The following is a 144179-nucleotide window of genomic DNA, read 5'->3' as shown; positions in this document are numbered from 1 at the left end:
GGAGATTACATAAAAACAAGATCTTTAAAAAATAAAATAAAATAAAATAAAATAAAATAAAATAAAATAAAATAAAATAAAATTGAAATCCTACCCTAGTTGGCATTCCCAATCTACTTTACCCAGCACTATGTTTTTTCTTCCATATAACATTTATCTCTATCTCACTTTCCATTTATCTATTAGCTATGGTTAATTATCTTTCTCTTTCTGTTAGAATGAAAGCTCCATAAGGAAAGAGATTTTATCTGTTTTATTTACTAATTTTTCCAAATGCTTAAAAGAGTGCGGGACACAGAGTATTTATTAAATATTTGTTGCATGATTAAACATGAAGCTGTCAAAAATTAAATTTTGACAATATATGGATGCCTTGATATACTAAAAAGAATGAATATTATACTGTATGTGTTCTCTGATCACAAAACAATAAAATTAGAAATTAATACTTAAAAGGAACTTAAAAATATCCCTAATGTCTGGAAAAAACTAAACAATGTCCTATCAAAAATTCCCTTGAGTTAAAGAACAAATCTTTAGGGAAATTACAAAATTGTAAGAACCGAACAAAAATGAAAACACTGCAGTTGAAATTTATTGCACCCAGCTAAAGCAGAATTTGGAAAGACTGTACTATATAAAGTCTATATTTCTTGCGAGTCATAAAGCAAGAAATATTGAAATCATGCTAATTTCATTTTGAAAAAAAGCAACAGAAGAAGGCCAATGAAACCAGAAGAATACAATGAAAATTAAAGGCAAAAATCATTAAAATAAAGAAATAGAGAAGAAAAAGAATATCAAAGAGGAAGATGGATTTTAAAAAGTCAAAACTTTGGCATTTTATTAAGATAAAAAAGGAAGATATAAAGCAAAAATTTACCAGGAAAGGGGTAGATACAAGAGAGATTTAAAAAACAATATAAAAGTTCTTTGAACAATATGTTAATACCCATCTCATCTCTGCAATGGCTCCAAATGGGCCAAGAAAATATTTACTGAAATGAGTAACATATAGAAAGCCTCAGGACAAATTTTTCAGTCTTTCAATAAGCAGCTCTGTGAGCTTGGGCAAGTCACTTTCTCTCTCTCTCTCTTCTTTAAAAATGAAGAACATTAAACTCTACCATATATGCCTCAACACTGGTTGTGAGAATCAAATGAACTGGCCCTGAAAACCACAATTACAGAGGCTTCTGTCCATTTACCGGGCTCTGATCCCAGGGATTTAAACTACTACCACAATCTAGAAGTGATTTTTTTCCCAGAAATATACCGGAGGACTGTCACAGACAGACCCAGTAGCCGTGGCCTGAATCCCTTCATCTACAAACTGACAACAACATTACCAATGGTGTGTATAAGGTGTGTGTGTGTGTGTGTGTGTGTGTGTGTGTGTGTTTTAAATGTTAGAAATGATAAAGCCATGCCCAGGATAGAAAACTTGAAGTAATGAAAGAAATGGAAATGATAAGTGAAAGATCAACCATTTTCCTCTTTTCCTAGGCCTGCTGTCCCACAAAAGCCCAGCACTGTATTGCTTTATAGCTAAATTTTGTTAAATTTCCAATAAACATAAATATATACTTTACGCATTTTATTTCAAGAGAAAAGTTCACTGATAGGTTTCATGAGGCTAGCACAACACTCTAAAACCAGCTAAGAATAATATAAGAAAAATATATGGTAGGCCATTTTTATTTTAATCTAGAAATAAATACCTTAGATAAGCTTTATCTAATTAAGTCCAAACTATGCTGGAAACTAAGGATGACTCAACATCACAAACTATTATTATTTTTTTAAAACCACCTTCATTTTTATGACATAATTATTTCAGTATTACAACGATGCATATAAAGCATTTCATAAATTAATTACCTATATAAGTTTTAAAAAATCTCAGAAGGCAAGGACTAGACTGAACTTTCTTAACAATAAAAGTCTGTATACCTTAAACCTACAGAAAGCATCCTTTCTGGGGCGCCTGCGTGGCTCAGTCAGTTGAGGGACCAACTTCAGCTCAGGTCATGATCTCACGGTTTGTGAGTTCAAGCCCCATGTCGGCCTCTGTGCTGACAGCTCAGCGACTGGAACCTATTTCTGATTCTGTGTCTCCCTCTCTCTCTGCCCCTCCCCCACTCATGTTCTGTCTCCCTCTCTCTCTCTCTCTCAAAAATAAATAAACATTAAAAATTTTTTTTTAAAATAAAAAATAAAGAAAGCATCCTTCCTAATGGAGGAAATGTAAATGAATTTAGATGCATAAGATCAGGAGTATGAGATTGATGTCCACTATCACAATTACTTTTTAGCATAATATTAAAGATTCTCACCAACTGCTATGGTCTGAATGTTTACATTTCCCCTCCCCCAAATTGCACATTTTGAAGAATGTCCAATGTGATGGTACTAGTAGGTGGGACCTTTGGGAGGTGATTAGGCCACAAGGGCAGAACCTTCCATGAATGACATTTAATACCCTTATGAAAAAGATCTCAGACAGCTTCCTTGCCTCCTTATGTCATGTGAAGACACAACAATTCTGTGACCCAGAAGAGAACCATTTGACCATGCCAGCACCCTAATCTTGGACTACCCCCACCCCTGCCCTTCAGAACCATAAGCAATAAATTTCTGCTGTTGATAAGCAACGCTGTTAGTGGTATTGTGTTAAAGCAGCCCAAATGGACCAAAATATCAAGCATTTAAGAAACAGGAAGAAAAGTTGGGGTACAAGGAACATACTTACACATCATAAAAGCCACCCACAGCTAATATCATCCTCATTGGGGAAAAACTGAGAACTTTACCCTTGAGATCAGGAACATTACAGGGATGTCCACTCTCATCATTTTTGTTTAACATAGTGTTGGAAGTCCTAGCACCAGCAATCAGACAACAAAATGAAATAAAGGACATAAAAATTGGCAAAGATAAATTCACACTTTCACTTTTCACAGATGACATGATACTCTACATGGGAAACCTGACAGACTCCACCAAAAGTCTGCTAGAACTGATACATGAATTCAGCAAAGTCACAGGGTACAAAATCAATCTACAGAAATTGGTTGCATTTTTATACACCAACAATGAAGCAACAGAAAGAGAAATAAAGAAACTGATCCCATTCACAATGGCACCAAGAACCATAAAATACTTAGGAATAAACCTAACCAAAGATGTAAAAGATCTGTATGCTGAAAACTATAGAAAGCTTATAAAGGAAAGTGAAGAAGATATAAAGAAATGGAAAAACATTCCTTGCTCATGGATTGGAAGAATAAATATTGGTAAAATGTCAATACTACCCAAAGCAATCTACACATTCAAAGCAATCCCAATCAAAATTGCACCAGCATTCTTCTCAAAGCTAGAACAAGCAATCCTAAAATTTGTATGGAACCACAAAAGGCCCCGAATAGCCAAAGTAACATTGAAGAAGAAAACCAAAGCAGGAGGCATCACAATCCCAGAATTGAGCCTCTACTACAAAGTTGTAATCATCAAGACAGTATGGTATTGGCACAAAAACAGACACATAGACCAATGGAATAGAATAGAGAACCCAGAATTAGACCCACAAATGTATGGCCAACTAATCTTTGACAAAGCAGGAAAGAGTATTCAATGGAAAAAAGTCTCTTTAACAAATGGTGCTGGGAGAACTGGACAGCTACATGTAGAAGAATGAAACTAGACCACTTTCTTATACCATACATAAAAATAAACTAAAAATGTATGAAAGACCTGAGTGTGAGACAGGAAACCATCAAAACCCTAGAGGAGAAAGCAGGAAAAAACCACTTTGACCTCAGCCACTGCAATTTCTTACTAGGCACATCCCCAAAGGCAAGGAAATTGAAAGCAAAAATGAACTATTGGGACCTGATCAAGATAACAAGCTTCTGCACTGCAAAGGAAACAATCAGCAAAACTAAAAGGCAACCGATGGAATGGGAAAAGATATTTGCAAATGGCATATTGGATAAAAGGCTAGTATACAAAATCTATAAAGAACTCACCAAACTCCACACCTGAAAAAGAAATAATCCAGTGAAGAAATGAGCAGAAGACATGAATAGACATTTTTCCAAAGAAGACATCCAGATGGCCAACAGACACATGAAAAGATGCTCAGTGTCACTCATCATCAGAGAAATACAAATCAAAACTACACTGAGATACCACCTCATGCCGGTCAGAGTGGCTAAAATGAACAAATCAGGAGACTATAGATGCTGGCGAGGATGTGGAAAAATGGGAACCCTCTTGCCCTATTGGTGGGAATGCAAAGTGGTGCAGCCACTCTGGAAAACAGTGTGGAGGTTCCTCAAAAAATTAAAAATAGAACTACCCTGTGACCCATAAATAGCACTGCTAGGAACTGACCCAAGGGATACAGGAGTGCTGATGCATAGGGGCACTTGTACCCCAATGTTTATAGCAGCACTTTCAACAATAGCCAAATTATGGAAAGAGCCTAAATGTCCATCAACTCATGAATATATAAAGAAGATGTGGTTTATATACACAATGGAGTACTACATAGCAATGAGAAAGAATGAAATCTGGCCATTTGTAGCAACGTGGATGGAACTGGAAAGTGTAATGCTAAGTGAAATAAGTTAGTCAGAGAAAGACAGATACCATGTTTTCACCCATATGTGGATCTTGAGAAACTTAACAGAAGACCATGGGGGAGGAAAAGGGGGAAAAAAGTTACAGAGAGGGAGGGAGGCAACCCATAAGAGACACTTAAATATTGAGAACAAACTGAGTGTTGATGGGGGGTGCAGGGAGAGGGAAGATTGGGTGATGGGCATCGAGGAGGGCACTTGTTGAGATGAGCACTGGGTGTTGTATGGAAACCAATTTGACAATAACTTGTATTTAAAAAGCTAAGAAACAGGAAGAAGGGGTATAAGGATCATAAAGGAAGAGAAAAAATCTATATAGACAACTCAATAAATAATTTGTTAATAATAATAAGAAAGTTTATCTGGATGAAAGTTAAACAGGAAATCAGTGACATCAGCAACAAATGCTAGAAAATAAGTTAAATATGGGATTTCACTTATAAAAGAAATCAAAAATATGTAACTTTTATTATAAAATAATGAAGTTATAAAATAAACAATATACAAAAATTCTCTGAAAAAAACATTAAAAGTCTTGAAGGAAATGAAAAGATGCTCAACATAATTAGTCATTAAGGAAATGGAAATAAAGCCACAAAGAGCTACCAGTTCACACCCACTAGGATGGTTATAAGAAAGAAAATGAAAAATAACAACTGTTGGAGAGGATATGGAAAACTTGGAATCATCATATCTTGCTGCTGGGGATGTACAATGGTACAGCTGTTGTGGAAAACAATTTGAAAATCCTTAAAAGTTAAATATGTAATTACCATATGACCCAGGGATTCTACTTCTCCAAGGTAGAAAGTTAAAGACTTGAAAACAGGTACTCAAATACTTGCACATGAATATTCACAGCAGCACTATGCATAAGAGCCAAAAGGTGAGGGGGAAATGTCCATCAACAGATGAGTAAACAAAATGTAGTATATTAGCACAATGTAGCTGATTTGCCCAATCAGCCATAAAAAGGAATGAAGTACTGCTATATTCTATGACATAAATGAACTGTGAAACCATTAAGCTAAGTGAAAGAAGACAGACACATACAGTCACATACTGTAACGTTCTATTTATATGAAATATCCACAATAACGAAATCCATAGAGACAGAAAGCAGATTAGTGGTTGCCCCGAGTTGAGGACAGGCAAGAACAGGAAATGACTACTTAATCAGTAAAGAATTTTATTTTGGGCTAATGAAAATATTCTGAAAATTGATAGAAGTGCTGCTTGCACTACACTGTGAATGTGTAAACAAAATTGAATGGTGTGTTTTAGCATGGAATTTATGTAATGTGACTTACACCTCACTAAAAAAAAATTAAAAATAATAAATAAGTAGGGGCGCCTGGGTAGCTCAGTCAGTTAAGTGTCTGACTCTTGATCTCAGCTTGGGTCTTGATCTTGGGGTCCTGAGTTCAAGTTCTGCATTGGGCTCCATGCTAGGTGCGGAGCCTAAATAAATAAATAAATAAATAAATAAATAATTAAAGGACTTAAAAATGTCTGAATACATGGAGATATGAACCACATTTATCAATGCAAAAGTGTACCTAGAAAGGGTCAATTATTTACAAATTTTCCATGAGTTCTACCCCACAGTATAACCAGTTAATATCCCAGCAAACTTTTATATGGAAGATACAAACAACAAAGAGACTTATTAACAGACATTAGAATATATTATAAAGCTACAGTAATAATTTCTGGCTTCCATCCAGAATGTAGAAAGATGAAGAAAACTTCACTCCCACTCTGACAAAAAAAAAAAAAAAAAACCAACTCCAGAATATGTATAAAATCATTATTGTCTTTCAACTCCTCAGTGAACTGAGATTGCAGGGTGACCTGTTTGCCCCTACTCTAAAGAATGACAGATGCTCTAACTCCTGTCTAAGCACGTGAGAAAGACAGTACTGCCATACAAATAGTAGGAAGAATTTGCAATTTACACATTGCTCAAAAGCCATATGTGGGCGAGTGTGCAGGTATACCATCCTTGGTCTAGTATGAAGGGCAAGTTGGAAGCTGCAGGTACAGGGGACTTTGCCTGAATTTGTAGGCTCTTCTGCACAGATTTCAAGTGGACACTCCCAAGAAAAATTAAAAGCTAGTCAGGAAAGCAAGAAAGTTCCTGTCAGTAGTGTAGGTTTGAGGAGGAGTCATGCATCTGCTGTGGGAAAGGCAGAACCTCTACCCAGACCCTTCCCATGGAAAAAGCAAAAGACGCAATGTTGCAAAACATTAATTCTCCCAGTTTGATCTGTACATTCATTGTAATCACAATAAAAATTCCAGAAATTTTAGAAATTGAAGCTTTAAATATAAGTAGAAAGGCAAAGCAATTAGAAAATCCAGAAACATTTTGAAAAAGAAGACCATAAAGGACACACAGTATTTGATTTCAAGATTTTCTCTAAAGATTCACTAATCAAAGCAGTGTGGTATCAACAGAAGTACAGTCATATAGAACAGTGGAACACAATAGAGGATCCAGAAACAAACCCACACATATGGTCCGTTGTTCTCAACAAAGGTGCAGAGGAAATTTAATGAACAAGGGGAGTACTTTTGAACAAAGAGCACTGGAACATTTGGATATTCATATGCGGAAAAATAAGTCTTGACCCATACTTTACAACAGATACAAAAATTAATTTAAAATACACTGTGGTTCTCATTGTAAAACTCAAAATTATAAAACTTTAGAATAAAACATAAAAAAATCTTTGTGACTTTGAGATAGGAAATAATTCTTGCATACTTCTCCAATGGTACTACCTATAAAAGGCAAAGTTGATATATTAGACTTATTCAAAATTAAAAATTTCTGCGCTTCTGAGAACATTATTAAGAAAATAAATGTCAAATCATTAACTAACCAAAAATACTTGTAAAACACATATCTGAAAACCCACCTGTGTCCAGAGTATATAATTAATTCTCAAACACAAAAGTAAGTAAACAAGCAACCCAATAAAAAATAGAGGTAAATAGTTCTAACAAACTTTACAAAAGAAGATATAAGGATGGCAAGGAAACACATGAGAAAATGCTCCATAATATTACTCATAATAGAAAAGTAAAATAAAATCACAATCAGTACCAGTATTTCCCTAGTGAAAGCAAGAACAAAGAAAGGAACCAAAGACAGAAAGAAAGAAAGAAAGAAAGAAAGAAAGAAAGAAAGAAAGAAAGAAAGAAAGGAAGGAAGAAAAGACAACTGACAATAATCAACTGCTAGAGTGCTAGAGTTTGTGCAGAACACCTAGAAGTTTCATACACAACTTGCTGATGAGAAGATACGATATCGACGCTTTGGAAAACAGTTCCACAGTTTATTATACACTTAAAAATATAATCCAGCAGTCCTGTTCATGCAAAAACTTGTATGCAAGTATTTATTGTAGCTTTATCCATAATCATTAAAAATGGAAAATGGCCCAAATATTCTTTAACCGGTGAATGCATAAACAAAGTGTGGTATATTCAAAGGATGGCTTGCTACTCAGCAGGGAAAATGAACAAGCCACTGATACGCACAACTTGGATTGTCTCAGATGAATTAGGCTGCATGAAAGAAGCTATTCTCAAAAGGCTACATGCTGTTTGATTCCATTTATATGACATTATGGAAAAGGCATTCTAGAGGGACAAAAAACAGATCAGTGGTTGCCAGATCTGCTTTGGGAGTATATGTTGATGACAAAGGGGTAAGAGGGTGTTTTGTGTGTTGGGGTAGGAGAGGAGGTGATGGAATTATTTTCTATATCTTGGTTATGGCGGTATATTGACTCATATATTGGTCAAAAACCATAGAACTCTACCTAAGCAGTTAAATTTCACTGTTGGTAAATTATACCCTAATGCACCTGACAAATTACAATATAATAAAGTGATAGTAATGAAAATGTTACGAAACTAGCATAGAAAGAGAAAACTGACCTAGCCACTGGCAACAGAATACTAGTCAGTGTTTAGAATGAGAGGTATATGTGTGTGAGAACTTGGATGATGAGTTGTCACTACAGAATGACTGGAAATAGATGGTGTTGGGAAAACCATTCACCATATGCAAAAGAATATGGTTCAATTCCTGTTGTAAACCATATATAAAAGTGGATTTCCTCTGGTTTGTAATCTAAATGGGAAAGGTGAAACCACAGGCTAAAAGGAGAAAATATTACATTATGTCTTTGTGACCCAAGGTGAGGGAAGTCTTCTTGAATAAGATCTCAAAAAAGAAACCTTAAGGTGAAAATTGGAATTTACCACATAGAATCCATTATTTTGGAATGGTACATGGAAAAGCCAAACAGCTAATAATTTTCTTTAGAGAAAGGACACAACTCATTAAAAGTGACCAAATGCAAATTGATGAACACTTAAAAGGTACATATTAAAATATTAATTAGTGAGAATACAGGAAGCCAAGAATTCCCTCTGTGACCAGGTGTAGCCATTTTAGCAAACAAGTGGCCATTCTGATGAGATCCCAGTAGTTCATTTTTGCTTTTGTTTCCCTTGCCTCCAGAGATGTTTTGAATAAGAAGTTGCTGTGGTCAAGATCAAAGAGGGTTTTGCCTGCTTTCTCCTCCAGGATTTTGATGGCTTCCTGTCTTACCTTTAGGTCATTCATCCATTTTGAGTTTATTTTTGTGTATGGTGTAAGAAAGTGGTCCAGGTTCATTCTTCTGCATGTGGCTGTCCAGTTCTCCCAGCACCACTTACTGAAGAGACTGTCTTTATTCCATTGGATATTCTTTCCTGCTCTGTCAAAGATTAGTTGGCCATACGTTTGTGGGTCCATTTCTGGGTTCTTTATTCTGTTCCATTGATCTGAGTGTCTGTTCTTGTGCCAGTATGATACTGTCTTGATGCTTACAGCTTTGTAGTATAGCTTGAAGTCTAGGATTGTGATGCCTCCTGCTTTGGTTTTCTTTTTCAAGATTGCTTTGGCTATTTTCGGTCTTATTCCATACAAAGATTAGGATTATTTGTTCTAGCTCTGTGAAGAATGCTGGTGTTTTTCTGATAGGAATTGCATTGAATATGTAGATTGCTTTGGGTAGTACTGACATTTTAAAAATATTTGTTCTTTCTATCCAGGAGCATGGAATATTTTTCCATTTTTTTGTGTCTTTTTCAATTTCTTTCATAGGCTTTCTTTTTTTTTAATATATGAAATTTATTGTCAAATTGGTTTCCATACAACACCCAGTGCTCATCCCAAAAGATGCCCTCTTCAATGCCCATCACCTACTCTCCCCTCCCCCCCACCCTCTTTCATAAGCTTTCTATAGTTTTCAGTGTATAGATTTTTCACCTCTTTGGTTAGATTTATTCCTAGGTATTTTATGGTTTTTGGTGCAACTGTAAATGGGATTGATTCCTTGATTTCTTTTCTGTCACTTCATTATTGGTGTATAGGAATGCAACCGATTTCTGTGTGTTGATTTTATATCCTGCAACTTTGCTGAAATCATGAATCAATTCTAGCAGATTTTGGTGAAATCTTTTGGGTTTTCCATATAGAGTATCATTTCATGTGTGAAGAGTGAAAATTTGACCTCCTTCTGGACAATTTGAGTGCCTTTTATTTGTGTTGTCTGATTGCAGAGGCTAAGACTTCCAATACTACGTTGAATAACAGTGGCAAGAGTGGACATCCCTGTCTTGTTCCTGACCTTAGGGAGAAAGCTCTCAGTTTTTCCCCATTGAGGATTATATTAGCATTGGGTCATTCATATATGACTTTTATGATCTCAAGGTATGCTCCTTCTATCCCTACTTTCTTGAGGGTTTTTATCAAGAAAGGATGCTATATTTTGTCAAATGCTTTCTCTGCATCTATTGAGAGAATCATATGGTTCTTGTCCTTTCTTTTATTGATGTGATGACTCACATTAATTGTTTTGCAGATATTGAACCAGTCCTGCATCCCAGTTATAAATCCCACTTGGTCGTGGTGAATAATTTTTTAATGTATTGTTGGGGCCGGTTGGCTAATATCTGGTTGAGGATTTTTGCATCCATGTTAATCAGGGAAATTGGTCTATAGTTCTCCTTTTTAGTGGGGTCTCTGTCTGGTTTTGGAATCAAGGTAATGCTGGCTTCATAGAAAGAGTTTGGAAGTTTCCTTCCATTTCTATTTTTTGGAACATCTTCAAGAGAACAAGTGTTAACTCTTCCTTAAATGTTTGGTAGAATTCCCCTGGAAAGCCATCTGGCCCTGGACTCATTTTTTGGCAGATTTTGATTACTAATTCGATTTCCTTACTGGTTATGGGTCTGTTCAAATTTTCTATTTTTCCTGTTTCAGTTTTGATAGTGTATATGTTTCTAGGAATTTGTCCATTTCTTCCAGACTACCCATTTTATTGGCATATAATTGATCATAATATTCTCGTATTATTGTTTTTATTTTTGCTGTGTTGGTTGTGATCTCTCCTCTTTCATTCTTGATTTTATTTATTCGGGTCCTTTCCTTTTACTTTTTGATCAAACTGGCTAGTGGTTTGTCAATTTTGTTGATTCTTTCAAAGAACAGCTTCTGGTTTCATTGATCTATTCTACTGGTTTTTTGGTTTCAATAGCATTAATTTCTGCTCTATATTTCCTGTCTTCTACTAGTTTTGGGTTTTATTTGCTGTTCTTTTTCCAGCTCCTTAAGGTGTAAGGTTAGGTTGTGTATCTGAGATCTTTCTTCCTTCTTTAGGAAGGCTTGGATTGCTATATAATTTCCTCTTATGACCGCCTTTGCTGTGTCCCAGAGGTTTTGGGTTGTGGTGTTATCATTTTCATTGACTTCCATATACTTTTTAATTTCCTCTTTAACTTCTTGGTTAGCCCGTTCATTCTTTAGTAAGATGGTCTTTAGTCTCCAAGTATTTGTTACCTTTCCAAATTTTTTCTTGTGTTTGATTTCGAGTTTCATCGTGTTGTGGTCTGAAAATATGCATGGTATGATCTCGATCTTTTTGTACTTACTTAGGGCTGATTTGTGTCCCACTATATGGTCTATTCTGGAGAACATTCCATGTGCACTGGAGAAGAATGTATATTCTGCTGCTTTAGGATGAAATGTTCTGAATATATCTGTTAAGTCCATCTGGTCCAGTGTGTCATTCAAAGCCATTGTTTCCTTGTTGATTTTTTGATTAGGTGATCTGTCCATTGTTGTGAGTGAGGTGTTGAAGTCTCCTACTATTATGGTACTACTATCAATAAGTTTCTTTATGTTTGTGATTAATTGATTTATATATTTGGGTGCTCTCACATTTGGCACATAAATGTTTACAATTGTTAGGTCTTCTTGGTGGATAGACTCCTTGATTATGATATAATGCCCTTCTGCATCTCTTGATACAGTCTTTATTTTAAAGTCTAGATCATCTGATATAAGTATGGCTACTCTGGCTTTCTTTTGTTGACCGTTAGGAAGATAGATGGTTCTCCATTCCCTTACTTTCAATCTGAAGGTGTCTTTAGGTCTAAAGTGGGTCTCTTATAAACAGCATATAGATGGATCTTGTTTTCTTATCCATTCTGTTACCCTATGTCTTTTCATTAGAGTATTGAGTCCATTGATGTTTGGAGTGATTACTGAAATATATGAATTTATTGCCATTATGATGCTTGTCAAGTTGGAGTTTCTGGTGGTGTTCTCTGGTCCTTTCTAATCTTTGTTGCTTTTGGTATTTATTTATTTATTTATTTATCTATCTATCTATCTATCTTTTCTCCCCTCAGAGAGTCCCCATTAATATTTCTTGCAGAGCTGGTTTAGTGGTCACAAACTCCTTTAATTTTTGTTTGTTTGGGAAACTTTTTATCTCTCCTTCTATTTTGAATGACAGCCTTGCTGGATAAAGAATTCTTGCCTGCCCATTTTTCTAATTCAGCACATTGAATATATCCTGCCACTCCTTTCTGGCCTGCCAAGTTTCTGTGGATAGGTCCGCTGCAAACCTGATCTGTCTTCCTTTGTAGGTTAGGGACTTCTTTTCCCTTGCTGTTTTCATGATTCTCTCCTTGCCTGAGTATTTCGTGAATTTGACTATGATATGCCTTGTTCATGGTCGGTTTTTGTCGAATCTAATGGGGGTCCTCTGTGCTTCTAGATTTTGATGTCTGTGTCTTTCCGCTGTTAGGTAAGTTTTCTGCTATGATTTGCTCACATAACCCTTCTACCCCTATTTCTCTCTCTTCCTCTTCTGGGACCCTATAATTCTAATGTTGTTTCTTTTTTTTTTTATTTAAAAAAAATTTTTTTTAACGTTTATTTATTTTTGAGACAGAGAGAGACAGAGCATGAACGGGGAGGGGCAGAGAGAGAGGGAGACACAGAATCGGAAGTAGGCTCCAGGCTCTGAGCCATCAGCCCAGAGCCCGATGCGGGGCTCGAACTCACAGACCGCGAGATCGTGACCTTAGCTGAAGTTGGACGCTTAACCGACTGGGCCACCCAGGCGCCCCTGATGTTGTTTCTTTTTAATGAGTCACAGATTTATTGTTAAATCGTGCTCTTATGCCTTAATCTCCCTCTTTTTTTCTGCTTCATTATTCTCTATAAGTTTGTCCTCTATATTGCTGATTCTCTGTTCTGCCTCATGCATCCTTGCTGCAGCTGCATCCATCTGTGATTGCAGCTCAATTATAGCATTTTTTATTTCATTACGACTAGTTTTTACTTCTTTTATTTCTGCAGAAAGGGATTCTAATCTATTTTCAACTCCAGCTAGTATTCTTATTATTGTGGTTCTAAATTCTGGTTCAGACATCTTGCTTGTATCTGTGTTGGTTAAATCCCTGGCTGTCGTTTCTTCGTGCTTTTTCTTTTGGGGTGAATTCCTTCGTTTTGTCATATTGAAGGGAGAAAAGGAATTAATGAGGTAGAAAAATTAAAATTAAAAAAAGTAAAATTAAAAAAATATTAAAATTAAAAAATTAAAAACACACATACACACACAAAAAAAATCTAGTAAATTATGCTAGATCCTAGGTGTGTTTTGGTCTGGGTGTTGAAAGTGGTTTGACAGATTAGAGAAAAAAAGGGGGAAGGAAATCGTTTGAGAATTTGAAAAAATGAATACACTGAAGTAGACTAAAATGAGATGATGGGAGTAAAATAGATTTTGAAAAAATTTACACAAAATAAAGAATATAGTAGAAAAAAATTAAATAAAAATATTTTTAATAAAAATTGAAAATAAAAATTATTTTTTTCTCTTTCTGTATTCAAGAAAAAGAAAGAAACAAAAAAGAGAAAAAGGAAATGTTTGAAAATTAGAAAAAGTGAATACACTGTAGTAGACTAAAATAAAATGATGGAAGTAAAATAGAATTTGAAAAAATTTACATAAAGTTGAAAAATATAGTAAAAAATGAAAGAAAAATATTTTTAATAGAAATTGAAAGGAAAAATGAAGTTTTTCTCTTTCTGCATTCAAGAAAACAAAAAGAAATGAGAAGAGAAAAAAGAAAAAGAAAAAAAAGGAAATCATTTGAAAATTTGAAAAAGTGAATATACTGAAGTAGACTAAAATAAAATGATGGAAGTAAAATAGAATTTGAAAAAACTTACACAGAAGTAAAAAATATATTTTAAAAATTAAAGAAAAATATTTTTAATAAAAATTGAAAATAAAAATGAATTTTTTTCTCTTTCTGTATTCAAGAAAAAGAAGAGAAGTGAAAAAGAGAAAAAAAAGTCAGAAAATTGAATAGATGGACCTGCTAACAGATTGAAATAGGACTGAAATTACTTCACTTTCCCCTAGAAGCCAGACCATGAAGTGCTTTATAGTCCATAAACTAAGCAGGCAGGGAGACTTGTATTTGAAGAGTGAGGTTGGCCCACTTGGGCTGGGCTCCATGCAATGGCTCCGTTTTCCACTAGATGGCGCCGCTAGCCTACTGGGATGGAATGTTGTGGTGCTCATATGTGTGATGCGCATACGCGGGAGTGCTGAAAATGGCGTCACCCAGCCACCCAGTCTCTAGTATCAGAACTCTGTTCTCGCCAATCAGCAATTGCGTACCCATTCTCTGTCTTCAGCTTCCATCCACTCCCTGCTTTTTCACTGTCCATGACCAAGCCCCAGGCAGTACCTCTCTCCTGAGTTTTGTCTCAGATGCGGCTGTTTTCCTCGGCCCCTTACTTCTGAAGGACTGCAGCTTCGACCCGTTCTGCCCCTCTGTGGGAGGGTCTCACCGAGCATTGGCCGAATGAGCAATGGCCAAATGTTGGCTGCACCCAGGAATGCTTGCTGGACCCTGCTGCTGCCAGTGCCCTGAGACTGCAGCCAGGAGCCAGCCCGCCCCAGAACAAGTTCGCGAGATTGTGTAGCAGCAGTTTTTCAGGGATTATGGAAAATCACAACACACATCTGGCACCAGGCTTCACCGTTAACAACCTTGTTCCAGCACCAGCAAATGTGGCCGTTCTCTGGGGTCTGCTGGGACCAGGTGGCTTCAACAGTCTCTACCAAATGTCCTTCCAGCAGTGGAACTGCTTTTCCCGTGTGGCCCAAGAACCTCTCAGACCCCACTCTGTTCTGGGGGATTCGCCCATCCCACCAGAGCACCGCCAGGTATCAACTGCAGAGTTGCAGACTTTGCGCTTCCCTTGTTTACAGTCTTAATGGAATTTAAACCCTCTCCTTTCTCCTTTCTTCCTTTTTTGTTTAGTCCCTGTGGCTGTTTCCAATTTTCCACTTTCTCTCCAGCTGCTTTTGGGAAGGGGTGCTTTTCCCGTATTCTCCCCCCACCGCCCACATCTCCGTCCTCTCTCTACCAGCAAAAGCACCTCCCTGCCCGCCGCGGCTTCTCACTCCTCAAGTTCAACTCTCCACGCCACGTACCTGCTGAATTCTGTGGTTCAGGTTATGCAGATTGTTGTGTTAATCCCCCAATCAGTTTTTTAGGTGTACAGGATGGTTTAGTGTTGGTATGGCTGTATTTCATGGACGCGAGACACACAAAAACTTCCATGCTGTTCTGCCATCTTGGCTCTTCCCAAAAGTTGCAATTCTTTTGTGAAGTTAAGTATTGATATATTGTAGACCAAGAAATCACACATGAGAATATATATTTCATAGTTCTGGACAGGAGGAAAATTTTAGTGGGTTCCCTGCAGTAGAGCTTGCCACAGTGGGGAGTTGGAGGCAATGTATAGCTCTGCAATACAAAAATATATAAATAGAATGTGGTGGAGGAAACACTCTAAAATACAATCCACCAGTGGGGAGCAATAAACTAGATGTACAAAAACTACTTAACCTCAGTTCCTTCCCCTTTAAAAAGGAAATAAGAATACATATAAAATAGAGTTACTGAGAAGATGAGTTAATCTATTATTTTTTTCCATTTGGGCTGCTATAACATAGTACCATAGATTGGGTGGTTTGTCAACAGCAGGAATGTATTTCTCAGTTTGGAGGCTGGGAGTCCGAGATCAGATTGCCAGCGAGGTCAGGGTCTGGTGAAGACCTACTTTGGGGTTTCAGGCTGCTAGTTCTCTGCTAGCAGAGAGCAGAGAGAGGAAACAAACTCTCTCATGACTCTTATAAGGGTTCATTGAGGGGGCTCCACCCTCATGACTTCATTTAATCCTGATCACCTCCTAAAAGCCTTACCTCCTAATTCCGTCACACCTCAACATATGAGTTTTACAGGAACACAAGCATTCAGTCCATAGCATATAGTATATGTAAAGACTTTAAGATAGTACCTAACAAAATTACAAATACCCAATAAATATTAGTGACCCCTATTTTTAATGTTGCAGACAGCAATATGCCAAGATGATTTTTTAAAGTGTTAAGTGCAAAAAGCAAAAACAGAGTTAGAAAGGTCAAAAAAGAGAGAGCTGCATAATTCCCACTGCTGTTAAGTCAAGCTGATTCTGTAATTTCAGAAGCTGATATGCCCCCTTCTTGGCTCTTTCTAACAACATCTCAATAAACCTTGAAGATTTGAAATGCCTTATCTCCCATTAGTAACAAACCTTGAAGAATTTATAATGCAGTCTGACAGTACTGTGCTTTGCATGTTTACTGAGCCACTTTCCCTGTTATGCATTCTCCCCCTTTCCCTGTTGGGAGCTGAACTGTAAGCATGCACCATTGCCCTCTGCTGGATGAATGTTTAGTGTCCTATTAAAAGTAGGGTCTGAACTACTCTATGAACTCTATGAAGTTAAACTTCATGTGTAATGGTTAACTCATAAAATAGTATCAGCGTTACTTAGTATAGCCCCTAAATACAATTGGGCGGTGGATTAAAAATGACAATTTTCCCCCTAATTTTAGTTCAGAAAGTGTTAAATTGTTTCAAAGGAATATGTTCAAGGAGTTAGTCTAGTTTCTGTTTCAGTTGCCCATGCGTGTGTGTGTGTGTGTGTGTGTGTGCAGTCAGTTTCACATTTTTGTTTGATGATTGCTTGTGATGTTGATTTTTTTCTTTGAGTAGAAAGGTTTGAGATTGTTCTTTCCCAAAATAACAAAGTCTGCATTAATTCTAACGTTGAAATCTGAATTTATGCCTCCCATCTCCTATACACTAATATGTTAAAGCATTATGCTCTTTATCCTCTTCTTAAATCAGTTTCTGATAGTAAGGCTCATCCAAAGGTGGCAATTGGTTTTCTGGGAAAAGATGAATTCTAGGGAATGATGTCTTCATTATTCTGCAGCTACTTCAATCTTAAATTTTCTTTTGGTTAGTGTCAATGACTCAGCTAAAGTAGCTAAATTGTCTCTTAAAATAATCACATTGATATTAAAAAAACAACAAATAAACCATTTTAAAGATAAAGAATTATGATTCTTAAAAAGATGAAGTTATGAGTCTCATAAAGTTTAAATTTTCTTAGGTTTTTGACAATGGACATTCTTAATTTTTTCCTGACTAACATTCAAGAATTTGAAGGCCTGCAAATAGCTTTCAGAATTTAACTTTCTAATGGTTTCCAAAATGCTTAATTTGAGTTAAGTATACAATTTTCCTTAAAAGTTGCTTGTTCCCTTGCTAATTTATTTCGGAGTATCTTTAAGCCGAATTTTAGGAACTGTGTATCATGAGCTTTCTCAGTGTCTACGTTGTATTAAGGTCAAACACCCCTCCTCCACACACTTGACTGAAATGTCATGTGCCAATGACATTTCTCAACACAGTTGTTTTAGTTCTATTAAAAACTAATTGTAATTAAAATAGACAGTTCTAAGCCTCCAGCCTTGTGGATGAGTCAGAAGATGAGTAATGATCTGCAGTAGGGAAGGTTCTTTCTCCACGGAATCTTCTGCTCTGACTCCTATGCTCTTATATGCCCACAAAGAAAATCTTAACTCAGACAAAGCTAGAAATGGCCAGGCAAGTCCTGAAAGGGAATTAAATGACAGTATTAAAGCACATTTATTTGAAAGAATAGAATATGGACAAAGAAGGAGACTCTCCTGGGTTGAGATACCAGGAAACTGTTGTGGGAATGAACTGGATGAAACATTAAAAATATCCTGCACTGACTTTGAAAACAAGTACAAAAGTGGATTTTGAATCTACTTGGTAGTTTATATGAAGTTCTATCTAGCAAATGGGAAATGATTTTGGAAGATCTATATTTAATCCCATTATGGAATAACATTTAAAGTTTGCCATTTGCCTGTTAGAAGGTTCTGAGACTGTACCTCAATATATGTAAAGCTTTATTTACTGGCTGCCAGGGCATGATGGCTGTGCTAAAATTGCCAGAAATTGACATTGTGCAGCTTTAAAGAGGGGGAAGTAGAAGTTATATTTGATGTGATCTTTTTGTTGTTGGTTTGGTGAGCCTCCTTGCCATCTTGTTTAATACTGCTTGTGTTTGGAAAGGCCAGGAAACTGGAGACAGCATCTGGATACAAATGTTTAAGGCTGGCATGTTAGATATTGTGTTTAATAATTTGAAAGCCTGCATCACTGATGTAGGCATCATCTTTGCAGAGAGAACATTTTGAGGGCAAATATTTTCCCAGTATCCTCTGGCAAGAAACTCTGAGACTAAGGGAGGGAGTTTATGGGAGAAGAAATGGAGATCTTTTTAAGATTTTTTTTTTAACGTTTATTTATTTTTGAGACAGAGAGAGACAGAGCATGAACAGGGGAGGGGCAGAGAGAGAGGGAGACACAGAATCTGAAACAGGCTCCAGGCTCTGAGCCATCAGCCCAGAGCCTGACACAGGGCTCGAACTCACGGACCGCGAGATCGTGACCTGAGCTGAAGTCGGACGCTTAACCGACTGAGCCACCCAGGCGCCCCAAGAAATGGAGATCTTATTAGAAGTCAGATGTAGAGCTCAAAGATGAAGATGGCTACATAGAGTTCAGTGTTACAGCACACATCCTCCCTCAACATTAGCAGCAGATATTCCATATTAAGATTTACTAACTCCCGTGACAGTCTCTATTGGATGTTTAATTTGCATCTCAATTCCATAAGACAAATACAAGGTTTCTAACTCATTACATTTTCTAACTATAATTGAAACCCAGTCTAAACATTTTTGTACTTTATTTCTTGGCAGCAAGTTTTCTATTTTTAAAACCATTATAATTAAGACTAGATCTCATTCTTTTTCCATATGCCATGAATTTATTTGATCTTCAAGATTATTTGCCATTCTTGGTTAGGCTTTTTGGCATTTTTACCCATTCTTTTTCACTACAGCTGTTCAATGTGAAGTCTGAGTCAGGGTCACCCTGCTCTACAGGGCAGCTCAATGTCTAAATCTCTGCTCTTGGCCAGATTCAGATTGGGTGGGAAAGGAAATCCGCAAGTGTTGTTGGCATCTACACAAGGCCATTAGCATTCAGTAGTTGATGCTGGTCACATTTGTCAAGCTGGGGAATATAATTCCCAGAATGTCCTTCCCTGTATGGATCCAGATTAGAAATTTGAATAAAATCTAGAAATAAATCAGAGGTAAAGCAGATCTCTTTACACTCAGATGCCTTTAGGGGCAGATTTCGAGATGCTGCTCTACGTTCAGATCTTCCCCACTTCAGGTCCTGCTGAGCAACAGTGGCCTTGAGACCACCACCTGACACTTGGATGTGGTTCCACGAAGTGGTAGCTACACAGAAAGAATAGGTTCCATAGGCCTCACCATAAATCCGCACACACACTCCCGCCCATTTGACCCAGCTTTAGCAGCTGGGAATACTTGGCTTCTACAGTAACTGGTCTATGTTCCAGACCTTCATTCTCCAACTCCTCTCACAACTGACTAAAGCATAATTACTGTAATGAATTTTCTATAACACCCATGGCTTCTCTGCTACCCCACTAACAGATAAAATGGGAACTTGCCCTTCTTAATTTTTTTTGAAAAATTGGCTCACACTGTCATAAGCCTTTTCTCATTCTCTCTTCTGTTTCTTCAGTGTTTCTGATTAGTCTTTGTGATGATTCCTATACAAAATTTTCTGACAGTGAATTCCAGAACACTAAAACAGCCAGCACAACCATAACCACTGATGCCACCACAACAAAGCTTTCACGAGGTTTATGTCTATCATGTGATGATTAGATTTTTCTTTACACAAAGGTTTAATCAGAGTTCTTCTATTCATAGATGCATATGAAACCTTGTCCAATTAGTATGAGCCAGTTATTGAGGGAGAAAATAGTAACCAAGACAGATGTCTCATTACTTATGAAATTTAAAATCTAATGATTGATTACTAACAAATAAATCATCAGTAAAATGCAGTGTACAAAGTGTTATGATAAGGAAGGTATAGAGGTAAAGTAGATAAGTGGAAGGAAGGTTTGAAAATATTTCCTAGACAAAATGAGATCTGTCTTGAAATATATATATTCCAGGGAAAAGAAACAGAATGTTCAATAGCTCAAGATAAGAGGGAAATGGTGAATTCCTTAAGGAACTGAATGTGTTCAGTATGCTGAGAACATGGTCTGAGTGGCAAAAAGTAACAGAACAGGAAACAAGAGGTAAGCAGGAAACTTTCAAGTTGTATTATTCTAAGAGTAATAGGGACTGATTATAGGATGTTAGTCAAGGAAGTCACATAACTATTTTTTGTTGTAGAAATATTGCTGTCTGCGCATGAAAAAATGAATTAGAATAAAGGGTGGATTAACTAGGAATGAGAGGGGCACCTGGGCGGCTCAGTCACTTAAGTGTCCCACACTTGGTTTCAGCTCAGGTAATGACCTCATGGGTTCATGGGTTCAAGCCCCGCATCAGGTGCTGCACTGACAGGATTCTCTCTCTTCTTGGGATTCTCTCTCTCTGCCCTTCCCCTGTTCATGCTGTCTCTCTCTCTCTCTCAAAATAAAAGAAATAAGCTAAAAAATTACTAGGAATGAGAATAAAGACAACATAGGGAGCAGCAGGAATAATCCTATGGATCATGGCCCCAATCTAACAGATTTTCTAACAGATAACTAACAGGGAATTTATGGGATTTCATGACTAGTTTAATATACAGGGAAGTAGAAATGAATGATGACTCCCAAGTTTCTTGCTTGGGCAAATAGAGGGATGATTGTGCCATTCACTGTGGTAAGAAACATAGGGATCATCTGGTGTTTGCAAGGAAGGTAGAAAGATGAGTACAGTTTTCTATAAATCAGGCTGGAGGTGCCTATGGAATATCCAAGTGATACTATCTTCAAGATACAAGGCATAAGAAGAGATCTTGGTAGCAGATACAGGCTTTTGGTTTGTGATGGACACGTTTGGCATCCATTTTCCCCAGTAATGGAATCCTCATTTCTTTGAGAAAGCACCACTATTCCACTCTCAATCCTTGTTATTCAAATAGACTGATAGCAGGCTCTGAGGGTGAACATGTGACTTGTGCCTGAGTAATTATAGTCCTAATGACTGGCTCTGGAATGGCCAAAGGACTTAACTAAGGCAATAAAAGTCAGTTCAGAACTTCTAATAAAACAATGGACAAAGTCTTTCATTTTCTATTTAATTGCTAATCCAGAAAGAGATACATACCTGAAGCTGCTGATGATGACTTTTTTCTCAGATATGGGGAAAGCCTACCTTACAGAGGAAATCAGAGCTTTAAAAAAGGATCTTGATGGAGGCACCTGGGTGGTTCAGTCAGTTGAGCTTCCATCTTTGGTTCAGATCATGATCTCATACTTCGTGGGTTCGAGCCCCGCATCAGGCTCTGTGCTGACAGCTTAGAACCTGGAGCCTGCTTTGGATTCTGTGTCTCCCTCTCTCTCTGCCCCTCCACCCACTTGCACTCTGTCTCTCCCTCTGAAAAATAAACATTAAAAAAATTTTTAATTAGGATCTTGATAGAAAGGACAAGTTACTTCTCCTCCTGCTACCTTCTCCTTCCAGGTTAGCATCAACTCCATCATTCTAATTGTTTGAGACAAAAAAGTTGTATCAATCTCAGCTCTTTCACTCATATGCTACCTTTAGTTCTCCAGAAAATTCTCCTGGATCTACCTTCAAAATATGGAGAATTCAATTACCTATTTTTAACAATACCTTCTTGTGTATCATTAGCCTCCCAGAATACCTTCTGTAACATGATTTTACTGCTTTTTCCATAAATTGATAGAATTACTTTCCCACCCCTTGCATCTTAACTGGACTTTGACTTGCTTTTGCCAACAGAACGTATCAGAGGTGACTGACAGTTCTGTGCACAGCTTACAGTGGCTTTGCATACTCCTCCTCTGTCTCTTGAAACCCTGCCAGCACCACATGAACAAGCCCAGGTCAGCCTGGTGGAAGATGAAACAACATGAAGAGAAGAGGTCAGACATCCCAGCTGAGACTGTCAGAGGCCAGCCTACAGTCAATCTTCCAAAATGTGGGATGACCAAGATCAACTAAGCTACCCAGGAGCCAACCACATATGTGTAGGTAGGCACTGCTGAGACCCCACAAAGAAAACGTCCAGACTACCTGAAGATGCACGAGTGATAGTTAATACATATGGTTTTGAGCCCTGAGTTTTGGAATGACACATTCATCAATTGGTCTTCCTGATTTCAACTTTGCTTCTTTTATTCTGTCCACTAGAATAATTTTGTCAAAACATAAGTTAGATCACAATGCTCTTCTCCTCAAAACATAGCAACAAGTCAGATTTCATTCAGAGTAAAGAGTTAAGGTCCTTACAAAGGCCCCAAAGGCCTTATGTATTCTGCCCACTGGGTACCTCTCTATTTCCTTCTATGACTGTCTTTTTCGTTCCATTTTTTTGCAGTTGTCCTGGACTCCCTGCAGGTCCCACACCCTCTAGACTTTCTCTGCCCTAAGGTGTTTGCACTTGTCATTCCCTCTGCCTAGAATGTTGTTTCTCCAGCTATCCCCATGGCTTACTCCTTCAGCGCCTTCATATCTTGACTCAGATATTACTTCCTCAGTGAGATTTTGCCCTGAATAACTATTTATCCCAGACCTCCCAATCTCCCTCCATGCCTTATTTTTCTATCACTTACCAGCATCTAACATACAATACGTTTTGGGAGTGTTTCAAATTATTTTATTGTTAACTTCATGATGTTGGAGATTGTTTTCTATTTAGTTCACTTTTCTATCCCTAATCCTTAAATAGTGCTTGGCTTATAGTAGATCTTCAGTAAAAGTTTGTTAAATGAGTAGATACATTGAACACCTTTATCATAACTATGTCTAGGTTTTTTTGTTGTTGTTGTTTGGGTCAATAAGTACCCATGTTTGAAAAGTTTTTATTTATTTAATTTGAGAGAGACAGAGAGAGGGAGCAGGAGAGGGGCAGAGAGAGAGGGAGAGAATCCCAAGCAGGCTCCTCACTGTCAGTGCAGAGCCCATTGCGGGGCTCAAACCCACAAACTGTGAGATCATGACCTGAACTGAAACGGATTCTTAACCAACTGAGCCACCCAGGCGCCCCAATACCCATTTTTTTATAATTAATTTGGTTTCATTTGAATTCTGTCACTAGCTTCTAAATGAGCCCTGACCAGTCAGGAGTTACTGTCAAGTGGATGGAATCTAAAGCCAAAGGATAGGACAGGATTCCCTGAGTCTGTAGACCACCAGGATGGACATAGTGCCAAGACCACCAGACAGAAGGAAAGAAGATCTAGGTTCCCAAAAGACATCAGATTTTCCAGGCAGAAAGATAACAGAGTAGCAGCCTGTTTAGGAGATCAGTATAGAAAACAAAAAAGAGAAAATTTCAAGACAAAGGGCATAAAAAAAAAACAGTGTCAGATTTACCAGCAGGTCAAATAAAATGCAAGTTGGAGAAGATGACTGGATTTTCATCTCGCACTTTCTTGCTTAGTGTGGGGTGTTTTCATGTGTGAATATTGTCTAGGGGCTCTTTTTCCTTTCTGTTACAGAATTGCTTTTGCAATTTTTTTTCTGATTGCCCGCATTCTTCTCACACTGGGATTGAACCCCTCTGAGGAACTTCTGAGCTTTGCATCATTTTCTTGTAGATAATCCATTTGGATTGGAACACCAATGGAATGGTACAATTATAGAGACTAGAATCACTTCACCATAACTGACTTTGCATTTTTTCCATATATTTTTGGAGCTTGATCCAGGGACAAGAATCATTCACCCTAGCCACTTACAAGGACTTTGGGAAGAGTTTTTTCCTTTAGTAATTTTAGAAACTATAGGGACCACATAAGGACTCTATAAATGAATACCACAAATTAAAAGAAAGAGGAAAACCAGTGCAAAAGATTAAAAAAAAACACTTTATAATGGAAAGTGTTCGCTTTTAAAGATGAGCAGCTGGGATTTCCATATCAGGCAATCAGAGCTAAACCCCTGTGTATTAACGCACTAATGCATCCTAAAGATTTTTAAAAAGTGTTTTACAGTGGGATTGTGCATGTTCTCTCACTCTGTCTGGGAGCCTTCAGGTGCACAATTTCTAATAAAGATGACCGTGGCTCACTCTTTCCCATACCCAAGGGAATAGTTCTGCTGAATAAAATTTCTCAGCTTATTCATCACTTCTCCTTAAGGACTCTGATATGAAGGCTGCACATGAAATCATTCTATCTTTCCAAGTGATAAATTTTATGTTTCTTTGTGTTCCCCAAAGACAGCAATAGGTTTTGGGAAGTACTCCTTCGAAACCAGAGTCCACTACAATTACAGGTCAGACTGAGAATCAGGTCCTGGCCACTACTTCTCCAGGAGTGACCACCAGAGTTCCTTCTACTCAGTCAGAGATGAAGCCTGTCAGTAGGAAGGAAAAAATGTGTCCCAATGGCCCATTTCTACCCGGAGTCTTTTTTGACCTAACAAAGACTGCCAGTTAGACTGAAGTTGTCCTTCAGTTACGTACTGGGAACTCCAGTTCTCTGGGAATAGTTCCAAGACCTCCAGACTCATTGAACTCATAACTTTTTACCATCACATCATCAGAATGAATTCCTGTCCCTCTGGTCAATATTGGATTCTGACCAGTGTGAGTCAGGTGAAAGGTTACTCACTTAAAAATTACTTCAATTCTTTTTCTCTCCCTCTGACCCCTTCCCATCATTCTAGTAATTAACTTGTGTTTATCACTTATTAATACAAGTTTATATATCACTGTAGACTACAGGATTCCAGCAGGCTACTGGTTGACAAATGTCTGCTTATCTCTATATGGTTATAATTATTTAAGTTCAAAATTTTTAAAACTTACTTAATAGGGGTTAGTTTATAGGAAAATATAGTTTATAATTTTTTACAATTTTTTTACAAATTTTTACACAGTTTTTACAAATTTACAAATAATAATAAAAAGTAACTTTAAAATCTGACTCATGATGCATATACATAAGTAAAACTTTCTGACTCCTCCTTTGGGTCTTAAATGGAGACTGTGGCCTCATTGCATTGGTTAATTAAAGTAATGCCAAGTGAGGAATAATTTTGCAGGATAAGAAAGTAAAATCAAGTTCAAGGACACATTAAATTCAATACATGTCACTTATGCCTGCGTGAGAATGATATACCTCAAAATATTTTGCGGCGCACATTATCAAATTATTCCTCAGTATCCCATAAACTACCCCCTTCTCCCTAAAAACATATCCCTCCTCCCCCATAAATCCAGCATGGGAAATGGGCATATTCACAGGCAAGGGTTTTGATAGCAATTTTCATTATTATAGTCAATAAATGCTTATGGAGAACCTATTTTTTGTTGGAAATACAGATAGAAAACAAATTATGTTTTCCTTTTAACTGAATATTTCCCCCCTAGTAATGCTGAGCTAAACCCTGCTGGTGGAAAAGTATAGAAAAGACAAAATGGGGGAGAGGGTGTGCTGATGTTTTCAGATTTTAAGGTCTGAATAAATTCAGAATATTCCATTTTTATCAGTGCCACCTAAAGTAGCTGCCCCAAATGCCTAATTCAACCCACAGGAACAAAAAAATTATGAATTCAAGGAAAGAAAACTGAATATATGTTTTTTGCCTGATGTTTATAGAGGTTCACAATGGGTTTTTTGTTTGCTTGTTTGCTTGTTTAGATTTGTCTTATAGGTCAAGGAGTGTGTTTAAGATTTTCCAGACAGAGTGACACTCCTCCTCCAGTTTTTTACTCTCTTTTTTCAAATAAGGAAATTGCCTCCATATTACTATCAAACATGGAGTGCAATTGTCTCTGTGCTAATAGAAATTGTTGCTCAGCAAAGGTGACACCTGCCTAAGAAAAACTGATGGAATTTGGAAGGGTGTTCACTCGGGGCTGGGGAAGTCCTGACCCATCCTCCCCTTAACCAAATCTATGGCCTGTTCTCAGAGTGTGTTTTCTTTCCTGAAGAAACAGGCCTAGTGTTTTCTAAGTGGGATGCTTCCCAGGGAACTGTGGCTTCTGGCTTCTATTCCTACCTACGCCATCAGATCGTGGAGTAACCTCCTGTAAGTGAGCTTCTCTGTGATGATGTGTACGTGGTTACCCATGTTTGGGAAAGAGGTAGGATGCATGTTTAATGTTTGCTCCAAGCATCTGGCCTGAAAGGTGTTGCGTGCTCTTTGAGAGGAAGGTTAGCACATGATGTCATTGCTCCCAACATATGCTCAGATGTTAAAAAATGAAGGGAGGATAACTAAAGCAATACTATTTTCTTGGAGGATGTTGTCAAGTACTGAAGGAGGGGTGCACAGATAAGTAGATGGCAGGTTGTTTTCCTACCATAAAACACAACTTTTGCATCATATCACTCTGACAAGTGGAATTTAAAGGATATTTCCAGCAAGGTATGATGCACACTGGAAATGTTTGATGAAAGAACATGGGGAAGTGATCGGGGCCCTAGAAATATGGACTTGATTTGAACCCTTGGATGAAAATCCTCTTTTCTGGGTTGTTTCCATGACTTGTAATATTACAGTGATGACATTTGCATTCTCCAGCCCAGGATTAGCTAGAGAGGAAGTAAGGGCTCAGTTCAATTGCTTTAGTGAGCACATAAACCATGACATCTCCTGAAGATAAATCTAATTAAGGGATAGTAAACCCTAAGTCCATTTGCCTCTCAACATGGCTAACAGAGTTATACACAATTGTGACATTTGCCTGAATATAGAGGAAATTTTTCTTCATCGTCATCTGCATCCCGGTTTTGAATTGAAAGAAGTCATAATTTTCAAATGGTGATGTCAGATCCATTCCCACAACAGAGATTAGACAATACCACAAACACAGATTTATGGTTTCATGGGAGAAATCTCCTGTTTTCAAACATTTATCTTTAACAATGGGCTACTGGCAGGAAGAGAGAGCCAACAGTCGCACGTGAAAGATACAGTATTTAGTTGTCAAAGATGAATGATACACAGACACAGATTCTAGTTGCTTCTGTTGTATCCAATCCCACCAGGACCCCCATTTCTCTGCCATATTTAACATTAGCCACTATATGTTGAACACACATGAGATATAGGGTATCACAGTTTGTGTAGGAGAATTACCAAATATTCATCACACTTAATAATAAAAATATGCTACTTTGTAATTCTATCAAGGTAATTTCTATATTCAAGGATTAAAAAACTTTTTTTAAAATCAATATTTAAGTTACGGAAACTGAAGGGACAATATTACTTCATTTCCCTCCCCTGTGAAAAGATGAGATTGGATTAAAACACCAAAACCCTTTCTAGCTTTAAAACTACTCCATTGCACACTTTTTTTAAATTGCTAAAAGTTACGAGTTTTCTAACAGTGTCATCACATGGAACTTAGTCATTTCAGAATAAATTCCTTAAAAAAACTGTTGTCCCTACCTCAGTCTTTTATGGTGGTCTAGTGCTTTGTGTGTGTGTGTGTGTGTGTGTGTGTGTGTCTTTGTTTCTTTAAATACTATCTTTTTCCAAAAGAACTTGAGGGCGTTTGTGACTATGTACACGGTGTAGTAAGATTAAATAAATATAGGCCAAAAGTAAGACTAAGAGAAAATAGGGAGGATAGAGAGAGGATAGCATCAACACTCTCATAAAGCTCCCTTGTTTCCTGGAGATGAATCTCATACTTGGACCTCATCATTCCAGAATCCCAAAATGAAATGGGAAAGCAGTACCAATGGCAAGATTTTAGCTTTTCTAAAGCAGTAGTTCTCCACATGTCATCTGAGTATATATACTTCAGGATCCGTTAGTCCCTTCAGGGAGCTGCGAAGTGAAACTACTTTCATAATAAGACAAACATCTTTTGTTTTTTCAACGTCCTCCTCTCCAGATCACGGGGTAGAGTTTTCCAGAGGCTGCACAACTGTGGCTCCAATAGTGCGATCACCCTGAGGGTTAATGGAATGTGTGCTTGCGTATGCTTAAAAAAATTTTTATTTTACTTCCTAACCTGGCAAGTATTAATAGATACAGTCTACATAAACAAAAGTGCTTTGAGGGTCCTTAATCATTTTTAAGAGTATGAAAGAACCCTAAGCACGCTGTCCTAAAATATGAAGTTTTCTTTGTTTTCACTTTCCTTATATTAAATCCTGAAAATTGTCTTTCATAGATTTTTAATATTATTTATTCTTCCTGATTGTGGACGAATGAGCAACTTTCAGGTTATGTGTGATGTATTATAGTCATCAGGAGAGCAGTAGATCTTACCATTCAAAGCTCCTTTGAGGAACTGATAAACATCACAAACCTTTTCAACCAGACATAACAACAGACACACAGCATTTTGCAAGACTTTCATAACATTTTTGAGGGCCCCAAAGTCTGTCTGTTGATACCATGGGGTTCTAAGGACTCCTGCAAAAGGACAGAGATAGAAACCCAATTAAAGGTCAATTTAATAAAACCCAATTTTAAGATCAATTTGGGTAATATGTATGATAAAGAGAAGTTTAACAAATAGTGGTTCCTTTTTCTCCTCTCTCTCTTGTCATCTCTGTTTCCCCCCACAGCATAAACTAAGGTGAAGTGTTTCCAGTTATGCTCAAACTCAGTCTATAGCAGAAAGGAATATTGTTTCTGGTCACGTTGGTGTATGGCAGATTTTGCAGGCTCACCTTTTCTTCCTTGGATCCTAAAAATGATAACCTCAATTACATAGCATAAATCCATTTCCTTCAAATATACTGATGATCTCAAAAATAGAAATGCTCAAATCTCATAGATGTTAAACACTTGGCTATGTGCAGATAAGTGATCTGATGTAGGAGTGTAGAAACTCTCACGAGGACTGCTTAGTTAACAAGTATATTTATTGCATACCTCCCATAATACAGACCTGGGTGCTGCACAGGCTGTTTGAGTGCAGTATGGCATTTGGCTGAGGCTCAACTAATTTATAGGACAGAATTCATAAATGAATAGACATTACATTCATGAGAGATAGTTAACATGATCAAGCAGAATGGTTAAAAAGACTGTTCTAAATTCAGAAAACTTGGTGGGTATAGCATTTCCTGGCTGTAAGGCTTGTTCAAATATCTTAATCTGGTCTATTGAATTGGCATAAAGATAGTACCTAATGATGCATAAGTTTATTATGAGAATTAAATTTAGCAATGCAAATAAAATACGGAGAAAGTGTGTGTCATATAACAAGTGCTCAGTAAATGTTATTACAGAAAGTGCTGTGGGATGTGATGCAATGAGAAATGCAATATGATTTTGGAGAAGGATAGGCTCACCAGGGGTCGGAAGGGTCTAAGGGAGAGTTCATGAAAGAGGTAAGACTTCAGCTGTGGGGCTACTAAGTGAAGTGGGGAGTTATAAAGTTCTTGGTGCACAATAAATTTAAAATCTAATGGAGGAGAGAGGATCAGCCCCAATACGTATAAGCACAAGTGTCAGAAACATGGAAAGAATGCTGGGGTCTCTGGAGATACACGTAGAAGTGCTAAAACACAGGCGAGTGAAAGGGATAAAGAGTGGGCGTGCGTTACTAAAATGATTGGAATGGAGCTAAGTATATTGCACTACGTATGGGACCAGGTTGTTCCATTCATCCCTCCCAAATTAAATTTCACTTTTCTCGTAGGAATCTTTTGTGGTTAATGGTTCCAGAGGGAGGATTTGTCTTTTATTTTATTTATTTTTCAGGAGAACACACCTTATGCACACAGAAACACACACACATACACACCCACACCCCCAAATGAAGCATGTTTATACGTCCTTTAAGATATCTGTGGTTTTGTCTCTTCACTGACGGAGTAAAAAAATAAATAAAAGCTTGTGAAAGGAATTTTGGAAAAGGCTCACAAATACATGTTAATGGAAACAGAGACATTTGTACAGAAAAATTTCAGGGACATTCTAAAATAATGACTTTGCAATGCTTTGCCGATTTTTTTAAATGGACATGATGATATATCCTGGCTTTGTTTGTGCACTTTTCCTTATTAAGAACCCCCATTACTCTAATTAAAATAACACCATCTGGTTTTAATACTGTACAATAAGTCTTCTACCCCTTAATCCCAGGGCCAAAGCAACATTCAGAGTCTGGACCATGGAGAGGTCATGTGGTATTAGTTCACTTGCAGCTACAATTTATGGATTTGCTGGTGGAGGAGCCTGAGAAGCAGTGGTGCTGGAGATAAAAAAAAAATAGAGGATCTGGAAGAAAGAATAAGATACTAGAGTTGTGGGCATACATGGCAGATCCTCTCAAAATAGAGACCTTCACATTCTAGAGAGAAGACCTTTTTGAAGAGACAACATTTGATGGACCTCAATGAATTAAGGTCAGATAGAAACCATACTAGGCAAAAGGACTGAAGGAAAAGTGATTTTGATGGGGACAACCCTGGTGAGGATAGAAAGAAAATAAACTCATCTGAAGTGGAGAGGGAGAGAGGAGACGAGGTCAGGAAGGTAGGCAGAGGCCACGTTGGATTTAGAGGCTATTCTGAGGTAATGGCAGACTGGATATTTGTAGCAGAGGAACATGTGACATTTTGCTTTTTTCTAAACATACAAGAAAAAAAGCTCAACCGCAATTAAAAAAATATATAAAAATAATAAAAGCAATGGATGCTCAAAATACCAGAAAGAGGTGGGAACCAAAAAGAATTAGAGAACTCCAGCCCCTCTTAGCTTTAGTCAATTACTGATGCCAGAAATGCAGGCCCAGCATTTTCCTATAGTTCATGGTGTTTTGTTTTGTTTTGTTTTGTTTTTCAGGAGACTAGAAATCCAGATTTTTAGGTAAGAACTTTCCATTTTCTAAATGTTAGCAAATAATACAAATTTTTCTAAAATTGGGATACAAGCCATCACATTAAACACCAGTCTTTAGTAGACAACACTAAACATGTATGGAAGCCAGATGAAGCCCTGGACTTGATAATTTACCATCTTATAATGTTGCATCTTGACTTTCATAGACTGTGAAGGAGAACAGTGAAAAGAAAACACATATTAACATTTACACCTAGGTAAGGTGTCAGTCAGGGTCCTGGCAAGAAACAGGTGTCAGACAGAGACAGGTCATTAAAGAGAGATTGATGAAGGTGAATTTATAATGATGTAGGCAGTGTTCACGAAAAGCAACAAGGGATGTTGATGCACTCAGGGCTAGGATCAATAGGTGTTAATGTTGCTATGTCTGAAGTTGTCATTTCTGAAACCTGGAGAGGAGTCACAGAAAGGGCATTCATCCCCATATGCGGCCTTTGGTGGAAGAATACTGTCACTACCAGACTAGGCCATGTCAGAAGAAAAGCTAAGAACCCTCTGTTTTCACTGTCAGATCTTCTTCAAGTGCCTTCCTTCGTCAAATCCAGCAAAGAGCTAGAGATTTAGGGAATCTACTAATGCAATCGATATCAGTCAGTCTCCTGGGACATAAGAGGGCAAAGAAAAGCCATCAATCGGGTACCTTTAAAAAAAATTGATTTCAAATATATTACAACTTAATATTTATACCAATCCAATAAGCAATAACGATCTTTCCAACTTGGGACATTTTTATGGGAACCAATTACAAACTAAAAGTTGTGGCTTTTTTTGTAAACAGCAAATTACAGTCATTATACAAATGGTCTTTTCTTACCTCACTCTGTTATATAATTTATTTGTAAACTTTATAAACTGGGATATACATATACGATGTTCTTATTAGCATTGTCCAAAATACTAAATGGGCCAGTTTGTCCCCTGGAAAAAAAATCAATGGGGAGGAATATCTGCTGGGGAGAGAGCGATAAACTGTTAGCCCTAATTCCAGCATTAACTACTATGTTTTCAGGAAAAATAAGGTAACTGCTTTTGGAATTACTCTTAGAGTGAGAATCTTAGAGTGAATAAATGGTTACGAAAGATAGACTTTAACCTCAGCTCTGACACTAATGAGCTCCGTGTCAGTAGGCAAGCCATAGAATCCCCCATAATCATAAAAGGGGTGGTTGTTTCCAATGGAGGCAGCATAAACTAATGGCTAAGAGTGCAGACTCTTCTCAGAGAGTCAGGGTCTCAAATCCTGGCTCCAGCTCTCTTGGCTGTAGTGTGGTTGCTTTGAAGAATGACAGGAGATGGTGTAGAAGCACTACTAAGCCAGCACCTTGTCCATAGTAAATATTCAAGCATATTGTAAGGAATAAAGTATCACACTTGATGGCATTCTGAGGCAAAGTAAACAGAGCTGATTATAATCATTACTATTGTCTATATCCTATGAGAGTGTCCCTAGGAACATTCTTTTTTGCCAGCTGATGAGGAGATAAGAGTTGGGTTGTTGGTAGATTACCTGAAGAATCTGAGAAGGATGTTGAACTAGCATAATATTCTGTTTGGATAGTCCCTAAGGCATTGTTTTTTCTGTGAAACTCCCACCCCTAATAGCCCATTTTCCCCCAGTTAATCCTTCTCTTTAAATGCTTCCTTTGATTTATTTCAAGGCTACCAAAACATAAGTTCCTTCAAAGAAAGTTCACATTCCCCTGCTCCCTGAACATTTTCTTGAATTGTCTCTGCCTGTTCTTCTTCCAGATGGTCAATCTCTTCAACCTATCCTACTCTTAACACTGTTAGGTTTTTCTTGAGATTGTTTTTCCCTGTTAAGTAATATCTATTACTTCTCTTCCGAAGCCCTAAACCTGTTTTTGAGCAACCTTACACTCATTAAAGAAATAAATCCTAACTACTTTTGAGTTGTATTTACTGTTTTTAATTAAGAAAAGTCTTGCATAGCATCCCTACATATCTCCACACTAAGAATGATTTTTAACGCTCCCAAACTGAAGCTAATGGTGTAGTGGAGAGCATACTCTTCATAGAGAATTAAAAGTCCCTTGAAACATGTAAAAACGAGTTTTGCTGTGTATTTCTCTCAGACATTATACAAGGTAGCATCACTATATTTGGATCTTGGAAAGTTATAAAACATGGGTATGTGTTAAATAGTTTGCATGTTACTGTGAAATTTCCATAGACATTGCTTGGCTTTCCTGTTCTCTAAACAAGCTTTAAGTGTGGCGTACAACTGGACAAAGAATGGGACATCTGAGTGGCTCAGTCGGTTAAGTGTCGGACTCTTGATTTCAGCTTAGGTTATGATCTCACAAGTTCGTGAGCTTGGGCCCTGGGTGAGGTTCTGTGCTGACAGTGCAGAGCCTGCTTGGGATTCTCCCTCTCTCCCTCTCTCTTTGCCCCTTCCTCCCTCCCCCACAAAATAAATAAACATTAAAAAAATTAGACAAAGAATAAATGGGTATTGCAAAAGACAAGAGCACAGTGGTAAGAAGTGATAGGCAAAGTAGGAAAAGAATGGAGGATAGAATGATCTCAAGCTCATAGTCTGCCTGAAAAGCTTAAGTGAGACTTAGAATATTTTATATGCATTAGCTGATCTGATGTTCTCCATCTGTTACTAGCCCCTGGAGACTGACTGGCCATTAAATACAGAATGATGACTGGTGTAGCAGGTGTAGTGAAGTGGGAAGGTGTGGAGCAAATAAAACAAATCCATGGCATCTATAAGAAATGTTGACCCCCAGGAAATTTTAAAAGGTTGTGCATTGTGGTATTCATGACGTATGTGTGAGCGGTATGATGGCAAGTGTATTTCTCCTGAAAGCACTTCAATTACTTGCATATTGTTATGTCTTTAGAATTCCCAGGTCCTACACTATATAATTACTTAAAACTCAAAGAGAACTATGACTTGCTTTGACAAATTGCCCTTTACTGCAACTCATTGGCCCGATGTCAATGGGAATGGTGCCTGGGCTACACCCTTTGCTTAAATGATTCTCTAAACCTACTGCTGTGAGTCAGCTATTCTCTTCCTGTAAGTTTTCCTTGACACCATTTGACATCTGCATCAAATTGAAGTTTCTTATTAGCACTTTTTAGGATTTCTAGCATTCCACCTGATGCATCTCTTTCCTACATTAAAACTGTCTCTGCTCAGTCCCTGTTTATTCCCTCTTCTATACCCTCCATTTTTCTGCAACTGCTTTTCTTAGTGCATCCAACAAGCTCTCTCTTTTTGTTGACTCCATCCCTCCTTTGCATAATTTTTTCTCAAGCTCTCAAGATGGCTGGCAAGAAATTTGCAAAGGGTAATTTTCTAAAGAATTGTCAGCATTCTATGAGGGCAATTCTTCCCTTAGATATTAAATACAAGGGCACTGTACAGGAAAGAGTTTTTTAACCCTTTTTTTTTCTTATCAACAATGTCTCTATGACCTTGATCCTTGGGTTAGGCTAGAGAGATTCTTTCGCTCATGAAACCTGCATCCAGTCCAACAGCAAATCCAGTTGGCTCCACCCCCAACATACCCTAAATCCAGCTGTCTCTCATGACCTCCACCTTACCTCGAAAATCTAAGCCACCTGTGGTTCTTGCCTGGATGCCCTTGTCTCTTCTCTACACAACAGCCTGGGTGAAATTTTTAAAACATGTTAGCTCATGCTACTCCTCCACTCAAAAGCTCTCAGCAACTCCATCTCTCTTTGAAAATAAAAGTACTTATCAAGTCAGTAAGGTTCTACACAATATGACCCACCTTCTTCTCTGACCTCATGTTCCAGCTCTCTCCCCTTACCCATCCCATCTGAGTCTCCCCCTCAGCTTCTTCCCAATGTCAGAAGTTTGCCCATGCTCTTCTTCCTGGGCTGCCATTTCTCCAGAAATTTCCATTCCCAGACCCTCACTTCACTCAGGTTTCTATTCATAGTTGCCTCCTCTAAGAGATCTCCCTGACCACAGAATCTAAAATAGCACTGTCTTCCTCCGTTTCTTTACCCTGCTTCAATTTTCCTCATGGGGCTCATCCTCTGTCTCCTATAGTATTTACATAATTTTTATTTAATTATTTTACTGCCCTAAAAAATAACTGGAGTGTAAAAACAATGAAAGGAGGAACTTTACTGGTTTGGATTTCTGCTTCTACCGTTGTGCCTACTAAGCTGCCTGCCATATAGAAGGCACTGTCAGTGAGTGTGTGTTGAGTGAAGGGGTATAATTTGGGAATATCTTCTGTGTCCCGGGGCATCCTTTGCTCAGGTAATTTTCAGAAGTATCAATAGCAATTTTATTTCAGGAATTTGTTGATGTGCTTCTACAGCTTGGATAAATGAAGGGATGAGGAAACAAGTAATGCATAAAGCAGTGGAGGCAGCACTATAGCACACCCCCAAAAGGGTCAAACTGCAAGATATATGGAGGCCACATCACCAAACCAAACATATTCTCAAGCACTGGCAATGCTTTGAATATGCTAGGTGTGTAAAAAAGAAACCCCAGTTGAGGCTAAGACCAAATGGTGAATTTCTAAACTTTACCAGTTTTACATTAAGGCAGTAATGCTTCAAATACCACTCACTCTCTAAAAGTAGATGGAATACACAGGTGGATTCTTCTGATGGGGAATGATGTGGGGGAGGGGTTTCTTCTTTCCTAGTTTAATGTGGAGTGTATAATAATCTTTGTCCCACTCTATCCCTCACTCACTCCTTTCATGTGCTGTGAATTATCCAGTTTTGTAGAATTTCAAATGAGATTCTTGAGTTCTGTTCCTTCTCCACCCTTCTTCTTTGGCACAAATTGCCAGAAGAAAGTGTGTCATTTCATTCTGCCCATCCATACTATAAGTTTTACAGGGGCAGCTCCCATAGATAGAAATGACGTTGTCTGGTGTTGTCTGAGAATGGGCAACTTTCTAGTATCTTGCTCTGGGATCTGTCTCTAGTATCCTCTTGCCCACAGTACACATCACACTCTCCGATAACTTTACCAGCTTTAGGGTAATCTGTCATCTGCCTTTCTCTCTCAACTTTTTTTCTCAAATGGCCTGAATTTGGGGGTGGAGAAAAGTGCAATTGATTGTTTCCTTCCTCAAATCCTAGTGCTATGATAGGGCATTGTGTTTCTTGGCTAAAAAGGAAGTCTAGACAATTTGTCAGTTCTCAGAGCATCTCCCTGAGCTCAGTGGAAAAGAAAAATATTACCCATATGACTGTTATAGTCTAAAAATACACTGTAACTAGGAAATACAAATGTTCTCAATTTGAGGAAATGGATAACTATTTAAGAATAACTATTTGAGTGACTAATTAGAATAATGTGGGAGTTATTTCAGCAATGCTTGAGGTATCTTCAACTCTGAACTCTAGCTATGGGACTGTTTTAGTTTCATTATGCTGCCATAGCTACACTTAATCCATTCCACTGTCACAGAATGTTTATTTTCCACATTTCCAGCCCATTAACATCTCTAATACAACATGGGTTTTTACAACCACTCCCAGTCTCAAAATTGGTGAGTACTGTTTATCAAACACTTCTGACATCTCTGTGTTTAGGAAGCAGAGGAAAGACCTTCCCAGGAAGTGGATTTGGGCCAGGTAACTCAGTCTGTATCCATAGAGGGACAAAGATATTTTGTAGCTTCTTTGCGCCATGAGGGGGATGAACCAATATCCTAAGCATGTTGGCATCTCTATTTTGGGAAATTGTAATCTGGAGAGATGATTATAGGAAATTCGCTAGGTGGCTTCAAGCATTTTGAAGAAGTCTGCAGAGAGCCCTTGTTCCAAAATATTCTGGAACGCTAAATAAGAATAAATGGGTACAAAGCCCAAGCTGGCATATTTTAGTTTGATGAAAAAATAACTTTCTAACAATTGCATCTGTCTTGCCATGAATAAGCTGCCTTTAGTAATAGTAAACTGCCTTGGATCATCTCATGGTGATGTCATCCAAAGGATTCCTAACCCAACTGTAAAATCAGATCAAGTAAGTCCATTTGAACTCTGAGAATCTATGATTCTATGAAAGTTTTTATCATAAGCAAAGCACAAAGAAATTTGAATTCCATTTTTGAAGGAAAAAATTTAATATATTTTATCTTATTATACATTTTCCCTAAATTACAAAGTCAATAGCTGCAAATATATTCTGCTACAAAGCTTTCTGTAAGAAATATCTCTATAAGAAAATACATCTCATTAACATTTCCTGTAAATAAATTACTTCAAATAATAATTTTGGGATGTACATAAGGGAAATAATGCAAAAACCAGATTGTAGATGTAATTGCTATATAGGAAATGTTTGACTGAAATGTTCCATTTTTCACGTTGCCAAGCTTATAGAAACCTGTTTGTACAGACTTTGGTTCTTGGATAGATCAGCTTATAATTTTTGTTTTAGCAGACATGTGGGGAAAATGTAAATCTTAATCACCCTAGTAAGTGTGTATGGGAAGCTGAAATTTTTAATAGATATGCAGACTCAGATTCAATTTCTACTGAGAAAACTTGAATTTGAGACTGCAGAAGGGGTTGAAGTAAAAGAAAATTAAGGAGTGACTTTCAGTCTATAAAAGAAAAGGTCAAAAGTAACAACTATAAGATAACATTTTTGCTTTATGCTCTAGACATAATATTTAGAACTGAGTAAAGTAAAAAAGTGATAAAATGGTTTCAAAGAATTTCGAGACTGTGGTTCCTATAGGTTAGCAATATGTAGATTTTACAAGTTATTCCATTTATATTTTTAATTTCAATGGCTGCAGAAAACGGAAACACTATCTTTGGCAAAAAACAGCTATTGCAGACAGAAACTGGTACAGAAATTTCAGATGGTGCCATTGGCAAGTTAGAAGCTTATCAAGGGCAATGGAACCTCACTATACTAATCTGCATTGGGAATCCATTTCATGAGACCTCCTATTATTTTAGGACCTCAAAAATATAAAATAAATACTCTGAGGTCAATTAGCAACCTACACAGAATTCATCTGCATAGTAAATATTGTGATAGCAAACCCCATGGAAAACTTCCATTTAGGTTGTGTGGCTTTGGGCTTCAAATATGAATAGTCAGTTTTGTGCTTCAGATGTATGATCAACATGTTGTCAAAACCTCAGTATTTGCCATTTTTTTTCCATTTCCTTTGTGTACTTCTGTCCAGGGCAAATATAGATCAAGTTTCTATTATCAGCTTTAGCCAACTATACTGCAGCATGTGTAAAGAATAAATGTATGTATCAGTCTAATTCTATCAAACATAGGGAATGCCAAAGCTTCAAAAAATAACAATTAGCATTGATTCTGTATTTTGGACACCTTGAAAATTTTTGCAAACTATGAAATTCTGCTCGGTACTATTCACAATTAATCAGGATAGTTTGGAAAATGAAATATATTCAGGGTAGGAATTACATACAATCAAGAAAGATACAATGTCATTCTTTTAGAATGTGAATGCACTCTTTTTGTCTTCTACTGGTTCTTACTAATTACTGATGCAATTAAATATTTGAAAAACGTAAATAAACAGTTTGAAGAAAAACAAGTTTGGTTTTTCCTAAAGGCCTTCATAAAGGACTTGCAATTATTTTGAAATTATTTGGAAAATACTGACTTTTTTTTCTTATCTACCAAGGCCTTTCACTGAGCAGTAGAAGTAGTGTTCCAAACTAAAAGGTGATTCTGTGTTGCAAATTAACTATGTTCCAGGACTTCATTTCCTATTTAACAACTCTTTTTACATAAGAGCCTATTGTATGCCAAGGTATACAGGGACTATTTTGTTAAACTATAACTTTGAACTAGAAATATGGCTTTTAGGTTATTTCTATAGGCAATCACCAATCTGAAGGAAACCAATCCTCCAGCACAACCTAAACTCTGGGAAAGTCACATGGTATCCGTAATTTTCACTGTGTGCTTTTTTCAGTAATAGCATCTTCACAAATGTGTACATTATTTACATAAACAAGTTGCATAATGGAAACACATTGGTTGTACTACATTTGTCACCCTTTCTAATCTGCTTATCCTCTTTTCCTTTTTCTCTCTCTCTGTGAGCTCTATATTCTTAATCACATTCCTTATTTTTTAGCCATTCTTCTAAGATCCAAATCCTATTTTCCACCATGCTGTAATGCATTAAATACACAGATTCACAGTCTGCTAGCATTGATTCTCCTCAGAGGTGATCATATTTTCTGACACACGTGGAGTCTGGCTTTGGAGGAGTAGGTGGCATCTTTCCATACTTTACATGACAGGCCCTTTGCGCAGTCACACCGCTGGAAAATTTCCAGCCCGTGAGAACCCTTCTTGCGCTGTTTGGTACAGACTTCCCCCTGATGGAGCACCGGTTTGCATATTTTGGTCCAGAAGTGACGAGCACAGCAAAACCCTTCAATGCAGTCTGAAGATCGTAGGCAGGGGTCTCCTTCATGCCCTACAGAGATGATGACCAAAAGATATTATCATCACACTTGAGAAAAAAGTTCTACTTGTCACTCAGAAGCACATAAGATATTTGTGCTTGTACTTCCCTCCATGAAGTTATCATTACTATGGAAAGTCTTGGATTCATATCAATCGGGTGTCTCTCTAATCATGTCAATCCATTATCATTCATTTTGATTATTTGCTGTCTGCATATCAAGTTCTATGAATAGCTAGGACTTTACTTTGGCATGGTCTGCTTTTAGATATTCCCCTGATCATGTCTGTTGGTTTTTTATTTTAACTAGGTAAGTGAAAAATAAGTAAATAAAAAAAAAAGTGCTTTCAAAGTAATTAATTTGATACCTTCCTGGAAATATAAATAAACTGATTCAAGGAGAAAGCTGAGATTCTCAGGAACTCCTACAACCATGTATCAATGTCTAGCCAGCAAACAGAAACTTAAAATATAAGGTGTTTAACGCAGAGAACCAGACATACAGGTAGTGAGTGGCAAGGCTAAGAAGCACCAGAGGATGGTAAAGCAACAGAGCAGGAAACCACTTCCACATATAGGCTGGAGGGTGCGAAGGAGAAGGTCATGTCAGAATCTGGAATCTGCAATCACTAGCTATGACTAGAATCCCAACAGGCCCACCTGGCAGGCGCTGAAGCCCCAGGGAAATACAGTTCTGCCAGAAACATCACCTGAAGCAGGCTTAGCATGTTGGCTTTTTTCTTTCCCTGCTTCTCTCCCACAGCCAAACCCGCATGGCCAGAAGCCACCTGACAGGGAGCCTAGAACATGCAGTCTATAAAGAGCTGTGATACAGAGTGGAGTAGTGAAAGGACAGACAGTCCCAAGGTCAACCAAGAACGCTTCATTAAAAACATATGGAAGAACAAATCTGGATATTTAACTCAGAAAAATGACTAAGTCAGCAAAGAGCAAACACACATATCACAGTTGGGTTGCCAATAAACTTCTCTGTAATTTTGCCAGATTGTAAATATTTTAGGCTTTTTTAGGCTATGTGATCTGTCACTCCTCAATTCTGCTACATATCAGAAAAGCAAATATAAGTAATGCCTAAATGAATAGGCAAGGCTGTGTTCCAATAAAACATTATTTACAACAAAAGGCAGCAGGACAGATTTGGCTCACAGGCCATGATGTGCCAATCCTGGTCTAAAGGATTATCTGTCAGCCCAGATATAACCAATCCCCCTCTGTGATATGGACACAACTCGCTAGCCATTGTCATAAGAGTTCTTCCTAGTTGCCACCAGAAAATTACACATAAGGGGTGCTTGGGTTGCTCAGTCAGTTAAATGTCTGACTCATGATTTCTGCTCAGGTCATGATCTCATGGTTTTTAGGGCTGAGCCCCGCATGGGGCTCTGCGCTGACAGTGCACAGCCTGCTTGGGATTCTCTCTCTCTCTCTCTCTCTCTCTCTCTGCCCTTCCTCCATTTATGGGCACACGTGCATGCATTCTTTCTCTCTCTCTCTCTCTCTCTCTCTCTCTCTCAAAATAAACTTTAAAAAAGAAGAAAATTATACATAAAACTATATAAAAATATTAGTAAATTTGAAACTGTACTGTGACATAGATATCTGTTGGAATAATGAAGGATATTCATGTAATAACAGATGTATGTGAATTTGGTGGAATAGAAATAGGAGATTGGGTAAAGGACGTAGGTCTTCAGAGAATTATAGATAGAGGATAATTGAAGAGGAGTTGTTCATCTCCTTATCACTATCCATGTCAACAATAATATTCCAGGTCTAATAGGTCAGATACTTTATGGAATACTAGCTCCTCTGGGCATGCAAATGTGGGGAAATGGTTTTGTAGTCAAGAAATATGGGGAAATAGAGTGTTTAAAAATTTAATCAGTTTTCCTCATTGCTGGACTTCTGAGAGCCTTCAATATACCAATATTTATTATATAAAATTCTCAAAATGGGAATATGCATTATTACAAACCCTTTTATTCAAAGAAGGTCTTAACAGAGTAATGCTCCACACTTGTTAAATGTGTCCTTTAAAAATAGACATGTTTCATGCCTTTAAATTTTTACTATTAGTATTTAAGTTTAATAATTTCATGCTTTCAAATTTTACTGTTAGTGATTAGGCTTCCCAAATATTTTGATACAAGTAAGGGGAATTTTATGACCATACATAATTCCACTAGAAACCAATGATTTTTGATAAGTTGGTTTATGAATAGTATAATATGTGGTTGTGTATTGAAATAAAATTTCTGTAAAGGTGAGAAAAAGATACAAAAGACTAGGGATTTAATCATATGACAGCAAACATTTAAAGGCAGGACTGTTTAGAAAATGGCATGATTGATCAGGGTGCTGTAGTTATTTTACTATGCATTTTCTAACAATTTAAGATCTCTTAGAAACCTGCAGGATCCTCATAATTAAGAATAAATTAAGAATTCAGTTAAATTTTGCTAATAAAGTATCTTCCTTGTATTTTTTTCTAAAATCAAAGCAATGAATTACCTATATTTTAACTTTACTACTTTTAAAAACAAGAAAAAGTAAATGTACAACTACAGATAGCCTACCTTTTATATGTGACATCTTAGTGTGTGGTCTTCCTAGATTCTGCCATCCCAAGTCGTGGTTTGAGTAATGACCATGGTTTCGATCTCTGTGTCGAGTGCCATCCAGAGCTGGGATGTGAGGGGTTAAGATGCTCTCAGTGACAGGGATGCAGATGCCTGGAGATGGTAGGTAAGCAGTTAGACTTCTACAATTCTATAAAGTATGGCTCCTGTCTAAGTATGATGCTGATATGAGGTATGAAGCTATATTCTGTCTCTCTTTCTCTCCTCTACTGAACCATTCATTTATTTACATAAAGATTAAATTGTATTATTTAATATGAAATAATATTAAATCATTTGGTTTGAGCTAGGCTCCCTTCATTTGAATCTTGTCTCTGTCAAGACCAAGTGACTGTGGGCAAAAATAGGAATTAAAACATTGCATTAAGTTATTGTGAATATGTGTGACGTGCTTACAATAGTGACTTAGCAAATATTAAATTAATATTAGCTATTAGTACTTTAAAAATGTCTGACCAGACATACACCTTCAGCATCCAGTTTCCTTTGTTCAATCAACAATATAATCCTAGTTTACATTGTAAACACCCTGAATGGTATGAGGCCTTTCTTCCCTTCACCTGCCCACAGTACTTCCAATAGGACTCTGTCCAGAGGTCAGGAGCAAGTATAGGAAAAGGAGTATGATCATATTGTTTCACATGATTAAGTTTATGTTTATGATCACTGGCTATAATTATTTAATGATTTTATCATGTATTGTCTGTGATTCTTTATTTCATCATTAATTCTGAATTGTCTGCCTATAAATTCATGGAGATTGAGGGAAGTCATGCTTATGGAAAGGCTAGGGAATAGACTCCTGTGTTTCCTTTTGGAGGAACAAATCACTCCCTCCCTATAAGTGTGGTGCAGGGTGGAGCCTTTAAAAGAAGACACCGTGAATAGAAGAATTAAGGTATGACATGAATATGCAATTGGAAGAGGGACTCACCACTGTGTTGCTAAATCACAGCAGGTTCTTTGGTCTTTTGCATATATTCACTCGTGTTTGGTGGAATAGAATATCTAGCTATTTATATACAACACTTCAACATGGCAAATCCTAGATCACCATAAATTGTACGATATACAAAGTGATCAGAGTCCAGGAAAACTAGGATTTGGAAGGTAATCCAAGTAATTGTACACATATCTAAACCATGATCCAATCCCTGCGAATTTTGAAAGACTCCTTACATTTCAGAGGCTGGCTAAGGAGAATTTGGTCTAATTTGCTAAGCAGCTCTCACATAAAAAGAAAGAGGCCTATCAACATTGAACTAGATCTTACCATTATTACAGCGGGTACCAGGACAGCACATGCCATCTCTGTGGCAGCGCTTCTTTTTTCTTCGACACACCATGCAGGCCGATGATCCTTGGTGGGGACTATGGCAGTATCTCCCAATTTCACATTCCTTATCACTGCTACAAGGGTAGGCCTGTCATAAAGTAGAACAACAACACCAAATGCAAAGTAGATTAGATCTTGTAACACTTAAAAAAACTTACTGCAACAAATCATAATGGGAAATAAATCACAATACGGTTCTCGTCAAAGGAAACATGCCCTTGTAGTAATGTTCTGAGCATAGATCCTACATAGTGACACCTTTTTGAGAACCTTATAAATACTGATTGTTGATTGTAACAAAGATAATGTTGATGCTATTCATATACTTTTGTTGACACAACTTTGGAATTGGAATTTAGATTTTGTGTTGATCAATGGAGCTTTTAAGGGTAACTTTGAGAGCTCAGAAATAGTTGTAATTGTTAAATTTTTAAAAACATTTATTTATTTTTTAGAAAGATAGACAGAGCGTGAGCAGGGAATGGGCAGAGAGAGGGAGACACAGAATCTGAAGCAGGACCCAGGCTCTGAGCTGTCAGCACAGAGACTGACTCTGGGCTGGAACTTAAAAAGGGTGAGATCACGACCTGAGCAGAAGTCGGATGCTCAACCGGCTGAGCCACCCAGGCACCCCAGTTGTAATTGTTATACTGCCACTGATTTAAGGCATAAATAAAACAGTCAGCCTAGCTATGCTGTTTTTTATCCACGAAATTGGATGAGGGGGAGGTTAAAAAAAGAAACAAAGGGTTGTGGTAGAAGCTAAGACATATCTTCTGCCCAGTTATAGAACAAATATATTAAGAGGGACTCCCTACAATTCCTGCCTATGAGGACCATGGCAGAGAACCACTTCCAGAACTGTTTGAGGTTATGGGCTGCTTGGCACAAGGAAATCAAGGAGCAGGGTCCTCATTCCAAATGTGGTGATGAACAGCAGGGGAGTTCCAAATGGTCAGAGAAATAAATGCTCAACTCCAATTGCAGCATGTTCTCAGGAAACAAAAAAGTAGGCTCTTTACATACAAAAATAACCCTATGGGCTACTGCACCTTCAGTGCAGAAAGGACTCTGATCCTACATTTCTCACCAAGGGAGGTACTTAAGCAGTGCCCCATATTATCTCCCAAAGTAAAAATATAATCTCCAGTTATGTATTCTTGGCCTCTTGCAAGTTTTTGGAACACTTAAAATGTCTCTGTTTGCAGAGACTGAGTTGAGAAACAGCATTGTCACACCACACATCAAACTCCCTCATATTTTGAAGCATGTTGACAGGGAGACTTATTTGTAAGTTGTTTTTCTTTTCTTTTTTGTAGTTCTTTTCTGTTTTCAGAGTCAGGCATGGTTATTTTTTTTTATTGAAAAATATAAAAAGTGAGAAAGAAGCCATGTAGTTGTTTTTAAGCACACATAAATGGTACAAATGTAAAAGTATGGGTAAAATTTTTATGACTCTCAAATAAGTAGTGTGATTTGAGTGCTTTGCTTATGAAATGAGGTTTGATGACCCATGTCTGTGTGAGTGGTCTATTTCTTTTCCCTTGTCTTTCTTTCCCCCTCTCTTATACTCTCTTTCTCCCCCTGCTCTTTTCCTGCTAAGTGTGGCTACAGTCAGTCCCCACGTATTTTCTGTTTAGATCTGATTCTCTTCATTTTGGCAGAGGAAATGAATGTGAAGCTGACATGAGAGTCTGAAAGCTACATGTTCTATGGGAAAAATTATAACTTCAGCATTATTACAATTTACTGTTTACCCTCAAGAGAAAATAGAAAAATCATGAATTTCAAGTTGAAACTGCTTTTGAAGGATTGAACAGTGGCCATGCTTGATGCCTACATTATAATTGGAGCCAGATAAAGCTATAAAGTGAATTTGCATATTGTTGTCCCATTCTGGATCTCCCTCATCAGGCTTAAGAGAGAATATGAATTAGGGTAAATTCAGAGTATTAGGCCATTTTTCAAAAATCCAAGACTGATGAAAACAAAACAAATGTCACTTCCCGCCTTGCCACACTCTCTCCCCGAAGCACTTTACTCCCTTCATATTTAAACCCATTAATTTTGATTGAAATACAATTCACATGTTTCTGATTCATTTACATTTATTTCATCAAATTGTTTTGCAAGAAACATTTGATGTCTTACAAGTTTTTTTTTCCCTTCCTCAAAAATAGGACATGTTCTTTCAATGGAAATAAACATGTGCCACCTAAAACATCACGTGAAATTTACAAAACAAGCAACAAATCTTCAAGGGATTCTGAATATAGAATAATATTTGATTCAATTACTAAAAAAAAAGTCTATATGGTAAAAAACAAGTTGTTTGCTAAAAGTAGCAGTTCATTTATGCAGAAAATTGTGGAAGGCACATCATTAACTTCCCATTCTCAGATGCTGGGAAATGGAAAATATTTGAAATGGAAAATATTTGATGCAGATGATATTGCAAAAAGTTAAATGTACAGTAGTCCTTTATTTGAATGGGGTCACAATAAAATTCTCACAAGTTTTTCAGAGGGAAACTCAGTTGTTCTAAGAGGTAAAATATACTGGAGGATGTGTAGTTTTATTATGCATGTATATTACACCTATATATATATATTATATATAAATTGGCTTTAAATAGAAATGACACAGGCAGAAAACTATGCGGAATTTTTTGTGATAAAAGATTATCATTAATGTGATGTTGCATTTGAAATGGAATCCCAGAACATAACATTAAGAGCAATTCTTTGACAATTAAAATAAAATGTTAGTAATTGAAATTCAAAGTTATACAGCTTCTAGTATGCTTATAAAACTGCTTGCTCCAATAAACAGCCTTCAAATATAAATGAAATTAAAAAAATGATAAGACACATTGACTGAAGCAGGCTTTTGGGAAAGCAAATAATATGGGGGCATGCCTTACCTTCTGATATCAATGTCGCCCAGCCCAGATCTCCTCAGCCATATGGTTTCCTTTGGCATAACCATTAGCAATAAAACATAGAACATGAGAAAATATGGATCTGAACCATTAATAGCAATTCTTGTATTTTCAGCCTCATACATGATTTTTCAGTAAAGAGTTTGAAACAAGACTATTTTCATCTCAAGTATGAGGGCTCTGCAGCTTGCTATTGTTTTTTCTCCACATATCCCCCTTTAACATGTCTGGAAATGGTATCCTTGTAGGCAAGAGAGGAAGGGAGGTAGAATGAGGGAGAAAAAAAAGGGACGAAGGGAGAGAGGCGCACGGATAAAGTAGCTACAGAGGATCCTGAAGAAGTGAGGACTGTGGCAATTAATAGACCACTAAAGGGAATTACATACATTAGTGAAAGTGCCATTCAGATACTTTTCCATAGAAAAAAATCTTTATTTTCCATTTACTTTGGACTCGGAAGGCTGTTCCTGTTTCTGTTTGTTGATGGTTTTATGACAGACAAAAAATGAATTTGAGTATCTTAGTCTAAGTTTCCATTTAACAAAAACAATAATATGCCTGCCTGTTACTTATTTTTATAAATTAACAAGAAGACTGATTTTTTTTACCTCTATGGAAATTATTAATAGTGAATTTGTATGGCTCTTCATTTACTTGTCAAGCGAACGGTCTGAGGAACAGTGAAATTTGGTTGCATGATCATCCAGGAATACTTGCCTCCATGAAAAATCATTCCTGACTTAGTGTCAGTCACAATGAGGAGATAGATTCGTTTGAAATTCCTAATAATAGCAGGTGATAGGCCATAAATTAAGAATGTTTGAGAGCTGTCCATGATCAGGTCAAAAAGCAAAGAAGTTTTGCCCAACCCCCTTTCCAGGCTAAAAATAGAGTGTTTTCTAGTTATTATTACAGCCAGGACCTGAACTGAAACAGAGTGAACATGTTGGGCACGGCTTGAAAATCAAGTCCATCAAAAACGAGCATTTCTTTTTAGTATGAAGGATTTTTTTTTTTTTACATCCATTTACTCTGTGAGAATTTGGAATCATTATTTAAAATTTTAGCAATGAAGTAAAGAGAGCTTAAGTGATTTCTGCAAATAAGTCCTATGTGCTCAATAGCAGAGAATTCGGGGATTCGGGGCCTACTCTGGCTTTCAGGCCTCCCTACAAGGTGTCATGACTAAGAGCATTTACCAGTGACGGTTTAATGCACACACAGAGAAGGGGTTTTCAGTGCTGACCTGTGTGCCGAATTTAGAGATTAGAAAAATAAACTTGGCCACTTCTCTCTCTAGAAGCCTCCAAATACCAACAGCATGTCCGGGTGCAGCTGTTGGAAAGACGGAATACTGGCGGACAACACAGACAATGCCGTAAACAACATTTTCTCATTTCATTCCTTGACAACGGTTTTATGTCCACTTAAATTCAAGGTAATCAGAGTTACAAGTAAAAGCCCTTCATGTGATTAATGATAATTAAATAATATTCTAATGAACAAAATAAAACGAAATGTTAATGCATCTTATTTGAACTAATTGAGCCTGTTTTTTTTTTTCTTTCAATTATTCTCAGAACTGCAAGGAAAAAATACCCGTTAATTTGAGAGTAAGATTTAGGGTTGAATTTATTCTTAGTTTTCAACAGTTGTCCATCCCTTAAAACATGCAAATGCAACAATGACATCATCAAATCCCTACGAATAATGAAATGAGAAAAAGTATCTAGGTATCTCAGCAGCACTGGCTATTGAACAGACCTTTGGCCACAACCGAAACCTTAGTTTAACTCCCAAGTTTTCAAAATAATGACATTGTTCCTGTTTAATGATGGGTAGGAAAAAAAAGTAAGGGAGAAACATCACATAGTATTCATGTGGGATGGCCACCCATCCGGATTCTTGCAAGACCGTCCCAGTTTTGTTGTTGTTGTTTTAATCGGGACAATCCTTTGTCCCCGCAAGCACTGTTTGTAACAATCGGAAGTTTTCTGGAGCCAGAAAAACATCATCAGCTGGGCGGGAAGAAGAAAGCCTGCAGGGGGACGACCCAGCTGTGGGAATGAAAAACATTTGGGGCGAGTGCATAGAAGGAGGTAGCAGCAAAGGGCTGGGGACTAGAAGGTCTGGGGTCTCAAAGGGAACTTGGCAGAAGGTTGGCAATTAACATTTAGGAAACCAGATCGGGCTGGCTCCCCACCTCCAACTCGGTTCTTAGAGAAAAGATAATTTCCCTTGCCTAACATTCCATATGATAGCTCTCTGTTTCAATGAATATACAAGCTTTGCTACCGTTTAAGGTGGTAATTTCAAAACCAAACCTTAAAATTGCAGCTTCGGGAGATGCAGGGACATAGAACTCCAGCTGGCTAATGTACACTCGCATGGTGCATGCCAAAGGCAGTGCAATCGGATCTTTTCCTTTGTCCACAATTACCTCTAGGGGATAAGGGTGTATCTTTGAGGATTCCTGAACATAAGGCCAGGAGGATTGAGCTATATTAAATTGGAGGGGAAAAAGTTCAGAAATTTCATGATGTTCTGGATGTGTGCCATAGGTTCATTAAGGCAGCTGTTTGGGTATTCATTCAATATTCAATAGTTGTTTGTTTAGCATTTATTTATTGAACACCAGCTACAATCCAGACACAACTAGTTCTGTGATCTACAAATGTTCTGCCTGCACTATCCATAAAATAATTTTGAAAACTATGTATCCTCTCACGTGCGTAACATGTAAAATTTTTCAGCACAAGTTTAGCTAGCTTTATTAATATGACATATAATTCTAAATATTTTATAAGATGAAATTCACAGTAATGGTTAGTTTTAGAAAACATTCAGTTAAATTTTGAAATATACAAGTCATCACAACTATTTTGGATGTTCTGTATCCATAATATTCCAACCACGGCGAAGCTTCACTTTCAAAGAATTAATGACAAGACAAGGAAAGATTTAGGATGCCTAATCAACCACTAAGAACATCGTTGTTAAGCCAATACTCCAAATTTTACTTTCATCTGTCATCCATAAAAGGTTTTATACTGCTGGTTAATGCAGTATATCAAGATTTGGAATGCATGACGATTTTGCCTTTCTTTCCACATAAAATGGCAAAAGACTTATTGTAAACACAGGCACATTCCCAGACAATTGTAAGGAAAAAAAAATCATGCAAGTTAAGGATATGGAAATCAATTCCCTTAAAACAATTCATGCTGTGCACACTGTGGAAAACCTTTGGGTACCTCTTCCACATATTCGTTTTAAGGCTGGGATTATTAGATATTTGGTTTTGACATAGAAGTGCAGAGCTGAGAGACTTCTGCTAATGCCTCCTGGATTATAAATTAGGAATGATGGATTTCTGCCAGTGGTCCATTAACTTCCCCAATATGTTCAGAAAAATCTCACTTAAATCCTAAGAAATAATAATTCTATGAAATCAAGGCAAAGTCCTAAGTTGGGTTGCTCCACCCTGTTCTCTGAATATCATTAAGCAGAGGAGATAGCAGGGAGTTCTCTACTTGGAACACAGACCACATGTTCAACTGTAACGTGTTCATTGCTATTATTGATCAGGAGACAGGTGGGGAAAGCTAACCCTTTCCATAAGGTCTCAGCACTTAGAGAAATCTAAACCTTGTAGTCTACCTGATTTTTCTTTTGCCTGTTTTTGACCCATTTTCCTCTCATTTGGAACAGATAGGATGAAAACACTTGCATGCTCAGAAAGCAGCATCTCAGGAGTGCTTTTGCAGCAATGGTTGGAGCCCTTTATACTCCTTATATCATTATAAAGCCCTTTGTAGTTCTGTGATTGGTGGAGGATAATTGTTCTAATCAAAACAGAGGAAGAAACTACACAATTTCAAGTTTTCTTCCAAATCCAGGATTGAAGGCCTACAATATAAAATTTTCAATGTAGCCTCACACATTTTTCTGACCTCATGACCTTCAGAAAGGTAACTTGGTAGGAAGAATTTTGGGGTCCTACTAGTTTGAATTATGCCCCCGCGATTGATCGTTATAAGTTACTTAACTGAGAACAGTCTCAGTTCTCTCCTTGATAAGGCAGATAGCATTTCTACCTTCAGCAGCATTTCCCTACTTACCAAATCTTTAAAATCTCACAGGGTTTCTTTAAAAACAAATTGTTCACAGATTCCTCATAGACATTCTAATTTTGTGAATTGGATACGGTCCAGGAGCCTGTATCATTAATAAATTCTGTCCTGGTAATCATAGATACAGTAAGATAGGGAAACATTTCTCTATAGACTTGTTACAAAGATTAAGGATGCTTCTTGCATATATATCATGGAGAAAATGCCTGGTCTCTATGAGATATGGACTCAATATTATCTCTGATAGACAGGGGTCTAAGCGGGGAATTGGTTCCCCGACATCACCGTGAGTCTAAGTAAGAGATTCGCCGACAACAGCTACTTCCAGGCAGGTTCACCTTTACTCCTACTGCTGAGCCACTGTGCTTCGGGGTAGGCTTGAGAATTTCTGAGACTACATGAAAAAATAAAGTAACACATAACAAACATACCAGTGCACTTGGGGAGATACACAGTGTAGACTCAGAGCTATCAACACACCCATTGTGGCTGGACTGTTTCATATCCTCATGTGGTATACACCTGTGTCTTGTTGGCAAGACGCAGCTTTGCAGTTTTCTTTGGATCTGTATCCCGCGGGTCTTTACAAAACAACTACTTTTTCTCCCCGTATCAAGTATGATAAATAGATGGATGTGTGTTCTCATTATTTCCTATTTCTGGTAGGGCATCAAATTTCCCTGTCCAGTGAAAAATCACATTCAAACTTCAAATATTGAAGTCCAGGTAGGTATGAAAACTTAACATACTTTTTTTAGGATTATAGAGTAAGTAAATGTTGATAAATATTTCTGAGCCCGAGTGTAAACGCTTGTGAATTTTAAATATTATATGGGGGCGCCTGGGTGGCTCAGTCGGTTGAGCGTCCGACTTTGGCTCAGGTCATGATCTCATGGCCCGTGAGTTTGAGCCCCGCATCCGGCTCTGTGCTGACAGCTCAGAGCCTGGAGCCTGCTTCAGATATGTGTCTCCCTCTCTCTCTGCCCCTAACCCACTTGCATTCTGTCTCTGTCTCTCTCAAAAATAAATAAATATTAAAAAAAATTTAAATGTTACATTAGTTGGAGACATTTTTCATTTCTAAAATCATGGTTTATGAATGACGATAAAGAAATCCAGTGAAGATATATATTAATCTGTGTATACAGGTTTCTGTGTGTGCATAAGTTATTAATTGCATTTTTTCAGGAAGTACATCCAAGAAAAGCATAGCAGAATTTACCCATGGAAGGTAGGACAGAATTACTGAGAACTGAGAAGAAGAAAATTTTAGTTTCCATGTAAAGTCTTTTAAAAATTTTCTAATTTGCACGTGGTGTATTATCTATTAAAATTAATACAATTTTTAAAGGAACTAATTTTAAGAGCTTTAATGTGAAGTTTCTTTTTCCTTGCTAATTTATGCCTCCTAGTTCTTGAATTAGGAAGTCTTGGAAGAGCTTGGGTTTCCTAGAGTCAGGATTTCTTCCAAGAGTATCAAGAATCCAAGCTGAAGTTTCTTGATTAAAATTTTTCTGTTTTTATTGATGTGACCTTATAAGCAGAGTCAGATCATTAATACATTTAGATTATATACACATACGAATAATCCATCGTCCCAACAATTCCTTGAGGTGATGTTTATAGTATTGTTCATTTAGTATAGAACATGCAAACTTTACATTTCTCTGGTATCATTTCTCTTCCCTGCAGTCTATTCTGATTATGAGGAAACAGTTGATGAAGGCCAATAGAACTGAAAAGTTTCTTCTTTTACGGCTGGGAAGATGGGAAAAAAATCACAGCATATAATCCTCAATATTTGTTTGCAGTGAAAAGACCCAATTTCTATGTAAGAACCACTTTAGGCTCTGTATAAATATTGATTGAAAATACAAAATATTACCATTCAAATTTAGAGTCATGAGCAAGAAGGCAGGCCTGCGTTCTATCCCTCCTGGTGTGCTGGGAGGAGAAGCAATGACTTGAGAAGAAACAGGGCCCCATGTGATTCCCCAAATGGTTGGAGCAAGAGGTTTACTTAATTGTTACAGACACAAAGATTGAATTGACTAAAAACCTTTGGATTAAAAAAGTAGGATGCAGAGGTGGTTGACAATTCTAACAAGAATTCTGCCGAAATAACTCCTCTATTTCTGCCATTTGGAAGAAAATAAAAAGTAAGTGTATGAAGAATCCTGGACTAGAATCATTATGACATTACACACTACTGACATACGGAGGGACTAAAGTTCAAGTTACATGTGCAGCAGGGGGACGGACTTTAACTTCTGGGCTTTGGATAAGCCAACATGTCTGTTACTGAAGTGAAAGGAATAGAAGTCATTTAATCTATTATTTTGCCATCCTTATTCTTTCCTATTTCCCAGCTTGACTCCTTCCCTAGCCACCCAAGCCAATATTTATATAGCCTGTAAAACAGGTTAGGAATCTGTGCCCCACACCCCAGCTTCATTTTTATTTTTATGGAATGTTCAGTTGATGGGACAGTTCTCACACAGAAATTCATGCAAGGAGCACTCAAAATACACTCATACTGTCATTTCTGGGTTCCAAAGATCGGGACAAACTATGTTGAAGACAGTTTGAACTCATTCTCAGAGTCTCTGATGTAACAAAAGGGTTAAAGCATCAGGGTAGAATAGTTGCCTGACTTCCTAATGGATGAAATTACAATAGCTAAGGCTACTCATTTATTTCAGACATTTGCAAGATGATTGGGTTCAAAAGCCCCAGCTTGGAGAGTGTTTTTGTTTTTAGTGTCTGATAATAACAATTATATGACCACATGTTGTTTATTAAAATAAAATACTTTTCCAAAAAACAATCGATATCTTGATACACACGTGGTCTTACTTACCAGCCTTTCTACTCCCCTGAACCAATTTAAATTCTTATTGTGTGGAAGAAAGAAGAGGACAGCAAGGACAGCTGGTCAGCAAGGACAAAGCAAACTTATGTCGAGCAAACAGCATGGCATAAAGACATCACTCATTGACTACAATCTATTTTTATCAACAAATTCTATTTAAATGCTTTGTTAGAAGATTGGAAAAGGAGGAGGTTATAAGCCAAAGGACAGATTCTTTGGTTTGTGTGACCCTCCTGTTCAAATCTCAGCCTCAGAAATTTGGTACATCTTGTGATGAAATACTCAATGTGTTAGTAATCCCAAAGAAAACACATTGAAGACGTTGGTCCCCCACGCCACCCACATCCCATTCATCTGCTTTGGTGTGGCAACCAGCACATTCTCAATAGTGCAAGGGAGGTCAGATGATTTGTTACTAGATGAAACAAATGAAATCATGTCTCTGGGCTTAAGTCACTTCCCCTCCATCCCTTGGTCCTTCCAGCCTGTGCAAAGAGTATGCTCCTCTGTATTTCTGCTGCTTCCTTTGTTGGCCTTTGTTCATTACTAGAATCACAGATGTACTGGCATTGGACTCTTTTTAACACCTCTGAATCTGGCCTCACATTCCAGCAGACTTGTAGAAAATATGGGGCATTAAAGTGTGAGATGGGGAGGGAGGGTGGGAAAGAGAAGTGGAATGCAACTAGGAAAACAAGGACCCTCCACCTCACCTGCCCTGAGGTCTGGAGTAGAGCTGTCCTTCCTCAGACAACCCCACTGCTATGTTGGTTAATCAAAAGTCTAGGCAAACAAATCAAACGACATTCATTAGCCAAATGGCTAATAGAGTTTTTGTATAACTTTGCTAGGAAATGCTATCTGAAATCTGTCCTGTTTGGTTTTGTTTGTTTTAACTTAAGACAGCTGTGTCACAGTAAAGATGACCAGAACACATTTTTGTTCTCAGCATTACACATGATCCCAATCTACCTCCCCAGCATTTGCATTACACATGCCAGTTCTTTGGGGCTACTTGCACATCCTTTAGCCACACTCCCTCATGACCAGGCATTTGTACATATTCTTCTACCAAGAATACCATTCCTCCATTTACTTCCTCATCAGGATAAGTCCAACTCACCATTCAGAGATTATATCAAGTGACTTTATTTGGGGGAACCTTCTGGGTTGGCTCCTCACGTCCAGCTGATTCGGACGTCCCATGTCACCTGCACCCTGTTAATACTTCATGCTTATTTGTTCCATGATATAGAGTGTGCTGTCTTAAAGTCTTCCTCTGCCTTCTTTATACTTTTTGATTACAGAAACCATCTTTCATCTCTGTATCCCCAGTGGTCACATCATGCCTGGAATAACAGCATTCCACATTTTGTCCAGTAATGAATTAATGAACGAAGTTTTGTCGTAACAGTGTCTGGAAATCTGTACAATGAATTGACAAAATTGCTCACATAAGTACCCATGAGAATATGGTAAAACAAAAAAAAAAAAAAAATAAAAGAAAGAAAAGAAAAGAAAAGAGAAGAAAAGAAAGAAAAAGAACTTGGAAATTAAACAGTGATTTTTTATATATTTTGAAATAGATTTTTAAAACTTAGCTAAGTTCTACATAAATCAGTAAAACCTACAACTATATAGCTAAGGACATCTTATATGTTTAAGAAGAAAGGAGATTGGTTGGTGAGTAATTTTTCAACCAGCAACTTGGCTTCAAGAGTTTCATTTTGAGCCTCAGATTTACATTTTCAAGTATTCTCATCAATTCCTTTGCATTACATTCCTATAGCTGATGATATTTTTCACATGTAAATTACCTAAAGTGAAAAGTAGGCTCTTTCATTTCTAAGTGGTATCAAGTCTCTGCCAGAGCAATAATGCCATTCTAGAGGCCATTCACAGCAATGACTCTGGATTTCACCTCTTCCCTAACTGTCCTCAGGGAATTGTTTAAGCCTATTGGTGGATTAGAAACTATGACTCTAAGTACTTCTGAGGATCATACGAAGCTGGTGACACTCCACCCTACATACTTTATTCTAACTTTTCTTTGCCTTTATCTCTCAATATTTTTCTCATTGGTGGATCATACCTGATAGTGTTCCTAGTTAACCACCGCCACTATGAGGTATTATTGCAAAGATGCAAGAAGGTGAGCGAGTAGTTCACGATGGCTTCCTTTAAACGTCTTGGAGGCACATAGATGGAATACTAAGGGGATTCAGTTTCCTGGTACACCTTAGTCACAGAAAAATAGCAACCAGTACCTAACAACTAAAGTGATTTTTTTCCAAATGTGTGTCTCATGGAATGCCACACCAATGCATTTAGGGGTTTCTGACTTGTTTATGATCCTAATGAAACTGAGCTAAACAAGGTTCTCACCAGCCATGTTAAATCAGTTAAATATCATTGGAATGTCCATTTTTATAAGAAAATGTGGACAGTGCTTCTAGATTTTGAACCAAATTTATTTCAAATCCTATCTATATTTCTGTATAAACCAATTCAACACTTCTCATTATGCCCACACATCAGAATTTTGGAGACACCCATATACTTTTCAGACCCATCTCCCAAGTTTAAAAACTTAAAGAAATTTACAAAGGACTTTATTCAGCCTAAGATAGGTTCATATTTGTATTTGTAGAACAATGAGATGGGCCTATAGCCTGGGCAAAGAGGCAAGAAATAAGATCTCTACCTTCTAGGTCAAAATTTTTTAAGTTAGATGTTTGCTACATGTTTTGAGTCCAGGCAGGGATGTCACTGTGTGTTTGAAAAACTTGGGTCTCTATAAGACTCCTGTACAGTTTAGCTTCACAGTCTAGAGACTAGAGTGATTGGATCCCCTTGTTCTCTATGACGAGGACACAGCCACACCTGGGCACAGCAGGTATCAGACAGGATGGATTACGGTCTGACTCTAACATTTCCTGGGTTTAAATGAGATCACCAGAACTTCATTCACACATGCAAGTCAAGTTGTTTCCACATTAACATTGGATGAAGTGATTTTTATTACCAAACCCAGCACTAGCCAGGCTCTTTTTTGAGGATAGATCAAAAGCACAAGGATCTGGTCATGTGCTGCTTTTCATCTCCCTTCCTCGAGCACAGCACTGCCTAATACACACTGATCAAATTCTGCCTGGGATTTTAAACAGGATGGTCTGGAAAAGCCAAGAATAAGCTCTTGAAATAAGACTGCTCATCCCATAGTAATGAGAATTGGAGCTGTACTTGTGAAAATGGAACATTGAAAACTGTTTACAACTTGAAAATGATGATTCCAAGAAACATTAGAATACCTTTCTTATAGAGAGACATTAAATAACTAACAGCAAATCTGCTAAGAAGTCCAGTTCTGCTTTCTGGGAACGTTCCAAAAAGAAATCACAGAGCTTTAAAACACAGCTTCACAGAATGAATCAGTTAAAAGAGTAATCAGCCAGTTACTGATTATATAATAATAATTAATATTAATATTTAACACTAGCTGTACTTAGAGCTGTCTGTCTTCAAAGTAGTAAACTCCTTAAGTATTAACAAATTAACTCCCTCTGTCACAACTGCCAACATATGTTTACACAGCTCTAGGGAGACTTTTATTTAACATCCATGTGTTCTCATCTGGTAATATCTGCAGGGGGATCTTTCCACTGATAGATAAACATATATGGATGTACAGAGATGGGATAATAATACACACCCATGTCCTGCTGTCTGGCTGGTTTACTGCTGAGTCCTCAACCAATACCCAATCAAAAGCAAAAATGTGTTTCCAGTGATAGAGCAGTATGGTTTTCATTGAGGACAGACTTTGCCGAAAATAATACAAAAATTGTCTGGGAATTTGGGTGCATAACCTGGGTGTGGTGAGGATGAGCTTTTCACATTTCTCACTAGAGTTCAGTAACTCTCCACATAACCTCAGCCGTGGATCCTTAAATTCACCATCTCACCAGCCAAAAGGACTCCTCCTGCTAACAGATGCCACAGTTGCTATAGCTTCTCTACAAAATGCACACATTTTCATGAGACCCTGAAAATAACAGGCTCATGGAAACTACAGATATTTTGCAGATGTGCCTTTTACAAAAATGATTTCACAATTTGCCTAGGTACTTTATCGATATGTCACTTTACAAACCAATGAAGACCAAAGGCTGGTCTTCATTACAGATTGCAAATTTTGATGGTAATCACTTCCTCTTGGTAATTTCCAAAATTGTAAGCATTCAAGAATTCTACATACTGGATAGTTAATGATTTTAAGGAAGTGTTGTTAACCCTTAGTTTTAATAACAGTATTGCACTTATTTGTAAAAAGTTCTTTTCTCTTAAAGAAAACTGAAATATTTGTGGATCAAATAATCTGGATGTATAGGATTTATTTTAAATTGCGCTGCAGAAAGTGGGGGTGAGTAGGGCAGTGTGGATGAAGCAAGATTAGGTGTGAGTTAAAAACTATCAAAGCTACAGGATGGGCATGTGGGGGTTCACTCCTACTATTCTCTCTGCTTTTGTCTACGCTTGAAATTTCCAGCAGGAAGAAACTAAAGAACTCCTGAGACATAGGCAAACTCTAATATTTAAGGAGAGCCAACTCCAGACACGATCTGAAATCACTTGGTTCCATACGCAGAGCACAGGCAGCATCCCGACAACGTGGAGTCAAAATTCTCTCCTTCTTCTGACTCCATCCTCCAACCTTGGAGAGGCTGCAAAAGCAACTTCTGATAAGGCTACATCAGGCTGACAAGACCTCTGGTAGCGTGATTAAACTGGACCTTCCCCAAGCTGGATTATTCACAGTTTACTAAGTGGAGGTGGTGGTGCATTCACTGTATTCATGAATTAGCGCTCCAGCCTCTGATGCTCCAATCTCTAGAATGAAAATTATCCCAGGAGGCCACAGGAAAACACCCACCCCAGGCCATTGCCATCCATTGACTGTTACTGATGGGCTGCTCGTGTAGACATCTTAGGGGTGGTAGAGATGCACAAGATATGGTCCCTGCCCTTAAGAGAATCACACAGGGCAGAAACGAGACATTCCTTGTATGGGTAGTCTCACGCACATGGTTAATGATATACTTACTCTCAGCCCATTTTTTTCAGGGGGCACATAGGCACCCCATTGTCTTCGAAAGGCAAACAACAGGAAAGAACTGATATCAGACTGAGTGGAAATTTTCTAAGTACCTGGAGTTTCCTAGTTTTTTTGTTTTTTGTTTTGATTTTGGAATAACTGGTGGTATATGTGTGACCCAGAGGTGAAGGATTTTATCTATTGACACCAACTACATCAGCTGCAGCTGGTGTTCCCCTCCGCCCATCCCCGTTTCATCCCAGGACAGCTGCTTGAGAGGGAAAGATAAAATGTTTTCTTTAAAATGCCACATTATTTGGCAACACTTGCGAAATGGCTGTCTAATTGAAATGACAGGGCTCTCTGTTTTTCAGGAAAAATAAAAGTAGCTAAGAATAGTTACTCTCTGAATAGCCTTCCCACAAACTCACATCTGTAAAGCACCTTCTGACTGGCAAAGAGCCTTCAGACACATGCTCTCATCAGCAAGGGAGATGAGGTGGGTAGGCGGTTTTTAAAAATAAAATTGACCATCAAAAAATGAATAATTCAGTACCATTTACTACATTCATAGTGCTGAGCAAGCACTCCCTCTTTCTAGTTCCAAAACATTTCCATCACTTCAGCCCTCCCATGCAATACCCCATTAAGCAGGTTGGGTAGGCATCACTACCTTTCAGTTCTACAAGGGAGGAAGCTTTCCTGGGGAGGAAGCTTGCTGCTCGCTGACCAGCAGATAGTAAGTGCCAGATCCAGAAATAGAACCGCTTAAAAATTACCACGTAGGTTAGACTCTTAATTCCTTGCTGAAAATCAGTCCTTTTTTAACTAGCTAAGCTTATTATCTCTCCCAGCAGGCCTGAGAAACTGAAAACTGTGTAGTTTGTACTTCCAGAATGCCAGAGGGAGAGGTATCGCCTATCATGAGTCTGACACGCAGACAGAGTAGTCAATGTTGAATGAATTAGTGTACATATCAAAAGTAAGAGGGCTTCTTTTAGTATTACTTGAGACACTTCTAGATACAGGGCTGGGAAGCAAACCTCCATTATTGACATTATGGACAGAGCTTTACACATAGGTTAATTCTTACCCAAGTCAGGTTTCATGCCAATGTCATAGTCCAACTGCATGAAAAGGTCTTAAAAGCACTGATTAGGGCACCCCCTCCTCTCCTGGCTCTGCATGAGCTGATGCCAGTGTTTTAGCATCAACCCCAAACCACTTTCTTTGCCCTCCCCTCCCCCATGTGGGTACATGTGTACAGATGACAACTTGCAATATAGCCAACATATATTCCAACATCTGCCTACCAGATCTGTTCACTCTCTCTCCTGGTCACTTAGCTTGAGGTTGGGTGAGGAGGGGCATTGCAGGAGAGTAAACGGTAGAGCTGACAAGGTCTTGTTTCTAAAGTGCTGGGATCCTTTAATCTTCTTTCTTCCTTTGATGTCTGAGATTTCCCTCTTTATGCAGTGACACTGGGACTAAATGAAACACCAGGAAACCATTTGCCAGTAAAGGGTGTGTGTTACAAACACCTGCAGAGCCTATGGTACCAGGTGACTTGAATTACCCACACATTTCTAGATCTCTGCTCTGTGGGTGGGTGGCTATTTTGACTCTTTTACTCTGGGGACAAAGATGACAGCTCTGGCCACACTGTTATGACTTCTATTTATTTTCTCCCATACATCAAATAATAGCACAAACAATTGGGAAACAGAGGGAGGTAGCTGTGATGAATAAAAAAGCAGTTTCTTAAAAACACATAGAATCTTTGTAAAGATGGGTTTTTTTTTATTCAAACAAGAGATAATAACATTTTGTGGTCAGGAGACTAAATTCTGGGTTCAAGTCCTGACTACCATCAGTTAGCAGGTAGACTTTGTACATATCATTGTGATCTTCTGGTTTTTCATCTGTAGAATAAAGGATATCACCTAAAAAAAGTTTGACTTTGTTTTTTGTTTTTAACAGGCTCTCTGTTGCAACTGTCAAAAAACTTCCCAATTTCCCAGGGGTGATTTGTCATTAATCTGCTTTTTTTGCATTACAGAAATAATACGACACTTCCTTTTATTGTTCATTTGCACCTAGTGAAACAAACTAGATATCTACACAGAACATTTGATAAATATGAAATGGCATCACTGTTAACACAGCCTGGCATTACAAAAAAATTCTAATAATGGCTAATACTTACTGAAAGTTTACTATGTACAACTCTCTGTGTTAAATGCTTTACAAGCAATAACGTGTGTGAGGCTCCTGCACAGTATACAACATGTCTTGAATTGCAAAACTTTAACAACGCAATTGCAAACTGGAATGTCAAAAAACAAAAACAAAAACAAAAGTCCCAGCAGATACATATGTTTTGTGAAAACCCAAGTAGGTAGGTAGGAATGATTCTCCAGATCTTCAAAAAATGTTACAAATGGGACTCTGTTTCTTTTGCACAGCAATCTTTCCCATCTCGGTAAATGGCAAGTTTATGGTGGCAGTTGTCAGGCTGAAAACTTTGGAGCTCTCCTGGACTTCTGTCTCTCAGTCCTAACTTCAAATCCATCAGCAAATCCAGTCAGCTCTATCTTCAAAGCGTTTTTAGAATCCAACCCCTTCTCCCCATCTGCACTGCTGCTGCGCTGTGCTCCAAGCCTCATCCTTGCCCTCCATCCCAGGATTCCCTTACACCATTGTATTCTCAATATGGCAGCCCAAGTGGGCCTATTGAAATGGAAGTCGGATCCCATCAGTTACTGGCTAAAACCGTCCATCTCATTGGGCACAAAAGTCAGAGCCCCTTCTGTTTGACGTGAGCTAGCCCTTCTTACTACTTTCTTACTACTTCTTTCTCCTTTCTTCCTTCATCTAACTACTCACTTACTTCTTACTACTTTTTTTACTACTCACCCCTTGGCTTACCCTGCTACAGCTACACGGGTCTCCTTGCGATTATTCCTACACACCAGACATCCTCTAACTCCGGGCCCAGCACTGGCTCTTTTCTTTGCCTGGAAGACTCTTCCCCAGAAGCCACATGGCTGACACCTTCTTGTCCTTCGATCTTTGCTCAATGTCACCTTATTATTGAGGCCTCCCTGACACCCCACGTCACTGGTCCCTTGCCTCCTTCACCACTTTATTTCTCCCTATTTATAGTATTTCTTACCATCTTTTTTTTTTTTCAACGTTTTTTATTTATTTTTGGGACAGAGAGAGACAGAGCATGAACGGGGGAGGGGCAGAGAGAGAGGGAGACACAGAATCGGAAACAGGCTCCAGGCTCCGAGCCATCAGCCCAGAGCCGACGCGGGGCTCGAACTCACGGACCGCGAGATCGTGACCTGGCTGAAGTCGGACGCTTAACCCACTGCGCCACCCAGGCGCCCCTACCATCTTACATGCTATATAGTTTTAATGTTTACTTATTTAGCATCTCTCCCCTCACTGAAATATAAGCATGATGAAGGCAGGGATATTTTTATTTTGTTTTCTTTATGACTGCATCTCCAACATCTAGAACTATGTCTGGCATAGGACAGATGCTGAATAAACAAATAAATGGATATATTTTATAAACATAGTGTTGCACACCTAGCATTAAAAAGGTCTTTTTTCTCCCTACCTGTCTTTATTTTAGGCTACAAAGACTCTCCCTCTTCCGGTTGTGTTTTCTTTCTCTTGTAAAACTTTGCCCCACTACCAGAAAAATTGTTTTCCTGAGTCTGACTGGTGAAAGTTTTGTTAAAAGGAGATAATGTTATTCGTATTTCTTCCCACCTACTAGTAACTTTTCTTTCCCTTGAGAAAAGTCTTTTATGAAAAACCAAATCTCTAACTGCTCTTTCTCCCTTTCATTGGTAGATTTCTTGAAAGAGTAGTTTGCACATACAGTCTCCTCTTTCTGGCCACTAATTCATTCTTTAATTCATCATTTAACCTGAAACCTGATGCTACCAATGTGCAGACACTCATCAGTCCTGGGTATACTCACCCTCTAAGAGCTTAATTCAAGGTATCACTTTCTACTCTTTCTGCAGGACAGGATTATCCATAAAGGACAATGGCTTCTATAGCCCATATCATCCTGGTTCTTCACCTTGTCTTAAATGAGTCCTCTCCATTCTCTCATCCAACATGGTAATTCTAAACAGCTCTGGTCTCAGATTTTAAATTTTCTTATAGAATCTTTCACTCCAGAACCCTAGTCACCTCTATGGCTTTGATTGTCTGGTGGAGATGACATTCTAAACGATGATGACTAAAACTTGTCCTTGCAACTCCAGACATTTCCCTTCAGTGCCTAACATTTTCTAGATCTCTTTTGGCACCCTATGTATGTCTTTACATATAAGCTCACTAGAATTCAATCAGTACAGTCTCTTAGTCATGACTTTCCCATTTCTCCTTAAACATCCTCCAAAAAGGTAAAAGGAGTGGCTCAAAAATTTAAAAGAAAACCAATGAAACCTGTGACTAAGGGAGTGTGAGATGAGACCATAGAGAGAAGGAAGGGAAGTAGTGTTCAGAGCATTCTTAATAATAAAGTTAAACATGTTAAACTCTAACATTTTATTTTTTAATCAAATATGGAAAAACATTAAAAAGCTCTTAATTCTAGGTGGTGAAAGTCAGGTAAAAATTAAAATTTTTAGTGTTTTAAAATTTTCTCCACAAATATAGCTCGTAAAAATGATATGTTTACACTTTGGGAAAATATTTGTATTAAATGGAAAGCAATGTAATCAATTATTTGCTTATTTTTTTCTAAATACCACTAAAGACAAATGCAAGTTTGGAAATTACTACATTTGGTATGGCATCGAGTAAAGAAGAAAACTAAATATTGGATTTGGATGTGAGCTTAGCAATTATTTAACTCAACACGAAGCTTTTATTCAGCATCTTTGACAAGTGGCCATCCAGCCTTCACTCCAGTGAGGAAATTATGACCTAAAGGGGCTGTCCACTCCATTTAGGAAACAAATTCCTAAACTGTTCTCCCCTGTATGAAGTAAAACTCTAATTCCCTTTCTGTTTCTATTCAGTTTTTCTGGTTCTGCCTAGTAAATCTACTCACCGCAAGTTTTATACTCCTATTAGTTGAGTGGTTTTAGTCACCTTTCTGCGACTGTATCCTAAGCCACAAGAACACTTCCATTTGGCTTTGGTCAATTTCCTTATAGGCAAGGACCTATTTTGATTTTGGATATTCTGATATCACCTAATATGAGAGTAGGTATAGCAGAAATTGTTTTTACCTATAGAAATTGGGAGTTTAATGAACTTTCCAATTCAAGAGGTGAAGGTAAAGAACAATCACTGACTTAACAACTTTTTGTAAGTAATCATATTCCGTGCCCTTAAAAATGAAGAGTCCTGTTGATGTCAAAACTTTTATTTGTCTTGTTATGATTTAAAATGAGTACTCCTTCAATGTCAGTATGTATTCAGTGAGTCCCTCAAGTAAAAACAATCTTCTCAAAAATAAAAATAGCCTCAAATCCTTCAAATATAACAACACCATGTTTAATTCCATGAATAGAAGTAAGTTAAAAGGTGTTGGTCAACCACTTATAGGGTAACTCTCAAGAATTTTCTAATCTTTGGACACCTTACAATGAATTCTCAAGAGGTTTAACTGAACTGATAATCACAGGTACCACTTCTGCTAGGATTTGTAGAGACTCCAAACAAGTCGGCTACTATGAGTCCAAATTCTCCAAAATTTAATCAGGATTTGTCATCTTCCCAAGATGTTGGTTGATTTGCTTATCAAAACAATACAAAACTTAAACTTACAATCTTCATTGTATTTCATTTTGCAGGAGGGGCAACATTATCTTTTATTCATTTTTTAAATCTCTGATATATTTCTCTGTCTTTTGCAAGTTGCATCTAATTTCCTGCTTTAAGCTTACTTATTTCTTAGTATTCCTCCTAGGTAACTACTTTTATTTTGTGGTATTCCCATTTGTGTTTCAACTCCTTATTCAAATTTTTCTGTAGACAACCAGCTGTTAAGCTTAAGAACACCAGATGTTAATGTAAGATTTGAGATGCTGTTACCAGGACAACCAGCAGAGTGCTGGCCATTGCCATCACTGTATTCACTACTCCAAAGGGGGGATTGAACCTCACCTTTCTCTATGGAAATAAAACAGACAAAAACATATTTGTAGCACAAATTTAAAAGGGTGGCTAGAACACCATTCTGGGGTTAACTGTGTTTATACATTCCGGGTGATTCTGCTGTACATGAAAATAACAAAGTAACATGAGTTTAATAAAGAAAAATGGGAGACAGAGAAGGCTTTAACCACAACCACTTGGAGGATCAATTACATTGTGATGCTTTTCAACATTATAGACGAGTTGCCTCACTCAGTAGATGAAAAGGGAAAGTTTTGAGGTTTCCCACCCCACCTTCCCTTCCCTTAGCTTAGATTCTCAGAGGCTTTCTTTTTCTCCCTGTGTCCATGTGAGACAATACCTCACATAAAAAGAGAAATCCCACATTTAAGTCACAATATAGCCCAACAAAGAGGTAAGTGAGAATTCAGTGTTCTCTGACATTCTAGAATCACAGAATCATAGGGCATTGAACTTACGATAATGCAGCACAACCCTATCACTTTCAGGTAACAAAAGCAAATATTTTAGACCTCAAATTTGTACTAACTTTACGATGCCAGTCCATTTATCCATAAGCTCTTGATATCTAGTTTTCTTATGGTATAAAAGTCCTGTTGTACAGTATGATGAGGAAAATCCAAGTCATGGATATCTTTTGCAAATTATCAGCCAAGCTGAGGTTTTAACAAATATGCAATGAGTATAATAGTAACTACTATTCCATTTATTACATCATTGAGTGGTCAAATGAGATAACTTGTTATTTAAAGTATATGGCAAATTCGGGTGCTTAGGTGGTTCAGTTGGTTAAGTGTCTGACTTTGGCTCAGGTTAGGATCTCACAGTTTGTGGGTTCGAGCCCCACATCGGGCTCTGTGCTGACAGCTCAGAGCCTGGGCCTGCTTCGGATTCTGTGTCTCCCTCTTTCTCTGCTCCTCTTCCACTCATTCTCTGTCTCTCTGTCTCTGTCTCCCTCTCTCTCAAAAATCAACATTAAAAAATACATTGCAAATGTTGTAAATGTGTTAGTAGTCTCAATAAGTTACATAAAAACCCTAAAATGGACAAAAAAAATCACCTCTGATGGAAAGCTGTCTCCTCTCCCATAGGAAGCCAGAGGCACCACTGTGCCAGCTAAAATTTCAACAGACAAAAGATTGAGGAAGGAGGCTATTATCTAAAAGTTCTGGAATGAGCATATGAATTTTGAAATTTTGTATTATTGTTTTCTTGGTTGGTCCATTTTGCCTGACATAATATTATCATCACTTTCTTATATTTTTCCATTTGGACTACCTACAAGTTTATTTTTACCATAGGACATAAAAGAGAAAGAAGAGATGAATTCTGTAATTGCATTTAATCAAGACACAGTACATTCTCTAATATACCACTCCATTATTTCACATGACAGCCTAAATCAAATTTGAGAAATGCCCATTTTTATGTAACAGAGAAAAGCAGGTCTTTGGCAGTTCATGGTAGACAGAAACCACCATCAATGTTACATAGAAAGCCGAGTCTGTAGAGACTGGAATGGAGACATTTCCAGACAATGCGGAGGGGTTTCCCCATTGTGGAATATGACCTCACAAGTTCATAATTAACAACACTGCTTTGCTTCAATTGGAGAGCCTTGGGAAATTGCACAGTGAGGCAACTTTGCATGTCTTCTCAATGGAAATTTTTTAATTCATAAATCAAGTAATAATGAACAAGACATAGTGTGCTAGATTTTAATGTTAATTATCTTTGAAAATAACAACTTACTGGAAATGTAACGGTTTTTATTTTTTCTTTTAATGTTATACTTATGCCCTCCCAAAGACTAGAGGCTGAGTGGCTGGCTTTTTTGTCTTTCTTCTTTACCCATATTTCTCTCCTATCCTTCCAAAGTCTGAAAGTAAAGTATTTGTGTGGCTAAAACTCTCTGAAGGTAAATGTAAGGTGAATATGTTTTAAAAAATAGACTCATCGCCAAGTATTATTCCATTGTATATATAAACCACATCTTTATCCATTCATCAGTTGATGGACATTTGGGTTTTTTTCCATAATTTGGCTATTGTTGAAAGTGCTGCTATAAACATTGGGGCCCATGCATCAGCATTCCTGTATCCCTTGGCTAAATTCCTAGCAGTGCTATTGCTGGGTCATAGGGTAGATCTATTTTTAATTTTTTGAGGAACCTCCACACTTTTTTCCAGAGTAGCTGCACCAGTTTGCATTCCCACCAACAGTGCAAGAGGGTTCCTGTTTCTCCACATCCTCTTCAGCATCTATAGTCTCCTAATTTGTTCATTTTAGCCACTCTGACTGGCGTGAGGTGGTATCTTAGTGTGGCTTTAATTTGTCTTTCCCTGATGAGGAGTAACAGAAGACCATGGGGGATGGGAAGGGGAAAAAAGAAAGTTACAGAGAGGGAGGGAGGCAATCCATAAGCGACTCTTACATTCTGCGAACAAACTGAGGGTTGATGAGGGGTGCGGGAGAGGGGAAAGTGGTTGATGGGCATTGAGGAGGGCACCTGTTGGGATGAGCACTGGGTGTTGTATGGAAACCAATTTGACAATAAATTATATTTAATATAAAAAATATTGAAAAAAAAAGACTCATCACTGGCTTCACTTATTAGGCTCGTGCATGAGATTTGGGGAGGTTTTACAGGGTAGGCAAAGGAACCACCACACCAGAGTGTGTCTATTGGACAATTGTTTTCCCTTGTGTAGAATCACACCCAATACATAGAATACAGCACCCATGAATTCACCACAACTCATCTTTTCACACCTAACAATACCAAGGGAGACGTAAACTATTCCTTTTTTCCAGTAAAGATCAACAATTATCCGACATATCACGGAAACCTTGGTGAAATTGCAGCTAAATCTAAATATGCCAAATGATCCTATTTTTGTCATAATCAGAAATACAAAGAGAGCAAATGAAAAACATTTCTTGGTGGTAAACCACTGCTATTAACTACAGAATACTGATAAAGAGAGAAACCCTACATTTAAGTTACTGCATAGCCCAGTGAAGAGGTAAGTGGATATTACCCTTCTGTGAAGCCCTCCTGCACCCCAGTCCCAGAAATAGAGCTCCCTCCCTGTTACCCGCTGCACTCAGTTCCCTTTATTGCCACGTTTATCACAATCTCTTGTGGTTGTCTAGAAGTTTCCCTAAGGGCAGATAAGGTGTTTGGCTCATCTGTATATGCAAATTCATGATACAGTTTCTGGTGCATAGAAGAGAATCAGTGAATAATTATTGAATACAGGAATTCTGAAGATAATTTAATTTAGGGAGTAAGAGAATGTAGTCCAACTTTGTTAAGAGATACTCTACTAGCATTTTTAAAAGAAGCAAGAACTCTTCAAAAAAATGTAGCTGACCACTTCTATTGAAATCAAAGAACTGAGAATTTATTCACAATTGTCTGTATTGCAAAACTTTTTTGTAATTTTTAGGATCTAGGATAGAAATTACTGACAACATGATAATGTACATTAAAAGGTTTATTAAATATATAAATTATATATAGATTATATCACAGGGTCTTTGGAATGGATTGGTTTACTTTTACCTTTGTTGGGAGCTTTATTAACAAAGTATAATTATCCCCAATTCAAGCATATATAGTAATCACAGTCCTTTTTTAAAGGATCAAAATGGATGCAAACTCAAGATCTATGAGAATATTCCTGGATTACCCATTACCTATAATTTATAAGATTTGGAACTGTATTCAAGAAATAAGTGTGACATTGTGACTCTTAATCTCCCATTTATAACTCCCCCAAACCACACAAAAAAACTAAAAAAGCTAAAGTCCTACTACACTGAATATATATTATTATGCCCTGTGAAGAAAGCCTGAATTCATGGATGCATGCCTAGCATCATTTTTAAAGGTTATAGTTTGGTAAAACTTTAATTAACCAAAGAGGGAAAAATTATGCACTTGAGCACAGCTGCTTCTAATTTTTGTCATCCAGTTTAACCAATTGCGCTCCTACCTAATAGATTCAGTTTTCCTCATGTTCCCTCCATTCCGCAAATAAAACAAAATGAACAGAAAGGTTATTATTAAGAATTTAAGAGATGAAAAAAATGGCATTAAATACAGACGTAGGTTTACATTTCCTTTCTTAATAGTTGATCATATCAAGCAGGCATTATTTTCGAAATCCAAAAATATATGCCCAATTACTGTATTTCACTTTCTACAATCACAAGATGTCTTAAAAAAAGATTTTATTTGCCTTTGTGGGAAAATATTCCAAACATATAAAAGGGCTTTCCTGGTGGATTAGGAATGAAATATCCCAAGTCTCCACATCACAAAAATTCATTACATTAAGCTGTTTTTATGAGTGTCTGATTGCCTCACATAAGTTTATGTTCTTGATTGATCTCATTCTTCTTTCTCTGGGACTCTAGAAAATTGGTCTTCATGCTATTAAGAAATGACTGGTTTGCAGTACTCAGTGCAAGGAAATTACTCCTTTCCTTTTCATGTAAATCTCTTCATTTATCTTGGAAGTCTACTTGATTCTTTATGCCTAATTTTTCAAACGTTTCTTAAGAGGATGCGGAGATTAAGTAGGACCTAGACCACAATTTATAAAAAGTTCCCATAAGTAGCTTCATTACTAGAACAGAATGGTCACATTTTAATGGGAATTTTTTAAAACTTAATATGGTATGTGCTTAACAAAAAATAAGGTAAAAATTAAAAATATGAGCAAATTTATGGCAGTAGCAGTTTGCAAAACTGAAGGATATTGTAAAAAGTTATGGTTGGCAGAAGTTCACTCTTCTTTGTCTTAAACTTATTCATTCATTCAACAATTTCTTTTGTCCCTTGTGAAATCAGTTTGCCCTTCTTACCCTTGAGTGCAGAGTAGGAAGGGCAAATGAAGCTCATACACAATGAGCTCAAGTAATTTTTAAAATGTGATTTCTGAGTTTGCTCAACATGTCATCAGTTTATGAAACAATTGGCTCACTGGCATGAAAACTGAACTGAGGGCATACAAGCTGAGACAAAAGGATAAAACTAGCTCTGTGCAGGAAGAACTTGGATATCTAGATATCCATGATAAATATATTTTATAAATAAGGATTCAAGTCTCATTAAATAAATGGCCAACTGGCCTTTTAAAACTCACTGCCTGAAATTTCCAAATGTTTTATATTGATGTTCATATTGTTATAAAATGTGTAAACTTGCCTTCATATCAGTTATAACTTATAATTAGGAAAAAAGTGTAAACTTGCCTTCATATCAGTTATAACTTATAATTAGGAAAAAATGCTTATAACTATTTAAATTATCTTTCCTGTGAGTTTTAATAATAATGATTAATTAAATTATAAAAAACGAAATGGCCAGGTTTATATTTTTCCTCTTTTCTTCTTCCCTACTGGTTTGTTCATTCTATTGTCATTGGTCTGCTCTATGTAAGGTAAATGATTTAATCTATAGTCATTGTATGTTTATTTTTATTATAATTATGCATATTTATGGAATCCAAGTACTTCATTCTTTTTCTTTTTATATGAATTTTTCTCTTAAAATTTTTTTTAAGTTTATTTATTTATTTTGAGAAAGAGAGAACGAGGGAAGGGCAGAGAGAGAGAGAGAGGGGGAGAGAGAGAACCAATCCTAAGCAGGTGCTGCACTGTCAATGCCGAGTCCGATGCAGGGCTCGAGCCCACGAACCACTAGATCATGACCTCAACTGAAATCAAAAGGTGGATGCTAAACTGACAGAGTTACCCGGGTGTCCCATGAATTTTTCTCTTTTGACCAATTACTATACGAAGAGATTAATTCCATTTAAATAATTCATGTATTTGTTAAAAGCATAACTAATATTTTGATATTAATATAAACGTTTATATTAAGTGCTAATTTTAGCTCCACACTACGTATGAGTCCTCATGCCATCTCACCTCCCCTTTCTCTGGAAAATTAAGAGTTGGCTAAATGTCTATGTGTTCTAAAGCAGTAAACCCAAACTCATTAAATCTTTCAGAAAAAAAAAGTATTTTGAAGTTGTTGAAAAGTTGGTACATGTTGTGGGTTGTCTCTTTCACTAAATTTTTAGAGTTGAAAAATATTTAATATTAAATTACAGTAGCTATGTTTTAACACCATGTTAGTTTTCCTTAATTTTTAACCTTATTAAAATTTGTAAGATCTTAACATTTTCATAACAAAGTGGTTCTAGAATTCTGAGTCAAACAACCATATAACAACAAATTTTAACATGTTTTAACCTTGTAAGGAAATTTCAAACTGTTACATTTGCAACCACCAACAGCTTGTACTAAAAGAAAAGCAGAAAGTCTGTCAATAGTTAACAGTCACAGACTCTTTGTAAGCATTTCTTGTGCTTCTGACATGAACAATTTAATTATAACAATTTATAAAATAGATAAGAGTAAACCCCTTATGCAAATTTATAGATATTCAAAATAGTTTAAAACGTTATCTATTGACAACAAGTTTCTCACATAATTCTGACGTCCCATTATTTCCCATAAAATTCAGACAAATACAAAGAAACAAGCTATGAATTATAGTAGTCCCCCTTTATCGACTGGGAATCTATTCCAAGACCCCCTGTGAATGTCTGAAACAATGGCTGTAGTACAGACCTCTATATATACTATGTTTTCCCTATACATACATATACAAACATAAAGTTTAATACATAAATTAGGCACAGTAAGAGGTTAACAATAATAACTGACAGTAAAATAGAACAATTATAACCATACTGTAATCAAAGTTAAGTGAATGTGCCCTCTCTCTCTGTCTCAAAATATCTTATTGTATTGTTCTCACACTTGTGATGATGTGATGAAGTGAGGTGAATGACATAAGCATTGTGACGTATTGGTAGGCTACTAATGACCTTCTGATGTATAGCCAGAAGGATCATCTATTGCTGGACTGGAGTTGAATGCTGGAAACTGATGGACGTTTAGGCTCTTTCCATAATTTGGCTATTGTTGAGAGTGCTGCTATAAACATCAGGGTACAAGTGCCCCTATGCATCAGTACTCCTGTATCCCTTGGATAAATTCCTAGCAGTGCTATTGCTGGGTCATAGGGTAGGTCTATTTTTAATTTTCTGAGGAACCTCCACACTGCTTTCCAGAGTGGCTGCACCAATTTGCATTCCCACCAACAGTGCAAGAGGGTTCCCGTTTCTCCACATCCTCGCCAGCATCTATAGTCTCCTGATTTCTTCATTTTGGCCACTCTGACTGGCGTGAGGTGATATCTGAGTGTGGTTTTGATTTGTATTTCCCTGATAAGGAGCGACTTTGAGCATCTTTTCATGTGCCTGTTGGCCATCCGGATGTCTTCTTTAGAGAAGAGCCTAAATGTCCATCAACTGATGAATGGATAAAGAAATTGTGGTTTATATACACAATGGAATACTACGTGGCAATGAGGAAGAATGAAATATGGCCTTTTGTAGCAACGTGGATGGAACTGGAGAGTGTGATGCTAAGTGAAATAAGCCATACAGAGAAAGACAGATACCATATGGTTTCACTCTTATGTGGATCCTGAGAAACTTAACAGAAACCCATGGGGGAGGGGAAGGAAAAAAAAAAAAAAAAGAGGTTAGAGTGGGAGACAGCCAAAGCATAAGAGACTGTTAAAAACTGAGAACAAACTGAGGGTTGATGGGGGGTGGGAGGGAGGAGAGGGTGGGTGATGGGTATTGAGGAGGGCACCTTTTGGGATGAGCACTGGGTGTTGTATGGAAACCAATTTGACAATAAATTTCATATATTAAAAAAAAAAATGAATGCTGGAAACTGAAAACAAACAAACAAAAAAAACCAAAACAAAACAATGGATAAAGGAAAACTACAATACATAGCACAATAGTTAAAAGACCATAATGGAGGGGCACCTGGGTGGCTCAGTCGGTTAAGCGTCCAACTTCAGCTCAGGTCATGATCTCACGGTACGTGAGTTTGAGCCCCACGTCGGTCTCTGTGCTGACAGCTCAGAGCCTGGAGCCTGCTTCAGATTGTGTCTGTCTTCCTCTCTCTCTGCCTCTCCCCCACTCGTGCTCTATCTCTCTCTCTCTTAAAAATAAATAAACATTAAAAAAATATTTTAAAAGACCGTAATGGAGCTGGCTCCACCACCTGTAACACTGTATGATTTTGGGCAAGTTACTTCACCTCTCTGTGCATCTGTAAAATCTTACCCATGAGATTTTTTCTAAGAATGATGTGATGTGACATATATAAAGCACCCAGGACAATGTCTGGCACTTGATAGGTGCTGTGTTAACTACAGCTATTATTATTCTTGTCATCTGGTGAAGCTTGAGAAATTAAATCTATAGATAATCTCCAAGTCTTAGTTACCAAACCATTATTTTTTTTCCTCATCAAACAACTGGCTGGTTCTTAACCAGATGTCTCTGAATTGGTTGGGAAAACATGACATCTTTATTTTCCCTAAATTCTAACAACACGCCCTTCAGTTGTGAATGCATTGAATGGATCACAGTGGTATTAGTATCTGTGACTCTGTCAACAATAGAAATCACAGATATGTTCATATCACATTACAGTTATTTCTACATCTCAGAATACTGTTTCTACTCATCACCATTTTAAAATCATGGTGGCTATTAAACCTAGATCTAGATCTTATTATTCAATATATAAACACATCACAATTTGGTTAATCATATTTCAATGCAATGATGTTTCTTTCAGTTCTATTTTATTTAAACACTATTCTGAGGGGCACCCGGGTGGCTCAGTTTGTTGAGCCACCGACTTCACCTCAGGTCATGATCTCGTGCCCGTGGGTTTGAGCCTGGCATTGGGCTCTGTGCTAACAGCTCAGAGCCTGGAGCCTGCTTTGAATTCTGTGTCTCTTTCTCTCTCTGCCCCTCCCCTGCTTGTGCTCTGTCTCTCAAAAAATATAAGTAAATAAATAAATATTTAAAAAACATTAATTATTCTGAAAAGGAGTCCTTAAGTTACAGCAACCTGCCAAGGGGGTCTTGTATACTCAACCTACTGATCAAGTACTTGGATGGAGTGAGCTTTATTCTTTTTTCATTCTGATTCTTAGATGAATGTACAAATACACAACATAATGACTAAAAGGGTGAGCAAATAAAAGGAAAAAAAGATGATCACAAGTACCAGTTTTCAAAATTGCTTTATTTTGAAATTTAAATTAAGAATACAAATTGAGGGGCACTCCAAATTGAGGGTGGCTCCATCTGTGGAGCCTCTGACTTTGGCTCAGGTTGTGATTTCATGGTTTGTGAGTTGCAGCCCTAAGTTGAGCTCGCTGTCATCATTGCAGAGCCCACTTCGGATCTTCTGTCTCTCTCCCCTCCTCTGCCCCTTCCCCTCTTGTGCTCTCTCTCTCTCAAAAATAAGTAAATCTTTAAAAAACAAAAGAAGAGGAAGAAGAGGAAGAAGGAGAAGGTGAAGGAGAAGAAGAATAAACATTGAATAGCCAGTGAGGAGCAAAAAGAAATTTGGAGACTAATAAGCAACCTGGTGTTGGTGAGTTGACTTTGGCAGACTAATGTAGTCAATTACTTAACCAAGCACTGATCTATCATGGTGTCCTGTGCAGGTGTTTTGTAGATGTGATTAACATCTATAATCAGCTGACTTTACAGAGATTATCCTGAGAAATGTGGGTGGGCCTCATCCAATCAGTTGAAAGGCCTTAAGAGCAAAACCCAAGGGTTTCCCAGAGAAGAAATTCTGCCCGAAGGCTGCAGTATCATTTCTGAGTTTCCAGCCTATGGATTTCAGACTTGTCAGGTCTACAAACATGTCAGCCAATTTCTTTCAAAATATACATAGATATAAATATATAGATCGATATGTTTCTGGTTAATATAGACTTATATGTTTATATCTATATCTAGATGGATAGATACAAAGATAGATACAGAAATATGGATATACCTCTATATCTATATTTTTATATATCCATAAACATATTGTATATCTCTCCTATTCTGTTTCTTTGGAAAACCCTAATTGATGTATGTTTATTACTACTCAACCAACTTGATTTAAAATAGAATAAAGGCAAAAAGAGAAAGCATTTTCTCTTCCATATTTTTCCTATATGCCTTTGTCCTTTTGACTTTATGTTATATAATTTTATTTCTAGACATTTAAATAACACCTAAAAAGCAGTTTTAAGGGCGCAAAATAGAAATATACCTTTATCATGTTCTGTTACTATCCAGATAATTAATATTTCTTGGGTGGCTTTTTTGGAATAGCTAATAACCATTGTGTTAAAACTATGGTAAAATATCTTTTTGTGAGCCTAATTAGTTATTTTTAAATTTGGCAGAAATAAGTTTCCTAAAAATGTCAAAGCCAAGAGTTATGCAGGTCTTCCTAATTAAAAAGCAATAAAAACTATTTGAAACGCCCCACCAAAAGTAAGATTTAATGCATGTAACCTATTTCACTTGCTTTTGATCTTTTATATAATTCTTTCAATTTTCTTACAGAGAATATTAATACCACTGAGAAGTCCTTGATTGTATTTGAAGTCCAGTGATACATAAGTAATTTAAGATGTAAAAATAATTTGGGAAAGTCTAAAGGCTTTTAAGTACATAGTTTCAAATGAACTTACATTTAGATATTTGTAATAAGACATGGATAATTAACTTCAGGTTATGTAAGGTGATTGAAATTATGAAATAATGACTAAGTAGTAATTGAACACAATAATTTGCCAAAAAGCAGTAGCTAATATACTGACTCTAGTGTAAAGTTGCCTTTTATGACATAATATTCCTTCACTAAAGAAAAATAGCAAATGTTTCCAACCTTTGGAATCAGACTCTGAGTTTAAAGAAAAGCATGTAATTCATTCATTTTCTTCACACACAATGGAATTTACATGGGAATATGCATTACAAGCCAAAATGTATGCAGCCTTACTCTCAACTCCAGTCACAAGAGCAGCAACTGAATAGCGACCTCGTCAATTTCCTGGGGGTTTTCTCATTAGTAGCTAACTCTCCATCCCTTCTGAATTTTCAGCCATTCTAATTTTCCCAAGAATGTACGTGTGTTTTTTATTTAAATCTCATCTGGTAGGAAGTAAACTAAATGTCTTGACCATTGTTCACAAATAGTCATGTTTGAAAGCACATATTGTAAGCCTCTGGGTTCTTTCTTTCTTTAGACAATATGCATGTTAATGAACAGCCTGCAAGTCATAAGTCTCTGGAGGCTGTCTCAGAACTACCAGGCTTTTCAGTCATAGGTTTCTGGTTAATAATAGATTGCAAGTGGAAGAAAAGATCACAATAAGGAACTGTCTTCAAAGAATTATCTTCATCGTTAGAGTCCATTTGTGTAGTACAGAAGTACACGAATTTTTTTTCTTTTAATTTTAAAGGAGGATTGCTGGTTTTGTTTTGTTTTTTTGTTTGTTTGTTTTTTGGTTTTTTTTTTTAGCATTACCACCACTGACAGGGACAAAAATTGATGACAGGGAAGTATGTTGGTGGGCCCACTCATTCATTCATCCACTCACTCACACATTCAGCTAGTAAAATTGAGCACGTAAGCTACACAGGCACCTTGGGAGGCACTGGCTTCACAAGGGTGGAAGAAGACAAGCAATGTTTTCCTTGTGGAGCTTGCTGTTTGGTGGAGCAGAGATTAATAAATATGATAAACAGAGTTAAGTGCTCTGAGTCAATGTGGAAGTGCTGTAGAAGCACATAGCAAAAGAACCTCGTCCAGATGAAGGGTCAGAGAAAGTTTTTCCAAAGAAGTGATATTTGAGCTGGGATCTGAAGGATGCCTAGCAGTTAACTAGCTGAAGGGAGAGCCACGCTAAGGAAAAGTTCCAGAAAGTGGAAATGGTTTGTGTAAAGTCCCTGCAGCACAAGACAGCATGGCAGAAAAAGAACGGGGTGTCCCAAGGGATGAGAGCAAGGTGGTGACCGAGATGAGGCTTACTAAGACTTCATTGGTTTATTGTAGAAGAAACAGGAAGTCACACACAGGATTTTGAAGAGGATGGTGACGCAATGCCTGGCACTTAATAGAGTTGACAAATACTTGTTAAAAGAAAGAAAGAAGGGAAGGAGGGTGGGAGCAAGAGGGAAACATCAAAGAGACAGAGTCAGCAGCATAAGATTTGGATTTATCTAGGTCAGCTAGAGTTCCCATCCACTGTGTGCCTCCTCAACTTTTCCCAGAGCTTGTCTCATTTTGGTTTCTACCATCATTTTTGTAGATAGGTATAAGACCTATCTACAGATAGTTAAATAGCTCGCTTAAGGTGATATAACCAGTTCTTATATCCATTCTGTCTCCAGCATATTAGTATATGTGTGTATATGTATCATTTTCTATCTCTCCACCCAGACGGGTCTTGATTGTGATTGCGATTTAAAGAGTCTAGGGGCACCTGGGTGGCTCAGTCGGTTAAGTGTCCGACTTCAGTTCAGGTCATGATCTCGCGGTTTGTGAGTCTGAACCCTGTGTCAGGCTCTGTGCTGACAGCTTGGAGTCTGGAGCCTGCTTTGGATTCTGTGTCTACCTCTGTCTCTCTGCTCCTCCCCTGCTCATGCTCTGTCTCTCTCTCTCAAAAATGAATAAACTTAGAAAAAACTAAAAAAAAAAAAAAAGATTTAAAGAGACTAAACACTGGGGCCATGCTTTATATTCTTAAGACTCTTGTGAATATATTTACTTTTAATTCAAGTTGGTGTGAAACACAGTGTGCCCAACATGCATAAAATGGACTGCATAATGAGGTAATTGATTTTTCATTTTCCATATGGCTTTCTGGGCAGTTTGGCTTTGAATGTATTGGCAAGCTTCCTAAGCTGTTGTCACACATGGGATTTACAGAAAATTGAAAAGCTGGCTCTGGTTGTAGTTCCTTCAGGTTAAGAAAAAGGAGTTAATATTATTGACTCCCCCGTTGAAGAGAAGATAAAAAGACACTCCCTCAAGATATATGGTCATATTCTTCCTCCCTTTCCCACGTTGCCAATTTGGATTTCACAGAAGCATAACTGGTCAACGTAGAGATACTCCTGGAGTAAAAGAAAACTACTCAAGAAGAAATTCAAGCATTTGACCTAAAACAAATCCCAGTTCCTTTCTGGAATTAAGTTCAGTGCTAGGTTCCTGGAGAATAAGGCTATGCATTTTTTTTTTTTAGGAGTCAATTACCCCTAAAGAAGCAGTTTCATTATCTTTGCTTAGAGTTGAGTGCTGGCTTCCCTCACCCTGCCTCTGCTAAAAATTTTAGCCTCCAGTTTGGGACCCCTGTCTTCTCTCTTGTCCCACATGGCCCAGGTCATCCCAGGTACTCCCACTTCTCCTTCAGGACTATTTTCCTGGGCTTCTCACTCTTAGGACCGTTCTGTCAGCAGTGCTGATGCCCTTTTTTCCTCACCTCTCCCTTCCCATGCTTTCCACCCCTCCCCCCCCCCCGGAAATTCAGCCCCAAGCTGACTCCAGAAATTAAGAAGTTTTACTCTGAAAATCAATTATATAACTTGTATCAAGTATAGTAAGTGGGCCCTGGGGGAAGAAGGAATATGTTTCCCCTGTGATATATTTTCACCATCTCTGTTGCTTTCTGGTCCTGAGCTATACCACCTTTGAAAGCTTTTGACAGTTACTTTGAATGCTTGCTTCAGGTGAGAGAAATATTCCACCGCTTTCCAAACTAAAGAATGCCTGGAGGAAAAAAACAACTTGGAATGACTCATAGAGGCACAGGAAAGGAGCTGACAAAAGAAGGCACGGAATCCTTGAGAGCACAGAAACACCCCCAGGAGTTCAGCTTGGTTAGAAATATCCCCCACCCTCATAATTCCTACCTTCCTCTCAGCTCCACTGTGTGGGACTCGACCCCAGGGACAGAAGACCTGGAGAACTTCCTGTGTCTACTCTAGAGCTGGCTGCAGAACAGAGGAGGGAGATGCTTACCATACAGTTTCAGAGATATTATGAGTTGGATAGAATTTTATGAAAATCCAGCCACTGTGATTATTTTCCTCAGAACGTGTATTTTTGAGTTTGGGTCAAACTTTAATGTGCTCTAGCCAGGTGGCTTGAGTTTGGAAGCCCGGTTCTACCACTTTTCTGATGCATGACCTGTAACAGTTAATTTAGCCTCACTTTTCACATTTATAAAATAGGGACATTACTGCTATCTACTTTACATGGCTATTGTGAGGATTGAATGAATCAGTGGACGTAAAGAAATGAAAACATTTTCTGGCACTTTATAGGAGTGTTAAATTAAGAATGTAAATAAAAATTTTGGAAGCCCTCTATGTGTATAACTGCAAGTATCCAACCGCAGTCCATTTAGAAAAGAGTAATGGTTATCTATCTTTGCCATTATCTCTCTGAAGATTCAGGGAGATGATGTATATGAAAATCTCAGCGAAGTGCTTAGCAAAGAGCAGGTACTCAACAGTCACTATTATTATTACTATTCTCACCAACATCAATATGATCATCATGTATTTATTACATTATTACTAGTTTGTCAATTGCTATATCAGCACAGGGCCTGTCGGACCCATAGCATGTGTCAGGATTGTGGCAAAACTAGTATTGATTATCATTGGAAAAATCTTGAATCAAGACAGCGCAGTTCCAAAATTGCAAGTCAACGCCTCATACCCATATGGCTAGTTTGTACCTAAAGAGGGGGAAACATGGCCACAATTTACATCCAGGAGTGTTTCTTAGGAAATCTTACTGTTAACTGCAACTGACTACTTCTTTGAGAAGGGACTGAAAAAATAAAGGTTTTCAAATAATGCAACTATTTAGAAACAGGAAGAGAAAGGAATCAAATAGCTGTTGTTATGTTTCAACCTTTTAAAATACCAAATTAAGTTTTGTTTTGCTTTACAGAAGTAAACATTTGTTTGGGTGGCCATCTTAGAACCTATTCTAGCACTGACTTTTGTCACAGTGCATAAACATTTTCTTGCTTTGTGTTTTCTCTGGGTAAACATATTGAGAATGTGATTTTCCGTATGCACCCTGTCATTTGCATGGCATTGAGGGATTGGATTTGTCTGAGATATGCAAGATCCCTGAGTCAGGATAAACTCAGCCACTAACTTTCTAAGCGATACTGAGCTATTCCCTCCAGATATCTTTTCTTTGTCTCACAGATTTCTTTCTCCTAAAAGAAAACCGTGTTATGTTAGTCCTCATGCGTTCTATATTATTAAAGCCATCATAACTGCAAGGTTCCATTTAATGTATTTCAAAAATAATTATTAAAAAACTTACATCTATACTCTTTAATGCTAAAGGAGGAAAAGAACAAAAGATTAATGGCACACTGATGAGACAGAGCAGAGAAACTCTTGCTCCCAAAATCATCAAACCCAAGGACATGTTCACAACTACCTATAATGTAGGCCAGACCACATAAATGTTAAGCGATGCTTTAAAGTCTTCTGGAAAATAATGCCTTAACTATAGTCACTCTAAATACAGAGTATGAATGATGCTGTTATTACTTATTTCTACCGTCTTCCATCTATTTTATAGTGTTCTTTGATCCATTCTTTGCATTATTCTTGTCTGAAAGTAATATTCTTGATATGCTTAATAAGGAGACCCCTCCTTTGTTCCTAGATGCTGTGGCCGCTGATCAACAAAAGCCATTGAAAGACTTAATCCTTGAAGCTTGGCACCACATCAGTCTGGAAGTAGTTTACATGCAGAGTCCCTTGGAGTAAATACTCATTAGAGGTTCTGTTGGCTCATTTGGTCACCCACATTTTGCAGTGGGTGGCCCGGTTGGTATCCTCATTATTTTATTTTCCACCCTTGAAAAAAATCCAGATGTAGCAACCTGAGACTACTTTCTTCAGTACTCTAAATCTATTGTGATGGAGTGTCCGTTCATTTGTGATGCTAGTTAATAGGTACAAAGAAGTAAGTGCCTCAGGCTGGTAATGCTATAATAATTTTTTTGCAATATACCCTTTTCAGTGCAACCTCCTGAAATGCAATCTGATCACTTCAAGGATAATTCACTAGTAATTTCTCACACCTGAGAATTTAAAAAATTGTGTCACCTCCCTCCCTCACTCCCTCCCTCCCTCCCTCTCTCTCTTTCTTCCCTCCCTCTCCTTTTCACCCCCATCTTTACATCGATGAACAAACCAGTTCACAGAAGCAAAATTCATCAAAGTGATTCACAAATTCCAGAGGAAAACTCCTGCTTTTTCACTTACTACCTAGATAGATCTTTACTATGTAACGCTTCTTGATTTGGATCAGAGAAACAGTTTCTATAAAGCCATCCTTCTAGATTTAGCAATGAAGCTTTTCAAGAAGAAGCAATCAATTCATGTTTCTTGACTGCCTATTAAGTGAAAAGCAAAGTGCCTTAAAATATAAGTAGGGCAAACATGTCTTCTTCCAACAGAGCTTGCATTCTTGTTATAAAGCCAACATAAATAAGTTGGTACTTTTTCCTCATGATTATTTTGAGCATCTGCAAAATACTTATAATAATATCTACTGGATGAGCTATTTATTAATACATGTACTCAAATATTAACATATATAAAGCTCCTAGAACATTGCTGGCTTGTTTTATAGGTACTGATATAAGAGAAGCTATCGCATTCTTCTTGTATGAATTAGCATCAATTTTCCATAAGAAAACATGTAAAGGTTCTAATTTTAGAAACTATAAAACTCTAAGATTTTTTTCTTAATTTACCCGTGGATGATAGGAAATGCAGAGGAGATAGGGTGTTGGACAATGACGGAGTATGACCACCTAATAGACATTGGGCATTATATTGTATATTTGCATCCATTATCGCACTTAATACTCAAAGTGCCCATGAAAGGCACATACTGATTTCTCTGTTGTGAAAAAAAAAAAAGACAACTAAAAAGTGGGCCAAAAAAAATTAAATAAAGAGCCAGGATGTGAGGGCAAGTTCATCTGGCTCAAAAAGTCACATTTTTCTCATTCCTCAAGTTCTGGTCAGACTGCTTAATACTGTTTTCTTCAAAGACAGGAAGACTGTAGGAAGCACGCTGTCATCTTGTGCAAAGTTGTACAGTATCATGGATTCTAACTCCTGGTAAGATTTAATGACTGTGGAAAAAAAAAAACCAGCAAGGTATCCTCCTGTGCACCATAAATAGGCCACTCCATGGTAAATTACACACTCGTGACTTATCCTAGAAGGGGCCCCATGTCGTGGTTGGACAGTGTTGCTGACCGAAACCATAAGGGCTCGCACGTGTTCAGGATCTGTTCTGCTAAGTGTGTCACACACTCAGCTAATGCTGTGCTATTCCCAGCCTTACTACCAACTTACACTCACCGTACTTGTGCACAGATGCACTTCTGTCTTTCTCATCCGTCATAGTATCCAGATGTTTGTTTGTTTGTTTGCTAAACCTTGACATTTAACCATGTAAGACTTTGATAAATGGTCAAATAGATTCATAAGGGGATAATTCATAAAAATAGTCACTTTAATTTATTATCATAAATCTTAAATCACTCATCCACAGACCTACACATAAAATTTCATTCTGCTGCATGTATTTTGGTTTCTGCTACACCAGTCTATATTAAAGAAAGCTTCTCTCATCTGGAATGCTATATGAACTCTGAAATAGTTTTAATTTTAGCATGACAATTGCTGTACAGCTACACATGTTCATTTTGTTTCAATGTGATTTGAAACTCAGCACATTCTGAGGCACTAGGATTCATTTCAACTTAGACTATATGGTTGTATATCTACAGTACCTATACATCTACACATTTACATATATAGATATATACCTCAAGACATAGTTATGTGCACATATATAAACATTATACCTGTCTATATGTTATCACAAAGTAAGTTTAAATGTTTAGGCTTGAACCTTCTAAGCTTAAACTTTTTAACTTTTCTGCATGTTATATCCTATTAAATAATGCATGACATCTGCTTAAACACAAAGTGAAGCCATTGGATGAAATGTAATTTGACTTTTACTCAGCATTACACGATATATCATATCAGAAGTATAACAAGTATAACAAGTCATAATTTTGGACACAAGGAATTTGACTTTTTTTTTAACGTTTATTTATTTTTGAGACAGAGAGAGACAGAGCATGAACGGGGGAGGGTCAGAGAGAGGGAGACACAGAATCCGAAATAGGCTCCAGGCTCTGAGCTGTCGGCACAGAGCCCGACGCGGGGCTCGAACTCACGGACCGCGAGATCGTGACCTGAGCGGAAGTTGGCCGCTTAACCAACTGAGCCACCCAGGCCCCCCCGAATTTGACTTTTCTATTCTAGATGATTGACTGTGATTAAATAAGATAACTCTATGCTAAATTCTTTGTAAATAAGTTCATAGGACATTTATTTATCCATCAACAAGCTTGTTAAACAGATTCTATGCGTAAAGGCAAATAAATGTGCTGTGGTACTGTTGCTATTTTCAATAATGCTACCAAAAATAACGAGGTGCTACATGCCAGGTAGTACACAGGGCACTTGGAAAATCCTAAGATATATGAGAGGTAGTCCAGACCATCATGAAGTTTATTATCTAATATTATTAAATTAACAGTCTACCAATTTTCTGGAAAAAAAACACACACATACATGGTTTCATTTTATCCTTATCACAACAATATGAGGAAAATGCTATTATTATCTCCCCACTCAAAGATGACAAGTGACATGAACAAGAATTCAATCCAGGTCAGGACTCCAAGTCCTGTACATGTTGCTCAATTGAAATCACAATTGTGTGAAAAATATCTGCTCATAATTTTGCCAATGCAGCATATAATAATTGAAAAATTATTTAAATGAATAAAGAAATTGTGGTTTATATACACAATGGAATACTACGTGGCAATGAGAAATAATGAAATATGGCCTTTTGTAGCAACGTGGATGGAACTGGAGAGTGTTATGTTAAGTGAAATAAGTCATACAGAGAAAGACAGATACCATATGTTTTCACTCTTATGTGGATCCTGAGAAACTTAACAGAAGACCATGGGGGAGGGGAAGAAAAAAAAAAAAGGTTAGAGTGGGAGACAGCCAAAGCATAAGAGACTCTTAAAAACTGAGAACATGGGGCGCCTGGGTGGCTTGGTCGGTTAAGCGTCCAACTTCGGCTCAAGTCATGATCTCACGGTCCGTGGGTTCGAGCCCCGCGTCGGGCTCTGTGCTGACAGCTCAGAGCCTGGAGCCTGTTTCGGATTCTGTGTCTCCCTCTCTCTCTGCCCCTCCCCCGTTCATGCTCTGTCTCTCTCTGTCTCAAAAATAAATAAACGTTAAAAAAAATTTAAAAAAAAACTGAGAACAAACTGAGAGTTGATGGGGGTGGGAGGGAGGGGTGGGTGGGTGATGGGTATCGAGGAGGGCACCTTTTGGGATGAGCACTGGGTGTTGTATAGAAACCAATTTGACAATAAATTTCATATTAAAAAAATTATTTAAAGTGTGATTGACTCTGCTGTTATCAGTCAGCCTATATGGGGGAAATGGATAGAATCAGAGTATAGCAAAGGAACTGTCAGCACAGAGCCTGGACTGGGGGCTCAAACTCACCAATCCAGAGATCGTGACCTGAGCCAAAGTTGGACACTTAGCCGATGGAGCCACCCAGGTGTCCCTGGCCTGAATTTTTTCAAAAGTGAACTGAATTAGCAACAAAATTATTGTGATTTCATGCTGACAAATTATGCAAACAAATATTTTTACTTTTATTGGGAAAATAAAGATTTTTCTTATCAACCACTACATTTTATCCATTATTCAGTCTAAAATCTTAAAAAGCAATTACACAAATGAAAACATCCTTCCATCCTATTTAAAGCCTAAATCTTTAAAGGTTTTTGGGAGGTGTTGTGAGTATAGGGTCCAGGTACAAATAGGCATCTTTCCACTGCATTCAAATTGTGTTACCATGCATTTATTCCCTTTGTATTTGAATCTCCTACTTTTTGAACCAAAATGTCAAAACTGGTCTATCATCCCCCAAACAGAGGAGCCCTGTTTTCTTGACACCAAATCTTTGTTAGGGTAATCATCTTCACTGTCCTTTGCATCCTTCATGGTCTTTAACTATCTGAAATCCTGTCTCCACTTTGAAGTTTACTGCAAAGCCCATCTTCATTGCTCAGTGATACTTTCCCACATCCATTCCCAACCAAAGAGACTTTTCCTCTTCACTGAACTATTTTTGTTTTTAACCATCATTTATCATTCATTCCCTTTATATGGCACATATTTAACATATTTATGTTTTAGGTATATTCTCATGTCTTCAGGTAAATTATAAATTCTTGGACACCAAAACTTACAATTTTTTTTTCTTTGGGGTTATAACAGCAATTAGGGCAATTTTGATATACTCAATAAATACGGGGCAAATCAATGAATTATTATCAACAATTTCAACACAAATATCACTCTAATGGCACATTTTGTAATTCTTATATTACAACCTACACAATAAATATTCAAAACCTTATTCAAAAGTGAAGATCTGACTACTTTGTTCAGGGAGGAAGAGAGAGGACAGTGGAAGGTACAGGATCTGTTCGCATATGTTCCTGTTCTCATCACCACTTTTGTTGACTGGAAAGTCTCCTGTGCCTCATTCCCTAGTTTCTGGGCTTCCTAATATGGCAGAACAGGAATAAACCAAGACTAATTGGTGCTGTTGACACCGGGTACATTGTATAACAAAGGGAGGACTAAAATGTACTATTTGTTTCCTTCTCTCTTTTGCACATTAATAAACATGACAACTACGAAAGTATATAACTGGACCAGTAATATGCTGGTGTGGTTATTTTGTAAATATGGAAGAAAATGTAAATTTATGCCTTCCATGTACATGTTGAGCATCCAACTTCATAGCATAAAGGTGCCAAAACCTTAGTCTACACAAAGAAAAGCCAGCCACAATGAGATTATGTAGAGTATGTTAAGCAGTAGTCAAAAAGAAAGGAGGATGGGAGGAAAGAGAATCATTTTTGGGCAATCAAAAAAATTCAATGGAGAAAGGATAGTGTTTTCAATAAGTGGTACAAAGCAATTGGATATCCATGGGGGGAAAAATAATAGCCTTGACCAAAATCTCACACCTTATACAAAATTAAAAAAAAAATTAATGTTTACTTACTTTTGAAAGAGAGAGACAGGTTATAAGCAGGAAGGGGAAGAGAGAGAGGGAGACACAGAATCCCAAGCAGGCTCCAGGCTCTGAGCTGTCAGCACAGCCCAACATGGGGCTTGAACCCACAAGCCATGAGGTCATGACCTGAGCTGAAATCGGACACTTAACAGACTGAGCCACCAGGAACCCCTCCACCTTATACAAAATTTAACTCAAAATGAATCACAGATTTCAATGTAATTATAAAACTATAAAACTTCTAAGAAAAACAAAAGCAGGAGAAATCTTTGAGATCTAGGACTAGGCAAAGAGTTCTTAGACTTGACCAAAACATAATTCCCAGAAAGAAAAAAAATGATAAATGGACATCATCAAAATTTTTAAAACTCTGTTCTATGAAATTCAAAGACAGGTGACAGAGTAGGAGAAAATGTGAAAATTACATCTGTGGCAAAGGTCTAGTACACAGAGTATATAAAGAACTCTCCAGGGGCGCCTGAGTGGCTCAGTCGGTTAAGCATCCGACTGGCTCAGGTCATGATCTCAGGGTTCCTGGGTTCAAGTTCGGCGTCGGGCTCTGTGATGACAGTTCAGAGTCTGGAACCCACTTAGAGTTCTGTGTTTCCCTCTTCTGCTCACTCTCTGTCTCTCTGTCTCTCTCTCAAAAATGAATAAACATTAAAAAAAAGATTTTTTAAAAGAACTCTTAAAACTCAATAATAAACAGGCAAACAATTCGATTTGAGAGTAGGCAAAAGACATGAAGAGGCATTTCACCTAGGAAAACATACAGATGACAGAATGCATCTGAAAAGATATTCAACATCTTTAGTTCTTAGGGAATTGTAAATTAAAACCACAATGAGCTGGGTGCCTGGGTGGCTCAGTCAGTTAAGTGTCCGAATTCAGCGTGGGTCATGATCTCACTGTTTGTGAGTCTGAGCCCCACGTGTGGCTCTGTGCTGACAGCTCAGAGCCTGAAGGCTGCTTTGGATTCTGTGTCTCCCTCTCTCTCTCTGCCCCTCCCCCACTTGCGCTGTGTCTCTGTCTCTCAAAAACAAATAAACGTTAAAAAAATTTAAAAAAAAATAACGAGATATCAGCACACACCTATCAGAATGGCTAAAATTTTTTTTAAAAATTAGTGACAGTACCAAATATTGGTGAAGATGCAGAGAAAATGGATCACTCACACATTGGTGATGGGAATTTAAATGGCACGGTACTTGGGAATATAGTTTAGCAATGTCTTTAAAAGATAAAAATGCAACTGTCATATGACCCAGCAATTATACTCCCGGGCTTTTATTTCAGAGAAATGAAGACTTCTGCTTATACGAAAACCTAGGTACAAGTGCTTACACAGCAATTGTGATAAAATTTTACCATTTGAACCATGTTTAAGTGTGTAGTTCAGTGACATAAAGTACATTCGCAGTATTGTGCAACCATTGCCACTATCCATTTCCAGAATTTTTGCATCATCCCAAATAGTAACTCCATTCGCATTAAACAAGAACTCCCCATCTTCCTCTCCCCTTCAATCCCTGGTAACCTCTACTCTCCTTTTTCTCTCTAGGAATTTGCCTATTTTAGGTAATCCTGTAAGTGGAATCATACACTACGTGTCCTGTTGTTTCTGGCTCATTTCATATAGCATAATGTTTTCAAGGTTCATCCATGATGTAGCCTGTATCAGAATTTCACTCTTTTTTAAGGCTGAATAATATTTTATGCTATGCATGTACTACATTTTGTTTACCCATTTATATGTTGGTGTACATTTGAGTTGTTTGTACCTCTTGGCTATTGGAAATAAAGTTGCTGTAAACATTGGTATGCAAGTATCTGTAGCAGCTTTATTCTTTTTTTCATATTTTAATTAAAATATTTTATTATAAAGACTAATACAAAGAGATTATATAAAATTATAATGTTGTATATTATATAACACATAATAATTTTAAATAAAATTATGGTATGTGTATAAAAAGAATATAATTTAATGCCATATGCCTGTTAACCCAGACTCAATAATTATCAATTTAAGGACCATTTTGTTTCATCTATATCCATACTTATCTTTCTAGATTTCATTTTGAAGCAAATCCCGGTCTGCATATAATTTTATCCAGAAATAGTCACTACATATACCTAAAAGACAGAGTCTTAAAAACAATAATACCATTACCACACTAAAAAACTAAACTTAATATTAGCAAACTCCACAGTTCATGTTCAAATATTGCCAGTTGTCTCAAGTTGTTCAAATCAAAAGACCAAAAGATTTCACATATTGTAATTGGTAGATATGTTTTTTATGTCTCTCAATTTTAAATGATTATTTTTATTTCCTTTACAATTTATATGTTAAAGAAACAGTCATTTGTTTGAGTTCATGACATTTTGAATTTTGCTGTGGAATCATACAACAAGAATCTCTCTGACTCTTGTATTTCCTGAAACCTGGAAGTTTAGATCTATGGACCTAATCATATTTATTTTTTTCTCAACGTTTTTTTTTTTTTTTTTGTATTTATTTTTGGGACAGAGAGAGACAGAGCATGAACGGGGGAGGGGCAGAGAGAGAGGGAGACACAGAATCGGAAACAGGCTCCAGGCTCCGAGCCAACAGCCAAGAGCCTGACGCGGGGCTCGAACTCACGGACCGCGAGATCGTGACCTGGCTGAAGTCGGACGCTTAACCGACTGCGCCACCCAGGCGCCCCGGACCTAATCATATTTAGATTATATTTCCTTGCAAAAATACTTCAGAGGTAGTTTTATGTATTTCCATGAGGAAGCATTGATGCCTCTCAAACATGTATTAATTATCTAAATCCATCAACTCATTAAGGACTGCAAAATGGTGGTATTCTAATTATATCTCTTTCACTTAACAAGTTAGAACATAATTATGAGGAGAAACTTCTCAAGACATATTTGGTTACCCTGGGATTCCGTTGGTACAAGAAAAGGTGGATAAATTCATTCTGTATTAACCAGCTTTCAAAATAATGAATTGGTGACCTTGCATCTTCCAAAGGTAAACAACGACTTTTCTTTCTTTTCCCCCTTTGTATTGTCTCTTGTTTTTTTTTTTTTAAAGAACCTTAATGACCTACATATTTAATCATATTTTATGTATTTTAATTCATTAGTCAGCGGGAGATCTTTCTTTCTTTCTTTTATTTATTTATTTATTAACTTGTTTTATTTTTTATTTTTTTAAAATTTACATCCAAATTAGTTAGCATATAGTGCAACAATGATTTCAGGAGTAAATTCCTTAGTGCGCCTTACCCATTTAGCCCATACCCGCTCCCACAACCCCTGCTGTAACCCTCAGTTTGTTCTACATATTTATGAGTCTCTTCTGTTTTGTCCCCCTCCCTGTTTTTATATTATTTTTGTTTCCCTTCCCTTATGTTCATCCGTTTTGTCTCTTAAAGTCCTCATATGAGTGAAGTCATATAATTTTTGTCTTTCTCTGACTAATTTCACTTAGCATAATACTCTCCAGTTCCATCCATGTAGTTGCAAATGGCAAGATTTCATTCTTTTTGATTGCCGAGTAATACTCCACTATATATATATATATATATGTGTGTGTATATATATATATATATACATATATATATATATATATATATATATATATATACCACATCTTCCTTATCCATTCATCCATCGATGGACATTTGGGCTCTTTCCATACTTTGGTTATTGTTGATAGTGCTGCTATAAACATGGGGGTGCATGTGTCCCTTCGAAACAGCACACCTGTATCCCTTGGATAAATGCCTAGTAGTGCAATTGCTGGGTTGTAGGATAGTTCTATTTTTAGTTTTTTGAGGAACCTCCATACTGTTTTCCAGAATGGCTGCACCAGCTTGCATTCCCAAGCAGCTTTATTCTTAATTGACAAAAATGGGAAACAAACCCAGATGTCTTTCAACAGGTAAATTGTTAAACAAACTGGTATTCCATACCATGAACTATTACCCAGCAATGAAAATATAAACTATTAATACACACAACAGCTTCTTAATGAAGTTCCAGAGAATTATGTTGAGTCAGAAAAGCCAGTCCCCAAATATTATATAGTGCATGAATCCATTTAAGGAACATTCTTTTTTGTTTAAACGTTTTATTTATTTTTGAGAGAGAGAGAGAGAGAGAGAGAGAGAGAACTAGTGGGGGAGGAGCAGAGAGAGAGAGAGAGGGAGACATAGAATATGAAGTAGGCTCCAGGCCCTGAGCTGTCAGCACAGAGCCCGATGCAGGGCCAAACTCGTGAACCCCGAGATCATGACCTGAGCTGAAGCTGGACACTTAACTGACTGAGCCACTCAGGTGCCCCTGTTTATGAAACATTTGTAAAGTGACAAAATTAGGGCAGGAGAGAAGTATCTGGGACTATAAAAGGCAACATGATAGATAATTGCAGAATGGAAATATTTTGTATCTTGACTCACATCAACGTCAAACCCTGGTTGTATTGCACTATACTTCTGCAAGATGTTACCACGGGGGGATACTTGGCAAAAGGTCCACTGGATCTCTCTATGTCACTTATTACAATCACATGTGATTCTACAATATCACGTTTAACCAAAAGAAAGAAAGAAAAGAGAGAGGGAGAGAGAGAGAAAGGGAGAGTGGCAAGGAGGATGGAAGGAAGGAAAGAAATCTCAGTCAGATATACAAATATACAAATTCAACCTGAGTCTCTGATGGGGACACAACCTGAGCCGTTAGCTAAGTCTCCTCCCCTTCACCCCCTAATGGAGGCACTGTGTGAATTTTAAGAACTTCCCATAATGGAAAGGGTGGTGACTCAGATTCAGTTTAATACCCGCAGTGTATTGCACACAGTACAATTATAAAATGGTACTATTTTAAATTTCTTTCAACTCATATTTATTTACAGAATTCCCTGAAAAGTTTTTGCAGGAGCTATATTGTGACACTAAATACCTACTGTCAGTGTAGACGAGTTTTTCTTAATGGGGATGTGTTATGGAAGCAGAGGGCATACTCTGTTCCTCTTCATATTGTATACATATTTTGCCTGTTACTGAAGATTTATGATGAGGGAAATAACTTTGAGTCTTATGTTAATTGTTTGAGGCCTTGCTTTGACAGCGCTAATTGTTTAGTTTTAATGGGAGACATTGTTGTGAAGTGAAAGCAGAAGTTTAAATAAAAAAAAATCAGAGTTGGTTCCTTTTAAGTTCCTGATGTCATGCAGTCCCAAGCAATTTGAGGCCAAATGTTACTAGATTCTCTCTTAAGGTTCTTTCAAAAGTTACAAATTTCAATGCACATTATCAATCTTAGTATGGCATAGCAATGTACCACAGAATATATTCCTCCATAAACTATTTCAGGAAAGCAAGTATTCTAGATTTTCTGTTTGCACATATCAGTGAGACTAATTCACATACACACACACACACACACACACACAACAATGAACCCATGTCAGAAGAGTCTACAGTCTCTCTAATTTGAAGCAGCTGGTATATTCTAAATATGGAGAGTTCAAGCTTCCAGAATCATCAGTACCATCATTAAGAATCAGAATTATTGATTCAAATGTTCTTTATTATTCTCCCTGTTGGGGAATTTATATCACATAGCTGTTAGCTCTTCCCCTATTGTTCTCAGACTGTCATGCATAAATGTCAACAAGAGTGTACTTCATTCATACTCTAAAATTAAATCCTTTATCCCACAATTAGCCATAATCATGACCACATACGACTATGATTTACCATAACTAAAATAGATGGCGTGGGATTTATTGTTGGCTTGTGTTTGAAATAGCAAAGGCAGATTTTTTAATTAAATACTTGCATGCTATTTGGGATATAATTACTACTTATTTTGTTTTCCCTGTATCTCCATCTAGTTAGATAGCAAATTGCTACAATGTCCCATTAGTAGAATCTAAGGGACTGCTGTGTGTGTGTGTGTGTCTGTGTGTGTGTGTGTATAAAATACGCTCTTTGAAAACATGATCATTGTTAGTAGAGTATACTGGATTATGAACTCTTTCTTAATAACAATTTTTAAATCATCTTAATTGACAACTTATATGTACTGTCACTGTGTGTACCTAAGTCAATGATCTCATTTGAATGGCATAATGATTCTATAAGTCAAGAGTCTGAAAGACACTTCATTTCTCTTGCTTGCTCAATACCACATTTCTTTCCATGGTAACAGCACCCTGATGTTTTATATAAGAACTCAGTCTCTCTTACTGCAGTTTGTTGGTCAGGACACCCTACTTTCTCCTGCCCTCCCTTGGCCAAAGGAAGGAATGCAGGACCCCAACCAGACCCTGCAGACTCTTTCTGGGAATTTGCATCTTGAGTAGAAAGGCCAAAGGATGAAATTAGGTAAGAGTTCTCCCATTCTGGTCGAGGTGCCCTAATAATGCCCACAAAGTGTTGCTTTCCAGACCTCTGGCACTCCATCACTTCATATTCTTCTGAGGCCTAATTCATTCTTTCCTTGGATTATTTCAGCTACCTCATATTATAACAATAAGTTCCCTTTTAAAAAATATTTTGTGTAAGTTACTTAACAGTTGGTTTCTGTTGCTTGCACCTGAAGAACCCTAACTGATATGACACTACCCTCTTTTTGCAGATAAGGAAATTGGGGTGTCAAGAGGAGCTAGCCCACCATCCTGCAGCATTTAAGTAACATGGCTAAACTCACAACTGCCTCATTTTAGCTCAGCTTTTAATCCTAGGTAACATTGCCTCTATTTTCATCTTCAGAAGAGCTTAGATGAGAAGATATCTAGGTGGTCACAAAGTCATACTAGATCAGGCTAAACAGTAAAATGGGTAGAAGAGGAAGCATCCCTTGCTTTGTTACATTTAATCAGATGGTCGGTATTTATTATGCACCCAAAGGATTTCTTGCACTAAATAAGAAGTCCAAAACCATAACCAATTTTGCAGTGATCCTGTAGGCTCCTATAATTTCCTTTTTAGAGTTTAATGTCACACAGCTGTGCACAATTCCGGAATTAACATGGGTTCAAGTACAGTCCCTACCTCCATTAAAAAAATATTTTTATTTCACACCCATTTAGCAAGGGAGGATACGTGAAGTCCAGGGCAACAAGTGCTAACATGTGTGTAAACATCACTTTAAAACTCCCAATAAGAATTACACTGTAAGTTGGAGTCAGTGCAGGAGGATCAAATTATGCATAGACTGAAAATATGAACAGGAGGCAGCACTGTGACATCTTCAACCCCAAATGGAAGACCTTTGTCTCTTTTGTGACTTGGGCACAGTTTCCATCTCTGAGCCTCTGTTACACGCTTTTCCATTGTCATCAAAGGGAAGCAAGACTAAGGGTCCACATAGGACTCTGATTAAGGATCAAGAGCAGAAGAGGATGAGATAGTGGCTGGGGATGGGGCTGGACTCAGCAGAATGCAAATTGGCCTGATTTATTTCACCAAACCTCTGGCTCTTCCTTCCTGCAAGTGACCTGACAAGCCACCCCTAGACGCAACTTTTCATGGAAGTATTGTGAGCTATGGTCTTTCCTAGGGCTGTTTGAAAATAGTTCCCCTTGGGCCAAGAGAAATGCAATGTGGTCTGCGAGGTTGGGTAAGAGGGAAAAGGAGGCTAAAGACCATCTACATTGCAAGGAAAGCTTAAAGATCAAGATCTAGTATAATCAACAACTTGCCCCTCTAAATTTTAAGATGCCGTAGAGTAAGGAGTAACTCTTATTTGGTGTGCTAGAGTGATCCTGGGCTATAAAGATCAAGAAATCTGGGCTTGATTTTGGCCTCCATGTTTACCAACCGTGGGCAAGTAACTTCTCTACGCCTCAGTTTCCTGGTAGGTAAAATGAGGGTATCTCAAAACAGTCCTATCTCTCAGGATTGTTGAGAGAGTTGAATTAAACAATTTATCCAAAAATTGTCTAGCATATGATAGCTACTCAGCATTATTAATATTTCCTGACATTTGGGAAACATTTTTGAGGATTACTCCACTAGACCACACCATAAAAATTGTTTAGGAAACATCGTTAGAAGCTAAGGGTCACCTAGCTAATAGTGCCCACTAAATATATTCCTCCAAACAAACTTGTTTCTCTTTAAAAAACAGAGTTCTGGGGCACCTGGGTGGCTCAGTTGGTTTAGCGACTCTTGATTTTGGCTCAGGTCATGATCCCAGGGTCATGAGATCGAGCCCTGCATCAGGCTCCACACTAAGCATGGAGCCTGTTTGAGAGGGAGCCTCTCTCTCCCTCTGGCCCCCTCTCCTGCTTGTGTTCTCTCTCTCTCTCTAAAATAATTTTAAAAATAGAGTGGTAATTTAGCTCATAAAGAATAAAATGAATTAATCACAGATTTTTAAAATTTTCTTTCTTCTTTCCTTCTTTCTTTATTCTTTCTTTCTTTCTTTCTTTCTTTCTTTCTTTCTTTCTTTCATTTTTTATTGTTTTGGTGGCAGGGTGGTATTAGTTGGGTCCAACAGTCAGAAACTGATGGTATATTTAAACTGTGTATTTGAAAAGAATAAAAAAGGGCTATATTCAGTAGTGTGGGCAAGGTTTAGAGAAGAAAAGGCCAATAGCAGGAGGCATTATTTGGAATTTTTTAGTAACCACATTAAAAAAGTGAACAGAAACAGGTAAAATTATTCTTAATAATAAATTTTGTTTAACCCAACATAGCCAAAATATTATTTTAATATGTAATAAAGAAGTTATTAAATGTATTTCTCTTTTTTTCATGTGAAGTCTTTGAAATCTGGTGTGTATTATATATTTACAGCCTATCTCAGTTCAAATAATGTCTCAAGTAAAATGAAGTCCTACCAAAACAACAAGGTTGTATTTAATGAAAAAATGTTTTATACTGTTTGTTTCTAAAATTTTAATATTAGTTAATCGCAACCAAATAAAATAAAAACCAAATAAATATAATATAAATATAAATATATATTTATATATTATATATTTATATATATAATATATATTTATACATATATATTATTTATATATAATATGTATAATATATAAATATATATTAAATAAATATATAAATATATATTATATACATATATATATAAAATAAATATAAATATAAATATAAACCAAATAAAATAAATTCATCAGTTATCCTATTATGTTAGTCACACCATCAGGTGGTCAATAGCCCCATGTAGCTAGTGGCTACCATAATGGATGCTGCAGGTTTAGAGAAACAAAAAGTGGTATAGTAGTCTGAGGTGAGCAGAGCAGGAAACCATTATTTCTTGTAAGCCTGAAGAGGAAGCACTTGTTACAGAAGCTGGAATAGTGTTGCTATATGGAGAGAGTCCCCTCCACACACCTTTGGTTGAGGTACATAGTCAACTTAGATGGCTAGGAAACAGAAAGAATGAAAAGTGTAAATACCTGGACCCACACTCTTCTAGTGGTATGCTGGTAACCTGATTTTCCAACACTGAAAACCCTGATTTGTAATATTTGCTCATTTCCATGGTATAAATTCTCCTATCACGGCTGATTGCACACTGACAACATGATGTCACTGCAAGCGGACTTGGCAACATTGGCTCTTTCCAACATACCACTCAAACTCCTCCCATCATTCAGTCTCCTGCTACTCCTTTCTGATGGTCAAACTCAACTGGGAACCACAGGCAAGGGTGCCCATGACACACTTCTTGCAGGTCTGCCTCCCAGGGCACTGAATGGGTTGATGAGGGATCAGAAAGAAGGGGAAAATGTATCCAATGCTTAAATTAAAAAAGGGCTGTCTCCTTTTTTTTTTCCTTCTGCACATATAGGAAGAAAATGACCACAAGGAAGCTGAAATCTGTAGCACAGACTTTGAAGGTAGGATGCTAAGTAGGAAAGGCATCAGATTCTTTTCTAGATTAAAAAATTTTGTCCTATGTGAGTATAGAATTTATACAGAGGAAAAATGCCCTTCCAATATAACCCATGGTGCATAAACACTTGGGTAAAACAGTAATGTGGCCTCACAAATTATCAGAGAGCACGTTTCTTTTTTTTTGCAATGGATTAGGAAACTTCCTTTGTGAAAAGAAATTCTACAATTATTGAGATGTTACTTTTTTGACATGAAACAATGACCTTATATATATTAATAGTATAATTATTCAGTATGTTGACAAAATTGATGTAACATATAAAGTGAGGTTCAGATTCAATTATTTCAGCCTCCATTTTAGGACTCATCCAGGTTTGTACACCTGCGATCTCTCATGGCTGTCTTCACCCTTAGAAATCTTTCAAACCTTTTCTTTTAGTTCCATTCCTCTGCAATATGAATACATGTCTTCATCATGCTGCTCTGGTACCTGGGCCAGCTGCATGGCCCTCTGCCTTCTCTCTTTCTTTCCAGGTAACCCCACCTGGAACCACTAGGTGATTCTTCCTAAGACACTGTTTTTTATGTCATCCCACTGCTCAAGAACCTAAAGGGCTCTCTTTTGGCCTGGCCTTCAAAGAACCCCATAACTTTATTTTAACCTACTTGTCTGAAGTTTCATGCAAGCACTTCCACGAAGCCAGGTCGAGTGATTGCAATCCCTAGAACACAGGCTCAATTTGCTACAGTGCTTTTCTTCCATACTGATTTTTTTGTGTTTTTTTGTTTTTTGTTTTTTGGCCTGACCTGTCTCTCTCTCTCTCTCTTTCTCTCCCTCTCTCTCTCTCTCTCTCTGTCTCTCTCTCTCTCTCTCTCTCTCTCACACACACACACATACACATCAGAATACTACTTTTCCTAATCTGTACTTCTCCAAATTCCACCCATGATTGGGGCTTTAACTTTTCAAAGCCCTCATAACCATTTGACCAACATCCTCAGCTCCAAACCCTGAACTCCAGTGACAATTAATTCCCTCACTCCCTTTGCCACTTGGAGCCTCTCTCCTTTTGTTTCCATGAACCTTGCATCATTCCGTTTTGTTTCCATCCTAACACTAAACCCTAAACTGATCCCATGGAGCCAGCAAGGTGACCAGATTTTGAATCTAAGTCACTTGCCAAACTTTCCTCAGAGTTCCAAGATAAGCAGCAGGTTATGAAACACCAACAATTCTTACCGGTAAATGTAACAAGATTATCTCAGCTTGAACAAATTGATCCTGTTATCCGCAGTTACATGTATAATGCTGGTCTGCCCTAAATCCTGAAATCACCATATTATTAGATGAAAGATTTACATTAAGTAGTAGCAGAAATACTACTATTTCTGGGGTTAGTTAAGTGCCTTGGGTTAGTTAAGTGCCAAACTTTTCCTAATTTTTTTCAGCATTGACAAACAAATTTTTGATTGACATGTCAAATGCTACTTTGCTCATCTGAGCCCAGTGTCTCTACTGTGGACTCTAGAATTGCTGGAATAACATCTCTCCACATCTGCTGCCTCTTCCCCACCTCCTGGCCATTGAACATTTGCCCAAGGGTTTGCTTCTGCATTTGGGCTATTACTGAAGATCTGGAACAGCAACCCTCAATCTGCACTCTATGAGATGTTAATAAGTGTTAGTGGAGATGGGAGTGTATATTAAAGTAAATTTGTGGGGGGTGCCTGGGTGGTTCAGTCAATTAAGCACCTGACTCTTGATTTCAGCTCAGGTCATGATGCCAGGGTCGTGGGATAGAGCCCCACGTTGAGGCTCCCACATGGAGCCCCACATTGGGCTCTGAGCTGAGCATTCTGTCTGCTTCAGATTCTCCCTCTCCTTCCCTCTTCCCCTCTCCCAAACTTGTGTGCTCTCTCTCCTTCTAAAATAAAATAAAAATACATAAATTTGAGATGCTGGCTAAAACAAAGATAAGTTGCTTTATTGCAGAACTTCTCAGAGACTTTACTAGGCTGATGTGAAATGTGAATCATTAAAAAGAGAATATAGTAGGTAGCACTTCATGCATATATTTGAATAGGAAAGTCTCCCACTACTACATCCTGCCCCCAGAACATAAGAACTTACCTCATAGGGTTGTTGTGAAAACTGAATGAGTCATTGCATGGAGAGCACTTAGAACAGTGCCTGGCAGAAGACAGAAACCCTTTGGGTTTATTGCTATCATTGTTGTCACAAAGATGTCTGAGACCTCAGCAAGTGTTCCTGTCCCTCTGAGAAAGAAACGGAGTTGCCCGTAAACTGAATGGGGGACTTTTCAGGAGCTTTGAAGATCAGAACCAGTGTGTACCTCTTCTTGGGATCTTTTGAATCTGAAACCAGTTCAAGTACAAAGAAGTTTATTCTCCTCCACTCTTCCCGAAGGCTGGCTAACTGGGGTTCAATTAAATAGCATGGAGTAATGGTTCAGAGCACGGCCTTTGGCGTCTTGTTTAAATCTTGGCTCTCTGGGGCGCCTGGGTGGCTCAGTCGGTTAAGCGTCCGACTTCAGCCAGGTCACGATCTCACGGTCCGTGAGTTCGAGCCCCGCGTCAGGCTCTGGGCTGATGGCTCAGAGCCTGGAGCCTGTTTCCGATTCTGTGTCTCCCTCTCTCTCTGTCCCTCCCCCGTTCATGCTCTGTCTCTCTCTGTCCCAAAAATAAATAAACGTTGAAAAAAAAAATTAAAAAAAAAAAATAAATAAAAATAAATCTTGGCTCTTTTATTGGTTACAATATACCCATGGGCAGATTGTTTAAAGGAGATGTACCTATAAATCCATAAAATTTGAAAAATAATATGCATACCACTGTTTTGTTGTCAATAACTCAAGAGATGATGTATGTGGAGTACTTGGCCTGTGCCTGATACCTGGTAAAATGCTCAATAAATGGAAGTTCCTAGGCATCGCAGTAATACATTCATTTCTGTAGTTTATTTAAGCCACAAAATACTAGCTAACTTTACCCATGTAGTCACTGCCACAGTATCCACAAGGACCAATTTGCTTCACACCCAATAGAAATTTAGTGAATACGTTGGCCACTTGGATTGTGGACGGATTGGATTGCTGGATTAGGCATATGGGGCCTACAGGGTAACTCCATGCTGTTAGGAGCTGAAGTGGGAAGCCATACAAGCTCTCAGTGACCACAGCTCTAGGCAACCAGAGCAGGCAAACGATTTCACAAGATCCAAAAGTAATCTCAGGAGCAACTCTGGTATTCTTTTATTTTTTAAAACCTATCAACAATTTCTAATATCAGGCACGGAGATTTAGTTCCTTGTTAAAATAAAAAGTATTCCCAAGTTCACTGCTTTCATTAGGAAGGTTGTGAATAATACCGAAGTTATTCACAATCCAGCGGTCGGAAGCTGTGGGAAAAATCATTTTAATTTTAGATGTTTCACGCAACACTGCTAATGTTATCTATCCTGTTTGGGCAGGGAGAAAACTGGCAAGCATCGTGAGATGGGGAATTTATGTGAGTTAATGGAAATGTTGTGGCTGACCAACAAAGGAACTTCCCCAGCCAAAATCAAAACAAAGATATTAACTTGGAAGGGGGAGAAAAGCCTGCGGCATAATAATATCATGCATTGAAACCTTATCTAGTGGTTGAGGTAATTTGGTTTGAAGAACTTAAAGAGCATTTTGTGGTTTATGGAAACTGCCAGCAGACACTGTATTTAGCAGCCTCTCCACTATTAAGTTCACATGCCTTCCTCTCTTCTCACCAAGTGGGACCACTTAGTTTTCTTTATCTCTGAGTTGTTACCAACCCATCTAAGATCTCGTAAGGACAAAAGTCAAGTTTTCAGAGCTTGCGGTGCGATGCCCATGCATTGCTGGCTACGTTCAAAGACCAGAGTGGCCATGACACATCCGAAATTTTGCTTACGTTCACTTAAGATAATTTTTCAAAGTCCACTTAGACAATTTCAGTCCAGGATTTAGACACATATACCCGTTTCTTTCAGAAAGAAGTCTTTCCAAACAATCACACACACGCACACACACACACACACACACACACGCATACAAATGATCCTAATGGCAAGTTCACAATTAAAGTTTATAATAATTCTGAATTAAATAATTCAAAGAGTGGGTTATTCTGAGTGGGCCAGCTATTGCAGATACAAACTAATTTGAGGGTTAGAGACCAATCCTGTTTTTCTCTCTTTTATAATTCAGTGCCATAACTTTCTTTGTGTAAATGGGAGAATAACCAGGGAAAAATAAGAAGACCTTGCTAGGGAACCTACCAAATTAACTCTTTCCGGGCTACCGCTGGCCCCATCTGGCCCCCAGCTGCTCTCCTTTGAAGTCCTGGAACCCCTTTGAGGACTGTCTTGCACATCTGAACCTACAGCAAGTACTTACAAGGGCTCCTGTTTGACCAACACATGGGCACATGCAGTCAACTCTGCCTAAAAGGTTTTAGGGCTATAGGGAAAGGGTAGCTCTTAGTTCCCCATTCATTTTTGCACTAAAATATGCTGTTATTCTACTACAGAAAAATTTTCAAGACTGGCATATTATTTTATCAAAAGTACGTTTCATTTGTTATAGATATTAATACCATTAATAGTATTAATTATATATAATACCAGAACTATTACCTAAATATTCATTTCCTATAATCCAATTTATTTCCTTTTTTATGTTTCCAGAATTTAACAACATTAAATGTTATAGTAAGATTAATTATAGTTCTAATTTCATTTTCTAAAATATCTTTCAGAATTATTGATTCAGGAATTACAATATATAGTTTTTTGTTAATCCTTTTATTTTATTTTCGTCTCACTAAAGACATTATTGTAAATATATTGATTAGAGTCCTGAAAATATTTTTCCTACTTATAAGAATGTATAAGTTGAAATTAAACTTTATCTCAGAAATTTCACCAATGTCCTCTTTGTTGTCTCGGTTTTTTTTTTTTTTTTTTTCATTTTCAGTTTAGATACAAATCTCAAGGGATGTTTGATCTACTGTTTTTCATGAAATAAAATACAGAGAAAGAATTTATTTTATTCTTACTCACTTTTTGCTGGACGAGTCTTCAAAAAATAAATTCACCAACATGAATTTTCATAATCCTACATAATGTTGGAGGGAAAACATATCATTCTCACATGTAGAATGAGGTCACTGAGGAACAGGACTCTCTGTACCTTTAAGCACCCTTTTGTCATGAGAAATTAAAAAAAAAATTACTTCTACATTTTTACTTAGCCATGTGAATATCTGTTCCAAACCCTTAATTCTATATTATTGAGAGATCTTAAAAGGGGTGTGGGGAGTAGTCCTGGAGAATTAAAAACCAAAAAGGTCTACTTTGGAAATCTTTCACTTGAAAGTTAAATAGACTGTACAGAGACAAAGTATATTTGTCATTCTGGATCTTCAAAGTCACATGATCTCTTAAGTGGTGAGTGTTCCTATGCAAAGCTGGCCCCATCTACAATAATTTGTAGATCAGATTTTAAAAATAGCCTATGATTTGAGTTATGGAAGACACGATCTACAAATGTAGGGGGGGAAAAGTATAAATTTAGAGATTTCTTGTTTCAAATGTCCTGATAAGGATTCCATTCTATTTCTAGGAAAAGTAACTGAACAATTCTCATAGAGAGCAGACTGTAAGTTTAGTATGTTCTAAAGAAAGTTTTTTGAATGAAGTTCTTTTGAGGCCAAAGTTCTAAGGTAAACTATGAAATCACGTGGGTGTTGAAGTTGACAGATCTTGGAGGCCACAACTACCTTCATACTCCAAGACATCAAAGAAAGGGCAATGTCTGGTGATTAACCTCACACACAAAATTACTAGGTCATGGGCTGGAAACAGGTTTTCATAGTTCCCTTGGTGACTTGTTTTGCAAGTCTAAAAACTAGCAGAAAGGGGGAAAAACAGCTGCACAATATGGGCTTTCTCCTTTCTTAGGCAGGTGTGACAGCAATACAATTGGTAGGTTTGCTTCCTGCTTCTCTGAAGAATATCTGTCTTACACCTAGTTTAGCTTTCTCTTTAGGCCAAGATTAACTCTGAAAAGCTCATTTTAATTTGACTAATTTTAAATTATATGTGATTTTAAAAATAAATCACTGGGTTGAGAGGAAGCATAGAACGTGTCACCAACTATCATATGTTAAATATTCCCTACAAATTAGCACATTTTTACCTTTAGACCGTGCCTAGAAAGTTACAAAATGGCCCATTATTTTTATGAAATCTCTGATTTTTAGAAATATTCAATCCATGAAAAATGCAAGCTTGAATCTGTAATGCCTCCGCATTAGTCTCAGTTCTTCCTTTCAATTACAAAGAATACCTATACTCATCGCACTAGCTATTTCTACGTCTTAAACTCCAGCACAGGCCTGACACACAGTAGGCTCTCAAGAAATGTTTGTTAAATGAGTGGCTGAATGAATGGATGAATGAATGAATAAACAATCATCCCACGGCAACACTAAAAATATTGCCAGATATCCTTTCCAGGTTAAAAAGTTTCAATTATTTGTTCATCCTGTAAAATGATTTTCAGATTTTTCTTTTTACCAGCTGAGTGCTGCACGTTTTAGTGGTGATTTATCAATCACACTTATGCATAGCATGTCAATATGCAAATCAATTCAATTCCTCCTGAAATATAGCAAATTACCGAGAGTATCAAGAAGGTTATCTGGGACCAATTGGCTGTCTAGATAACCACGAGTTATATTTCTTAGTTTCCTTTAGAGTCCATTTTTTCCTTTACCATGCCAACTGAAAAGCTTCCTTATAAATTTCATTCAAAAAAAGTTATTGGAGGATGGGAATGTATTAAGTCCACAAACCAAAACATCCTTGATAAAGGTCCTGGTAGCTTAAATACTGATTTTTCTTCTGAAAACTCTCCAAGACTCAGGTGTATCCAGGTCTCCAATTATGCATGAATGCGTAATCAGTTACTCAGACACTTTTTAATAGGCATGATACTTGCCTTTCTCATTTCAAATAGGTTCTTCTTCTCTTTTATGGTCTACCAAATTACATCTGACTAAATGTACCTTTTAGTGAAAATGGATTCCATTAGAGTGTAATCTTACCCAGCTATTGTTTTCTTCTGGAGGAAATAATGGAGAACATGTGCAGATGCTTAATACCAGGCTCCTGTTTCTAGAATTACAGTCTTAAAGCTGTCAGAACTGTTCAAGAACAAGAATGATACGGAGCTCCTTCAGCATATGAAACACCCTTTCCGTGAACATTTAAGTAGGTGAGGCAGGAGAATGCTTAAACAACTGGCATAGAGACAGCTTGAAATATACAAGCAAAGGGATGCTTTCTTTGGGACGCTTTCTTTTCTTCTCATTTGTCAAGACATCCTGTTTTTCCACCAAATAAAATGAATCACATTTTCTAATCTATTTTGAATGTACTGGGTTTTTCTAGTCCATTCTGTTTCAATCTCACAATGTGGTGGCCCTCCATCTGGCCACCAAACAAGTTATTTCGCTTAAATTTCTTCTGGAAGAAGAGAACATAAAGTGCATCCATATTTTTCTGTCAGATTGGTGTAATTACTTTGGTTATGCAGCATAAGGGTATATCTTCATCCCTTCCTTTACTTCAGTAAGGACGACCAATGTTCCTTCCAAAAGCCATCTCTGGAATGGATGCCAGCAAGCAGTTTACAACAAATCTCATTTAATTCAGTAGCTCTGGTCAAAAAAGAATAGTGTTTAAAAAAAATAATAATTTCAAATGAAAATCTTCAATGAACTCTCCTGTAAAAGGAACAGTTCCATAAAATATCAATAATACTTCCTAAAAATACATGTTCGATAAATTTGTTGTCAACTTTTCTGAAGATGAGCCATATCAAATAGCTTATAGCTAATGAGAAAAAATCCCCTATGTCCTGTTTAGAAAGGGAAATCAGTTTATTTGCGCAAATTACAAAAAGCATTACATAGTAGTTCATGTTGAGGGCCGCATTAAAAAGCTTACGTAAACATCCCAAGTAATTTTGTTGTCACATAAATCGATCCTATTATAAGCATGTGACTTTGCAACAGATAAAAATAGCTTCCTGACTACTATGTGAAAAACTTTCAGAGGAAGAAGTGAAGCATTAAAAATGGGGCTCATAGACTTAACCAATATGCAAGTAAAGTGATGCCTTAAAATTATACACTTCAAGTTTCTTTGGGGGGGGGGGAAGGCAAAATTGGGCACAGGGCAGCATACAAACTCTGGAATCAGAAAGACTTGGATTCATATCCTGACCTCAGTGCTTAGCTTTTGTGTTCTTAGGCAAATTACATTCTTGATGATAACCCTGTGCCTACCTTCTAGATTTGCTATAAGAATAACCACTGAGGGGCACCTGGGTGGTTCAGTCAGTAAAGCCTCCGACTTCGGCTCAGGTCATGATCTCCAACGATCTCGAAGTCTGTGAGTTCTCGCCCCATGTCGGTGAGTTCGAGACCCGTGTAGGGCTCTGTGCTGACAGCTCAGAGCCTGGAGCCTGCTTCGGATTCTGTGTCTCCCTCTCTCTCTCTCTCTGCCTCTCCCCCACTCATGCTCTGTCTCTCTCTCTAAAAAATAAATTTAAAAAAAAAATTACAAAAAAAAAAAAAAGAATAACCACTGAAGTATGTGAATCACCTGGCCCAAGTTCTGGGGTCCTGCAGATTGTAGGGTTTTAAGAATGCATTAGATGTGGGGCACCTGGGTGGCTCAGTTGGTTGACAACTCTTGATTTTGGCTCAGGTCATGATCTCACAATTTCATGAGATCCAGCCTTGTGTTGGGTTCTGCGCAGACAGCGTGGAGGAGACTGCTTGAGATTCTCCCCCTCTCTCTGCCCCTCCCCCTGCTTGCGCTCTCTGTCTCACTCAAAATAGGAAAATATCAACTTTAAAAAGAAAAAAAATGCATTAGATGTGACTCTACTTTGGAAAGAAAATGTTTACAGGTGTGGAGATATGGGTGTGTGTGTGTGTGTGTGTGTGTGTGTATGAACATACATATAGATGCATGTATCTTTTTTTAAGAGAACTTCTTTTTCTAATTCAACTTCATTTCTTTAGTGAGGAAGGATGTGGCTACATGAAAGACAAATAGCTAGTTAAAAAATGTAAGCTTAAATTGTATTTTTCCATCTTTTTAACTTTAATATTCTATAGATATATGTATCATGTAATATAAATATAAACTGGAGTATTTTATTTTATTTATTAAAAAAACCTTTTTTTAATGTTTATTATTGAGAGACAGAGAGAGACAGAGCATGAGCATGGGAGGGGCAGAGAAAGAGGGAGACACAGAATCCGAAGCAGGCTCCAGGTTCTTAGCTGTTAGCACAACCCCTGACATGGGGCTGGAACTCACCAGGAGATCATGGCCTGAGCTGAAATCGGACGCTTAACCGACTGAGCCACCCAGGCGCCCCTAAACTGGAGTATTTTAAACTGGGTAAAGTTTCAACTCTTCAAATAATGATGGTTAGAAAGAATGGTACCTGTGAACGGAAGGGGAATGTTTAGAAACTTTATCACCATGAAAATGAATAAGCGTGATGATGAAATATGTAACATAAAAAAAATACATAAAGAGGTGATAAGAGCATATGTAACTGAAGAAAAGGAAAGTGTGTAAAGAGGTGATAAAATAGAAATCTAAAGATCAACAGATTAAAGTATTTAAAACAATGCACAATTTTATAAATAATCAAATATATGTTGTTATATATCTAATACATTCTTTTAAGAAGAATAGCCTTCTATTTGAATGGGAAATTTGCTTTTATTATGGATTTTTCTTGGTGTTATAAACTGCAAAACCACAGTTCAATAGTTTTGAAATGATGTTAATGACTAGAGATTAAATTACAGTGTTTCTGTTTAACTCATCAACAGTATAGCACTTATTTCGTTTAGAATAAAGAATTTTGTTTACTAGATTGGATTTATGGGTTTTTCAATCTAAGCAAAATCGACACCATCCGTTTTTTAGTACTGGACACTTGACTACTTTTAGCGCCTGAAACATTGCTTCTAATTGAGGCTTCTACTCAAGGAGCAAAAGGGCAATTTAAACCCGCATACCTCAATTTGTTATTTGGTAACTATTCAGTATCTTCTATTGTGTTATATGCTAATCACGGTTCATTTTACTACTTTTCTTTTTCTAGATGCTAATAGAGGGGCCCTGTATCAGATTTCCTAAACTGTGACCCTTTTGAGCTATAGTGTACCCACTTAAGTCAAAGGACCTAGAGAACAAAATTTTATGGTCCATTATGTGCCAGACATGATTCCAGATTCTTTAAATGTATTGTTTCATGAAATCCTATGCCATGTTTATTATCTTAATTTTACAGATGAAGAAATTGAAATTGAATTGAGTCACTTGTCCATGGCTATACAACTAGGAAGTTTAGATCTCACCACCTGTGAGTTAAGTCATTATTCTTAGTCCCACAACTATCTGAACTGTATAATAACTGCATCTGGTTCTAAGATCATAGATTTGAAGGTTCCTGGGAGGAGAACCCAGGTATGACTGGTCCGCTGATCGACCTCTTTTTACTTCTCCCATATCATATTTCCATGTCTCTTTTCTCTACTAAAAACAAAACAAACAAACAAAAAAGTAAAAATAAAAACTTACTGTTAGCTTAGAAACATAAAGTCCCACTGAGAGCAGTCACTATAACCCTAGCATCCCCAGCCTGAACAACATGCAAAGGAACATAGAAAACCAAGAAATTTCAAGGATTGCCAACAACTGTCAGAAACCAAGAAGAGGCAAGAAAGAACGTTTCCTTGGTGCCTTCACAGATATCACGGTTCTGCCAACATCTTGATTTCAGACTTCACCCTTCCAGACCTGTGAGTGAATACGTTTCTTTTGTCCTGAGCCACCCAGTTTGGGGTACTTCCTTACAGCAGTCCTAGAAAAGTAATAGATAGATCTTGGTAATCCTGAAGGTCTTCGTCTTCTGAGAATCTTCTAAATAAACGGTTTAACTCTTATATGATATTTCTACTTTCAGGACTAAATTAAGGAAATTGCCTTTTGAGACAACTGAACTGGGGCCTAAATCAATTAGTAGTACTGATTGTTGTAGAGATTAGATAATATATTTAAAGCTCCTAGCCCAAGACGTGGGAGGTATCTTGTGCTCAGTAAAGAATAGTGCATTCTCTTTCTTTTTCATCCCTCTTACCCCAGATTATTTAAACCCCAGATTTTAAGGTTCTACAGGGCAGAGATCATGGCTTGCCACCTCTCACACCATTTGCTGCCTTGTCTTGCTTATGTGTACAAAAGAATGAACTATTTTTTTAACTTAAAGGAAGGAGAAGCTACTTGTCCTCCATAAGGTAAGGCATAAGACAATGCAAAAAGACAATTTCTAGAATAATTAGAGAAAATAAACATTTTGGGGTGCCTGGTTGGCTCAGTTGGTTAAGCATCCGACTCTTGGTTTCAGGTCAGGTCATGATCTCATGGTTTGTGAGATCCAGCTACATCAGGCTCCTCACTGTCAGCATAGAGCCTGCTTAGGATTCTCTCTCTCTTCCTCTCCTTGCCTCTCTCTCTCTCTCAAAATAAATAAATAAATAAATAATCTTAAAATAAAAAGAAATATTTTGAATTCACAACAGACAAAAATCATTGTCCTTTAGAATGTGAAAGCCTTATCACTATGTTACCATCACTGGACTACCACTGACCTCAGCTCTGGAAAACCTACTGGTCTTTGCTGACAAGAAATATACCCATCCAATCAAAGATAAGCAGGAAGTGAAATGTTACGTGCCATGAAAATCTTACTCTGAGCTTAATTTTTTGCACTTGGTCCATAATGACTTTTCCATCTTCCTTCAAAGAAAAGAAATCTTCGATTTCAAAACCATGTGTTGGAGAAAAAAAAAATCTGTCCTGAATTATATCATTCTGAGCTAGCTACAAGACACTGTTTCTTTGCAATGCCTGATTTCACAGGGAACAGATATGCAAACAAATTGTTCGAATCTTTTAAGTCTACATTTTTGCATTCTGGAACTCTAAGTATCACCGTGTGGCTATATAGTTAGCAGACCTACTGGTTCTCCCTGCCTTTTACTTGCTTTTTCCATAAGCAGAAGCTGGATCTAATTTCCAAATGAAAGACCTCTTCACCAAAAATTTATTTTTATGAAGGAATGGCTTTACAGTGTTTGCCATTTGGGTTCTTTTATTTGGCTTTTTTATTCTCTTCAAAATGTGAATGGAAAATGTTTATCTGCTGGAGGGCTTCACATGCTTCTGCTTTGCTGGCTCAATGATTTCTACTGCCAAAAAGAAAAAGAAGAAAAGAAAGAAAAAGGAAGAGAAAACCACCAGTCATTGAACAAATATTGAGCCAACAACAAAGTTGGTATGCCCTAAAAATGGTATAAAAAATTAAAACGCAATCTCATATTCTAATATTCTAATGTCTGGAGTTGGGGTTCTGGGTATACTCCCTGTTGAAATGTTTACTATAGCACAGTGATTAAAATTCCGGATCCTAGAAAAGCAGAGATGTATTTGAATTCAGCTGTGCCACTTACAAATTATGTGGTCTTGAACAAATCATTGACTTTTTTCACCTTCTGCTTCTTTTTATTTAAAATTGTGATAATGCCCATCTCTTGGCACCATTGTAGGGATTAAATCAGAAAATATATATTAAATGCTTAGTATAGGTCAGAGAAGTTATCACATTCCATAGATGAGTAATAGTATATAATTCAGCACCTTCTATAGGAGTATGGAGAGATCGAAAGTAAGTAAGATCCTTCATAGCTCAAGTCCACTAAAACTTTGTTACTTAAAAGATGGTGACAGAACGGGCTCCTCCTGAGCGTGCTGATGGAGAATTTGCTCCTTGTTTCTCCCATAGCTTCTGATGGTTGTTGGCAATCTTTAGCAGTCCTTGGCTTGTAGATCTCTGCCTTCTTTTTCACATGGCATTCTCCATGGTGCCTGCTATGCTGAGGGAAACTTTGAAGGGAACCGGCTAGTAGACAACTCAGTCTTTCTCCCTTTTACCCAGATCAGATGAGGGATCTGCATAGGACTTGCTATAGTCCTTCACCAGATTTTCCTCTGGTTTCACGCTGTTCAGGCATAGTTTATCATCACTCCCAGTCCTAACATAAGCACTCATGCTTCAGTCCCTCACCCTGCCATTCCCCGGCACCCCCACCCACCCACCCATGTGCTCTTGGCCAACTGGAGAGGCTTTGGGATCCCATCTCAGCAAGCAATCCCACCAGCCTTCACTATCATTGAGCCAAGAGTTATACAAGGCTTGGTGACAATGCCCTAAAGTTTTGCCCTAGTGGGGTTCTGACTTGGAGGCATTCAGTCATAACCCCACAGATGGTAGCTTTGCCCCTGTGGTCCCTCAGCCAACCACATACACCAAATGCCTGTATCTGCAGCTTCCTTTCCTAGAGAGTAGGGTTACAATAGTAACAGCATGTCATCAGAAGGTACTAAACTATCTCAAACTGGGTCCATCATCATCACATCTCCTGGGACATTGTTTAACTAAGAAATATTAGGCTCTACCCCAGATCTGCTAAATCAGAATCTGTATTCTAATAAGGTCACCGGGTAATTTGTATGCATATCATAATTTGAGAAGCACAGTTCTAGAAGTTGTGTAAGTCTTGCATTCCAAAATGAACTATTAGATGGTGGTGGAGGGGGAGGTGAGGGAACTCACAGGGATGGAATTCATATTCCCTGTTTGTTTAACTTATTTCTTTTCTTATGAGCGATGGCCAAAATTGAAATTGATGAAGCAACATGGTTCAATATATCTTGTATTTATAACACGTGGATTGGGAGAGCAAGCGAGCAAGAATCTACAAAATAGAATGCAACAGAGAACAATTTAAATTAATCCCACCATTCCAGGCCATATAATCAGAGTGAGTGAGGGATTGGGTGTGTAAACGTGCTATTGAATTACTCACCCAGTTACAAAGTGCCTCTCATATTGTGATATTGTGGTGTGTCATTTCACTGTGATTAAAAGGTTTAAAGATACACAGTTTTCATCTACTAACTACTGTATCTGGTACTTAGATCACAATGCTAGTGATCTATTCCAGTAGTGAAGAAAAATCAGATTATATTGGTTGTTACTGATAGGCCTATGCTTAGGATTCACAATTACGTCTTCCTAAGAAATTTTCAAGGGCGATTTAGACCAAAGCCCCAATTAAGAATCTATTAACACCAGTTCTACCATTAGCCATAAGTCATCTGCAGTTGACAAAACTTACCTAATGTAGTTTTTAAATTCACCTTACTATATAATTCATGTAATTCAATAAAATTATAGAAGATGTGGCATACAAATTATTGCCTAAAGATCACACATGCGGTAGTAGGCAGAATTAAAATCCCTAACTATGTCTATATCCTAATCCCTGGAATTTGTCAATATATTAATTCACATGCCAAAAAGACTTTGCAGGTATTAAAGGCCTTGGGATACGAAGATTATTCTAGAATATCTGGGCAGCCCCAGTGTAATCACATAGGTCTTTAAAACTGGAAACGGTTTCTAGGCTATAGTCAGAAGGACTATAAAACTTAGAGATGTTACTAAGGAAGAAGGATCAGAGAGATGCAATGTGAAAGGAAGACTTTCTGTTACTGGCTTTGAAGATGGAGGAAAAAGGTGCCAGGAGCCAAGGAATGTAGGCAGTCTATAGAAACTAGAAAAGTCCAGGAAATGAATTCTCCTCCAGAGCCCCAGGAAGAAACTCAGCCCTCTGACACCTTGATTTTGTGTCAGAAATGCCACATGTGTAAGATAATTAACATGTTGGTTTAAGCCACTAGGTTTGTAGTAATTTATTATGGCAGTAAAAGAAAACAAAAAATAGTAAATAGAAAATTTTAAACTGGGAAACAGCAGAAAGACCTAGAAGATCTGTGTCTTCCATCTCAATGCTTTTAACACATTTCTCCCAAAATATATGGAGATATTTTGACGATGCTTTATCATTTCATTCTTTCTTCCTTATGTGGTATCTGATGTGCACCATTCTCTTAATTTGCCTATATACTTCACGCATCCCATTTGCATTATTATTTTGAACTTGCAGTTAAAGATGTAGAGGGTATTTTCAAAGATTTTTGTAAGTGGGGAGATATAATGCAGAGGTTTTTATTTTATTTTGGTCTTAGTTTCTAACAAATGCAAAGCTCCTTATTAAACAAATTATATTCATACTCATATAATTATCAATAGAGTTCCATGAAATATCTTCTTCCACTAATTAAGCTATACTAGTTACAAGAAGAAGTTGTTCAATCTCATTTAAGAAACACTTTTGTTTCTAGAGCAGTGGTTCCCAAATCTGGCAGCATACCAGAATCACTGGAGAAGCTCCTTAGGGAAGACCATGGTCTGTATAGCACAGCTATACATAAACTAGAATCATAATGCCAGTAGGAGTTTAAAATGAATAGCACCCTCTGCATGAAAAAATGATAGTTGTGGCTTCAAAGAGCAATTCCAACATTCGAGAAAATGTCAGAAATAAAATCTAAAGAGCTAAGAAGGCAATCAAAGAGCTAGAATGTAGCTAATGATCAAGAAGGTAAATGTCAGAAATAAAAATTAAAGGACTAGAAGGTAATGGCTTGAGGTCTTGTATTAAAAGGATTTAAAAACAAAACAAGCAGTGTTTTTCTTATTAATGATAAGTATGTTTGAATACACAATTTTGGTGATGTGAGTAGCGTGTTGCGGCATGATTCAGAAGGAGAAATTTAAACATCTCAATAATTTCAAAGCAGTCAAATTTTCTGTGTACCTAACTAAACCCCAGGCAGAAGGTCCTTGCTGGTTCAGAACCTCTTTCCATGCTTAGCAACACCTGGTCGTGGGTAAAGCAATACCTTCAGCAATCTCTTGGTAACCAAGGTTTGTTTGGGTCAAATTTTGAGGATCTTGTTGAAATCTTTAGTGACTTCGAGATCACATTAAGTGCACAGTATTTGTGAAGTATTAAATTCTGTGTGATTGACTTGATGGCCGAATTGAGTACAAGATGTATCCACTTTTCTTTTTACTCTGCTATCCTTTCCCCCGTATCCATACTAGGTACCTGCCAATTTGACCTCAGTGAAAGCAGTGAAAGGGCAGGTGACAGTCTCTGGCTTGTGTCTTGCTTTTGTACAAAGCAAAGTCAAATGAAAATTAAGGAAACATATAACTGTTAGATAAGAACCTTTTGGCAAAAATATTGTTCTAAAATTTGGTTGAGAAGTACAGCACTTTGAGAGTGAATTGAAATGAAATCTTAACCTTCTTTGTTGTAACTATTTTGAAGGGGAAAGTGGAGGGAAATAAGAAGTGTTAATACGATAAATAAATCAAACGTTGATAGTGAAAACTTTTCAAAGGGACAGTGTTTTAAATATTATTGTAAAGAGAAAAAAATTCTTAAAAATAAAACCACTTCGAATTTTCAGTGTTAATAGGGTAAAACAAACAGGTGTATTTTCTTATAAGAATGATTATCATGGTAGCTTTGCTTTTTTGAGGTTAAGGATTTTTCCCCAGTAAAATAATCCTGATTTCATTTTTAAAACTAGGAGATCTGCTTTGATATTTAAGTTTGTGCTTAAATTGAAGCTCCTGCATGCAACTTTAATATCCCTTCTGTGTCAGTGGACTCAAAAGTAACAGAGGTTCTGTTTCCTCTTTATAGAGTCACAAAAAATTTAAGCTCTTTTTCAGCATGGGCTTCAGGAAGGTGGCAGTAAGGAAGCAGATTAGTTTTTCATACGCAATGCTTTTCCTTGCCAAAGTAGCCATTTATTTCAGCACTCCTGAAAGTAATTAGAGTGCCTTCATTTGAGGCTCCATTAGTACTTTAAAATAAACATAATTTTAAATTACACCACTACAAAGAAGAAATGTTTTGAGAAGAAATCAAATACCTTCCTGTGGTGGTGCTATAGCTCACTGCTAGAGGTGGTTTTCGAATCCAACGATGCCTTCCTGGAGCATGATCATGGAGTTTAATGTGATTCCAAATCAACACTTCTGTTGTCATCGTCAAGTACAGTGGATCTCAAATTGGCTGCACATTGAAATTGATTGACGAGGTTTAAAAACTAACAATGTCTGGATTTTACACCAGGAGATTTGATTTAATTGGTCTGAAGAGGAGCCTGGGTATCTGCTGATTCTCATGTGTAGTTAAGTTTAGGAGCTGGTATATCAGTGGGTACAGTCATGCCATATGGCAAGTGTAGATATGTAATGGCAAACTTGATATTGTTAAAACTCGAGGTAAACAGCAGGAGGCAATTGCATGTCAGTATACAGGTTTGTTAATTCCTTGGGAAACGGCAACTCTTAGAATGAGAAACTTCCCAAACTAGTCCCCCATATCAACTCCTGCTCCTTACTCCTTTTCTGGCTGCACTGTTTTGATTCAACTCCAAAGCACTCTACAGTTATGTCCCTACTTATATTTCAGCCTCTGATAAAACAGGGTCAAAAGAAAATAATAAATGTTCTCTAATCACCACCATTAAAAGCTCAATGAACTCCATAAAAAGCGATATAGAATCATACTGTCTAACATTGAGAAGGACTTCGAAGGATTTATAATTCAACATTCATTCATTCACTCAAGTAACATTTACTACACATCCATCTTGTAGTCTGTTATTGTGCTAGACACTGGGTATACAACGATGAAAAAGATAAGATCTTTCAGTTTGGGTGGGAATGGGCAGTGAAGGATAATGGGCAGTGACCCAAAATATTCAGAATAACAACAGTTAAAATGAGAATAAATACAGGATGCTGTTGGAACCCAGCAATGTTGTTTTGTCTTGAGAAGTTCAATAAGGCCTGCAGGGTAAGTTATCCAAGTAAAACATGTAAAGGGCAAAAGAAAAAGCACCATGTACTAGGTAAAGATAAGCACTCTTGTAAATCATAGACTTGTGGGTTCTGTCAGAACTTTATCTTAAAAGGGAGAGGCACCATCGAATTTGTAATTTGGAAAGCTCACTCCAAGCCACAAAATGGAAGAGCAAAGGGAGAAGGTCAAAGCCCCTTGAATCTTCATACACACAATACCTTAAACACACACACACACACACACACACACACACACACACACAGAGTTGTTGAACCTTCTCTAGACTTTGAATGATTGATTTAATGTCGAATTAGGCTCAACTTATTTCCAAATGTTTAGGGGTTAATAGTCTAATGAAATTATAAGTCAAATAAAATGAATAGTACAGTTGGCCTTGAACATCATGGGGGATGGGCACACAGTCAGAAATCCACATACAACTTTTGAGTCCTCCAAAACTTAACTACTAATATAACCTACTGTTGACTGGAAGCCTTACTGAAAACATAAACGGTCAATTAACACATATTTTATATATTATGTGAGTTATATACTGTACTCTTACAATAAAGTAAAGCTAATGTTATTAAGAAAATCACAAGAAAGAGAAAATACATTTGCAATACTGTACTGTATTTATTTTAAAAATCCACATAACTAAATGGAGCCATGTAGTTCAAATCTGTGTTGTTCAAAGGTCAACTATAATCATAATATTGAAGGATTCCCTAGCCTTGATATTTTACTTAGCCAAAATGTTCAGGATATTTAGAAAGATGACAAATGAATATAATCAACACTGGATTGTATAAGAGAAATATCAATCCATTATTCTATGATCAAGAACATTTGATTATTCGTAATGCCTTTTCACAAACTGCCAAATAATAGAGAATTTGTTTGCAAATCTGACAAATAAGTGAAAACAAACATAAACATCAATCATTCTCGAAGACACCAAGAGTGTCTTCTCAACAACTGAAATGCTTTTATATACTGACATTTTTAACATGAAGGAATTATAGATTGCCTACTCAGTGATTAATTCAAAAGGTAGTTCAGAAGGATGTCCGTTGTCTTCAAGCACAGAAAAAAATTTCCCTTAATTTCAACACGAGGATATTATAACATGCCCGTCCTTGGCTAATGCTCATTTAGTAATGTTTTGAGGATTGAAAATTGCAAAAGTAAAATTAAAAATAGTGGAATTCAAAAATAATATAACTGAGGAAGAGCCCCAGCTATTCTCCACTGACAAGAATCAGAACCACTGAGACTCAGGGCAACATGTGGGCTTGGAAAGAGGTACTGGAGAATCTGAACTTGTTCTGTATTTATGAAATATTACTACAAATAAAAAGTTGAAAAAGGGCTGGAAATATGCAGCTGGGAGCATAGAGGGGAGAAGATGAGTTCTTATTTTAAACATATGTATTAATTATTTCACAAAGCCAGGTAGGAGTTTGCAGCTGGAAGGGATAGAGCAAAGGAAAAATAAAATTTTGTTTCAGAATAAATTTATGAAATCATGCTTCATCAAGGGAACTTGCAGCTGGGGGAGGGCAAAGGGACAGCAATATTTTTCAAGTAAGTCACTTTAATAAAATATGCAAGCCCTCACTTTGACATAGTATTGGAAGGGACATTCTTGAATCACCATCAAAGTGGAATAAGGCATTTTGTTATGCAAAAAGCAATTTTAGGCTCCTTGGCTAACATATTTTTCTTTAAATGAGTACTTGCTAACCAGTTTCTAAATCTCTGTAATTCTGTGGGAATTCTTCTCGAATTACAGGGAATAAGAATTTGGCCCCAGGTGAAGTTTCCTCAATTCTTCAAATTTGTACATCAAAAGGATTTATTTTCCCCTAAGGATCCCAATGCATTTTGCCATCTGTGAAGCTTACCATCATTTTATGGACTTAAATGAGCTGGTTTTTACACTAAAACAAAACAAAACAAACCTGTAGGTTTTTTTCCTTCCATTTCAATGATTTACCTACAAGTAGGCTGTCTTCCTACAAAGATAGGAAAGGGGTAACTGGATGATGTCTATAGGCACAGCGTAGGTTCTGTGAGTTAGATTCTTTGTTATGATTCTTTGTTAAAGACCAATCAACCTAAAACTATAAAATGTCTAATGAATTCCTTCAAAATTATAGGTTAACTCTTTATTAACACAGCTAAACATAAGAGTGGGCGGGCAATAAAAAAAGATAATACTTTTATTCCTAGTTTCTAAATTTAAATAATCTATTAAATACACATCAATGTTTTCACAGTCTTTCACTCTTATCAATTTAAGCTAAATCAAATATTTAATTTAATCTTTCACTTTTATCAACTCAAGCCAAATCCAATATTGAATTTAAACATCTTTTCTAAGGGACCACAAGGGTGTTTGTCTTTTTCTATATTTCCAGTTCTAGGACAATATTTATCCCATAAAAGGTTCTCAGTAAGTTTTGGGTAAGAGAATAAATGTGGGGTTCAACTTTAGTAAGGCATTAAGTCTCAGAAACTAAAACATTAAACTAAAGACAATGAATCAAGTCACCTTCCTGGTTCTCCTACTAAGTTCTGATACTCCTGAAAGTTTTCTTTTTACTTTGCTGCTTAACCACTGGAAGAGAAAGACTGATAATTTGTATAAGAAAGTTGCTCAAGTTTTGAGTTTAAGGACCCTACTGGAGTCGTAAAAACTACTGAGGGCTTCAAAAAGCTTTTTGTTTATGTTTGTTGTATCTATCCATAATGACCATATCAGAAGTTTTTTTAAAAAATAATATTTAATAATTCACTTACAGGTAATAATAACTTTTTCTAGTTTATGAAAAATAGCTATATTTTTAGAAACAGAAGAAAAATGTAGTGAGAAGCATGGCATTATTTTACATTTTTGAAAATCTAATGTCTGAGTCGGAGACAGCTGGATTCTCTTATCTGCTTCTGCATTTAATTTCTTGTGATATGTTGTTTTGGTTGAAATAGATTTTTAAAAATCTGGTTTCTCATAGATACATAGTTTGAAAGAAGATGAGTATTTTAAAAGCTTTTTCATATAATTGTGAATATTCTTCTTTGATTACTACACCAGAACTTGGCAGATGGTAGTTTCTTAAAGGTTACTTGCAGTATGGAATCTGAAACCATGTCAATGAATCTTTCATACACTATCACATTAAAACCCTTTGGTCTACTTTGCATTATGATTTTTGCAACATTATCCAATGATCATTTAGAAAATGTTGGTTTGTGCAGTTATGCAGACCTTGAAAGCTCTAATGTTATCATGGAAACAAATATCATGAATTGTTTTTCTTGAAGTAACAGGTTCACTTTGCTCACTTCTGAGAAAATATTTCCCAAATACTTGCTGAATCTGAATAACCACAACTTATTTTTCAGTCATTCTTTCAGGTAAAAAAAATGATGTTCCTTAAGACAAAAAAAGCAGCTAGTTCAACTTGCAACTCAAATATTGCAGTCATATCATGTGTGCAGCTAAAGTTCTTCATGCATGCTTCCTATTTCATCACACAGAATGTTTAAAGGATGACTTCTCAAAGGTCTAGATGTAATCAAATTGATTAATTTTTACTATTTCATCAAGGGCATTCTTAAGGGAAAGTGGCATACGTATGTATGTATGTATGTATGTATGTATAATTTTACTGAGTGTTTTGATGAAGAATATTATGGCTATTAGTACAGATTGGTGTTACTGTCATGATTCATGCTAAAGTACCAGAAATTTTATTCACCATTGTTTTTGCACCATCAATAACAAATGTCAACATAGTGAAAAAAGGTAAATACCATCTTACTCTTATTACAAAAAAAGGTTTTGATCTTTTAGACTTCTTGAAAGGGTCCTGGGTATAGCCAAGAGTCCATGGACCTAACTTGGAGAACCATTGGCATAAGGCTATTTTTTATATCAATAAACTAGAAAAAATGATTTTCTGTTTTGCTCTTATGAGAAGAGTTATAGCACCCCCCCATCATCTTTAGCATAGGGAGTTGCTAACTATATATAACTCACCATTGAAATAACAAAAATCATTTAAACCACTCTGTCCAAGATGCAAAATGCATGGAAAGCTAAACTGCTGAAAGATCTCATATCTCATGCATGCAGTATTGCTGAAAGGAAAGTTTATACACAGATTTTAAAGAGATTTTAACCTGTTTTACCGCAGCTTATGAATTATAACCTACTTTACAAGCAAGGTACCCAAGGAGCAAATAAGTTTAATAACATTCCAAGTAGAACCATTCAGCAATAGTTTTTTGTAAACGTGATTAAAATAAACATCATCCAGTATTTATGTTAGTTTCAGTGCTGAGATCTTAAAATTAATTATTCTCCTCATTCATTGTAAGTAATTTCATCTCTATTCACTATCATAGTAAATTACAGCAATAAGATAGAGATACATTTTGCAGAAGGGGGTGTTTATTGAAGCCATAAATTATTTTCTTTAAAAAAAAAAGTCTCTACTTTTTGGTTTAGGTAGAAAATATCCAAAACCACGATGTTGTCAAAGATGGTGAGTAAGCAGAGAGATACAGGTTTATGTATCAGGGGAATATTCTAGAAGGAAGGGGTGTGTACGAGGAGGAAAGTGGTTCATCATTGGTTGAGAAAGAAGTTCACAAAAGTTTTAAATACATTCTCTAAGGTCTGAGTCCTACTCTTACACAACTTCCCCTAGTTCTGTTTATCATAGTGTTGCAAACATATGACCTCTAAAAATTGCTTTTAAAGTGGTAACACTTTTCAGAGGGCATGCTCCCAGATGTATACCCCTCTCCTGAATTTTTTTATCTGCAGATATCCCACTTTAATGGAAAATCCTTAAGTTATACTAAGATTCTCATCCCTCTTATGAATTACCTTTTAATTGTTTTATTTTTAAATATCTTAAAATATATTTGACACATGCAAATTAAGTATTTATAAATTATCAAACTCAACTGCGACCTCATCATCCAACCCAAGAACTAGAACAATATCAATAACTTGTCTCTATATACCTTACCTAAAACTTACCTTCCATATACCAATTCTCTGACTTCCTCCAATATGAACGCTATCCTCAATGTTATTTATATTGTTTTTTTTCTGTCACTATTATATATCAAAGCTTCATTCATGTTCACTTCTAGCTTTTTCATTTATGTATTGTCACTGTTCCATAACAGCCCACAATATTAATCAACCATCATTTATATATGCATTCTCTTATTGACAAAATAGGTTGTTTCCTGTTTTTTGATATAAGCAGTACTGCTGTTGCCCTTTTTACACATATCTTCTGGTGCACATGAAGGCAACATTTCTCTGGGTTATATTCTTAGGAGTGAAATATCTAAGTTATAGAATATATGAATGTTCAGAATTACAAGATATTGCCAAGTAGTTGTAGTAATTACACTCCCATGAACAATATATTCAAGTTTTTCTAATTTGGCATCATCAAGGTCTTAATTTTTTATTGTCCAATGTGTATAAAATGGAAGGTCAACATCTTAATTTGCATTACCTTTACTACTAATAAGACTGAGGACCTATTCAAATATTTCTTGGCCATTTTATTACTCTTCTGTCAATTGCCTATTCATGTGTTTTTCCTATTTTTATTGGATTGCTTACTTGGCTTTTATTTTTTTTTAATTTTATTTAATTTTATTTTACTTCCAGGATAGTTTATCTCCCTTTTAATTCTTTGTTGACTTACAGGATTTGTTGAATATTCCAGACACCAATCTTTAGTCACACAAGATTTGTGCTGGCTGTATATGCTCATACATCCTCCAGCTAGTGGTCTGTTTCTTACTTTCTTTATGGTGTCACTGGGTAGGCTAGGGTTCCACTTTTAATATAGTCAAATTTACCTTTTTTTCCCCTTTTGGTTGGTGCCTTGCTAAAAAAATCTCTTCTTATCAGGGTTTGAAAGATATTTACTGTATTTTATTCTAAAATTTTAATATTTTTTTATCTTTAGTTATGAGCACTAACACATTGGAATGGATTTTTATATGTAGTAAGGTAGTATTACAATATCGGTTTTTTCCAATGTAAATACTCGATTTTTCCAACATTCATTTTTGAATAGTTCCTTCTTTTCTTAATGATTGATGTTCTAATCTACATCTAGGCTCTATCATCTGTCTCATTCGTTAATTTGTCAATATCACAATGTTAATTTTGTATTTTTCATCTCTCTTGAGACACAGATACTAAGTCCTATAAATGGGATTACAGAATAACTGAAATTTAGGCAAAAGAAGATACTTTTAGTTGCTGAAATGAAATACAATTTTCCTCAAATGTCTATGTACCAGTATGACAGATAAATCATATTGGTAATATGATTGAACACTAAAGGAGAGAAATTTAATATTATGATAAAAATTGGGACTATGATAAATAGTGTGATAACAATATCATAACACCTCCTGTGTGCTATCATTTCCCTTTTCCTAAATAATAAATAAGCCTTCCCCTCCCAAAGAGTCAAATTAAAGCAAAGTGATTTGAAAGTCTGAGTTTGGGAAGCTAAGTCACATCTCTATATAAGACTATTAGAGAACATCATGGCCAATCTAAGAAATCATTCTCCTTGTCTGTTTAGCACCCACTGCTAGTTATATGTATCCTAACATAGAGAAAAAGTAAACAAACAAAAACATTTGTAAGGTATCAAGAAAACATAGCTGATATATGACTTTCGATGTTGTCTAGTCACTAAAAAAAATGATTAAAGAACCCAGTCTTACCAACAAAGAACAGAACTGACAAAGTGTTTTGTTTTTATAGGATATGGCAAAGGAATGCCACTTGAGTAATTTTTCCTGCCCTGGAAACACCTCTGGGCAGAACTGATGATTGAATTGGTTTCTAATTTTTTTTTAGTTATGAATTTATAAAGATAAAACACCACCTAGACTATAAACTAAATATGTTTCTCACATATGTATGATGTTATTTTCTTAGGAAGGTCTGCTCTGCTGCATGTGCATCTTATTCAGCCAAATTTAAATTCCTAAGTCATTTTTCTGTGAGCCACTATTAATTCATACCTTTATAGAGATGCTTGTTCTGATCTATAGAGCTAAAAATCTTTCCTAATGGGCTAAATGTGAGTGTGAGGGAAAGAAAAAAGTTGCAGATGAATCCTAGTCCTTTGAGAAATTCAAAAAATGAATTTAATGTCAAATGAGGTAAGGAATCCATAGGTGCAACAGGTTAGGAAAAAGGACAAGATGGGATTTTAACATGGTCAGTTTGAAATATCTGTTAGTGGAACTGTTAGCTTGGAATTTGGGTATCTTACTCTGAAGCTCAAGAGAGGTTTTGCCTAGAGATACAAACATGGGAGTCATTGGCATATGGTGGTATTTAAAGCCCTAAAATCATTAAATCATGAAGGGAGTGACTATAGATGGCACGTATTATACTGAGACCAAATTCCTTGTCCAAGAAATAATAAAATTATTTTTTCATGATTTATTCTAAGTAATCTGTGTTATTTCTTGGGTATATCTATTTCCCTAAGTACTGAATTTCATAATCTGCTTTGTGATGCAGTCCAGAATCAATATCAAACCAGTCATTCTCTGGAATAAACCTTTACTTCTTGGTAATCAGAATATCTCTTCCATATTTTATTGTCCCTTTTAGATCAATGGGAATGGTTGAATTATCTTAACACAGTGGTATAAAATCTCCTCTGGGTAATAAACTTTAATTCCCCCTTGAGCTGAGTAATTATGTCTGCTTACCTAAAGGCAGGGCCAATCCATTTTGTAGGGCATACTTGAGTGAAGATGAGTAGTTTTTCATAAATGATACGTAATTCTTGAAATTATGTTTTGTGAAAGAGAGAAAATCAGAGGCAGCTCAAAACTGTGATACCATCTACTTCCCTCATTACTTCCATGAATGTTTTTCCTACCTAGCTATTTTCATTATAATCAGTTGTTAGAGGCAGCTGTTACTAAGATGGAAAGAAATGGGCAAGTCCTTAAATATTGCTTTTTTTTAAAAAAACAAACAAACAAACAAACAAACTTCAAAACATCTGGGCTCTGCACTGACAAATATTTTTGGTGAGCCCAAATGATTATGTAAGAGATTGTGCAGAAGGAACATCAACTGAATTTCTTCTTTGTTGCCTACAAAGGCATTTTGAAATAGCCTTTTACTTTCACAGTAGTTTTTGTCAAATGCTATTAAAAGTTTAATGAATTTGTCTGGTTTTGCTCATTTTTAAACTCTGAAGATTACTTAATATTGGAATGTGGTTGCCCGATATTGGCCCATGAATAGAAACACCACCCATTTGATGTACGATGCTTAACTTTGTTTGTTTATTACGACAGCATTTTCCCCCTTCAAGGGACTTTCCCACCCTTCTGAGAATTATCCAAAATTCGAAGAGGTGAAGGGAGGAGACATGAAAGACAAAACACAAAAGAGGAAATCAAAACCAAAAAGTTGGCCCAAACTCTTAGAACAAACCCTATGCCCTGGGTCCCAGCTAAATATGAGTTAGAGGGTTATGTTATCCCCTTAGTCAGAGCTGTCATTGTTAGGCCAGTATATCTGTTGTCACTGGAAAACAGCATAGCCAAGTCATACTTCCCCATGGAGGAAAGTGTGGTGTCAGAATTTCAGGAAGGTCCAAATCAGGACACCTGTGTGCCAGATAGGCCCAGCTGCACATGTGGGCTGGCCAGTGCTGTAGGACACCATCTGCTCAGCACATGGAATGCCAGTTCCTTTGCCTAAGATGGGTTTGAAGGATGGGATTCTTTAAAGAGAGAGCTCACAGTTCGGCTGTGACATCCTTAGCCTTTCTCACATTTTAAAATAAACAATTGTAGGAAGAGAGGATTAAAGGCTTATGTCTGAGAGATGACAAGTAGGGTATATTGCTAGCTCCAGAAGAATTGCCTCAGAAGTTCTCCTTCAGATCGGCATTTGGCTTTTCATTCTGGTGACTGATGAAGTATGACTATAACTCTCAGAAAATTCCAGGTGTTAAGCATGTGCACATTCCAAAAATGCTCTATGTTCTTGTCCCTGGGTTCGCAACAATCAGACCAACAAGGGAATACCTCTCTTCCCTAGTCTTTCTGAAACATAAGGAGACATTTGGCCCACACCTTGACTTCCTGATCATTAATGAAAATCTGGACAGAGAAAATATGGCGGACAATTCAGAATCTATTGAACAACTAGTAGTAATTGCCTTCCCACCCCCCAATAAAACTGACATTTAGAAGAGTATTCTTTGCAATTTTGGGGATTGAATTTCCCACAAACTATCTTTATTAAGTCCTTGTTTAGCCATCTATTACCTTTCACCAACTATTAGTGATGATCAGATATTTTAAATGTTTATTTTTTCCTTTGATAGATATTTATCGTCTATTCCTTTTAAAGATTATGGCAATTTGGTTTATTCCTCAGAGATAAGAAGATAAGGACTTTGATTATGTTTCTAGAATTTACAGGTTCATTCTATAAAGTTGTTAAACCCCTAAAACAAAACAAAACAAAATCTCAATATGGGGAAGACAAATTCATTCACTGTTTAAAAAATTGATAGGAATAGGGAAAAAAACAGATTTTATAATGTAATTATAAATATATAATATAATTACAAATATAGTTGCAGTATCATCCTGAAAATATAGTAACTATAACAAAGATCTCACAAAAGGCATTCAATAGATTCCAATTTGACCAAGATCAGAATATTCACCTTAATTTTCAGGCACAGGAACCAAGAACTCATAATCTTAATTAAGCCAATAATGTAGACTGACTTCAGAAATTACTTGCAATTCAGATTTAATGCCACTATCATTTTCTTTCTCAGTTCATGTTTCAGTAAAGCATGCTAATCTGTTTCTGTATAATTAACAAATATGTTGTACAAGAAATGAAGCGCATAAAAGAATAATCAGACACACTTGCTAAATTAATTGCATATGGAGTTGTGCCAGTTTCCAGTCTCAGTGATTGGTTGTGTCTCTCCACTTTCTTTTTTTATTCTCCTACCCCATGCCCCCAATAACCACCAATCTGTTCTCTGTATCTACAAGCTTGGTTTTTTATTGTATGTTTAGTGGTCTCTTTCTTTTTTAGATTCCATATATAAAAGATATCATACAGTATTAGTCTATCTCCACCTGACTTACTTCACTCAGCATAATGCCATCGAGGTCTATCCGTGTTGTCACAGATGGCAAGATTTCACTCTTTTTATGGCTGGATAATATTCCATTATGCATATATATATATATATATATATCTCACAATTTCTTTATCCATTCATCCATTAACAGACAGGTTGTTTCCATATCTTGCAAATAATGCTGCAATAAACATAGAGTGCATATATCTTTTTGATTTAGTGTTTTTGTTTTCATTGGATAAATACCCAGAAGTGGAATTTCCGGATCATATCATGGTTCAATTTTTAATTTTTTGAGGAACCTCCACATTGTTTTCCATAGCAGCTGCACCAACTTATATTCCCACTAACAGTGTATGAGTGTTCCCTCTTCTCCACATCCTCATGTACACTTGTTATTTCTTGCCTTTTTTATAATGACCGTTCTAAAAAGAAGTGTAAGGTGGCTTCCCTACTAACTCAGCAAGGCAAAGCTATTCTACATTAAAACTACAATCAAATAATTCTGAATTTGAAGCTAGGCCATCACAGGACCTCAGATACCATATGTTGAGCTTGCTCATAATGTAAATGCTCACTTTTGTAGCAACTTCTTCCTTGCTTGACTGCCTCTCACAAACATTTACTGAGTGCTCTGCACATGACAGAAGCTCATAGGGCATTGGGAAGACTGAGATAATATAAAGTTCTTGGCGTGAAGTAGGTTCTCAACAAATATTAGTTGCCCTGTCTTCTAGAAGCAAGGTATTGTGTACTACTCACATTGTGTACTGCCTAACCATAGATAAGCAATGACTATGATTGGAAGCTCAGCCTATTTTTCCTGCTTGATTTTGTGATTGAGTCACAAGTAACTTTCAGTCATGTTCTTCCTTTTCATGCATTTTAGCTGCAGATCATCACTCTTTCAAATCCTTATGTTAAATCTCATTATGGTCATTGCAATGGGCTTGTCATTGGGCATGCGATTCTTAAATCTGATAGCATGTATTCAAAATCAATAATTTGTCCATTGCTCTGGACATTGCCCTGCCTTGATTCCCTAAGATATTTTATTTTTTTAAACATTTTTTTTAAATTTAATTTTGAGAGAGTGTGAGCAGGGGAGGCACAGAAAAAGAAGAGGACAGAGGATCCGAAGCAGGATCCTCACTGATACCAGCCTGATGCAGGACTCAAACTCACGAACTATGAGATCATGACCTGAGCTGAAATCAGATGCTCAACAGACTGAGCCACTCAGGTGCTCCACTTCCCTAAGATATTTTAAATGGTCCTTGAAAATTCAGAACATCTTTGTCTCAACTATCAGAACATTCTCTCCATTCAGTCTCTGACTCTCTCCACAAGACCATTTAAAAAAAAAAAAAAGAAATGAAAAAACAATTACTGGTGAGGTTGGGCTACATTCTTCTTTATTGACATTTACTAAGAACCAGAATTATATTTTTTGGTCTAACTTAATTTTTTAAGTGCCAGACCATCAAATATAGCTGCTCTTTTGTGTTGAAAGCTTGTATTTTTCTAACAGGAAAATTCACAGCACACACTCGAATCCAATTTGTAATCAATCAGTGGGATGTCAGTGGCATAAGACCTGAGTGCTGGTCACTTGTGCTGTTAACAATAAGAAAAACAGAGACTAATATTCAGTTACAATGTGTTGCAGCTGGTGTGGCCAGGACCCCCCTGGAAATGTAATTTCAAGAAGATTTTTCTGGTTAAAAAAGAAAATTTTCCCTCTGAAAAGTGTTGAGAAGATAGCAGTGGGGCAAATGGGCAAGCAAGGAAATTTACAAGGATTTCCAAAGACCATTTTGGAAGCACTGTATTAATTTGAACAATTGCAAAAATATTTTTACCGAGTTAAAGCAGTTTAGTTTTTTCTCTAAAATTTTAATAGACTATATTTGCATTAAAAAATAACTTTTTATGGACCTTATTGTTTTTCTGACTTCAGTGTACACATTTTAACTAAATGGCACATAAAGTTATGTGTGTCACCAGACAGACTCTAGGGAATTGCACTGGGTTTGATTTGTTCCTGCCTCTTCTTTCAGGAAAAGAGTGGGTTTGGGTGGGGAACATACTGCTGGCTTGTACTCATTAAATGCTTCCTGAACACCATGATCCTCTGAGAAATAATAACCATATTATATAAGTTCTGACCAGGTTCTTCTAATGGAGAAGACCTAATTACGAGATATTATATATATATATATATATATATATATATATATATATATATTTTTTTTTTTTTTTTTAATTTTAAGACTATAAACCCAGTTGATGGTTTTCCACCTTAAAGCAATCAACATTGAAAGATTTACAATTGAAACCACAACTGATTCCATGACTCAGAATATCTTTTGGAACTTTTTGGAATTGCTTTCAGAAATGACACCACATTTCTTTGATATCCTTACCTTCTGTTGGTTATTTGGTTAATGGAAACAACATAAAATCACTCAGGGCCAAGCATTTTAAATTAAAAAAAAATTTTTAATGTTTATTTATTTTTGAGAGAGAGAGAGAGAGAGCACAAACAGGGGAGGGGTAGAGAGAGGGGGAGGCATAAAATATGAAGCAAGCTCCAGGCTCTGAGCTGTCAGCACAGAGCCTGACACAGGGCTCAAACCTCCAACTGTGAGATCATGACCTGAGCCTAAGTTGGATGCTTAACCAACTGAGCCACCCAGGCATCCCTGAAAACAATTTTTTAATGTTTATTTTTGAGAGAGAGAGAGAAAATAGGTGAGGGGCAGAGAGAGAGGGAGACACAGAATCCCAAGCAGACTCCAGGCTCTGAGCTGTCAGCACAGAGCCTGACGCTGAGCTCTAACTCACGAACCGCAAGATCATGACCTGAGCCGAAGTCAGAAGCTCAACTGACTGAGCCACCCAGGCGCCCCAGGGCCTAGCATTTTAAATGTGGTATGTTAATCAATATATATAACATTGTTTGTGGTCATAAAGTTGTAGACTAAAATAAACATGTAAACTACTTATGAAGTTAGTTCCAAAACAAAATTTAAGTGACAATATCAAAAGGATGAATTTTCTGTAATGACTAATTTCAAAAAATAATGAGTGTGGTTGTTTAAAGAAAACAAAACCTAGGAGATTATTTTAAACCTGTATCTTTATCAAATTTCATTCTGTGATGGATTTTAGCACACATTCCATCCCTCTTCCCTACCTGCGGTAAAATCTTGTCTACTTTACTGAACACACCCCCTCCACCTTTCCATTTTTAGGTCGCCAGACTCCTACCCTCCTACTAGTACAACTTTGTTATTCCTTATTATTCTTCTAATTCCTCATAAGCATGCCTCTTCCCATTAATGTTTCTTTAGTCCTTTATAAATGGTAAAATTAGGATCAGACCTCCACAGGGAATAGTGAGGCATTTGCAAAGGAAAAAAACTCAAAATTTAATTCCTTCTAAAATATTTAGAAAGGAAAAAGCAGACACCACTGCTTTACATTGTCGCCATAATGTCCAACATGAACAGACCTTCTTCTTGAGTGTTTATAGCGATGGTCTTACCCTTCCAAGTCAGCCTGACTGTTCATCAAGGGAATCAGAGTGTAATTTGTGAAAAATGATTAAAATAATGTGCTTACATTTTCTGTTAATAAGGGAGGGATTTTACATACAGATTGATATCCAGGTTTGTTTTATTCATGCTCCACTAAAACAGAAAGCAGAATGTTCTAGTTTTTGACATAATTAAAGTTAAAATAATGAGATAACTAAGTGATGCAATTCAAGTGTTCATTCTTGGAACTCTTTAGAAAAGAAAACACATCAGGTTGTCCAGATTTAATATTGTATTAGAAAGAGAAGCATGGACTGGACCATTTCTGGCTATCTCTTTTAATCTTAAAATGCCGACTGGATTCCACAAGAAGACTACATTTGCTTTTATGGCTACCTACTCCAAATACCCAGCATGGCATATGTGTCAGACAAATGTTTGTTTACTATGACTATAGCATCTAATACACCAAAGAAGTAAGTAAGCAATCAGCAAGTTGACTGACCTGAAGAATGGAACCACATCTGAATTCTGAAGTGTACCAGTAAAAGTTCTCTAGCTGGGTTTCTCTGGCCTCCAGTTTATACGAGGAGGCAGGACAGCACGGTGATTGAGCAGGCCGACTCCAGTAAGACGGCTTAGTTATAAACCCCACATCTTCCACTCAACAATTGTATGGCCCCAGGGATAAAGTAGAGAGAAACAAAATAATTGATGATATGGTGTGCCATCTCACGAAATTCAGACATCATGCTCTAGAAATTGCCGTGAGATGGAGAATAGCCTGATAAGAGTTTTACTTTAAAAAGCTCACTTTAGAAGTAGTACGGAGGATGGTTTGGAGAAGTACAAAACGATTACAATACTGAAATAGTCCATCCGGAAATGATTATGGTCTGAGCCAAAGCAATGACAATTGGATTGACAATAAAGCAGCAGAAGACCTCAATATTAAGGAAGACGTAGGATCCTGTACGTTGGAGAATAATTGCTTAGGAGCAGGAATAGAAAGCAGGAAGCCTAGACTATTTTTAGCATGGACAAATGGTTGGGTGAGATTCCAGCACTTGTAACGTGAATGATAAGACTTATTACATTGTTCGCTAGGAAATGCCTCCTTAGCAATACAATATGCTTTCAACAGCTCTGAAAATACCCACTTTCCTGTTTGAAGAATTCTAACAAAATATATTTCCTCTGTCACCGTACATGTGATTTCACATCCACGCAACTTGACTACAATTGGCTTTTCCCCTAAACTTATCCATTCTGACCCCAATAGCCTATAGTGTGTCCAAAATATGACCCTCATGTTTAGTTTCACAGTTTTAAAAATACACTTACTTCTATTATTAAGACACTTATCATGTCTTTCCAAGATATATTGAAAATACATAAATAGTAACACATCTCTGACATGATAGAAAAAAAAGAGCTCTCCTTGAATATCATAGACAGGATATTCTAAACAGGCGAGAGAGCAGTTTGTAGCCTGCAGGAATGAAACAAAAACAAAAACTATGTTTTAATCAGAAAGGTGAAAGTATAACCACTAGCACTGCAATTTTTGGGTAAATCCAAGAAAATCAAAATAAGAAGAAAAAAAACCCCACAAAACCAAAAAACACCTTCAACTTTCAATCTTCCTGCTTATATAAAAAAATCAATCTATTAAAACAGAAACTGAATTTATGATTCCAGAATCATATTATCCAACTAGATTAACTCATTCTAGCTAACTCTAACTCATTAGAGTTGACTCTAATTCACATTGGCCCTTCATAAATTCAGGGTGGAAAGGTCTTAATTTTATTTTTCATAAAATAACTTCTAATGATGTTAATTAAATAAGCAATATTTTATATTTTGCAAACAGATAAGAAAATATAATATTATTATGAACTAACATTTTACTGATGAGAGAACTAAGGCTCAAAGGTGTCGGATGATTTCTTCAAGGGCCAGTGTATTTCTTCAATAGGCTACCCAGGGCTTCTGAATCTATATCCCGTGCTCTCTGAGGTTCACCTGCTATCCTGTGTAGAGACCGTAACCATTTTCGACTGCATTTTCTCAGAAATAAAATATGTCAGTGCACACAGCATACACTCAGGAAGAACAATACTAATGTAGGATAACAGATTCCGAGTAAACATGTCTGAACCATCCAAGTACCACGTGCAGCATAGTTATCGGTCACCTACTCCTAAAAGTGGAAAGAGAGGCAAAGGTGAAGCACATCATAGGTGAAGAGGTCCACCACATTTAGCCCAGAGGCCGACATGCTGTTGCAGAAGGGAAAGTGGGAGAGGTCTGAGACAATGCATGCTTCTGTCCATGAAGACCTTCCTGCCTCTGCTTTCTACCTCCCCTCACTGGTGCTGATCCTAAAGGATGGCTGATGTCCCAGCATGGTACCCTGAGTTCTGTGCAGGGTGAGGGCAGGATCAAATGGGGCAGAGGTTTTCAAACCTCAGATTTTGATCAATGAATTCATTGAGTCATTACCAGCATTTATTTATTTATTTTATTTTTTTAAGTTTATTTAATTTTGAGAGAGAGAGAGAGCCAGCACACCAGAGGGAGGGGGAGGGGGGGGAACAGAGAGGGAGAGAGAGAATCCCAAGCCCTGATGCAGGGCTCGGTGAGATCATGACCTGGGCCCAAATCAAGAGTTGGATGCTTAACTGATTGAGTCACCCAGGTGCCCCGTCATGACCAGCATTTTAAAGAGAGAGAGAAAGAGGGAGAAAGAGAGGGAGAAAGAGGGAGAAAAAGAGAGAGAATAGAATAGGAGACTAACATAGAATAGAACATGAAGGAAAGGACTAAAATTTCTTAAAATGTCTCACTGCATTACCCATTGTAAGAAGATTTATTTTCAAAACTTTGTTTTGAGGGGTGTGTGTGCATTCTGGATCACAACATAAAATACAATTTTTTCCGTGCATCGCTGTCAGAAAAGTTTTAAAGCCATTGGCCTCTATCCTAGATGATGCTTGGACAAAGGTCAAGCAATCTGTGTTCCCGCCAGCCCACCATTATTTCCTTCCCTTCTTTTGTGTGTTCCTGCTGTTCCTGTGCAGATTCTCTCCAGCCAGACTTCTTGCTAATCATGTCACTAAGTATCATGACTGAAAAAGTGAGCAAGGACAATACAGTCAAAGCCCCTCCCCTTCATTAATTTTGTATAAATCCTACTGACATAGTTGTCATCATGACATTGTACTCTTCGATAATACATTTTGACAGACAAAATTCAGAGCTGAAAGAGAGCTCTCCGTGTAATTTATCTCCCACCAGCTTTTAAATCAACTGAATTTAATTCTTCTATAGCGCTTTGTTACCATGGATTTGACAGAAAGTGTTGCTTTTGATTATTTGGAAGACTTGTGTTAGAAGTCAGATAATCCAAGTTCCAACAGAAATTCTTTTGTCACAGGCACTGACATCGGGGACAGGTCAGGAAATATCTCCTAGTGCGGTTCCCTCATATATAAAAGGAGTGAGTTAAACTAGGTGATTTCTAATGTATCTGCCAGCTCCAACTATGCCTACATTTGTCTGTTTTGTACAAGGTCTCGAAACCTTTGGGTGATAAAAGGTTCTCTTTAAATAAGCACATTTGAAGAATCCTCTTACACAGTTATGAAAGCATGTTTAAGAGTCTGTCAGGTTGAAAGGAAATGTTAAGAAGGTTTTTCACACTAAAAATTAACAATTATTTCTAAAATAGCAAATAGCAAAAAATTACTCTGTGGTAAGTTGTTCAAGCTATAAAAATAAACATTATATATTGTTTAAAATGTGTATGCACATATTATAATATGTAATGTTTTATAAGCATACATTACAGATTTATTTGCACATTCTAATCAGACATGAGTTGTTTTAACAACAGGTCTACCATAGAGAAAAAAAAACTGGAGGCCATTTAAATCCCAAGCATTTAAATATGGAGCATTCATGGGAATCTACAGAGCTTTCTTTCATCACCAGTGAGTGATGAGCAAAGCATGAGAAGAATTTGGGCAATCAGACTTGATTCTTGTGGCCTGCATTAGATTAACCTAGGGCACTTTTCACCTGTTTTGTTTTGTTTTGTTTTGATAGCTATGAGAAATCATAAAGACTGGGTTGCCTAACTCCTGACAATTCAAAGTTAGACATAAAATGTGTGATTTTTGATATGGGGACTTGTTTGTTTGTTTGTTTGTTTGTTTCTGGAAAGATGTCCCAAACAGTTGAGCAGGTAAGGGGGCTCAGGAGTTTAACCAAACTAAGGGTAGATTTCTGCCTGTGTGGCAAATGATTGCAAAGAAGGAAATCCTCTCAGCAAAGGGGAGACAGTGGAACAGAGAAAGAAGTGTAAGGAAGGGACTTGAGCAAATGCCCACATTTATGGGCAGAAGGTTGTAGAGGGATCAGTGAAAGAAAGAGGGAGGAATGATCCAGAAAGGAACATGGAAACATGTAACACCAGAAGCAAGGGGATAAATTAAGTATAAAGGATAGGCTACCGAGCATAGAGGATGATTGTTGAAAAGATTTCAAGAGAGAAATTAACCCAATGCTTCTTGAGCCAAGTTTCAAAGGGTTAAGATGAAGTGAAGCTAGAATGAGCAAGTGAAGACCATTATTTGAATGTGAGCTGTCATTTCAGTTGGTTTTAAATGACAATCCCCACGCCCATCATCCCATCTGAACCCAGTCTTTTAGCTCATTACCAGATAGAAACACTTATTGGCAAACAGCTGGTTTCCAATATGCTAAAAGACTTTCACTCTTAATGTAACATTGTTAAAATACTTCCAAATCACCTGAATCCTGGAATAGTCCAAATAAAACAAAGAAAGTGAAGGGAGTGGAATGGGAATTATGAACCCCGAATTTCTAAGTCCTCCTCGCAGGACAGCTGACACTCAAAAAAGGGTTGTAAACCTTCCAAATTCTCAGCAAGCTCTCTGGGCCCCAGGCTGTGCAGAAAGTGTCAAGAAACTTGCCTTTGCAGAGGCTATCTTACTTTGGAGAATACCAAATTAATGCTGTCGGCAGCAGACTCTAACATGTTGTTCAATTATTTTGGTTCCTGTGGTTAAATAACTAATATTGCCATGGCTGTTAGGACCCTCACTTACTGTGATTGTATTTTAATGTCTGGTGTACCCTTGCTTCTGTGTATTTCACCAATTACTCAATTATATGCTATTTTGCTTACTTTATACAAGACAGCACTGACTCACCATCCCTCTTAATGTTAACATTCGATACAAGAAATGTAATAGCATGTTTGTGTGTGTATTCATTTTGTCTTGTTTTGTTTTGCAATCTTGCCCTTGGTGCCACTGAGTTCATTTGTTTCCTTCATGCACATCACATGCATTTATTTAGTTACCCCTGCCCGGTTTGGTGGGGAAGATGAAGCAGCATTTTCTGTTTTTTGCGTGAGCACTTGACTTGGTCTTACTTATTTCTGTAATGGTAGCAGTAATAATGACATTAGCACAGTAAATAAGTGCGCTTCCCTTTCCCTCTGGCTCAGTAACATAAATATGATTACTCTTGGTTGCTATTGTTACTTATCTTATTTTACATATTAAAAGAAAAAGAACCAGAGATTAAGTAACTTTCCCAAAGACATTAAGCTGGTCAGTGGCAAGTCAGAAGTTGGAACCTCTTTGGAAAGTATAGTGCTGTGGGGCTGCTACAGATCATCTGATTCTCCAAAAGGAAGCTAGAGAAGTCCAAAGCAAGGGAAAAGCAAAAGCAATCAGAGGCACTAGCCCTCGATGATTTTTCCCTTATCTGATCAGATGTGAGTGATGCCAGTCAAACCAACTCACAATCCTTGCAGGGAGGTCACTGAGAAGGCCTCTGCCTTGCTGGTGTCAGTAGGCGCCTTGTGTCCCTCAGATGCAGGCAGATAAACACAGGAGAGTGTGCTTTTTGCCTTTCTGCACTTAATGCTGTGTGACTTGTACAAACTGCATAACCTCTCTGTGTCTCAGAAAAATTATTGCTTTACCATTTATAAAATATTTTATCATTTATAAAAATAAGGATGACAATAGGACTTGCCCTTTGAAGGGCTGCTGAGACGTTCGAAAGGGTTCATTATAATGAAGCATTTGGAGCAATGTATGGCACAGAGTAAATAATAAATGGAACTTTGTACTAGAATTTAATGTGTGCTATAAGTACTTATAAGCCGGGGCGCCTGGGTGGTGCAGTCGGTTAAGCGTCCGACTTCAGCCAGGTCACGATCTCGCGGTCCGTGAGTTCGAGCCCCGCGTCAGGCTCTGGGCTGATGGCTCGGAGCCTGGAGCCTGTTTCCGATTCTGTGTCTCCCTCTCTCTCTGCCCCTCCCCCGTTCATGCTCTGTCTCTCTCTGTCCCAAAAATAAATAAAAAACGTTGAAAAAAAAAAATTAAGTACTTATAAGCCAGTGAAGGAAATAATATGTCTGAGGACCACTTACTTCCTCCAGTCCCCAGAAAAAAAGAACACTCTTATTTGGAAAGATATAGTACAGAGAACTAACATCTTTCAGGAAATGTTTGCATAGATCCACTATTTTAAGAAATCAGTACTCCTAATTGTGATGCTTTCATGTTTTTCCACTTCATGTACCTATTCCCTCATTAATTTTATTTATTTGTTTTAGACAGGGTGCAGCAGTTAGAATTCGTATGATTATAAAATATGTAACTATCTATATACCAAATTATAATACATAAGTGGAATCAACCAATTAAATTAGGCACTGTAATATATTTCAAAGGATAACTAATGCACATTTGTCCCTTTTATCTATGAAGGAGAAGAAATGAGGTTTTAAAAAATATACTACTTTTGTGCTTTTTTCTGATTTTATTGCTACATTTGTTATTTGTTATTGTTTATTGCACATAGATAAATCTCAACTACTATTAAGACTCCACAAATAGAGTCGGTTATGGTTAAGTGGTTATGGAATCAGTGTTGAAATAATAATTGTTTTTTAATGCTACGTAAACGAATTACTTGAGTTAAAATACAGCATTTTAGACCTGATATTGAAATCCCTCTGCCTTAAAGTTTCATCTGGCTCAATTTATCGTTCCAAGGACAAGGATTTATGGGATGAGCTCTCCCTGAGGACATCTGATTAGATGTTGGTATCATTCATGGCCTCCATCATCATTGGTTTGAACCCAGAGACATGGGCAGTAACCCAGAGCTGCTAGCACGAGAGACTTGTTGGGAAGCCACTACTTAAAATATTTGGGTGGTGACTTTTCTTCCTGTGGACAGATGTTCCTATCAAAAAAAATCTCCCATATTTTATATCAGTTGACCTCTTCATTTGGGAGAATAGTTTATATTTGTCCTGAAAAACAAAACAAAACAATTAGAGAAAAATATGTTGCTGTCCTCTAGCTCCTGGCAAGAGGGGACAAAGGAGGAAAAGAAATTAACCTCTGCTTACCTTCCATGACAATACTAAATTTTCATTATGCATTCCATATTTAATCTTTCTGTTATCTTAAAGCAATCCTACACAATGCAAAAATTTATCCATGAACTATTATTAATTTTTTCTCCTTTTGGGTTCTATTTCAAAATTATTTTTAAAAAAATGACTCAGTGAGAGTCATGGGCAGACACACATAGTAAATAAATCTTTTCAATTGTGAGATAAGTAACTAGGAGCAGCTTTACCTTCTTTTTATAGATGAGCACAAGTAACCAGGGGTCTAATGAAGTAGAATGACTTTAAAGGGCTGTGAGGGAATCACAGACAGAAAAAAGATTGTAATTCATTTTGATGTTACATCAATATCAAAGAATGAACAGCTAGAAAACTGTGGGTCGAAAATGGTAAATATGTTGAGTATTATAAAAGACTTCTACAATTTAACAAGTTATTTTAATATCCATTTAAAATGATTGTGCAAGGAAAAGAAGAGGAAGCGGCAACATTCTTCTAGAACAGAATACATCAGTTACCCTTCTATTACATTGCTTTCTCTACTTTAAAAACTATAAGATTTGAAACATCCTGGGAGGAGTTTGTATTGGAGGGGAGTACTAAAAAAGACTCTGGTAGGGTCAAAGTCACAGCTGGAGTGAGTTTAAGTACCCTTGTCCCTTGCTCTCTCTACTCTAGCACAAAAATAAAATGATGGATGTTCCTACTTAGATTATCGTTAAAATACTTTTCTTGCTATTCACGAGGTCACCTTCCACTTGCATCGACTATCAATTCTCTATTATTCACAGTGAAAGAAAATGAACCTTACTGCAGATTGTTTCAAAACCTTTCTATTTTAGAAAGTTTAAATTTTAAAAATGATTTGTTTTCCTGATTGCACTTAGCATCAGGTGATGTTCAGAAAAAATTGCAGATGTTTACTCTCTAGCAGGAGAAAGTTGGGCTGGGGTTAAAAAAAAAAAGTCATGGGTAATTTCAAAAAGTGAAGTGATCACCTACAGCAAATAGGCCATCTATTTTATATACAGTTTACTTCTATGAGCACTTTCCTGAGTATTCATACATACAAATAGCCGTGGCACTTTTTATTAAAGAAAATGCAATACACAAATATTAGGGCTCTCTAACCGACTCCCTCAAGCTTCTGTTTCAACGTATTTCAAGCATTCTTTTTTCACAGCACAACGTTATCCAAACCTGCCCAAATGTCCAAGTTATATGAGAAAATCACGGAATCGAATTTATGTTAAACCGGTTTTCAGCTTCTTTTTAGAGACACATGCCAGGAAGCTTATTTGCATTTAAAATGTACTTATTTTCCACTCTTCTACTCATAACCTCTAAAAATATTTCAAAATCCAATAGCATTGCATTCAAATTAATCTGTCTCAAAGAGACAAAGCAAGGAGTAAAGAAGACTAAAAGAAGCAATTACAAGCACAAATCCAAAGGTTTTCCATTTGGAAAAAAAGAAAAGTGAATTACAAAGCTAAATTGATTTTTTAAATTACTTGTTTTTTTATTTGTTCTTAAAGTGGCCTGTAAAACTTGATTACTTCAAAGTCCAGAGGTGATGTCAAGCAACGGTGTACTTATTCAGAATATATGTATCCACATGATATAAAAGATTTTGTTTAAAATTATTTTTAACTTAGAACATTTGCAATAATCTCTTTAGGAAGGGAAATATCTTGACATGTATATACGTTAGTAACAGTCTACAAGTTAATTTATCCCACATACATATACACTATCTTTTAAAACTCATAAGCAATAGATGAAAATGGAAAGCCAAGTTAAAACATAAATGTGAATAATTCAACGAAATCATTTTTGCTACTTCTGTATCAATCACTTGAATACTGCCATATTCAATTTTGTAGGTCATTTTCCATCATAGCTCATAACTGTCTTTTTGAAAGCAAACCTAAAAATGAGAATCGTAACACCTCTGGAGAACAGTATGTTCTCTTTTTGACCTCTCCTAATCTTTCCTGATCTTCAAAGGCATCTTTTCCACGAATGATTTACAAATAATCCATCTCACCTATAGAATAAATAGAATTCCTATAAATAAGAATGTTTTCTTCATACGAAACAGTCTACATCGAATGAAGAAAAGCTTCGGGCCTATTTTCTCATTTTCACTTTTGTAGATTAATGAATTATTAAATTCCTTCATTAATTTATTCTTCAAGGGCAATAAAATCTTTATTTTAATTCTATATTCTGAAAGTAAATCAGAAAAAAAAATTATTCAATTTTCACTTAAGGAAAAGAAGACCAAAAACTAAGTTTCTGATATACCTGCTTGAATTTGCATCCTACAGTTTCCTGTTCCTGTACCTCTGAAACACATACATTTCAGCATCATTCATCGAGATTGGGGGAGGGGGAGAAAATCAAATTATCAGGCCTCAGAATGACACTACATAATTAGCTAGTTTGATCAGTTGGCACTTAACACCCAATCTTCTCAATCAATCATATTTTTCTATTCTGATGGATAAAAATTCAGCTCGGCTACACTTCAATTCGACATTTTTTTCTCCAAAAAAGGATGTGACATCTTCCTGTTTGAATAGTCTTTCTAACTTCCATTCTATTATTGAAAGTGAGAGTACAAAGAATTTCAGAAACCACCTAACTAGTAGATTAAAGAAGGTAAAGAGACCTGTAAATATTCAAAGAATTCTTCTACTTCAAAGAAGATAGATTTTTCCATTTGCTTCTTCATAATAGAATACATTTTAGATCACCCGCTAAACAAGTAAGAAGCCAGAAAATAACAAAAGATAATCCTCTCATTTTCCACCTATCTTACTTCAATTCAACTGTGTTTTATCTTACGTTACCACTATCTCTTATAAATTCCAATTTTCTCACAAACCCATCATCAAATTTTAAGGATATGGTATTACAGTTAAGTAAATATAATGAAATCTATTCCCCAGAACCACTAAGTTATGGAGAGTATTAGAAAGAAAGAAAAAGAAAGAAAGAAAGAAAGAAAGAAAGAAAGAAAGAAAGAAAGAAGAAAGAAAGAAGAAAATTAAACTCATTTATAAAAATAAATCAATTTCCCATTTGAAGACATCCACATAGAGTTGCAACCTCTTTAAGGAGCAGATATTTGGACACAGAGAAAAATAGGCATATCAAAACATAAGGCATAAGCTAGATTCTGGGCTGCACTCCTCAGTTTAGTCCATGTAAACCCATGGCTAATGACAGTTCTGACATAACTGATAATTTGATTCAGGAACATCAAGTGTTGGGGCCCAGTGGTGACGGAAACAGAAAGTCTTTTACAGAAACTCACAGGATGTACATTGATTAAAATCGATAGGAACCTCAAAAGATCATTGGGTCCACCCCTCTGTCCTTGGCTGAACTAAACGTCTAGCTCTCTTCAACAACTGACAAGGCAGAATTCGAAGTTAGGAGCATTAGAGAAAAGTCTTATGATCTGGATTGACAGCTTTGTTTCCTTCTAAACTTTGCCTCTTTTCATGATGGATATCTAAGGGAATGTTAAGTGCATTACTATGGAAAGTGTTGGGTGTTTCAGAGGGAAGAGTAAAAGGGAATGACAATGGTCACATAAGTGTGGAGGTATGTGCACAAGACATGCGAGAATGTGCAAAGGACATGTATGCATGTAGTATGCACGCATATGTATAGTTCATTTCCCTGGAGACCCTTAAAAAAAAAAAAAAAGTCCTGTGGTTGTAGACTTTGTATTCCTTTGAGAAGATAGCTGAAATGTTTGTCATTTCAAAGCCTAGGAAGCATTCTGGAACTGTAAACCTAGCAAAACTGTCCCCGTGAGAGGGCAGTAGGGGGCCAAACCCGGGCCAACTTTTCCCTCATTGTCCATCCAGGACTGGCCCTTGCTCTCAACTTCACCCTGCCGCCTGCGCTAGGAGCAGGGGCAGTGGAGGACACCAAGAGCTCGCACAGCGGGTGCAACAAGGTCCTCCGATGAAACCAGGAAACCCAGGATCTGTGGGGCAATGAGCCGCTTTCACGGGTTGACAGTTGTGCTGAGAGGTGCGTGTGCTGTTTGGCATACTGGCTTTCGGTTTTGGCTTGCTACAAAAGGAGCAGAAAGGGGGAGCTGTCGTGGTTCCCAGTGCCCACAAGGCCCCCTCTCCTGGCTGCTGCGCTCTGGCCACAGCGGGCCCTGAGTGTGCACGCTAGTTTTATTGTTTGTGAATATTTGCGTAACTCTTTGCAAGCGACTGTCAATGTGTCTGTATGACAATGTGACAAACGCCCTCGAAAAGTTTCCGCTTGCGAAATGCCTCCGGCGTGTACCTTGCTATGTCGCAGGCACCCTGGTCGCCTGCGTTACGCGATGCTGTCAATGTCGCTTCATCATTTTGCTGCCTCCTGGATGATTTATTTACAATGCTAGAGAATTGAGAAATGGATTGTCCTGAAGTTTTCTGTCTGTGACCTCACTTCTTTGAAGGAAGAAAGTGGTTGGGAGGGAAGCAGAACCTGAAAGAGGGTAAATCCCCCCTCCACATTGTAAAATGTAATGGTTAAGAGACCAGGACCTGGCCCCAGACTGTTTAGATTGGAATCCCACTCTGCCACTTAACACTAGCTTGTGTGCCTTGGGCAAATCGCTTAATCACTCCTTAACTCAATTTCTTCATTTGCAGAATGAAGGGAGTAACAGCGCCTAGCTCATAGGGTTGTGAAGATTAAATATATGTAAACGCTTAGAGCGGTGCCTGACACGTAATAGTTGCTATGTGTTAGCTGCTATTAACATTATCATCAGCATTGCCATGTTAAATTTGGAGAAGGACCATTCCCCACCGATACGCTCTGGATTTTGACCATGCCCATGTCCCAAAGGAAAAATGAGAGAACCCTAATCCGCCCGGTCCACACCCTCCAGCACCAGCAGCCACCAGCCACCCCTGCCCACGAAGATCTGTTCTGGGAACCCCTCCCTAGCTGTGGTGCGCGCCACACCTGGGGACGCACTTGAAAGGTTGAGGCGTGCAAAGGCAAACGAGGCGCTCAAGAGCGCTGGTCCCTATCGCTCTTGCTGTAGAGTGTATTTGGAGTGTTTTCCTACCTGCCCCAGGTTTTTGCCCTTCTTACTGCCGCCGAAAGCCAGTCCTTGGTATGTGCCCGCTGATCGATTGGCGGCCTGGGCAGGCGTCTCCCCGCCCAGAGAGGACTTGATGGAGTTGAGTTTGGCCCGCGAGCTGCCGAGCTGTGAGCTCTCCACCATCAGCACCGCGGCCAGTAGGAGCAGACATCGGGACGAGTCCTTGCCCCGCATCAGCGCGGCCATTTCCTGGCGAGGGGTCCCCGGGGAGGCGCAAAGCCGGGAGGGGTGCGGATGAGAGAGGAGGGAGGACCCCTACACCTGGCCCCTCACTCGGGGAGAGGCGGATCGCAGGCTCTGTTCCCCCAACCCCACTTGGCTTGGGGGGGCCCAGCACCGTGTGAACTCAGTCTCACGCTTCAGACCAGGAGCGAGAGCGACCAGAGCGAGACCCGCTTCTCCAGCGGGGCAGGAAGTTCTGCAGTAACTGGAAGCAATCAAAGGCGAGGAGCACTCTCGCCAAGGAGGCGTGACCCGAGGTGCAAGAAGACCCAGCCCCACAGACCGCACCGCTCCAGTTGCTCCTTGCCCCGCACCTCCGTGGTCCCGCCGGTCCAATCGTCCTCTTAATCCCTCTGGACCCGGATCTCCGCGGTCCAATCGTCCTCTTAATCCCTCTGGAGGTCCACACCAGCTCCTTCTCCCGCGGCCTCAGTTGCTTTTTTCTCCTCTTTGCCTTCCTTACTACGCTTTAAGCTTTAAGCCTCCACCTTTGCAGGACACAGTGCTAGCGGACGCTCTAATGGGGGATCAAGAACGCCCCAGACGTGACCCTGGAGGTCTGAGGCGAGCGGAGGTCTCCCACGCGCGCAGGCACAGTCGCCGCGAAGGGTCGCTTCCCGGTTCACACCCGGCAGCCTACGGCTGCCAGGAACGCAGCAATGCCCTGGTAGCGGTCTCGCGCGCGGATCGGTCTCCCTCTCTCCGTTTGCTCTCTCACCGCCGCCCCCTTTGCTTTTTATAGCTTCCCACAGTGGGGTTTTTTTTTTCCCTCCGCCCCCAATTCAAGAGTGACAAAGAGTGAAATCGTTTCTCTCACCCCCCACGTTCCCGCCCCACTCTTTTCCTTCCCCCATGCGGCTGCTGCTTCTGCGGCCCCCCCTCCTGCCTCTCCTCCTTGCCCCCCTCCCACACCCCTCTTCACGCTACAACAATTGAGAAAATGGGATTCAGTCCCAGAGGAACGTGAGGTCTCCTAATTCCTGACCACAGCTCCAGACGGTGGAAAGACCTTTGGGGACGGACGGAGGACAAAAGTGGAAGTGGAGAGGGGCAGGTTTCTACCGCCCTTGGGGACCACCAGCACCCACCTCCAATGCCTGACTCCTACTGGGGCACTAGAAAGCCCTACAGAAGATTTAGAGAAGTGAGCACCTGGGCGTTAATGCTGTGGTCTGTGTACGCTCGAATGCTCAAGTTGGGTTTTAGTCTTTGCCTCCCAGTCGGTGTGTGAGGCTGCGCAATGCCGTGTGCCAAGGGGTGCCCAACTGAGATGGATGGGGGCTTTGGAATTGGGGAGAAGACGACCTGAGAAAGGGGAAAGATATTCCTATTCTTTAAGCCCAGGAGACATTTGGGATTTTCTAGTGTCTGCCTTCTGCACCCCTAACCCTGGGACCCCACCACACACGCAGCGTACGTTTATGTCTCTGGGGCTGGGAGGAATGGGGTGCCCTGAGTACGCTGCGAGGGTTTCAATCTCCCAGTTCTACCGGGCACCTTTACCGTGCCAGGCAACTGCCCCCTTTGCAGAGAGTAAATCCCAAACTGGAATGTACGGAGGCAAGGGAGCCTTTTGAGGCTCTGCTTTCCTCAGCTTCCTGCCTCCTAGCTTCTGGGAATTCCATGGGAAGCCTTTCCTTCCAGCTCACAAGGCTCCCTAGGTCCGGTTTGCTTCTGAGAAGGTCTAGGAGGATTTAAGAGGGACTGGGGCGCCCAGCGCGCGGCGCTTGGGGGCGCCAGTGGCAGCAGCCGGACGAGGCGCGGAAGTATTGCAGGAGACAAGGCGTCCCGGGCAAACTCAGGGCTCGGGTTTGGAGCGGTTTGGCCGTTAATCGTCAATGCTTCTACTGCAATGAAAAGGCTTGTTTGGGAGTTGTATTTGTCCTTCTCAGGCTCTAACGCCTGCGCGCAGAGAAATTGAGGCCGTGAGCACAGCTTGGCAGCTAACAGCTAGAGAAGGAGGCTTATCTCCCGAACTGCACTCTAGATCTGATCTGTGGACCCGATCCTAACAGGATTCCTGATCCTAAAGCACACCAGCGCCTATAGGAGTATGCGTTCAACACGTCGCTAAGTGAGAACGTTAGTGACTCTTTTCTTTTCCCCACAAAAGGGCCGAGTTCTAAAGTAGGAATTTATGTCTGGGGTCTCCCAGACAGCACCAGCCTTGCGTGTTTCTCTGCCCTGATCTGTGAGTCTGTCTGGCGTGGAATTCTTCGTTTTCAGATTTTTTTTTTTTTTTTTTTAAACACAAGCAAAGAGTCATTAAAACTGAGGAAACCTCTGGAATCTTTTATCTCTGGATTGCCTTTGTGCTTCCTTAGAGTAGAGATTTTCACATTCAATTTTTTTTTCCACTTTTTAAAAATATGCCTGGGAATGTATTTGCAAGGACAAAGGACGCATTACAGGACTAGTGAAGGGCAAGGAAACTGGTTGATATGCTATTAATGAGTACTTGGGATTCAGTGTTTACACCTTAAGGAAGGTGTATCTTTTGCCTTCTTTGTGATATGCCAATTAGAAAATATTAGAGAAATGGAGAAATTCAAGTTAGGAGGCTATTGGTTGGGAATTTTTCAAGATCTGGAGCAAAGGAAAAGACAAAAGAGAGCTAAATGATATGGGTAAGAAATCATTCTACATCCATTTGAAGGTTGCAAATATCCATCATCTGCTAAAGAGGGAACACATGTATCAAGAGAAAATCTGAAGATACTTTGCCTGTCAGTTCCCTCTTTCCTTACTTCCAACCAAAGTAAGATCCCACATGGTCATTCCTAACTCTTGTCAATATATCTGCTGAAAAGCAAAATGATGTGAAGCTCAACTTATGTACTCTCAAGAAACCCCTCTTCTCTGGGTATCATGATAGAGATTATCTCAGGGGTTTACATGACACCCTACACACTCCAAAAGGAAATTTTTGCAAATCAAAATTAAAAATCAAAGTTACATTTAGGTGCACTAACACTTCCCCATATACATGAAACTAAATCACGCTATGGAATCAAATGCTTAAATATACACAATTGCACCTTAGGCTAAACAGGAGGAGGAGGAGTTTTTACAGGAGGTAAAAACTAATTGTATTCATGATCCAAGTGCTCTCTTTAAATGGTAGAACAGACACACATAACCCACACATAGACAAGTAGATATACATACACAAAATCAACTAACTGCAAATAAACATAATCCTTTGGACTAATGTCATAACCACACATGTGTTTTCTCATGTGTGTTTTCATAAGCATGAAGATACAAGCTTCATAATCTACTTGGAAAAATGGATTTTTTAATGCATTTTGCAATAACATCATTAGGGAGTAAATATATAAAGGCAATACTGTACAGAAGTAAGGAGAGGGTTTTCTTAGAAGAAAAGTGCCTGAGCACTTTCTCCTTTGGCCATATTTTCCCTTCTCTCTCTGCTTCTCCAGTCATTTTGGTTCCGTTGAAAAATAACCATCTCTCTAGTTGTTTC

General features: G+C 37.5%; 1 protein-coding gene and 1 non-coding gene across 2 annotated transcripts; one reads left to right on the top strand and one right to left on the bottom strand.

Moving 5' to 3' along the window:
• Window positions 1-37428: 37428 nt before the first annotated feature.
• DKK2 (dickkopf WNT signaling pathway inhibitor 2) lies at window positions 37429-141421 on the bottom strand. Its single transcript, XM_019416677.2, has 4 exons — window positions 140435-141421; window positions 43735-43885; window positions 42399-42554; window positions 37429-39813 (listed from the first exon to the last, which is right to left on the bottom strand). The coding sequence occupies exons 1-4, from the start codon at window positions 140654-140656 to the stop codon at window positions 39563-39565; spliced, it is 780 nt and encodes a 259-aa protein (XP_019272222.1). The 5' UTR covers window positions 140657-141421; the 3' UTR covers window positions 37429-39562.
• LOC128776715 (U5 spliceosomal RNA) lies at window positions 91260-91374 on the top strand. The gene has a single exon (XR_008421894.1). It is a non-coding gene; the product is annotated as a U5 spliceosomal RNA (small nuclear RNA).
• Window positions 141422-144179: the final 2758 nt, after the last annotated feature.

The sequence above is a fragment of the Panthera pardus genome, unplaced genomic scaffold, assembly GCF_024362965.1.
Source record: "Panthera pardus isolate Hobbes unplaced genomic scaffold, ASM2436296v1 HiC_scaffold_13, whole genome shotgun sequence".
Classification (NCBI taxonomy): domain Eukaryota; kingdom Metazoa; phylum Chordata; class Mammalia; order Carnivora; family Felidae; genus Panthera; species Panthera pardus.
The sequence above is the reverse complement of the archived record's forward strand: the minus strand, read 5'-3'. Positions and strand labels throughout refer to the sequence as shown.

Coding starts and splice junctions, on each gene's coding strand:
- DKK2 (XM_019416677.2), bottom strand. CDS start 140,656: ATGGCCGCGCTGATGCGGGGCAAGGACTCGTCCCGATGTCTGCTCCTA. Junction 42,555..43,734: donor TGGTACCCGCTGTAATAATG/GTAAGATCTAGT, acceptor TACCATCTCCAG/GCATCTGCATCCCTGTCACT. Junction 39,814..42,398: donor TAAGATGTCACATATAAAAG/GTAGGCTATCTG, acceptor TCATCTCTGTAG/GGCATGAAGGAGACCCCTGC.